Below are 134,440 nucleotides of genomic sequence, written 5' to 3' on the forward strand. Positions count from 1 at the left end.
AGACCCACTGTTTCCAGTCTCCTGCGGGGGAAAAGACAGGCAGGATGAGGCAGGCAGCAGGGACAGGCAGAGTCTTCTGTTCCACTTTGGCCTGGGAATGGAGGATGTAGCCCTAAAGCCCTGGAGACTGCCTTGTTGTGCAAGGTAAGGCACCTCTCCACTATGTTTTAGGCTCCTTTGCAACCCCCTCCCCTGCTGCTCTTAGGGAAACCAGGGGCTGCAGCTCCAGCTCATGGTGTTCCCTGTGGTGGACATAGGTTTAGGATACGAGGGGCTGGGAGCCGAGGCTTCGTCTGCCCTTGAGCCCCCTTCCCTGGTGCCTGGAAGCTTACTGGCAAAAGTGAAACTTCAGATTTTTGTTACCTTTTAATTAAAACATACTGCGAACACCATAAGGCTGGGTTAACGCCAGAGGGTAGCAAACCAGGTTTTCAAAGTTATGGAGTGATGGCATTTTCCATTCAATAAAAATATGTAATTTAAGCACAAATCTCCTTTCTGCACGAGTGCCTGTGCAGGGTGGAAACTCCAGCCCTCTGTTTTTGCAAAGGACATGACGATGGGAAGAATATGTGCCACAAATAGAGGTTATTTCATAACACGGGTCAGAGTGCCTGCAAAATGCATGAGATACTTTGCCTTGGAAAGTGCTGTAGTCTAGTGAGTCATTGCTTTCTTTTGAATTACAGATGAGTAGCCAGCCCTTCACAATGCAAAGAAAAAAACTAGGTGTGGACCTGAAAACAAAGGGAAACGTGTGTCTGTGTGTCTGGCTGGTGTGGGAAGGGGGGTGGCTGTCAGGGCTGTACCGGGCTGCGGGAGCACTGGCAAGGATGGATGGACGGGACTGGTGTGAGTGACTCGTTGACTTCAGGAAAGAGGTAAAAAAAAAAATTCCCCTAAGCTTTGCAGTTTCATAAGGAACCTTCACAGAGCAGCAGCTCCATCTCATGGCATGTGTATTTCACCACAGAGATAGAGATCGCCTTCCGAAACAGCATTCCTGCGCACAATCTCCCTACCTCAGCGTGGAGGGAGCAGTAAAAGTGTGGCGGCGCAAAGCAAGTGCTGTATGGACGCTGAGTTTTGTTTCCAGCCTGTCACTTGACACTTCCCTTGCAGGTAGATGGCAGGAGCCGGCTCTGCCACAATACAACGCCCTGTTAACTCTCGAAGGTGGTTTGAAGAGAATGAGAAAGTGTCCCTGACATCCCATCTGAGCTAGCACTTGCATTCCAGACCCCACCAGGTTATTCCAGTGTTGAAACTCGAAGTGTGGCTTCACCACTGAGACTGTTGCTTAGGCAGGTGTCTTCAAGGAGGCTATGAGTTGCCTTAGTACCAACTAGTAGGAGGGGGTGTGTGTACGTGCCTTGGTTTTTGGGTGGCTGCAAGCATTCTGTGGGTTCTCCTTGCTCTCTGAATGGCACTCGTTGGAAGATAAAAACAAATTCAAAAGATATTTTTTTGCAGGGAAGCCATAGCAGTAAAGCCTTGAGGAGCATCAGTGGCTGAAAGTAAGGGGTGGTTCTTTTTTCTCTAGACATGTGTCATCACCTGGTGCAGAGGGGTTTCTGCTGGTGCTTGCTCTGGGGACCAAGGGAGTAACTGGGAAGGTAAATGCAGGCTGGAGAAAAAACAAAACAAAACAAACCCACAAAAAACAAACAACAAACAGAAAAACCCAGCAACAAAAAAACCCCAACCAACAAACAAAAAACCAACCCAAATACATCATATTTGACCATTCAAGGTTGTATAGGAAGGTCCTCGTTCAAGGCTCGGGGTCCTGAGAACATCAGATAGGTTATCTGACCTGGGTTTTCTGTTTTGTGTCTTTGTCTGTGGAAAGGTTAACAAGAATTCAGCTCTGCAGACCTATCTAGTCACTTGTTTTAAAACCACTTTAAAAAAAAAAACCAACTATTTGCAAACCTCTCTGGTCACATGAAGCAGACTTGCTGGTGTTGTGTGGGAAGTCTGTGATGTGGCACCAAGTTTGTAGAGGTGTTTAATGCTAATCAAAGGCTGAAGAGCGATAACAACTGGAACTCTCTTTTGACATCTGCATCTTTTCTGATGTAGCACTGTGGCAATAAAAGAAGCTGTAATAATTTAACAAGAGTTGGATTTCACAGCACAGGAAGAGGGCTGTCCAGGAACAGGGAAAGCCAGCATTGTGGTGCTGCTGCCTATGGTAATGAGCACCTAGTCATCCAGAGAAGGAAAACACGAATATCCTGACAGGAGAGCATCTACTTGTGCCCTGGAGAGTTCAGATCTTGGGGCTTTGCATGGAAATGATGTGGTCCTGCTCTGGCAGGTGAAGGGAGGAGTGGTATGGGAAGGCACACCCTGTAATTGAAAAGCCACTAAGCCATCTTAGACCTGCAGGGATAGCAGGATGGAGGCAGTGGTTTGCTCCATCTCCCCAGGTCTGAGACAGAATGGAGGATCCCTTTAGTCTCCTGGAGTGAGAAATACAGAGAAACCTCCTCACCATGCTGCTATATTGCTCCCAGGAGGCTATGCTTTTTCTCTTGGGGATTATTTTCAAGGGTATGATGAAGGCAGGTAAGGAGGAGAGTGGGAGAGGGAAGAATAAATGAAGGAGCCACAGGGAATTACTTTAAACACCTCTTTTTTTCAGGTGCAGACTGCCTAATTCCAGGCTGCAGGAATGGCTATTTAGAAGGACATGCCCGTTTTTAGGACCCGTAGGTACTGCTCCCTTTCACTGGAAACACCTTGTTTCCCTTGGATAGCATCATACAAAACCTTTCTGGCTGATAGGTATTTAGTTGAGTGATGATATATTAAACCAACCATTTGATAGCCATAAGGCACCATTGACTTCAGCATCTCAAATTACTATAAATAAGACCCATCTCCAGTCCAGAAACGACAGAGCAGCTGAGTTGCACATTTTCCAAAGCGTTTAATTTTTTCCGAGGTTGACAACCAAGGTGTTTGGAGGACTCTTACTGGGTGCTACTAAATGGAAACTCTTTGAACTGACCTATATAGTTTTCTCAAGATTATCAAATCACAGAATAACACAGGCCATGAGGGACTACCTGGAGATCATCTGGCCCAACCCCTGCTCAAAGCAGCAAGAGTAAGCTGAGTCTCAAACAGTGTGGCTCTCAAGGCCACCCCCATCCCATCTCCAGCCTTTCCTGGAGATCAGGACTGAATATGAACATCAAACCCTGATCCCACCAAACACTGCATATGGGATGCTCACTTTTCATTTACTTCTCCTCTGTTGCTTGAAGAGCCGTACCCATCCGAGCCATGCATAGGGCAAGAAAAATTGCAGCTTATCCTCACTCCTCTGTCAACTACCTAGGTCATCCCCATCTTTGCCCCCAGTGATGGGATCTTCTGGCCACTGCTGGTCCCAAAGCAGCCCTCATCCATCATCACCCATGCACCAAGGGGCTGCAGTGGGGACACACATGCCCTGTGGTAGGGCAAAGCCACTGGCACTGCTGGGGCAAAGGCGGGTGGCCCCCACAATAGCATGGTCTTGCTTCTGAGATATCTCTTGTATGCTGTAGAACTAAGGCTTTCCTCTAGAAACAAATCTTGTTCAACTGCTTGAGCGTTGTCTGGCTGTGTGACAGTCAGATGCTCTGGCAGGTGACTGGGAACATTTTGTTGCATGATCTTTCCAGTTTCAGGGAGGGGAAGCTTCCTCATAGCTGAGAGTGGCAGCAAGTGAGGATGAGTGCTTTATGATATACCTACAAAAGACAGAGTCCATGTCGGATATGTCCCTTCCAAGGCTTCTGTGGCCATTTGCACTGGAAATAGGTCAGTCCTGGCTCCAGCTCTTTGTCAATGAACTGGCAAAAGGGGACAAAGCAAATCACCCATCACACAGCTGCAGAGATCTTCCCGCAGAATTGACTGTGCAAGAAGGGCTGGGTTTTGGGTGTGCTCCCCTTGCATGGCACTGAGCCCAGCATTGTGAGGGCTCCCTCTGAAGCAATGTGCGGGAAGTGGAGATGGAAGGATGCCAGCCTGTGGGGAGCAGGACGGTGAAAGTAAGATCTCGGGGGTGGGCTGTCTGTCAAATGCTGGCACTGATGCAGCAGGGCTGGTGACGGTGTCTGAGTGTAGAGCTGCTGCTGCTGTTGGGTTTGGGTTGGATTTGGGATAGGTTGAACTAAAGCTAGAGGTCAGTCCAGCCACAAAGCAACTGTTCTGATTTGCTGGGTGCTGGTTCCTGTGTTGATGCAAGATTTCTGAATTTCCACACGCCATTAAAAGTCAGGACAGAACAGTGTTGGAAATGTGCTCCCAAAAGTGCAAAGTTAGTGTTGGCAGTATTCAAGAAGAGACTAGACAATGCCCTCAGACACATGGTGTGAGGACTCGATGATCCTTGTGGGCTTCTTCCAACTCAGGACATTCTATGATTCTACGTTGCATGGATGGCTTTTCTACTCTGAAAAACCTGGTGTGCACAAATAGGGTCCCCCTTACTCAGGGAGTCGTTTCCCTCTGCAGCCCAAGCACCTGTCACAGATGCTGTCTCCCTTTCCTCAGTCCTGTGAAAGGCAGAGCAGCTCTGCAGGGCTGAAGATGCCCTGTTTTCCTGTGCACAAGCATGTCTGTGACGTGTGGTGAAACCAGAGCACCTCCACCGGGGTCGCAGAGGTCACACTGAGACCCACCAGCTTTTAGCAATCATGATTGCTCAGCTGCAGTAACTTTTTTTGAACCAAAGGATACTTTAACTGCTCCCTTGTGTAAGTCCTTAATGATGTGATGGCAAAGCTTTCTTCTTTATATCACTCTTATTATATAGCCTTTACATTTGCACTCGTGGATTTTATTGTGATAGTCCAGAGCTTCCAGATAAACTTCTCAGTTTATTAATTCAACTGCTTACGTGAGGGCAAGGAGCATCTTACACACTGCTCAGGGAAGGAGCTGTGGATAACCCAGCTGCAAACCCAGGAATCCCACCAATGCCTCCAGACGGTCACTGCTGCTATATTTGACTTCACTCTGTATCCTGAGGCTACCAAAGCCATCAAAAGGCCACCGGCGACATCCCTTGAGTACAGGGATTTCTCACCAGCATGACCCTGGAGCGGTGAACTCTGTCACCTGCTCCCCAGCCTTTCCCCATCCTCTACCCAGTGGAAATGCGCAGGGGCCCACGGGAGGCTGCAGAGGTGGGGCCAGCACATGTTGTTCTGCAGTGCTTTGGGACTGGTAGAACAGCTCTTAGAGCACGATTTTACTTGGCACGGGACAGTTTTGCAATGAAAGAAATAAATAATTGCCATCCTGCTCTCTCTGCTGGGAGGTTGAAGTGTTTCCTTTTTTTTTTTTTTCAATGATCTGTTTGTACTGAGGCCAAGCTTTGAACACTTTGGCCTCAAAAATAAAAGTTTCAACAAGAACCATAATTGGGAGGAGGTTAAAATAAAGGCACTCCTGTGCCTTCACCCATGCTGCCGTGAGACAGCTTTTCTTTTATGTTATTTTTTCCTTTCAAGTAGAACGCAAGGAGTGCATAGGTGCTGCACGCTGCTGACTCATCAGCTCTGAAGACAGGATCACCCTATGTATGTGCTCTATACGTAACCCCACTGCCACCCAACCACCTGGGGCACCAAACCAGGCCGGGAGGGAATATTCCCACTGGAGATGGGGGTAGCTGAAGGATTTGGGGGATGGGGTAGGGTCTCCCTGCCCACATGGAGCTCTTCTCCTCCTCTCCTGCCCCAGTGAGCTTCTCGCCATCTGGAAGAGTGCAGACATGGGACTGGAGGCTGAACGGGGTGCGGGGGGAAGGCCAGTTCACCTTTTTTGGCAGCATCTTGCCATTAAATCAGCTTAAAGTGATCATGAAACCATAGGGTAGCATTTCACTCCCCTCTACTGTGGTCTTGCTCATGAAGCACTGATAGGAGCACCGGCTAGTTCATGTAAGATAAACATGGATGGAGGACAATAAGTTCTTAGGTGACATCCAACAGGCATCGGATAATAATAATTTTCGATTTTATGCACTGTACTCAATTCAAAGCTTCAGACGAAGCCCTGCTCTAGCAGTGTGGTATAGGAGGATTTCTACCAATTTCAGTAAGAGCCCTGCAGGCAGACAGCTTGCAGGGACAGGCTATGGGAGTTTCAGGAAGCTGCAAAATAGAGTAAATAATAATAAGTAGAAATAAAAACATATTTCATAAATGTGTTACCTGCTCTGTAGGAACTGGTCTCAAATTTCCTTAAAAAAAAAGGGGGGGGGGGGGGGGGAAAGAAGATCACCGCGTTATTTACATTCCATTGAACTCACTGAAAAACCCAAACAAACAAGGGTACGGTATTAGGTAACTCTTTCACTTTTTTTATAGGACACAGCTACTTTATATCCTGTTCTTCAATGGATGAATTACAATATCTAAAATATTGCTTACACAAGTTCATACACGTAGGAGATGTATATTCCATCAAATGCTACACCAAAGCAACTGTGATTTTTGCAGATAGGGCAGTATGGAGACATGAGGCCAGCGATGGATCGAGGTTCCCTCACCGTCTCAGTTCGATGGGGAGCTGTTGCAGGAGTGGGACGCAGGCACTGCAACAGAGCTGGAACTACAAGACAGCTCTCTACCCGTGCCAGGGCAGCTGTGGGTTCAGGCTGCCTCCCTCAGTGCTTGTCCTGTGTCTCAGGAAGGTTTTGCAGCCCATATGCTGTCAGGTTGCTGCTGGAGGTGCTGGAGGATGGATCTTCATGTTACAGCTTGAGCCAAATTAACAGCTGCCAACATCAAAAAGAAGTCCTGCTGCAGGCAATGTGCTTCTGCCCCTCACTTGGTGCTGTCTGTGGTGTCCTCTGATCCCCAGGCAAGGCACTTGGGCTCAGGGGATAGATGAAAGCCCACAGGAAAGCAAACAAATAACTTTTTTGGTTGGGTTAATAAGCTGGCAGCCCCCTGTGTGATCCTGTGAGTGTGGGTGGAAGCAGCTCATGAGGGGGAAGCAGGACCTTCCTGTTTTGATGGTGGAAAGCTGCTGGTTCAGCCGCACTGTAAGGTGGGAACGCAGCTGTAGCTGGCTTGTTTGAAACTATCTATTTCAGTGGAACCACAGTTACACCTTGACTTTCCACGTCAGTGCGCCTGGAGAGTGGCTCTGTTCCTACACACCTGTCAGTAGAGAGATGGGACACCCAGACAAAGGCAGAAGATAAAAATCCTCATCTCACCCTTTGTGCAAATACTCTTACATATCCCTGCCTGGCTGACTTTACAGGATGACTCTTTCACTATTACTTTCTTGTGCTGGACTGCTCCTCTATTATACTGTTGAATATGCTATGATAGATACCAAACGCTGCCAAAGCAAGCTGGCTGTGTCTGTTTGCTCCAGAACCCCCTGCAGAGATAGTGCAAAACGCTGCTTCACAAGCCACGTAACTTGTGAAGCTCTGATGCTGGAGGACCTGGTCACTGCACACCAAATAACACAGTAACAATGATGAAAACTAATAAACACTTTGCCCGGTTTTGTTAAACTGTGAATAGGCCTGCAAGATAAGGAGATGCATAGTGATTAGTTGATTTATTCTATGTCGTGAGAGCCAGTAGCAGAGTCCTCCTGCCTCTCCCTGCTAGGTATACACAAACCAAGCTCATGCTGCAATGCCACTGCCATATTTCTCTTCCTGGATCCAAGTTCTTTTTCAAGATATCAGTCACCATGATTTCTAGCTCCAGCCTCTTGTATGTATTTGAAAGCAACTCGTTTGCTTACCTTCCTGGCTGCCAGAAAAGGGTTTCTCCACTGAGGAGGTAGTGCGGCCATTCACTCCAGGCTTACGCTCAGTGTCCTCTGCCTGTCTGCGGCTGGTGGGTCTTTGAAAATAGAACAGAAGTGACAGGAGGGGAGTGAGCAAGGACTGAAGAGCTCGGGAGATGCTGCACAGCAGAGTAAAGCAGTTTTGTTTGTTTTCTGTCTTTACAAGCACACAGCAGCCTGTGTAATTCCCTGGCTACAAACTGCAGCTCGTTTTTTATCAGAAGCCAGTATGTATGGGTGTCACCAGGATCACTCATGTGCCCATGCAGTCGCTTCAGCACCATCCCATCATTCAAAGATGCCGTAGTAAAGTTGGTGTTTTTTCCAACAATCAAAGTTTTGTTAAGCAGGACAGGTTGGGTATGTGGGACACATGTAGCAGGCGCCTGGCACTGTGGCAGCCTGGCATAGAGGTGGTCAGTTGGGTACTGGGAGAGAAGGATACCTGACCCGAAAGGTAGCACTGATTTTCTGAGATTTTCGCAGTTAAACCCTGTCCCCACACCACTTCCATCACTGAAATCCAAATCCAAGTTGCAAAAGTGCTGCAGGGAGGAAAACGTAAGCTATTTGTTATGGAAAATGCAGATGGATTTTTTTTTTTTTTTTTTTTTTTTTTTTTTGTTTTGCTAGTCTTGGTTTCTTCAGTCATCATTAATCTCTGCTTATATAGGCAAGTGGAAAGGCAATCCATTCACAAGGCAGTTGAACTGGAAATTTGGAGGTTATCTTGTGTTATCTTGGCTTGCCGACTCGCTGCTTCTCCCGTCATCCGCAAACTGCCAAGTCCGAGGGAGCATTTCCTTTGGCAAGAATGAGTTGAACAGAGCAAATAAACTAAACGTCTCAAGCCAGGTCAACTGGGAACCCCTTTGGAGGATTTCTCCACATTCAAATGACTTTTCTCCCTCTGTGTACATAGTCATGTTTGGCTGAAGTAGTGTTTTACTCGAGAGTGTCCTTCAGATATGATAACAGTGTAGTTGTGAGAATGAAAATATGAATGCTTTTGTGTGGCACCCAATTTGTTAATTGCCAGAGTGCAAAATCTCGCTCAGCTTTGATATTACAAATAATATATTCCAGGCATAAAAAACCACTTTATTACTGATGGAAACATAAATAATTAAAGTAAAAGCCCAGATTTTGCCTGTGCCTTTGCCTTCATGCTGCCGGCCGGGTGATAGCTATGCAAGCAGCTGGGCATCTGTAAAGCAACTAAAAGCAACTCTCCTCATCAGCTTTCCTGAGACATTTTTAAGCTGCAGTAATGCAACTCTCCCATCATGCTAAGCTTTATTGGTTCAGCAAAAGAAACTAAGAAACTTCATTGCAGACCAGATTATGCTGGTTGCAAAAATGGAGGGATTCTTCTGCTCTTCGACCCCATTATCTCCCTTCGTAGTGTTTTGATCAGCTTTCTTACACACAGCCTCGGATTCCGCCGAGACCTGCAAATTGCTTTTTTGGCTGCCAAATTGCCATAACCCTTCTATTTTTATGTTTTAAAAGAGCTTAAAACCCTCCATCCTCTTTGGACGTGTCTTTAAAACTGACCAGTACTGGGAGGATTTCATGTATATCCAAAAGCTTAGAAGAAGATGTTACCTCTACTGAGCTTCTAGTTTTACAGTCAACAGACATGAAAAGCCCAGCGGGGATAAAAGGAACTTAACCAGTTCTGTCTAATGCATATAAATCTACCTAAGAGCTCAAGGCACTGGAAGTACTCAATGTGCTACATTTATCTGAGTATAAGATACAGAAATGGGTCTTCAGACCCCATGCCACATGTCCCATTTTGATGCCAAGTTAATATAAATTAAGAGACTGAGATGAATAAACAAGGTCAGTTTGGGCTGGGCCAAGTTGAATCAATGTAAAATAATTGTCAGTATTTTCTGTCAGCAATGCTGGTTTATCTTGGCTCGGGATTCTCAGCGCTATAGATTATAAAACGTTTTCAGTGGAACAGTTGGCAGACGTTTTATTGATTTTTCTTTGTTTCGTGAATGCTGGAAAAATTTCCATTAAGTATACATGCTGCTCATGTGACGAAGCCAAATTGCTTTTTCAAACTTTTCTTTCTTCAAGTGAGCTAATGCAGTAATATGTTAGCAATCTAATTTAATTAAGAGGATCTTTATTTGTAATCAAGAGGCCGTAGAGTGCACCTTGATACATCTCGAGTACTTATGGGGTAATAAGAGTTAATTTTGTATTTTCAACACATGTTGACTAATTAATTTGCCCAACACCCCTTTGAAATTGGTAATGTATTATCTCAGTTTTACAGATGTAGAAATTGAGAAGGCAACTTCATGCAAAGCCACGTGTATTTGCCTCCCGTCACGTTTCCGATGCATGTGAAGCTCCTGTTGCCTTCACCAGGGCTGAGCAACAGCAAATAATGAGAAGGGAAGCTGCAGAAACTGGGCAGGATTAGCACTGCTGAGCTGCTGGATCCCACCTCCACAGCGAATTTCCTACACTACATCGCCACATCCCCGCAGCACACCTCTTAATAGAGTTACTTTGGAACCGAAAATTGCTAGGACAGATAGAGCAGCTTGTGGGATTACACGTGGACTTGTAGCAGACTGTATTTCTCAGCCTATATTCCTTCTATTTTAAGTCCAGGTTGGCTTCCTGGTTAAAGAGGACTTTTGAAAAATTGATTGACAGTGAAAGAACAAAGAGGAGTGCCATTACAGTGGTGAATGTTTAATTGGTTTAATTGCGTGAAACAATGGAGTAAAGAGCAAGAAATCTGTTTAATGTTTTGGTGCCTTGTTTGTTTGTTTGCTTCTTTTTGTTTTGTTGTAGTTTTTTAATATGACACACAGAAGGGCATGCAGTGGGATAACTCTAATTCTCTCACTCCTAATGATGATTTAATAACTAACATATACAGATATGGAAGACTGTCATGCAGTTTTCTCTTAATGCTTCCTGAGGTTTGATCAGCGATGCTATTGATTCAAAATATACAAACATGCTTCTGAGCTTGAATAAGAACCTCGCAGAGCAGTAGAAATCTGTGTAATTTTAAGTGCATAAGCAACAGAAAAGTTTTATGATAAATATCACTGTGGTGATGTATACTTTTGCCTTCTATCCTTACAACTTGTATTAAAATAAGAGATATCCTAATTAAAATAGGAGTAGTTCTGATTTGGGGGATGGGGACAAAGTAGATGGATAATAAGCCAAAAAACAAACCTAACCTAGCTCAACACACATCCTGACACTACCAGCAAATGCAAGATATTTAAACCCAAAATGCATTATGGTAAGGAAACAGAATGACAGAGTGATGGGGAGGAATCCCACACCGCAGTTCTCAGTGCCGATGGCAGAGCAGTGAGCGCAGCTGCAGCTCCGTGCTGGCTCCCGTGTGCCAGGCCCTGGCACGGTCACAGGCACTCACTACTTGGCTTATCCAGAAATCAGCTGTCCCACATGGGGTCAGTCAGTTCCTCTACCATGTTGCCGAGAGGATCAGTATGCTACCTCAGTCCTCTGAACAACAGTGTCCATACCTCCTGAAAATATTTTCCTCATTTATGAGCAGCAAAATGGTTACACTGGTCAACATGTTTACAAACACAGATAACAAGAATAATGACAGGACAAGAACGGCTAGGCATAACACATCCAACACTTGGAAGGAGAGAATGAAAATGGTCAAACACAAATGTAAGCCAGAGATGAGAGCCCTGTCTTGTAAAATTATTCACTGGACTGTGCATTGTTGGTGGTATTTAACTGTCCTGTTAATGTTACGGTGAAAGAAAACATGCATCAAATAAAATGGCTCTATCTGGAGCTTTGTCATGAAATCTTTACTGCCCATAACGTACTCTGTGTGTTCACAGGGTTTGGAAAGTTGATTCCAGTTCTCCACTGATAGCAACACTACTGCTACTAAAATGTCATGCAGTTAAGCCAATTTCCTCTCTCTGTAAAACATTCTTTAGTCTCAAACTAAGTTCTCTGTTTTCTGACTGTTAAGGCAAGAAAGGAAGACAGACTTTGCTTAGCATAAATTCTCAAAGAAATAAACCCTTGGGACTATTTTATAAATTATCATTTTGGTTTCCGTCTTTTCTGTACCCATCTCTATCTCAGCCTACGGCTTTCCTTGTTAGGCAAAGGAGATTATATGATTTGAAAAATTAAACAAAGTGATTTGTTAATCATGCAGCCTGAAAACTGGGCTTCTGTTACACATCTGAAGATGTTAGGCTCCTTGAAGGGCATCAGTAACAAGGTTTATTAAGTTAAACAGAAATGCCCTCTGCTAGTCTTCACAGGGTCTAGGTGTAGTTCATGAGATATTCCTCAGCTGTCCCAAAACAAAGGTTCTGTCAAAGTTTAAATACAGGAAAGAAAGAAGTCTGAGCATGTGCAGGAGAAGAGCTTCCAAAAACTGGGGTGAGATACAGATTTGGGACAGTATCTGGGTCTGACAGAGGTGGTAGTGTTAGAAACACAGGTCAATTGATTTCATGGTTTTGGTGTGACTACCTGATACAAAGACATAAAGCCAAGGCAGATTGAAAAAAGACGCTGGGAAAGAAGAAAGAGTCCAGATCTGAGCTGTCACATCACCAGCAAGGACGTTTGCTGTAGGAAGTCATGGTATGAAGCCAACAAAAGCTATAGGCTAACCTTGCCCCCCTAAACTACAAATCAAGTCTTCAGAGGCAATATCTCATGGATTTCATGGTGTGAACTGTGGGGCTGTCATATGTAGGGACAGGAGTTGGACTCGATGATCCTTGGTGGGTCCCTTCCAACTCAGGACATTCTACAAAGCATGGCTGAAGTGAATTGGCCAAGAGAGGAGGCTGTATTGTGCATGGGGTTATGGCAGTAGTAAATCTATTACAAAAATGGAATTTTCTTCTTTAGTTTTTCTTGACGGGAAAGAAGTAAGTAGGAAATGATTCAGGATGTACATTTATCTCACTGTTGATCAGAATACATAAACACTGAAGACTAGCATTAAACAGCATGCAGAAGGGAGAAAGCCAATAACGAAACAAAAAGTGACCAAGCTAATGAACAATGAAGGGTCTTTACAGGAGAGAGAATGTGTCCTGATTATTGATTTTTAAACAGCAGGTAGTGGTTGGAGGCTGGGAAGACATGGACAGTGGAAATGTCAGATATGAATTTGTGATGTGGGAAACTGGTTAGAATAATAATTTTGCTGTCCACTTACTAAGATACTCAGCTGCAAGCACTATACAACTGCAATTTAATAAACTTCAGTGCATTTTAGTAAGGTGTTGTTGCCATTTTTTGAGTGAATTCACTGAGGCAGCAGAAAGCAAATACAATTTGATTTTAGGTTCCCATGTTGGATAGGTTAAAAGAAAATTCCTCAAGTGCTGCATAAATCTACCCATTATAAACTATGTCCTCTGCTGATGTCTCAGATTAGGCAGACAAATCTCTAGTATAGAACAGAACAGAAGAATAGAATAGAATAGAATAGAATAGAATAGAGTAGAGTAGAGTAGAGTAGAGTAGAGTAGAGTAGAGTAGAATAGAATAGAATAGAATAGAATAGAATAGAATAGAATAGAATAGAATAGAATAGAATAGAATAGGACTGTTTCAGCTGGAAAGTACCTACAATGGTCATCTAGTCCAACTGTCTGACCAATTCAGGGCTGACTGAAAATTAAAGCATTTTTGGTAAATTTCATCCCAATAATTACAGCGCAATCCTGCAATCTTGATCAGTGAGATGAAACATTGCAATGACTGTAAACTGAGAATGTCCCTATTTATGTAGGCTCCTAACACCCAAATCCTTCCTTTCTTTATGCAAATTTCTTCATGTTAAGAAGTCTGATGCAGACTTGGCAGCAGATATATTATAGAAAACAAACACTGTGAAACTGGAGGCAAAACATAGCCCACAGTTACACACTTGTAACTGTCTGTGGGGTTTTTTTAAGCACAGAGAAGAGGTTGTTGGAGATTCGTATCCCTCATCATGTGGCCCTCCCAGCTGCTTGGCATTGTCACACGCAGTGCCTTTAAAACTCACATTCACGTTGGCTGTGGCCATGGAGCCATGGAGAAGTTTTCTTTCACAGCTCTGCAAAACACAGCCAAAAGCTCTGGGTGCTCCTGGGGGAGGTCAGCTGCAAGCGCCGGGTGTCGGCAGGTGGAGGAGCTGGTCGTGTGGGTGGGGAGCTTGTTTTACACTCACCAGCACAGCAAGAGGCAAACAAAAGCCCTGGGAAATCCCAGCGGTTTATGCAGCTCTGGCAGTTGCTTGTGAGGTTCAGCAACTTCTGGTGACCCACCTGGGCAGACACAGGCAAAAATGGTCAAGCCGGTGAGCCTGGGAGTAGGAGTAAAGTTGAACTCTGTATCTCTCTCCTCAGACACCTGACTGCCAGAGATATGTGAGTCATAGCAACCTCCAAGAGGGAAAAGGTGAGCTGAAGGAAGGACAGTGTGTTTACACCTTGGGATTAGAGGCATATTGGGATTAGTCTCTTCTCTAGTGCTCTGTTAAAGGAGCTCCTTTTACTGGAGCACTTGGAAAGTCCTCTGTAGTCAACGCAGTCACCAGCACGATCTTACTGTCTTAATTACTTGCCCATACCAATATGGTGCTATCTCCATCCTGGAAGTTAGGACAGAAGTATTGCGTACTACATTTTTAAAAGCAAGCCTCATCTCTAAATCCATTAGGTACCTCTAGAAAGCTTTTGACAGTGTTCTGTATCCTAGAAGTTGTAGGAGGCTATGTATTTCACTGGCAGTGTGCAGCTGGTATAATGGATATTAGATCTAATACTGCAAAAGTTCAATCTCTTCATATGAGTAAAGACAGAAAACTAGGTAACATACAGATTTCCAGAAGGAGAAAGAAACGCGTTTCTTTCCCACACAAAGAGTGTTCAGCACAGTTATATACAAATGGTCAGGATCATTTGTCAATGTGGAAGTTCAATATTGTACTCACACTAGATTTACTAAATATGTTCCTACATGGAGTAGGCATAGAAAAAAAAAAGCACATCTACATACTCATGAGAACAAATAATTGTTTCTTTTCTATCAAGAATGCATGAAGAAAAATAAGAGAAATAAAAGCTTTTTTAATCTTTCAGAAGAGCTGCTTCATTCTAATTTCCTATCTGTTGCAAAGTGGTGAGCTGGTTCACTAGCAAAAAAAGCATCGAAAAAAACGCAGTTGTCAGTCCTGTTGTTTCTCTCCTGCTAGGTAAATTTTAAGTTTTAATCAACTTTGGAAGAAAGGCACTCTTGAAAGATCATCCCAGGGATTTTGATCCCAGGCTAGTGATGAATTTACAGAAATCTGCAAAGATCACGTTAGGTTTTAAAAAGTTCTGTTTATCACTTGTAACCATTAATTTGCTGCATTTCTGTTGTTGTATTTCTCTCTTCTGCATATTCATCAAGGAAGACTTCATTCACCCAAATGGTGTAAATTGAAAATGGTTGTGGTAGTGCATGTTAAATGCTCACAAACTGTCTGTTTCTGCACATTGCTTTGTGTCTGTGCCATGTCCTTCTGGTTTCTGAGTTATTATTTGTATGTGTTTAGTGTCTTAATGTTTTATTGTGTTTACAGTCATGATGTAGGTGACAACTGAGGTTGTCAGGAAAGTTCAGAATATCAAACATACATTTCAAAAGTATTTTAGGTAATTGTTGCGCCCTCCCTTCCATATTCCGTTATGGAAATATAGGATTTTCCTTGGCTTTAAGGAACATTTGTGATAGCCACACAAGTTGTGTGTGTGCCCTTTCCTGCCCTGCTCACCTGCGGGAGCAGCTCTGCGCCGGTGGTCTGCCAGCTGGACCTGGAGCAGGCAGGTCACGCTCTCTGCCGTGCTCGGAAGATCGGTCAATGAAACCTTCACGGGATGTGTCGTCTTTGTCTGGCTGCCCAAGAAGTTCTGTTAAAATGAATCAAGATATGATATCAAGCTTACTTAATTTAAAAGTACCAATCAAGTTGCCAACTATTTACCTTAGTTGTCAATAAAGACATAGGTGTTCCATCTTGTAAGGGCTCAAATCCAATGGAGAACTATACGCTTAGACAACTTTCACTCTTGACTTTTTCCCTTGAAAAGGCGGCCAAGTAGCTAATGACTGGCAACAATAACACACCCAAGAGTTTTTGGAAGGGAGTGAGTGAGTGTGTGTTGGTTTTAGTTAGCCTTCTCTAAACTGCCAGCTACAGAAGGTCTAGCTGGCTGCTAAAGGCTGCTGTGTGTGAGTATTTCACTGTTGCCATGTGGATTAAAGTCTTCTCATTTGGACTGTTCCCCCACAAGGCTATGTGTAGCTCCTTCTTTTAAAAATAAAGACTTTACTAGCTTTGTTTCAAAATATTTTGGTTCACAATCGAGACCTGAAGTCTTTAAGTAGGTGAAGAAGGGGCCTCCAATTCCCAAGTTCCAGTCTGAACAATTTGGGGAAGGAAATTTTTTGAAAATACTTCAACCACTTAAAAATATAGAAGAAGAATTGCATATTCTATGTGTGAGACTTAAAGAAAATATATAAAAAAATTAATCAACTCCCAGGCTAGCAGAATTTGCATTAAGAAAAAAAATCCTGTTACAGAGAAAGGCTTTAAAAGTTTTTTTCTCAAAATTGTAAGACCCTCTTGCATGTTGTTCTTTTTTAAATCCTATTTTTTTCCCCTTGTTCTCTGCCTTCCCAGCTCCTGTATAAGCTAATCTGCATGATACCCATGGTGTTGCCATGGGCAGTGTGAAGGATATAATGCTCTCACGAACGTTACCATACTGCTAGTTTACATTTTGGCTGGAGACTCAGAATGCTCACTGACTTAGGAGCGCAAACCTACTTGTGAGCATTTCTGAACCTCTGAGTCCTAAAAAGCTAATGCCGTACTATTGCTACTGACCATTTCTACTCTTTGGGCTACCTAAATATTATTAGCATCTGTGGTGTGAGAAAGGGTGAAGTGTGGCAACCAATTTGGCTTTCTCAGGTAACTGATATTCTCTGCCTATGCTGCCATTTCCCACATGTGGAGAAACATGTGTGGGAAAACAGCCAAGTTGGTCAAGGGCAAGACACCTCCAAGCATGCACAACACTTTACAATAAATAAAGGAGCTAAACTGGCCCTGCTGCAATTTCTCTACCTTGAAGAAAAAATCCAAAGAAGAAAAAAAGGAGGGGAGCAAAAAGGTGTACAAGCAATGCTCTGTGTCTAGGAAACTCAACTCAAGGGCAAGGTAAGTCGGTTTCTCTGGAGATCTCTTCTTGAAGCCTGTTGTAGAGTGAGCAACCAAGAGAAGGAGGGGACCAATATGGAAAACTTAAAAAGATACAGGAGAAACTGCTTTTGATGTGCATGAAGAACTCTGGGAAAGGGCTTAAATAAAATTCCCATTGAGGAATTTGTCATCTAGGCAAAATCCACTGCAGCATTCATGGGACAAACTGACAGCTCTCACTGTCAAGCTTCCACCTGTGAACCGAGTCTTTGGTCCTGAAGAGCCTCCATCTTCACTTGGTCTTACCTTTAAGGAGGGAAATGTTAAACCTTTTAGTTTTCTAAATGTCAAAGCTAAGACATATGCTGTGAGTCAAGCTGATGTAATTACTTTTTTTCTCTTTACACCTACTCAGTAATGTCTAAGGCCTACTTAACTTACAACCCTAGAGTTACAAACTTTCACCAATATATGATGTCCATGGCTTCTCCTCAGACATCACTCCTGAGGCTGACCTAGCTCCAAGGAGCAGTGGCATTTCAGCATGTAAAACCCTGAGAGATGCTGAGAGAGGAGTGCACATTGAGAAAGGAAACAAAATTGGATTGAGCAGCTTTGTCTTGATCTGTTTCCATCATACTCATAATCTGCATTTTCTTGTACCTGCTGAGAACCAGATCTGAATAAATCACAGCCTGCTGATGTCAGTCACTGCAGTGTAACCCATGCATGTGCTCTGGGTAGGACTGAGCGATTTTATAATGTGAGTGTGCTACAATTTGGATGTATCCAGTCCTCGTGTGCCATATTTCTAGTGAACACTATGAGCAATTATAACCATGGCCACTAACTTTGATATTTTGCACTATTGATGCAGCACAGCTATACCTTGTTAAATAATGCCACTGGATCCATAGGAACCTCATGGAAAACAGAGCAGTCTGTCATATGCAAGCATACATGTGGCCAAAACTGGGGTGTGAGAGGGGTTCTTACCCATGGGAATGCAAATAGATTTTTTTGCTCTTTCATATCTAAATTAAGTATCTGAAGCTGACCTAAAGATAGGCAGATCTAACCTATTCTGGTCTGGGTATACAGCTGCACTGTTGCAGTAGAACATTAGATAGGATCAGATGCCAGAAGTGGTTCAAAGCCACAAAAACATCAGATATGAGCTCTAGAGTAAAGAAATAAACGTTTTTGTTGTGGGACATTGGACTGTGTTCCCTGTGAGAAGAGCTATAGCAGGAAAAACAAATGTGCAAAGAATACTGTTTAAACAACACAGCCCTTCCCAAACCAGAGGCAACATATCCCACATTTAATTAAAAAGAGAAGGATTTTGGCAATAGCGCCATAGAGGTGGGACAGGGTGGTGGTCCTTACATCTAGATGAGGGCTCTGGCTTGGCTTTGGTGCATAATGAAGACTTGACTTTGTGCTAGCGTTGGAGGTATCACAAGTTGCACCTACAATTTCATATTCAGGTAATCTGGGATTTTACTTTGTCTTATTGCACAATAAACTTTCTGGTTTTAATTCTAACTGAGTATTTGATTACCATGTTAGGATCTGGGGTTTTGAATTTTAAAAACTCGAGAGTTGGTATTGCGGCTAACGTTGTTTCATCACTGAAGTCATTTATCAGATGCAATAATATGAACTATGTTAAAAATCTTAATCTACAATCCCATTTGTCATGATCAATATTAGGACAATGTTGTACACACACAATCGCAGAATGAACATTCTGCATTTCCAAAATTTGCTGATAGTGCCTGTCTGAAATACCCAAATATGTTTCTTTACAAGTCTACTACAAGTTCTCCTATGGTTTAATGAGCAGGATGCCCTCTGAACACGGTACACAGGCGATGAGATCTCACACCTTTCCTGCTTATATATGTGTCATTATATAAATGTGTCTCTCTTTCAGATCTGTGTCTGCAAATCAGAAGCTCTTGCCATTCTCCAGTATCCTCCACTAGACTTTCAGGTATAAAAAACGTATTTTAAAACATGCAATTCAATGGTAAAATGAAAATCTTCCTTTAACATTGTTTGCAAAATTGACAGATCTTTTTAACTGAAGCCATTAAATTATTTACAAAGTAGCAGCTGCTCTTGTAAAAATACAGACTTTTTTGGGCATGAAAAATAAACTAGTTGATAAGGAAGAGATAAGTCATTTGACTTCTTCTTTGTGTGCCTGGCATGGTATGCAGAGCCAATTCTGTACAATCTGATGTTTACAGAGCAATCGTAATGTACGACCTCCTTAGGCAACAGGGACACAAGAAGCCTTTAAAATGCTGAAGCAAGCATTTAATCAGAACTCTTCATGCTGATCTTTGAAAAATTCAATAAGTTCAAAAAATGTAACTCCTTCTAAAGATAAAATATCAGTTTTTTGCTTCAGGAGTTGCAAATGTATCCCAATGAACTCCCAGTGAACCACTGAGACTTCAGACACACTGCTCTTCTTTTTATTGAAAAAAGAAGCAAATAGTAGATTTTTTTCTGAAAGAAACAAATCAAAGGTCTGAAGAAATGCAAATGGTTAAGCAAAGCAGGCACTGTAAAACAGTTTAGTAATAACCCAAACAATCACGCTTCTTTTTTTTTAGGCATTTAAACTTCTTTTTTTAACCTGAATAGCTATTTCCATGTTAATTTGTTAATATCTCATTTTAGTATGTATTAACTTTTTAAAAAAATGTTTATTTTTATATTAATTTTTTAATTTTGATCTGTTGAAATCAAGCTCTCATGTTTTTATGAGGTTGGTTGGTATGTTTACTTCTTTTAAGGCAAATAACTGCTGCAGGAGGCGTGAGACTGATCATCATCTCACGCATTAGCAAGTTGCTCCACCTTTAGTCTACTCCAGGTTTTCTCAAATTACATGAAGATATTTCTAAAGCCACTGGGTAAAATTCTTTTGGTATCACAATCAGTGTGAACTTCCATTGCTGCCTTGAGTGTGGTCAGCTCTTTTTTTTCTGTCTACAATTGTTTCCCTGAAAATGTCTTTCTAAATAAACAGATGCTAATAAAGTTGTTTAGTTTCAACAAATTCCTGCAGGGAAAGCACACAGCTTTGTCTCTGTGTGTGTAAAAATGTAACTCTAAACTTCTCTGCATTTTTTGGTCTAGTTTTCCATGGCTTCTTATTTTTAGATTATATTTGTGTTGTTTTGTTAATTCCTAGTGCTGACGTTTTCATTTGACAACTATAAATTACCAAAATATTATTTTTATAGTGCTTTTAAAACTCATTGAGAACAGCTGTTACTGCTGAGAGAGCTGGAAAAGGTACATTAAATCAAACCATCTCCCATTTGTGTTGTAATTTAACAATTTGATACCTGAGAAGATAAGGCACTTCAATCACTACTAAGTAGAAGCAAACCTTAACGGTAGCACAACATGTCATTATTTCACTACTTGGATATTAGGCGTATTAATAGCAGCAGCAAAACTGTTTCAGTGGGTGTGTCAGGAAATTTAAGAATTAAAAATAAAACTGATGTGATAAAACTAAAGAAGTATTTAACATTTATAAACAGCTCCTTTTTTTTTTCTTTCTCTTTTTTCAGCGCAAACAGTTATATTTCACTTAGCAGTCCTCTGCAGCTTGCAGTGAAACCTGGCTTTAAAACTTTCTGCGTATGGAAATGCCAAGTCTTTACTAACTCTGGCTGAGATTTCAATCTCTACTACTCATTTGCTCTGCTAGAATCATACACAAAATAAAGTTAACCACTACATAGGCTGAATAGTTCATTTTATATCTCCCTGGAGCCTAAGTAATCAGGTGCCTAAGGAACTATCCTGGCAGTGTCAATATTATTTAATTAAAAAAAAAAAAAGGTGTGTCTTACAGGGTGATCCAGATGTGGTAGTACCAAACTGTGATGGATCACCAGCTGAAAGAGACTAAATAACCAAGGATTTGCTTCAATTCCAGGCTCTTTTACTTCGAAGGCTTGATTAGTGTCCCAGCAATAGAGATCTTGCACCTCTAGATTTTATCGGGTTGCCCAAACAGTGTGAAGTTTGCCTTGTAAGCTTGGCAGCAGGCGAGTGATTCTCCTCTCGGCTGCTAATGCATGTGAACAAGCTGGAGTGCCAAGACACGAGATGAGCAACCTACGGCTGCTGTTGTTCAATAATTACAGCAGGCACAGGAGGGAGGACATTCCTGGTGACTGGGCACTTGCTTTGTTTGGTAAGTGGTACTTCAGACCATGTCTTTTTTTTTTTTTTTTTCATTTTAAGTGACTATCTAGACTTACCTGTTCTAAAGGAAAGATGGGCAAAAGCTGCTGGTGAGTAGAGACATTGTTTGCGGTGAAGGCTGCAGCAGGCGAAAATGTGGGTGTGTGCTCCAGAGCATCTTGGTGAAAGCATTCAGGGAAGACCTGATTATTCGTAAGTGATGCTCTAGAGACTCGGCAGAGGCAAACATGCCTCCGGCATTGCAAGCCCTAACCCACAACGGGCAAAGCAGGCGCTGCCGAACTTGCGTGTTCCTTCAGCTGCTCTTCGTGACGCCTGTGTACGGGGCACACCCTCTGCCTGGCTCTTCCAGGCCAAGGACCCAGCGTCTCTGCTCCCGGCCTCTGCCCTCCAGGCATCCCGAGCAGCGAGATGTGCTGGTCAGATTGAGGCAAGTAGTCTCAGGGGAGAAGAAAACCATTCCAGGGGGTTAATTGAAAGAGAAATACATCTGCAAACACAAGACGCAAAATGGAAGCCTGCAAATAAACGCTGCCAGCTGGAAGCTGGCCAAACTGATACAGCAGAAAAGAAATTGAAGGTTAAATGTTTTGGATGCTGAAGGCTTGGAGTTCAAAGAGAAGCTCATGGAAACTCCCAGCCACCAAGTCCACACAAAGAGGCTCTAGGCAAACACAAGCCTTTCTGCAGGACAGCTTTATCCCAAACAGAGTTTCCAAAAGGAATGGTTCAGACGAATGTTTAAGGGATATCTTTTAGCACCTGCGAGTTCTCGTGCAAGGGAAGATGATGCCCACAGGTGAGCTATGGCTGAGGGGGAGAAGGACTTGCTTTCTGTAGGGAAATGGATGAGAAATGCATATGCCCACACTGGGTTGGAAGAATCATGTGTAGCTGTGGATGTATTTTTGTTGCTTGGTAGAAAGAGGCAGAAAGGAACTGCACCTCCAGGCCAGAAGGTGAGGGAAACCAGGGCAAGGCTGAAGGTCACTCTGTGTTCCCTGGAGAAACAGCTCCTGTCCATATCAGGAGGGAGGTACCATACAAAACAGATGGAACAACTGGTGATAAGTCCCTGGCACACTCTCTGTGCTAGGCCTTTCTGGCTGTTTTGAAAAAGGACCCTGTGTTTCCAGCACTGACCCTCCCCTAGGGGCTATACAAGACCACCTTGGTCTTCAGACAGCCTTTTCTTTAATCAGTAGAGGTCAGAGTCCTTTATAAATGAGGTCTGCATTGTTATCCTGTGCTATAGTGGGGTATGAGAGTGGCATGAGTGATGGCAAGGCACAGCTGCATGACACTAAGGCTCTCAGTGCAAGAATTAAGTTTACAGGTGGGAAAGTCTTAGTCTTAGTATCGACACTTTTTGAGCAGGTACATAACTACACCGTAGCACTGGAGCAAGGCTAGAGTTCAAGAGTTAGCTGATTGTATCTCTCTCCAAAAGGAATTGCCTCAGACCAGTTAATTTGTCAAGATAACGAATTGCAGCAATTCTCCTCGTTTGGAGCTGGGCCACTAACATGGATCTGAACTGTATTTAAACTCTTGATGACAGAGACTAAAAAAATATTGCAGTACTGGAGGTACAGGTTCCTAAAGTAAAACTGTGTGTACAGCTGGAGCTGAGAGGCAGCAAGGCCATGTGAGTACACATCCTGCATATCCCTTAGACATGAAGAAATTCCCTGGGGCATTGACTCTGGTGCCTGGACAGGCAGAGATCATCTCAAATCTTTGGGAGTGATTTAGATCCAAAAGGATAATATAGTACCCATTGAGTCTCGATTTCTGGAATATGAGATAACAAGAGCAGGATTTTTACCTCCCTCCTTCCAAAAGAAAGAAACAGACCACAAAAGTACTGATTTGAAGTTATTGAAGGTTTTCTAGTAGCCACAAGAAAAAAACCCTCTGTGGGCCTGGTGCTGTGATTCCCACGACACACTATTCTCCCAAGCCCCAGGTCTTTTCTGTGAAGCATTAGACATGAAAAAGTTTGGAGGAGAGGAAAAGCAGAAGAAAGCCTCAGTAAAAATGGAGGTTTAGCCCAGTGACTGTCCTCTGTGTATGCTGATAGTGAAGTAGATAGCACCAGGTAAAATGAAATGATGTGTGTTCTTGTGCCAGACCTTCTCCTCTGGCTGCCAGGTGTTCCTTCCCCCACAGGAGAAACGTGAACCAGAATATGTCCTGTACATCGACTCATGGGAACTGAAAAGAAATAGGGATGAGCAATACTGTCCCTGATGGACGCTCCAGACATGCTTAGGTTGGGGAGCAGGACCAACTTTCCCTGGGCTTCACTGGGGTGCTCCTCCAAAGAAGGCAGCACAAAGCCTCTGCTGCTACTGGCATCTCCTACGAGTGGAGTAGGACACATTGAAGTCTCTTCTGTTTCTGCTCTAGCAGTGCTTTTCGGTGTTGGAAAAAGCAGGAATGTTTTCAGAAATGATTTCATGCTGCTAGGTTAACTAGAAATAATGCCAGGTAAAGACAGAGAAGTACGCAAGACCTTTTACAAGGACAACCTGACTCTCACCTTGCATTGGCACACCCTCTCTGGGAAAAGGATGTACCGAAAACAAAATGGGTTGTTGATGACTGTGCGACTATGTCAGTGCCTTAAGAAGCATCAACATAAAAAATTAGCCAGGCAGCTCATTTCAGAATATCTCTGCTGAACGTTCTACTTAGGAATTAAATTACTTTCTTTCTCATGTTATTCAGAGTAATCATTCTCTACCTGTAAGTCCCCTTAATTTAGAAAAGCAAAATAGCTTTTATTTTGGAATAAGTGCATCCACAGGCAGAGTTCTTTCAAAATAGCTAATCTGGTTATTGCCACATGTAAACAAGCCCTTATAAATTGATGGGGATGGTAAAGAACTCGTGAAGGTATGGCCCAGAACTTCTTACTCAATTTGCAAGCACTTACTTAGACCTATCTTCCTCAGGGCTAATATGGTGATCAACACAGCTTACAGAGACGGGTACAATTTAAACAACATAGTTTGAAACATATGTTTGAAAAAGAAATGAGCTTTTGAAAATTGCCTCCTCCTGTTGTTCCAAGTCTACCTTGCTTGAGTTGGTCCTCACTTTTAAACACCACAGTCAAGTGGTAACCTGATGTTTGGTAGATCTCAGAAGTGTTGATTGCCCATAAGGTTGGGTCTAAGGCTGGTAAGGGTGGGAGATGAAGTGCGTGCAGCCTCTTCTAGAACAAGTGAATGACCAATAAAGGGTAACGTTACGTTGCCTGTGGCTAGATTCTTGGCTTTGGCTGCAGTAGAAATGTCTTGCTATGTGCAGATTGCAAAGAGAGGATTAAATGTTACAGCAGAAAATCATAGAAAGAATAGGTATTTGCAGGATCGGTGATGTCATCTTGTACCATATGTAGAGTGCTTATCTGTTTTTGTTCCCAAGACTTTTCTGCTGCTGGAGTGCTCTTGGGAAAGAAAGGGCCATCTCAGACTGGAAACCTGGGCTGAGGTTGCACTGACTGTGTTTGTGGTGACTTAGTGCATGTGTCCACACAGCATGGCAGCAGCAAGAACTACGTGGGAGATGAAAAGTGACCTAGATCAGCACCCCTAATTCCTGCAGCTGTGCTAGTTGCTCTGTCCTGTGCAAGTATGATGTGAACCAATACCAGTCATGTTAGAGACTACCTTCTTTTCTTGGAGAAACCTGTGTAAAAATGGCTATAACAACACTCTTGACACTTACCTCACAGGATGTTGTGAAGCTTAATTAAATGTGGCAAAAACATTTTGAGATCCTTAGATGAAAGATGGTTTTATAAATGCAAATTATAATAATTACAGCTAGTAACCACCATCAACTACCGAAACAATTAATTCAGGTTGCCACAGGCCATCACAGCAATGTGTGCAAAGAGGCATCAGCCATTTAACAACATATTTGTTGCGTGAGAACTCGAAGCCTTAAAAATGCTGTAGACACAGGAAAAAACTAGACACTTGGGGCTTGTCCCCGCTGGGTGCAGTTGGTGGAAGTTTCCTCTATCGCTTCCATCACTCCTGTGTTTGCATTGTGACTCTTCCCCAAGGAGAAGAGCCCACTTTAAAGATCGCATCAGTGTGAGTGCTGTAAGTCCCTATGATTTTTATATTTACAATTATTTATATTTTTTTATTTCTATTTATATTTCCATTTTTGGAAAATGACTGCAAATAGCTTGGCTCACAAAAATTGAGAAATACATAACTCTGTTTTTTGTTAATTCTCTCTCCCACCCCCCAGCCCAGCCCACTTATAGCATCACAGAATAGACTTTGGCTACAGGGTATTATCCAGCTGACTTTCCAAGGGCGAAAACAAAAGCTAAGCAATCAAGATGTGTCTGCCCACATACTTAAAGGCCCAGTGCACACATTTAGTTGACAACTGACTGAAATCTGAACCATTTTGCTCAGCCTTTCTTGTTGCTTCAAAACTGATTTGGGCTTAAATAGCTAAAACCTACAGGTGTTTAAATGCTCTCCCTTGTCAGCTGAACAGCCTCATCAGACGTGGTCTGAGGATGCGGTCAGACTGGAAGAGAGCTCCAAAGACCCCACAGGTGAATCCCAAAGAGCAGGCAAGCCCACCTGTGCCCCTCAGGCTTATTTCACTGCTCGCCTTGAAAGACAAAAATTCAGAAGAGTAGTAGTTACTAAGCATCCAAGTTACCAAAGCAATTAGGCTAAATGCACTGCAGCTAGAAATTTAAGCAATGCACTGAATTTAATTTGAGAATTCATGGTCATAAGACTGAAACCTTTAACATTTAACCTAGCAGCAAATTAAATCAGCTTTCTGATCATGTGAAAAATTCTATGCTATTGAAGTTTGAAAGTGTGAAGCACACACTTATTAAAAGGAGTTTTTTTACTTTTTCTTTTAATGAAGAAAAACTTCGGACCAGTTAGTTGCCTAATCCAAGTAATGGAGAAACGGGAATACCATCTGTAAATAAAGCCCAAAGTACAAAACAGTATTGCTTTCTGGCCTCTGCCAGACTAATCACAGAATCACAGAATGTCAGGGATTGGAAGGTACCTCAAAAGATCATCTAGTCCAATCCTTCTGCCGGAGCAGGAACACCCAGATGAGGCTACACAGGAAGGTGTCCAGGTGGGATTTGAATGTCTCCTATACTTCAGTCTGTGCCCATTGCCCCTCATTCTATTGCTGGGCATCACTGAAGAGTCTGCTCCCACCCTCTTGACATCCACCCTTCAGATATTTACAAATGTCGATGTGCTCATAGTCAGTGGGTTACAAGGAAAAAAAAATGCTACTGATGCTGCAAGGTTTTATAGACTAAATTTACTCCGATATCAATGAGCGTAATACCTGAAGGGTTTAACAGATGCTAGCTTTCCATGTGCCAACATTGAAAATGCTTATATTTTTTCAGTCCCTTTAAAAATACTGACTTTCTGTAATACCTTTTTGTGCTTTAAGAATTGGAATACTATGTTGGGAGTTTCTTGGATAAGTTTTCATAAAATGAGGGCCAAATTTTTATGGGGTCTGTGTTGTGTGTGCATATCTACATAGAAAATTAGCAACAGTGGTGCAATGTATAGAAAACATGCTATTTTAGAACTACAAATGACACAACTTTATTATGATGTGTAAACATGCAACTTGTGTGTTTGCACACACATGCACATACATACATGCACACAATATGCGTACTGACATCCTGTTGCTAAGTTCTCTTAATGACACTTATATGGTGCTCTGTTCAATGTCTCTTGGCCAAATCCTACAATTTGAGATAAAACCTGGATGCATTTTCTAAATGTACCTCAAGGCACTAGGACATAAAAGCAGCTGGGGTATTAGAGCATGTCTTGTTCTAGCCATCTCCTGAGCACCCTGACTGACACTTTACAATTTACAAGAAAGGTGTGGCTAATAAAGCCACTGGAGCAGATATAAGGGCAGGCTCTCCCTGATAGGCATTTGTGGCCCGTCACTCACCCGCTCCAGTGTTTTGCTGCACAAACTTGCTGATAACCACCAGCACATTCTGTGGTTCAGGTGCCCAAAGGCCTTAAAAGCCAATGTGACCACATCGGCATCTGAAAACCCCAACTGATGGGCTGACACTTTCCTTCCCACCCCTTACTATTAGTAGAGGGGAAATGTAAAGCTTTGGAAAACAGACACACTGTGCTTTGTGTGTCTTTTCAGAGGGGAAATGAGACCTTGTAGAGACAGCGGGTTTTTCATTCCCAGGATATTCCTTGCACTCTTTGGCAAGATCTTCATCCGACTGGCATCCCTCAATTACAGAGTGGCATGAATACCAGGGTGGTTTTGTTTTTAAAACCTCACAAAGGTAGTTTACACTATACGCTTCCTTCTGCAAACAGAAATACTTTCTCCTTGCCTATTTAAATGAACTCCATCAGCAGGAGCAGCAGTGGTGGATGCTGCTTGGGAAGCTCAGAGCCCTAGAGGGATCTGTGGGCAGTTCCTGGCTGCTGAAGGTAACCATGAGGAAGGGCTATGGGAAGCAAAGCAAAGAGCTGATGTCTGATGCTAAGAAAAAAAAATATCACTGTGGCTCCTGCTGGAGTCCCCCCACCCTCTATTTCATTCCCTTTTTTGCTCCTCATTGAAATAGACAACAGGAGTTTGGAGATAAGATTCTGTCTCAGAGAGACGCTTACCTTTTTAGAATTTTTTTCTTTTTCCTTTTTTTTTTAAGAGAAGGTAATTAACCTAGACTGCATGCTCTGATATCTGTTGAAAACAGCATTACTTCTCAGCCACTCCTTTCATCACTTAAAGTGCATTTTGTATCAATTGAAAGCAATTAATGTTCAATAGGGTAAGTTTGCCCTTACAAAGCATCTTTCCACATTCCTGCATTGCCTTTGCGATCTTTTTCTTTCCTTACATGCCACCATCGGTTCTTCTCACCCACAGATGTTTCCTATCCAGCTGGTTACTGCTGTGCCCTCATAGTCCTTCCTTACAGCCTGGTCCAGCTGCCTGTGCCTCTTCTCTGACTTTGGGTGGAAACCCTTCAACTTTGTGTTTTGTGGGGCATTTTTGGACTGCCTTAGGCTGCAGGTGGGAACTCAGCCCTTTGCAGAGAGAAGGGATCAGTCAGAGAGAAACTGTCACCATGGTTCTTCCTGATCCGCTAAGAGCCACTTGAAGCTATATACCCTCTGCAAGAACAGTGCTCAGTTTAAAGCAGGCTTATAGCTCACTGCTGATTTCAGGTCTATTTTACTAATGATTTTGCCTCAAAATCAGCAAAATTACTTCCAGACTGCCCTAAACTAACGCTGGGCGAGAATGCCATGTGAGCAGGTTGTGCCTGGACCTTGAGCCTCTACTTACACCTCCCCTGGGGTCCCGATCGATCCGGGGTACAGCCAGCTGCAGTGGCCAGTGCTGCGGTTTTCCGGAACTTCTAGTCCACCTGTTCCCTTTGTATCACACAAAAGGAAAGAAGCCTAGTCTGAAACAACATGTGAAAATAAGAAACTCTTTCTGAAGTCAAAATAGATGTGTAAGATAGCAAGAACTTTAAAACCCCCACTAGTACCAATATACAGAAATGTTTAATCACTGCTATTTAAAATGCTACAAAGCAAAAAACAGTTAGGGTGCAAGTAAACTAAAGTATAGGAAACAGCTTTCTATGCAAGCTGATTAGCATAAGGAGTGGAAGAACATTATTGTTGCTAATCTTAATATGAAAATGGACAAGGATTACTTCACGATCTTGTATTAGCAGGTGGCCGAAGCCATTTAATCAGGCATCTTTTCTACTTCGAATTCCTATAATTATCTATCATAAAGACAAGGTCCAACTGGCACAAGATCTTTCTTTCCCCACCCTCAACTTGAAGGGAGGCAAGGCTAGAACATTTTGGAAGTCTTTGCCCTCACAAAGAGAAGTGCAGCTATCCAGCTTGGGGAACTGTAGCAGAGATGGTACCTGAGGATCCTTGCCCAGGCTGGGATTACTCCAGGCTGTGCAGTTCATGCTCAGGACTAACCACTCCTGTGTCACGCAGTTACTAGAAAGCTGGAAGTAGCTAAAAGAAAAGCCAGCATGTTTAGATGCTTATCAGAGCATCATGGTGCTACTCAAGATTTAATCTATCCCTATAGTAAAAAAACACCTCAAACTTAAGCAATGCTCACAATCTCTTCCATCTCAAAGGTGAAAAGAGGAAGGCAAAGCTGAATCCAAATGATCTTGCACAACAGATTCCCTGATCCTGGTGAAGGCCAAGTTGACTTAGCCATTATGTTGACCTGACTTAAATCTGATTTAAGTTAATGGTGGAAACATTTACAGTTCCAAACTTCAGGGAAAAAATGTTATCCTACAAGTACTTGAGGTATTCTCCATACTAGAGGCATCTGGAGAATATTTTAGAATTATTTTTCTTCTGAAAATACTTTTTTCCCCTCAAAACTGATTTTTATTTAAAAACTACACTACCTTTCAAACTCCCATGTAACCAAGAATATTTTGCTACCTTTGCCATCTCATTTTGGGAAGTGCCCAAAACTTTGCTTAAAAATAATTCCAAACTCCTTAATATATATCATGGTTTTACTATTTCTTCATTATGTGTACCAATTGCACACCAAAATAAGGTAGCATTTTAGATACAAAAAGTTCCTTTAAAACTTTTTTTTTAGGATTTTATAATCTTTACTTCTGAATGAGCGGAACTTTTAGTTATTTTTCTAATACAGCATTTTAACCAGCTTGTCTGGGACCCATCTATATGCATCAACATCAACAAGCATCAACTTACATGGGTAATTTAACACCTGCATATGGGTAAAGCAGTTTACCTCCTGCGGATTGCAAATTACTAATAGTATTGACTGTTTCTTTTGTCCCAAAATAAGGTGTCAGATCAGTGTGTGCAGAAGCTCTTGTCCTGATTTTGTAAATATTACACTTTGACAATTGCAGCACCAAGAACCTGACACACACTGAATGAAATGCAAACAGACTTCTCTGTTAGTAAATAACTTCAATTAGGTGATGGAAAAACCTGAAATGTTTCTTGCTCTCTTCAACCTCCTCCTTCCTCTCACTTGCATGTTGTATTTTCCCTGAGAAAAAAACGAGAAGTTTAGGATGTGGTGGCATCCCTGCACACCCTGGAATAGCATTTGTATCATGGTTGTTGTCACACTGACACCTAATGGCAGACACGAACTAGAGTAAATACGGCTTATTTCCCAGGGGTGTGTTTTTACCCTGTGTTGCAAAAAATCCTTCAAATTATAGAAAACAAGTGAGCTTAGAAAATGGGCTTCACCTGATTGTGTGGTTAACCTGTGGGAGGGCAGCGCTGGGAATGTGACACTGGTGGGGAGAAGCTGAGGGCACAGTGCTGAATTACCACAACACGAGCAGGGGCTGTGGCACAGGGCTCAGACGCTGCTGGAAGGACGCGCAGCCTGTCACAGATAGCTCACGCAGTCCCCAAAGGAAAACAGAAGCACTGAAGGCTCAAGTGAGCCAGCCAAAGTCATCCAGGAGGCTGGTGATGGCTGGAAAGGTCTAATTTTGTCCAGCCTTTGACTCGTGTTGTTTCTGATCCCAACGCATGAGCAGCGAAGCTCTCAAACATGCAAAGGAATAGGCTGGGGCAGTGTAGTTGATAATAATATATAAAAACAAGGCGCTGACTAAAGCTTATGGTTTAGTCAACTCTGTATACTACAGTGATCAGAGTGGAGTGTTGTGGTCCTAATTCTTGCCTTAAGTACCTAAGAGGCAACAGCAATGTAGTCAGCAGGACAACCTGGGCTGACATTGCAGCAGACTATGTCCACGTAAGCTCCGTATCTGTGAGCTAAACATCTCACCTTTTGGTAGCTAAAAGCAAGGGCCTAAGGTGAGCACTTTGTAGCTTTTTCTTTGGCCACAATGCATCCTATGCAGTAAAAGAAATAATTAACTGTAGCCATAGCCTTTTATCTAGTTAATAAAAGTTTGTATTATTTAGGCAGAGGTGTGGTGAAATTTAGCAATTAACTTCAAATGATGATTCTGGAGAAGTTTAGACTGGGCCCCAAATCCTTTCTCCCATGGGTTATGTGGCACAGTCAGAGGGTGAGCTTATGTAAGGCTCCCGGTGGTTCTTCAGCAGAAAAGCTTCCAGGTGACGACAGATCAAGTCCTGCAGTTATTCTGCAACATCTGAGAGACAGCCTCAGAATCTGCTCTTCACCTGGTGCACTTCAGATGTACATGGATATCTCCAGGGGAGATTTCAGCAGTAAGAATGTTTTTAACACAATTCTACAGGAAATAATGTTGTCTTCCATGTTGCTTTACAGTGAAATTTTTTAATCTATCAGTGAAGTGGTTAACCCATGGGATCTAATCTACATGAGAACTACATCATGACTTTTTACTGATCTTGTGGTATGCAAGGACCCAAACCTGTGCTCAGAGCCATCAGTGGTGAAGGACAGCAAGCAAGTTCTTGTAACTCCTGCAACTGGTTCCTCATGAGAAGTCAGGCTGAGCTCATGAGAAGACAGGGGTGGTGGGATCAGGCACAGCAAGCCTGACATCAAACATAGCCTTGCAAACACATTTGAAAGGGATCACTTTAAATATGGGCAAGAGATTATCACCATACATGCTCATCAGCTATCACTAATGACATATTTTCATCATATTAATATTTTGCCATTTCATAATATGAACATTGCAGAGATAACCAATCCTGCCTCACAATCCATTTTTATCACTGAATTTTACAGTTGGAAATCTAGCATGATTCTGGACTTCTGGTATCTTGAATGTTGTGAAAACTGTTATTGAAGGGCAGATATTATTCACACGAATTCAGGAGTTGCAGCACTCTCCTGGCACTGGGATTTAAAGTAAAAAGAAGCCTTGATGCAGACTAACCAACAGGACAGATATTTAGGGAAAAGATATATCAAATAGCTGGAATGAAATACAGAGTATATGCAGAGGGAAGAAAACAGTCATTAATCCTGGATGTACTTACAGCCTTGTATTAGGCACTGTTGATCATTTTTTCACCAACACTTCTATTAAACAGCCCATTTTTTTTCTTCTGGCCAAGTCTGACACTTTAGAAAGTGCAAGTCTGACAACAGCAATGGGTACAAAACTTACTCTTGGGCCCCGCTAAGCTTTTGCCTACACCTTTCACCAGCAATATCCTGATTAGAATGTTACCAGCCTTGAGATGGGATTTTAACAGGGAACTAGATTTTGTTAGGCTGAAAGCATTCACCAGGAGCTGACACGGGGTCATCAAACACCTTTGCTTTTGTTGCAGGAGTTTTTCAGGGGTGAACTGTCAAGCAGTCTCTTGTGCAGAAGTCTTTGGAGGAAAATAGCCTCAACCTCTGATTTTGCCATGGGCAATTCCATGGTATCCCCACTTAAGAGCCTGTGGCATGTCTGGGGAGTGTACTGAAAGAGGCAGTAATAAATAAACAGTCCAACATTTTTGTTTGTTTGATAAGAAACCAGATGTTCAAAATGCTCATATTTGCAAGAGTTGGTCTGTCTGAGCACAGGAATCCACAGCCTTCTCCTGATGTTGACTATGTTGTAACTGATTGCCACCTCTAAAACTGACCTGCACAAGGAATATTTGGGGATAATTATTTAGTAGGCCACTATAAAAAGACTTAATGTTGAAATATTACAATCGAACATTAAATTGACACCTCATGTCAGCCCACCATTATACCTCTTTTCAATTACTCTGCTGTCGTGCCACTGACGTGATGAATTGCAGCCTGTCACATCACATTATGTTACGCAGAACAAACAGGACAAAACACATACCAACTGCCACGCAAATATGTGTTTGCCAACTCTTTTGAGTGTGTAGAAATGCAATCGGCGAATTCCCCATCAAAAAACTAGAGGCTCAAGGATGGCTCTAGGGTGTGTGAGACAAACATGCCTCTGACACACTGTGAACATACAGACAAGCAGCTCTCATCCAGCTACAGCAATTATGAAAGCACCTCCTGCTGTGATCATTCCTTACTCCTTCAGAAAAAAAAAAAAAGCAGCAGCGGATTGTGTGGCTGCTGATGTCATGCAGCAAAAAATAAGTACGGAATAATTAATCCAGCACTTGTGTTCAGATTTGGAGCTATTTTTATGACTGGCTAGATTTTGGCTGTGTATGTGTAAATACAACACCCACTTATGTACACACACACGTGCACACTGTGAGATGTGTGAATATACATTCTGTGGCTTTTAACTGCAGCCTCTCAGCCTACGTGTGGGCCTTTTGAAGCTAATGGGAGATTTACCAGGGGCTTTTTCACAGAGCTGTAGGCAAGACTGGAATCCAGAACATATGAATATTATGCTATAATGATACAGTGTAAATCATATAGTTTGACCTACAGTGAATTAGAGGCCATTAAATTTCATCCAGGTATCCTATACCAAGCCAGAAAAACTTGTGTTTGACTAATGCATAAATTGTATTTGGCTAAAACCTATTTCCCAGAAAGGTATTCATTTAGTCTCCATGTAAAGACACTTTCCCTGCATCAATTTCTTTGATAGTTTGTTTCAACAGTTATTTTAACTATGGGTGCTTTTTATTTAAATTGACTTCAGTCTATGAAGTCAGTGCTGAGAAGATAAATTCCTACTTAAATTCCTAGCTATAATGTCAATGGATATCTGAATACCGACTTGTTTCTCTTTACTTCAATGCCATGTCATGGGCATCCCTTCGAGATCTTTTATGTTGAACTGTTCTTTACCATATAACATCCTCACACAAGGAATAACTCTGTGAATTGTTTTCACTTTTGTAACTTACTTATTGATATGTTGCCATGGAAAATAAGTTGTTTACTTGGTAATTAGTATTATCCATTTGCTATTGTCTATGTGCAAATCTGAAATGAGAGACTTTACATACCTTGCAATAACCTAGTCGTTAATAGAATAAATACAGATAATACACAGACGACGCCTTTCCATTTCCAGAATTCAGAAATAATGTAACCTTTTTGTTTATAAACCAGTCATAGTATGTGGCTACATATATATATAAAATTAACTCCCTAAAGCTGGCTCTTCCAGTTACTGGTTGTTTTTTTTTTTTTCCTTCTCAACACATCATTTAAAATTAAGGCAAAAAATGGTTAATCTATAACTTCTTGGTAAAACTTTTTCATATTAAATAGGGCATAATTTTACTGCTTACAGATATTACATAATATGTGGATCATTAAAATGAAAACATTAAGGAGAACAGTGTCTTTATTTCAGGCATATACTGGTGCTTTTTAAATCAGGTTCTGTAGTGGTCAAGAATATGTCATGAAAAAGAAGGGGAACAAATGGAAAGCCATGATTATTCTAAAGCTTGACACAAAACTATAAATCTCTTTCAAGTGAAGATACACAGATCTTTGTGTAGTCCTCTGCAGCTAAGCAAACCAGCTAGCCTTTGATGTACTTATAATTATTAGGGGCTGAGGATTATGTCTTTAGGCAAAGCTGTCTAGCAGAGGGAAGGTATAGATCAAAACTGACATCATGACACAAGCAAGTGGAGAGGTGAGATGAGGTGGAGCCAAAAACAGTTTGGCATTACTATAGACCTTAAGTAAAACAAATGACTCCACTTTGCAAAAAGAACACAAGGAGGGAAGCAATTAGTGCCTGTAACCTCTTGATAGAGTAAAACCCTCACTACTGGTTGGAAAATTAAAAATGTAATTAACAAAAAGCTAAACATCCCAATAAATAATAAGATTCAGCAGCTACACTTAGTTATACGGGAACGATTTGTTACACTCCCAATGAGGCAGGTATGCCAGGTCATGAATTCAGAACTACCCCCGCAAGAGGCCTCCACACCACGAGTACTGGGTGCCACCAGCTCCTCTTGAAACCAGAGGACTCAAGGAGGCTACATCAAGAAAAGCATCCTTCCAAATGAGGCTCTTTATAATTTTTTGGTAGACAGCAGGTGTTCTGGTAATGCCAGGTCTACAATTGAGCTTGTAACTTGCTAAAATCCCCATTCAAAGCCTGCTGAAGGTGGCAGAAATCTTTTCATTGTGTTTAGTGGGCTCTGTATCAAATGCTGTGTGTGGCTTGATATGTGACAGAGAGTGTACACATGAGCACAGTTAAATCATTTGAAATTACTACGTATCTTCAAAGACACTCAACTTGTGTGGCACACACACAAAAAAAGTGCTTGTGGAAACTTAATTTCTTGCCATAGATTAACTGCCAATCATACTTAAAAAACATTTTTCATTTAAAATGTTTTTCTGGTTCTCCGGGGAAAAAGTCACATTCTTAGAAAAATAAAAACAAAGGATTTGATTCTAGAGGTTTTGATTGACTTTTAAACTGAGAATTTAAATAAATAAAAAGGAGATCTAACACTTACACCGAAGGGAGCAAAGCTCAAAAAAATTGTAGCATAAACAGGTGTCCCCTAAGATTTTCCAGATCACAGTTCATCTCTTCACTAGATAATACCTTTTAAAACATGCCATAACCACGTTATGCAGTGAAATAAAAATCATGCCACGAAACGGACGGCTAAGATTCTCAATTAACTTGAAACTTGAAAGCAAGAGAAAGGTGTATATGCCAAAGAAGAGTAGAAAATGAAGCCTTTGTCATCAGCATCAGAGAGGGTACATGAAGGTAAGAAGTCTATTGCTTGATAGATGAAAGGAGTCAGGATCAGAAGAGGAACACATGTTATCAACTAGGCTAATGCAGGCCCAGAGGAGGTTACAAAAACAAGGGGACAATTCTAAACACAGTCTTGAAATGCAAGCAGGCTCACCAGGACTGTCAAGAATAGGCAAAGATCTGAGTAAATTATTAATACAAATAATCTTGAGGTAGTAGACTGGATGCATGACCAGACTGATATCTCAGACACACTGTATGGAAGACACTATAGCATGTGCCATTATTAATTATCACAAAGAACATGTAAGTCATTCAATATAAAATATTTTCACAGAACTAAGAAGAAATGAATAAATTCTCCACTTAGGATTGAAACTGGTGACATTCCTTGCCAGTAAGATGAAACATTCAGGGCCTCTACATTTTGACAGTCATTTTATGAACAGTGTGGGAAATTAGACCTCTGCCTCTGTGAGAACTGATAAGATTTCCTATCTCACTTGCAAACATTATGGAATATTTCCAGAAGTGTTTTAAATTTCTATTTTAAGTGGAAAAACCTCAAGCGCTTTCATGAGACACTACTGAACCACCAAAATGTTAGTCAGTCCCATCTAGCACTTCAGAACAATGCCATTATCTCCACATCAGTGTTTTTATTAAGATATCTCTGTTGGAAGTGTTGCCTACACATTAGCATTACTAATATTGTGAATTTAATTCTAAGTAGAAATATCAGGTTTCCCAATTTGCCTTTGAACTACGCAGCAGTTATCTGTCTTGTCACAACATGAATCCCTTTTGGGTGAAAGCTATTGATTTGAAGGTTAAAATCATCTTGCTAGGCCCTAATGTAATTTGTTGGAAGTTGGCCTTGGGAAACTTTCTGACACTGACTACATATGCTCTTCGTTGGATATTCATTGAGCAATGATGTCTGAAAGGCTGAGTTCTTCACCTCTGTGATCATTATTAGTTATGGCATTCCTTAACAGGCTGTGCTATGTCAGTTTTTTGCAACTCAAGTTTTACATTAGCAACCTACCATTTACAGCACTGAACAGATGCGCTTTTCTACCATGGACAATATTGTACCTGGTTACTTGTGTTGCAGGAGTGTGTATGTGAGGCTACACTCATACACAAAGTTCATTGGTAAGCCTACAAATGTTGTCATAATTGAAGAAAGTCCCCTCTGTTTTCATCAAGTGAAATGAGGTGCACAGAATATGTTTTAGGCAAGGCTAAATAAGAACTCCCTGACCTTGTTACAGAACCTGTAGGTCTACTACAGAAGTAATTCAACAGGAAATCTTTGGCAGAGGAAACCACAATACCTATGGCCACTGATCTGCTGATCAAATGGGAGTGGGGAAAAAAGAAACAGCTAATGCGGCCTCTGAGATGTATGGTACCATTAATTTAATCTTCTCATGCCTCAAGATGCATTTTCACAGGCTGTCAAACATAAAATCTTATGAGAGTAATTTTCTTTAGAAGATTTTAATCAGTTGAACAAAATATCTGATTCTGCCAAAACCATAGCAGGGAACAGCAGCAAGCTCACTTGACACTTCATCTTGCTTAGCAATATTCTCACCAAACTAGTATGTTCTGAAGATCAACAGGTGTTTTTACCACACGCACTCAGACATTCTTAGCTTTGATGGTGGCTTCTTCAAAACAGTGCATAGCAAACCACAGCCATGTGAGGGACTGGGAAGGGCTAAAATTCAGAAATTTTTGAAATAATAAATCTATTTCTAGTTTTATCTTGGCACAAATCTTGATCTAACGTACTTGAGGAATCTACCAATGATTATAGAACTCTGGATGACATCTATAAATTTAAGCTGAAATTATATCGTCATTCCACATTATTTGTAGGAGCTTGGAACTCTTCCAGAAGTCTGAGTTTGAAATATATTATGTTTGAAGTGAGCCCTGTACACAGAAATATATCTGGGGCAAGATGGAGCACTCTCAATGGCTTGGGAATCAGCCAGGAGCACTGACTCATGTTATTTTCAAGTAGTGTTGAGCTGAGTTTTGTGGATGGGCTAGCTCAGGATACATGGTCAGATGTTGATATATGATAACAGTTCCCATTTGCACTATTTAGGATCAAATATACTGTAATAAATATATAAAATATGCAGGAGAGAGAGAGAGGCCAGATATTATTTACTGAGGTGTTCAGTATGACTTGGGAGCAATAGCACTGATTGCATCTTATTGTCTCTCTTAGCTTAGGTTGCTGCCTTCTTGTAGAAGCCTGAAGTGAGTGCTCCAGAAGTTTGAGGGCTGATCTGAAACGTGTGACCACTGGCGAACTGAGTGGCTGAAAGCCCCAGATAGCAGGGACTAGATGAAGAGGGTTGGGCTTTGGAGATGGTTAGGGGACAGAGACCTGGTTAAAACTGTGTTTTAAAGCTTCTGGTTCTGGGATGAGTTTTTCTCCCCCTCTCAAAATGTTAGATAAATACAGTAATTTACATATAAATCACTTGTTATCTTTTGTTCTCACTGAGTCCACAAAGTGCATGTCTCATGACACCTTTTTTGCTAACAGCAGTTTATGAAATAAAAACATCATCAAGAAAAGGTGCCAGAATAAAGTATAATAAAACAATACCTGTGGCTATGATGTCACGTGTTTAAGGTGAGATCAAATCTACAGTGAAAGGAACTCATGGGAGATTCCTGTTTATTTTCATATAAAATGAACTGGATGCAAATTCATTACTGTTTAGAGACTGAATCTCAGTGACAGTTTGTCCCAGGGGCATTGAAAAGTATTTCAGATCATTCAGATAGTTAATTATTCAGCAAATGAGAACACTTTAAATACTTTATAATATAAAGTGACTTTAATAATTCATGCTTATGAGGCATTACAGGGGTAACTGTAGGACTGCTCTGAAGGAGGGGAAGACTGTGTGCCTGCACATTTATAACTGAACTCTAGTAACACATGTATTACATCTCATATGTAAATAATACACTTGTGATCACCTCAGGTTTGTTCCCTATCCCTCTCTTTGCATATGTGTCTATAATACTATATAAGGCTCTCAGTAAACATAAAAATCGCCTAAATTCAGAAATCTAGTAATAGTGATAGTTTGCAAGGAATTAAATGAAGACACAGGCTAAGTCTTAAAGTTTCTGGATTGTGAGATAATAGATAGTGATCAGAGATAACTCTTCAGGCATCTTAGTTATATTGGGTGCAGAGGATAACTACCCAAGAAGGAAGGGAGCGAGAGGAGAGAAAGAGAGGAAGAGAAGAGAAGAGAAGAGAAGAGAAGAGAAGAAAGAAGAGAAGAGCAAGGGAGATGTAACTGTACACTTTAAATATTTCATAGTAACTGATGACCAAAACAAACATAGTTTTTGGCAATTCTACTAGTGAAAGGACTTCTTCCCAAAGGCCCAGCTGCTGTACAAAAAATGCTCAAAGTGACACAATCTTGAAAATTAGAGACCCTTAAGAAAAGAGTTCAGGACAGGTACTGCTTGATTTCTACTCCACTGTAGAGGGAACGAGGTGACAGCATATTGCATAGCCTTGAAAGTCATGGATTTATGGAATATGCAGAAAAAAACCACAGAAATGCACATACCGCCTTGTCTGCATTTCTATATATTTGAATGGCATTTGCTTGTATGCCCTGGGTAAACACAGAGATGTACAGTTCTAAATGAATCCTATGTTACCCAAGATCTCAAAGGTTTTGTGACTCCTGCTGAGTCTTAAGCATATTGTACTTCTTGGCATGGGACATGGATAAATGCTCATTGACTTCCTCTAATATTCAAAGGTGCAGCAGCATAAACAAAATAGCACTCTTCATATTATCTACAAACATTTTGTGGTTTTTTTTCTCCTTTGTCTACTTTCTCTCTGCTGGAGGTCAGCTACCTAGACTGAGACCCCTTCTGCTTGGTTCATGCTATGGGCCCGAAATCAGAACAGTCTACATAGTTGCATACATCTCTTCATGACAATTCAGAGGAAACGCAAAGAGAAAGTGAATGAGTTATGAGTTCCTTGCCTGAGAAGTCGTCTGTGTTTGAGCTATTCATCTAACCCTGAAATTTTTGCATTGATATTCCTTATGGAACTGCAAGAAACCCACTGCAGGCATAGCTGTTATTTTAAAGCCAGGATATGAACCTGTGTTCACATCAGTAAGTGTTTCATCTGAATGCTGCCAAAGCACTCATAATGTGACTCCAGTTATTGGTACAGTGTGCACAAGCAAATATTCAGAAGTGAATGAAATTGCCATACTTGGCCTTTAACGCTGGTATGAACAAAGATTATCAGATCCAATACCTTACCTCTTGTACTCAGTTCAGTTTCTACGGCCTCAGCTTTTCTATACAGCCATAGTATAAACCTTTTTTGCTTCGGAGCTATCGCATTGACACAATCCTCACGTGGGTACTGAAAGGCAAAGCTGTTATTTTTCTAAGCCTCCCTCTTCAGTTATGAATAAAAATACTGTCTCGTTTTCAAAGAAAACAATGCAACCGAAACAATAAATCCCCTACAAATATAACATGGTGTTGTACAGGACAAGTATTGATTAAAACAAAAAGGGCTTTTTAAACACCATTAATTCTTACCTATTCTAGTAGTTATTGATTCTGCATCAATGTCATTAGCCTTTTTCTTTGCCACTTCAGCTAGTGCCAATTCACCCTTATCTAGTGCAAGGTAATGGATGTCCTTTGGAAATAAAAGAGAAAAAAAAAGATTAATCTAAAGTGAATCTCATAGGAGTAACAAAAGGGATTTTGAAAGAAAGAGGTTCTTTTATTATTTAGATCACAAACAGAGATGGAACTGATGAACCTACCATTACATTTTAATTCTCTCCCATTGCAAATTCATTATCTTGTGCCATTTAATATAGCAATGAATAAAACACTGACCAGTCATGCACTGACAAAAGTGAAGCTATTTACTCAGTGCATGAAAGAAACCAATCTGTCTGCTTTTAGAGTAACTTCCATTGACGCAACATGAGTTAAAAGGGTTGCTAGGAGGGGGCTCTATGTAAACCAGATCTGAAGTACTGGAACTCTTCTGGCTGACAGCACTTATTCGAAGCATGTTAAGGTTACAGCCAGCACATGAATTTTGGGGTAAAACTCTTTTGAGACTGATTTTTGTTTGAAGCTTGTCCTGTTCCACTGGCTGTGCTTTGAGTCAGGTGATGGTGGTCCTCCTTGTGCTGACATTGGTGGTAATAACAGCAACGATCGTTGCATTTTAACACCCACACAGGTGACTTGACTCCTGAGTCATGATTGGAATGCAAGGGGCTTTCAAAAAATCTTGTTGTGTTGCATGAATAGTTGCCAATATTCTGGATCTAGTCCTTAAGCTAGAGTTGAAAATAAGAGAGCTGAATTGCAATGCTTTTTACTGTGTGGTAACTTCGGAGATGAAAACCACCTGTACTATATACCGCACAATCTGTGGGAGAATATATTCCTGCTGACAAATTACAGCCTCATTGCCCATGATTTTGGCCCTTGAAGTGAAGTTCCACCATTGACCATTAATAGGGAGACAATTAATTCCCTTCTTGTCTGGCCTCATGGCCACAGAAAGCTCTGTGCATGAACTGAGACAGATGAAAGGAGGGGAAACTCAGAACAGTTGGCAAAGTTCTTTCTTCCCCACTTCTTTGCTGAAGATGCCAATTGGTATCCACAGATTTAAGTTATTCCTGGCCATTGTTCTGCACTCTATCTGCATGCAGTGATTTAAAGGAAAAAGAAGTGTTTGCTGGCAATATTGACCTCTGCATACCATAAAAGTGACTATACTCTCAATCATGCAGAAGATTTCAGGTGAAACTGTCCTCAGTGTGAATTTACTGTCACTTTCATCAACTTGACAGAAACTTCTGCAGGAAAAAGTGCACTTACTTTAGAATGAGAAGCTGGATGAAAAAAGTGAGAGTAATAGTGTTAAGACTGGAGAAAAAGATGCTGCTTTTATTATACGCTTATTTTTCTTGGGAAAAAAAAAAAAAGTAAAACGAAAGTAAGAAGCAGACTGAGAATACTAGGGAAACTGGATCTGATTATGCAGGAGAGTCTGCTACTGACTTGCAGAATCCCAATAGTCTGGAGGAGTCGACAATATTTTCTAATTAGAAACACAGGTGTGACTTAAAAAACGTGCAAGTGTCTTGGGGCAAAGTAAGGAGTTACGAACTTGTTGCGAACTCTGTACTTCCTCTCTTTGTAGGTCTGACATGGTTGTCAGGAGAAAAGGGCCTGAGTAGCAAGGTATGATTTCTATGAAGATTAAACAGTAGATATTGTCAGCTTATTTAGATAACAATAGAAAACCTAAGGGCTCTGGAACAAGTCTGAGCTTACAAAGATTTGAATGTATAGGCAGATTGTGTTCACTAGGTTAGAATACATTCTGACTATGTTTAATTACTATATTTTTGTAGTTTAAACTATGAGAAGTATTCTGTATTTCAGTGCAATTTTAAGTAATAAATTTGGGAGGAGATGGAAACAACTACAGTAAAATGACAAAGTTCTTTCAGTTAAAAAGTTGTTCATGCTGTGTGTATCAAAACACCTGTTACTTTCAGATCCTGTTTTTGGCCATGTTCTCTGTTTTGAGTAAAGAATTGTAGAGGTGCTATATGCTCATCGCTAACTAACAGAGGCTTTGTATGAAATAAAGATACAGCCATCAGCTGGTAAGCTTTCTTCATGGCTCCTCCAGTTGCTGCCATAAAGATTTTTTTCAGAACAGTGGCTCATCTCTGTCTCTAAACAACCTTTAGAAAGAAAAGATTACAAATACAAACACTGCTAATGAGACAACTTCAGATAAAATTTAGGTGTTCCTCATTCCAATAAGCCAGGAAAATTGTATTTTTCTTAAAATTTATAAATCTCTGAGTAGAATAAAACTAGAAAAATGAAAGAGGAAGAAGAAATACTTGATTACAGGGTGCCTTAAACAGTGACAGAAAAAGAAGTTAAATTAGCTGAACATTAATTACAGATTTTTTTTTTCCACACAACTATCTAATAATTTATCAGTTCAAAGATCATGTCCCTCTCAAAAACAATTGTGACAATAAAAACAATTTCCAGCTGCTTATCAGGAGTTTGCTGAAAGGGCTCTATTTTATCATTTAACAGTTTGATTAGTTTCTGGACTACTTCCTTTTTACCCTCACCTTTGTGACTCACAGAGCTGGCCCTGGGTGAGCAGAAGTCATTTGAAACACTGATGTGCATTTGTCTATAGGATATTTCTGGGCAACATTCCAACATTTCTTCGAAACATGCACTTTCCTCATCAGTGTATCACCCAAGATCTGACAGTTTTATTAAAGTGTCTTTTCCTTGCAATTTTTGCTACCTTTGGTACGGGGGATGGCCTTTTGAATTTTCAGCAGCTGAGAGCTAGAGCAAACTACAAAAGGATTTCAAGCTAACAACCCTGCTATTGCTTGATCTTTTCTGTCACAGATTGGATCAGTCACTGTCCAATAAATGTAGCTGTTGTTCATGATATTATGTCCTTTTCAGCTTTATTTTTTTATTGAACTTTGTAGGAGATGATAATAATTGATGGACTTAGACGTGACGTGAGGGTAAATCTTATGGGGAGACACAGAAGTGTCTGCGTGTCTTTTTATGGCATCATACTAGTGACGCTATACCTATATGACTAACTTTTAAGCCCCCCCCTCTTTTTTTCTTTTTCATTTTTATGAAAGAAATTAGCCCTTAGGTAGCATTCTATCAAACCTCTTCGCAATCTCATAGCAAATAACAGGAATGATGCACAGCACCATTTAATTAAAAAGATGCTCACGATAAATTCTCCAAGACACAGGACATGCAGAAGTCTCAGAAGATGGTATTCAACACTTGGGTCCTCCCCAGCCTCTGTTAGACCTGACTCTCTCTACACTTTATTTCTTTTTTTTTCCCTTCTGTGTTGCCCTTTAATAAATAGCTTTTTTTCTTACTCATTTTGCTTATGTCTTCAGATATCTTTCTTTAGTCTACCATTTCTTCTTGAAATCCCACTAAATTAACAGGGAATACAGTGGATTGACTCCATCTGAGGTTTCATAAACAGATTTGGTTGGGCTATAAAAAACCAGTACAAATAATTGATCTATATATTAGTTATTCATACTGCACATTATTATAGATGCTTTAAATATAGGTAAAGTCAAGTTGGATCTTTTTAATTGCATTTTGACCTATATAAACAATATACACATATTATTTGATGTTATGCAGAAGTAAAGGATGCAACAACCTTGCTTAGCAAAAGTATTGTTATACTAGCACCTAGAAGGACTAGAAGCTTTCAGGGAACAAGTTATCTAATTTTCACACAGTATTTAGTGCAATGAAGCCCAATTCCCTAGAGATTACTGCAGCATAAATAAATAATTTTTATGAGCTATGCACCTTTATACTTCTTGAGTCCTGTACTTAGTAGTCTTGCAGCAGTATCATTGTTAGCTTATTGTAAAGTTTGTTCATTAGTACCTCACTTAGGTGATGAATTAACAAAAGGACATTTCCCCAGAGGAGGCAGAGAGTTAACAGAGGATTTGAAGAGGCAGGCATGTGTGCTGCTTGTTGCATAATTTAGGGGAAACTATGAGGAAACTCGAAGGTAATGCAAGCAGAACAAGGCCAATGTAGAACTGGTTTTGATCTCACAGTAACATAAGTCAGGAGGAACTATGTGAAAATATATATTTATGTTTAAGAGCATTGGTAAGATGGGAAATGGAGAGTAGGTGTTGAGAGAGGAAAGGGAAAACAACGAAGAGTAGGAAAGCATGGAGCTAATTTCTCTGTGAACATTGAAACTCCTCTTGAAGGAAGTTGGAGAACCTTTTGTTGAGAGAAGGACACGTAGGGCCAGGTACTGACAGTCTCTCCCTCTTGTTAGCAGCTTTGCACCCATCTCTTGACCCAACATTAGTGTTCCCCACTCTGGGACAGAGGTGTTCCCTCAGCCTTGCTGCCAGCGGAGGGAAGATAAAAAGATCACGTGGGAAATCCTCTCAGTCATATGAGAGAGGGTCCTTGAGATGACAGGCCAAATGCTGGGTCATTTGTTCTGCCAGAATGGCTGAAATTACTCAGGGAGAATTTATTACCTGTATGGTGGGAGAGCCCTCAACAAAAAGTTGTAACCCACTGCTGATGTGTGACAGTCTGAATCTTACATGTGGCTGAGCAGTGCTTAGCTTGATCAGGTGTACAATTTGTATTGAAGAAATTACATCCAATAAAAAGAGAAAAGGAAAAAGATGAGATAAAAAGAGGAAAAATTGAGGAGAGTAAACATAAAGCGTATAATAAATTTCCTAAAAGTCTGACATTTCCATCACGTTCTTTTGATGCATACTTAGAAAAGTTTATCACAGTATTCACATCTTTCTAATTAGATGGAACAAGCCAGATGATTAGAGCCGTGAAAAAAACATCAAAAGGTTCACACAACTTTTTATATAATTAGAAGGGAATTTTCATAACCCATAAAAGCAGGATTTAATTGTGTAATTTAACATACAATTTAAATATCAAGATCAAACTAGCAGGGCAAGTGACTTAATGGGATAAATGATATTAACATCTAGTGTCAAAGCTTAATTTAAACAACAGAATGTCTTCATTATGCAAAAGAGTCAAGCAGATGAATTTTTCAAAGGGCCTTTTTTTTCAACAAGCCCCTTTCCTATTGTTTCTTTGAAAACAATGAAATCAGCTGTGGAGCAGCAACATGCTGAGAGACTAGGAAAGCACGATTGGCTTTGTCTATCTGACCTCACTGTGACATTGTGGTGCAAGATCTTAAAAAACAAGAGCCTCCTGCAGAGCTCACACAGAGGACCTTTTAAGAGCTGGTTAATTTTACTTTTGTAGCTAATTAAACGGGAGGGAGCAGAGAGTGCATGAAATGTAAAAACCCTTGGGTTGATGCTAGTGAGTTTTGTTGTTCTAAAAGTACCTGTAGAAGCGTTCATAATTTGTCACTTTTCTCAAAACCCTACGAGACAAACTAAGAGCATTCAGGATTCCCAGGATATGGCCAGCTTTTGTGTCCAGGACTCAGCAGTTGTATTTCTTAAAGGAACGGATTAGAAACATATAAGCTTATTAGAGTGAAAGATGACATTGTCCCAGATTAGGACAGATGAAGAAGGGGAAAGTTCGAAAACATATACTCTACTCCTATTGATGAGTTTTGTGATGGTGAAGGTCAATCCAGGTAGAATAGTTCTGTCTTCAGTCTATGTCTAAGACTGCAAATGACACGGATCCATTTTAATGCGCACAAAAGCTGACAACTAACATACTGACAACAGGGTCTGTCTCCAGAAGTCACTCACCATGAAAAGGTCCCGAGCACCTATGTCAACAGCTAGCAGAAATGCCTTTTCAAATCTCTGATATCTGCAAGAAAAATGAAACAAGTCACTCGCTGAAGACAATTTAAGAGCTGCATCAAATTTTGTTGTTTGTCCATAATGGGCAGACGAAGTTCTTCAAGGATGCATCAAATTTTGTTGTTTGTCCATAATGGGCAGATGAAGTTCTCCAATTCTCATCAAAAATGATGCCAAAGCTTTACTGGGGAAACTTGATATGCTCATACTCGGATTGCAGAAATACGAGGTAGGACAGTGACTAACCTTAACCTTCATCAGCATTAAAAAACTTCAGCAAGCGTTATGTTCAATGCTGAGTCCCATCAGATCTAGTTGAATCTGAAGGTACTGTAGAGCATAACAAACTGATCCTTTGAAAGATTCCAGTCACAACACAAATAGTTGTTACCTCAATAAAATTGGTATGAACCTCAAAACCCCCTACAGAAATAACTAATCCCAAATCTCACAGGACTTCAGAGGTCCTTGTAGAAGCTTGCACTGGGTCTTGTCCTCACAGACTCCCTCAGTGCAGCTCTCTGAGGCATGCTGAAGTCATTAATCCCCAGGGACTGAGAAAGGGGGTGATGCTGCTTTGACCCCTAACTCCCTCAGCCCAGCCTTAGCACAGACTGCCAGAACTCCTGAGAGCTTTCTGAAGATCCGTCATGAAGAAGATTGTATCAGTGAGGTAAAACAACTGGAAAAAGGGCAAGATCCATGAGCAAAAATTACCTCTAAATGTACTCTAGAAGGCATTGAGTATCGCCTAGAGATGCTGTAGAGTAGGAAGGGAGCAGCGTGGATGTAGAACTTCACCTTTACCATTAACCCAGGAGGGTTGTATCATGTCAGACTGAGACCACTGCTTTGGTGGGTTGAGGGCTTGCTGAACAACGGGTCCTTCCACTTGTAATGACACGAACTGCCACTTTCTTCCTACCCAGAGACCACACACCATCTCCTGGCAATTACAGCAAATACCTACATGGGATGGAGATATCGTGGGAGGCTGTGTATATCCTCTTGTTTGCAATCTTTAGGCTATCTACAGAAGCAGGAGGAAACAAGCCACCCATCAGAAGCTTCCTGGGAATATATACCACATTGCATGAGCAAACACTGATCACACTGGCAAATTCTGCCCTAGACTAATGCCTCTCATACCAGGAATTATCACTATATGACAATTTCTCTGTACTGTGAGAAAGTGACTCTATCTGCACACATTTTCTTCAACTGCACATTTTAAACTGTTTAAAAATCTGTACAAAATTGGATTTGGTGACATTATTTTTGTATATGCAAAACAAAAAACCACCCCAATTTTATTTCAGTTGTGAAATAAACAATTCTATATAGAATGATTTATATATTTTCCCATTACTGGTAAAGTCTGTTCCTTTTCATCTGTCAACAATTTCAACAATAGATCGGTTGCAGTTGCTTGAAGTTTGGAAGGAGATGGCTTCTTTGCTCCAATGGGGAAGAAGCAGCCTGTGTAGTTTGTGTTTGCCCAATGAATATTGTCAGACAGCATCAGATGACGCCAGTATTTATACAGTCATGTACCTTGAGGGTATTTTAGGGAACAGCGAGCAACGCTGCAGCTCTTCCTCAGGCCCGTGTGAAGATGGAGTAAACACGGGAATCCTCCTTCCCCTTGGGTGGGCGAAGGAGTCCCATATGATGTATTAACACCACACTGGGATTCCTGTTTCTGGCCAAAGCCTCAGAGGTTTTCTGCCTCCCTCTGGCTGCAGCCTTGTTGCTCTCTTCCCCTGTGCACAGCAGATTGCAAGACAGAGCCAGTGAAGACTTTTCCTCAAGGAATAACACTCGCAACAAGAAGGCGTAAGATGTTAGCTTAAGCAGAAAAGGAAATGCACTCTCCAGGTGAAGTTTTTAAGAGCTAGAGTGGGGAGTCCTTTCCTCCTTTAGGGAGGAAATCTAATCTCCCTACTGTGTCTTCCAAGCACTAATTTGCAGCCCTCCTCACAGAACCTGTTTAAGGGAGGGGAAGAGATGAATTAAGGTTAACCTCTTGATCACTGGGGAACAGGCAGTGCACCATTGTTTTATCATGCACATCTACGTATCTGAAGCTTTTTGACATGCTTTCTATGGAGGATTTTCAATTAAAATACATTGTGTTGCAGTGCTGCTTCTGAAGCTATGCTTTAGTTAAGACAAATAAGCACATGTTAAAATATGTGTCTCTTGAATAGCTATCACATATATCTTTTTCCGTCACATTTTTCTTTTCAGTTAGGGATTAAATATACATTCTTAGTACTTAGAGGGGAAATTTGAAACCTAACAGAAACCATCTATCCGACTAGCTAAAAAGAATGTCTGCATCATGATTTCGTTCTTCCAAAGTTATAACTATACAGACTATTTGAATGACATTTGCTCTAGTCAAGGCAAAAATGCCTGCAATCAAAAATTGTAAAGTAACTTTTCCCTTTGATTGACCTGCAGAATGGAATCACGGCCTTAAAGCTGTCAGTTTTTTGCTGTTTCACAAAGATTTCATTTTTTTTCTCTTTAATCAACATACATACATCAGTCTAATTATGGGCCCTGTTCACAAAACTGTGAAGTTAGCTTATTATTTTCAGATCTGTACTGTGAGGAAAAAGGGAGAAAAAAAGACTATCCAAGAAATGCTCTTCACAAACTAAGAAAGCTGGAAATAACAGTCAGAGATACTTAAGAAATTATTATAAGTTGAATTGCTTTAAAATAAGGTGGAGGTTTCAAACAAAGGTGACAAGTTTGCATTACTTAGGCAAACAACATTAAATCAGTAAAGAATGCCTAGGTTTATTTAAACTAGCTTTACAGAAGATCCTTGTTATTTTGTCTCTTTGACATGAAAGTTGTATTATTTTCATTCTACAGGAACAATTAGAGAGTCTTGTAGAGCATGAGACCGACCTCAAGCTAATAATGCCTGATTTATAAGCAAGTTTTGTCATGCGAAGATCTCTTGCTATTGCTAGCACACTTCGCTTACAGTTTATCGGCTCCTCAAACAAACAAAAAAGACCCCAATCAAAACACCCTCCTCTTTGTTCTTGTGCTACAATTACCAAGTACAATATTTGCTTTCTAAAATGGCATCTACAGGGTACTGGTCTTGAAGAGAACATCTTCCCCCTCCTCCTCCCACCTTGTTCCTTATTGCTTACTTCACAATAACTCCAGCAATCGAGACTTATACGTCTCTTGAAAAAGAGAGATAAGGAAATCTGCCTGTGAACCATGAAGTTCAGCACTTGTTTGGTCAAAGTGATAGCCAACAGAAATATGACCTTCAAGATTAAAACTCTCAAACTTTGATTAACTATATAGGACAGATAGCAAAACATTTCCCTGTGAGCTGTTTAGGACATACAATATTAAGTTCAAATTCCTATATAATAAAATAATAATCTTATTATATGCACTTATGCAACTTTTCTATGTATCCTACAAAAATTTAAAAAGATGGCTGTTAGTATGTCTATTTTATGAACAAAGAGACAAAGGGGAAATGTGAGTGGCATAACAAGGGTCATATGGGTCAAAAATGGTCAAGGCAGACAAGAATATGGACCTGCCTTCCATGGTGGAATAGCAGCCCTGCTGCCCGCTTCTATTTTGAGAACGTGACTTAACAGAAAAGATGCCAGGAAAGCATTTTATTTTAAAATAAAGTATGTAAGTAATAAAAAACCATAAGGTTATCTATTAAATTCAGAGAGGCTATTTTTTTCACTGCAATAAATAAAAATATAATTAAATGCCAAGGGTTTCCTGGATGTTCATAAATAAGGTGATTTTAAATACTGTAGATGAAAACCACGTGCACAGATTGGGGCCTCGGGAGAAGGGAAAAAAAAGTCTCTTCAGTTTCATGAGAGGTTCTACAAATTTATCAAAAGCCAGAATTTTGGCTTCTGTATCCACAACACTTAAATTGACTGTCATCACTTAAAGACAGAGATACATTTTTCATGCAGGTCAACTTGCAAATATTTGTAATATTTATCCATAAAATTAAAACATGTCATAAGAAGTCCAGAATCCAGGAAAAAAAATCCTGTGGAGGGAGGAAGAAGGGAAGGGAGAGAGAGCGCATGCAAGCAAGAGAGAAATACAGTGCAGAAAAGATGGAAACATTTCTTTAGGGACTAGTTACAACCAACAAGTCTTCTTAGACATGCCCATTGACCATGTAAGCATATTCCTTGTGCTGGGCTGATAAAGGAGTGCTGCAGCAGTTTTTTTCCTTGTCTTCAATAAGGGTAACAGAGCTGTGGCACAAATAATATCTATAAGGCAATCCTTTTTAATGGAAGAATTTTCAGAGTCTTCCTCATCTCACAGTCCAATTAAGGGTGATATGCATTCAAAAAGTGAATATTAAATATGCACTGAGCAAACAGAACAGGAAAAAATGAATATTGAAATAATTTACATGTAATCAAACTACACTGAAATTAAGTTTTAATTGTTCAGTATTCTGTGATGCCTATGCAGATTTTCAAGTATTCAGAATATCAATCAAGTGTTTACTTACATCAAGCAATTGTATTTAAGCATACAAAACAAATGATGAAAATATGTTCAATCAGCTACAGCTCCCAAATTTACTGCTGGGTTTACATGATCACTTTTAATTCAGTTATTTTATTTAATATTTCAATTTAATAACTCATTCTTTCATTCAATTTCTAGGCATCTTGCCCATTTCTTAAACACAATAATAATAATTATTCATAAAAGGAGCTGTTTCCCGTAAGTTCTCATATCAGCAATTTTTTGAACAGAAATGGTTTTCATGCTTTTATTTTCCTAAAAAAATATTAATATCTGCAATATTTTCCTTTTAAATTAGACAATATTAAAATAAAGAACAACATCTGCAAAATGACTCTGCACCCCATTTCAATGGAATTTTGAGCCAGAATAATTACAGATCATCAGGTTAGAGAATGTAAAAAGTGTGTGGCTAAGTGATAATTGTTGATTTAAATGGGGACAGACTGCTTTTTGACCAACTGTTGAACATAACACGACTCATTTAGACAGGTAGCTGTATTTCAGAATACAGCTTCAGAGCCCATTTAGAAAACCTTATATATTTCACATGAAAAATATTTTAAAGTAACATTTCAGTAAATTCTGAATACTTAGATTACTATCTAACCTTTTATACATAAAACATAGTATTAGTCAAAGACTTATATCCTGCATTTCATAGCGAATGCTGAAATACTGGCACTTTACTTAAGAGTTCCTGAAGAGGAATAAATACACCAAGATCTTACATTTCATTAAAAAAACCAAAACGCTTTAAACAAAAGTCAACCAAAAACTGGTAACATTTTACTCTAATGAGTTCTGTAGTGCACCCTATTTTAAATAAGATAGTTGCAGAGAAAATCAGACCACTGAATGCAGCCTGAAGACCAGGAACTCTCCAAAGAAACTGTCTTTCCCTCTCTCACCAGACTGTAAATTTGTGTTTCAGAATGTCATGATTTGGGAGACTCAGTCTCAAAATTTTTGAATTTACTTCATCATCTCTTATTATCTGTTTGGACAATGAACTGTCTGGAAAACAGACTATCCCTGGTACTACTGATCTTCTTTGGCAAAAATGAATTATTTGCTGGGTATTAGTTAGTTACTACTGTAGCTAGGCTATTTCAACACCAATGTATGTGCAAAGGTATACCAAAAGTTCCACATATCGCAATCAGAAATTCAAACCATAACCGCTGTTTTTAAAAGAAAATACTCTGTAAGCAGCAAAGGGTACTGTTGATTAGTTTCCTATGCTTTCTCCTACACAGACCTCGGCACAGTAACTCCACCCATTCCCTCTCAAAATATGCTCCAGACAATATACCACCCTTGTCCCACCAGGGCGTACTCAGCTCCCTCCCAACAATGGTTTGAGCAAGAGGCAATGTAGGCTGTATTTGGTGTTAAGCAGTGCATGTCTCGATTGGCAGAACATACATACCTGCTGAACTTTCACTGTAGCTTTTTGGGATGGACATAACCTCCTGAATCCTATTGAACCCTATTTCGTATTGGATTTTCACAAAACCGGCAGGCACTTGCTTATTTCTGAGACTTCTACCCTCTGTAAACTTGGCTGAGATTCATCAATGACTCTTTAAGTTAGCAGGGAATTTATGGAAAATCAATGGATGAATTGGTAAGTTATGACCTCTGAGATGCTAGCGGTATTATTTCATCAACCTCATGCTGTTATGCTACTATTTTTTAAATTATGGGCTCTTTTGAACAGGATGCTCAAACCTCTGAGGGGATGTCCACAACCTTGTTGTCTTGTTGCTTTCTCCTGTACTGACGAAGAGAAAGTGCTGCACAGCACACCAAAGGCTAATGGAGAAACAGCCACTGGCTCTATATGTATGTGAGTGAAGGGGATAATCTTCTAAATTGTATTTTACATGCAGAAGCTCTAAAGGTTGTACAGGTATAATCTGTACTTCCCTTCAGGCCCAAATTTAGCAAAGCATTATTGTATGGGTTTACGACCTATAATTTTCTATGGGCCCTAAATATGGGCATGTTAAGTGAAGTGCTGGATTTGGGCCCCAAGTGACTTGTTTAAAAAGAAATCCCTTATGGAACCTTTCGAAGGTCCTACAAAAATAGGTCTCAAGTAAAAGTTAGTGAATAACCATAAGAAAATTTGAAATGGGCACAAATATCTCAAGCCACCCAAAATCTCTGTTACTTGAACTATTATATACTGTCAAATGATGTATCTCTGAACTAAAATAAGTCCATCTATAACTTTATAGATTGTTGGGTGCAGAATCGAATGCCTTTCACTTCAAAGGGTACCCTCTGGTATGAAGCAAGAAAACAAACAAACAAAACAAATTAAAAAAACAGGAGGAAAGAGAAAGCTAATAAGGGAAGCCAGACAGTATGTCTCCCTGGCCAGAGAAAGCCCTTGAGGGATGTAACTGGCTGCGAATCTTGAAGACGTTCCCCCTTACTTCATCCCCCCACCCCAAAACAAATCTTACCATGTGATTCCTGTCTTCTAGGATGATACTCTGCTCTAGGAAACCTAAATGTATTAATGCGTTATATAGGCTCTATGTTGAACATACATTCTTCTTCTCAGAATAGACTTTCTGTGTTCAAAGAAAAGCTGTTGAGGCATTTTTTGAATGAAGTAGTTCAGGAAGAAGGCATCATTTAAACTTTTAAAACACATGTTTAATAAGAAATAGTCTAGATGTACAAATATTCTAGAAAAGGTAGTAGTTGTAGCTATAAAAAAGGTACGCCATTTATTTGTTGACCTTTGCTCAATTAACTATAAAATAGCACTAATTTAAAACTATAGAGTTGTCTTATGTCTAAAAAAAAGAAATATTAGTTAATAGATTCTGATTCTGTGAACAGTTATGCCACACATTTCCCATGTGATGTTGGTCAATCTTGTTTGGCCACTGAAGAGGATGACTGTTGGGTGCAACAGCAACATTCTCCTACTGTGCAGCATAATTCTTTAATGTCTGTCAAGAGCTCTGAAATTTTCAATAGTAGGTGCTACAAAAGTCTGGGGAACTGCAATTTATCACAATTATAAATTATTATTATAGAAATTTTAAAAATAATGGTTTATTTTTAAACTAGATTCAGTCTTTTCTTGTAGTGTGTACTTCCTTTGTATTTCCCACACTCTGTATTTCCTTTTTTATACCCATTTTCCTTCAAGATAATATATTTTGTTGCCATAGCAATATTTACCTACCTTGCAATTTTACCATAGTGGCTTTCCTTCAGGTTTCCTTAAGCTGCAACTAACACTCACCCAGCCAAAACAGCCTCCCCCACCTCCCAAACCTCTCAATTCCCCCAACCCCTTACTACTCAGTAACTTCTCAACAGTCTATCTTTATCTTTAAATGCAGACACACTCCAACATACTCTTCCAAAGTACTCTGGGCTAAAAATAGATGTTAATTAAAAATATTGATAAGAGCCAGTGACACCTGTTGTTTCACATTTATTTTACTCAACCCTGTCTGCTAATTCCTAGCTTTTATTGCATTAATTTGCTTCACTTTTCTTCTTTTCCAGCTTTACTCCTCTTACTCTGGTGATCATGTAAACTTAACAGCATGTCTTGAAAGCTGGATTTTATTGACTGAACATATCAGCATGTCTACACACTGAAGGCAGCTCTGTAACAGAGGCCCAGTATCATTGCGATGTTTAAGGATGAGTTGCTGCCTCTATAATAAATCCCTATTGTATATGTGTACTATTTTTGCAATTTCAAACTGCAGCAGATGGAAATTTGGTACTGAAGTTAAGACAAACAGGCCTTTTTCTTCCTCAACTTTCCAGAAGGTACAGGGCCAATTCTCCCTCATGCCTGACATTGTATAAGATGTGGGTTTCTTAGTGCTAAGACTTCCCAGAGAAAATACATTATCTCAATATTTTCTAAAGCTGGCTGCTGAAGATAAATATCTAATTATGAAGTCATGGTGCATGGTCAAAATTTGAATGACTTGCTGAGTTGCAGGTCCATTACAGTATATTCATTTTATCTATCTAGGTTGGTCGATAGCCAGTATTATTTTTTTTATAATAAAATAATGCAGTGGTAATACTCAAAAGATTCCCACACATAAGAACTCCATTACAGCAAATACAGCCACAAGAGCCAATTTCTCTATAACTTTCATAGTACGAATTTTGGCACATAGTCAAGGGAGCAAATGAAACTCTAATGAGTATGTTAGGCTTCTTCAGTACAGCATCATGAATAAGAACATAAAACATAAGAATGACCATTCGCTCAGACAAAAGGTACACCTAACCCAATACATTGCCAATGGCTAGGTGCCCAGGAAGGAATATAAGAACAGGGCAAGCATATGGTGATGCTTCCTTAAGTAGTCTCCTAGACTCCAACAATTTGTGGTTCAGGGATTTCCTGAGCCAGAGGTGGTTTCTATGTTGGTATTTCTCAGTGTGTTTCTCTTCCCTGAACCTTGCCTTTCAACTCATATACAATTTTATCATCCCGTGGTAAAGAGGCTTCATATTTTAATTATATGTTAAATGAAGAATCACTACATTTTGAAACTGCCATGTGCTAGCTTTACTTGACAACCCCTAGTTTTTGTATTAGAAGTGAGCAGTCACTTATGGTGCTCTTTCTCCCTAACACAAAATTCAGGTGAACTGAAGTTCACTGTTTTGTTGTCTATTGCTTTTCTAAGAATTCCTGGCATTCAATTTGCTTTCTGTACTTGTGCTGTGTACTGAGTGGACTATTTTATAGATGTAGAGCTATAAAGCCAAATTATTCTTCCAGAATAATGGTAAGCTCAGACTCCACCATTTTATGCATGAAGTTAGGAGTCACCTCTGCCATGTGCTTCAGTTTGAATTTCTTTACATTTAATGTTATTTTCAATTTTGACATGATGTCACCGAGTTCTGTGAAGTGCTTTTGCTGCTCTTCACAGCGGGCCCTGTCTTTACTAGTCTTAGTAATTTGGTATCATTACCAAATGCTAGCACCTCACTGTTTGCTCCTTTGCCAGGCTACTCACGGGTACAGATCTGCTTTACTTGAAATTTCCATTGGTGACCTCCATTGACAACTGACAATTTACTCTGTTTCTTACCTTTTAACAAACTATTTATCTTAGACAGAGAAGCTTCCCTCTTATCCTGGAGCAGCTTAGTTTCTTTAAGACATTTTGATGGGCAGTCTTCCAAAAAAAGTCTTCAGTGATCAAACTTTCATCAGTAGCAGCTGGAAATCTGTTACCAACATGACTGCTGACTTGACTTGCCTTTACAGAAATCCTGCTCACTTTCCCCCAATACAATGTATTTGTCTGTATGTTTGCAATTTTTTTTACTATAGTTTTTACTAATTTAACTGGTAGGGAGGTTGAATTTACAGGGGTATAGGTCTTCAATGTCTCTGCAGACTGTGTTTTGAAAACTGACATATTTCCCATGTTCCTGTCCTCAGGTGCTAAGGTCATTCTAAATAAGTGTCTATTTCAGCTATTTTATACTTCGCTATCTTTAGAAATCCGAGATTAAATTTTATTTAGTGTTGGTCATATATAGCCTCTTTTATTGATACTTCAACAGTTATAAGTTTAAATAAGAAACATCCCCATCCTCTCCTGTCCTGGCCAACTGGTCAAAAGGGGATTTTTAAAGGCATTTGCACGCCTATCTGCTTTTTTTGTCTTTCTGTAAACCTTTCTTCATATATTTTTGCTAGTCTTCGTGCCTCTCTATTTCTATTACAGAAACTACCTCTGAGCATCTAAGATCTTTCTGTTAACTGGCCAGTAATAATGTGATACAGGAGCTAGACATTTACAGTGCAAATCATTCCATTTATCTTCAAACAGCTCATCTTTACATGGCTAATTTAAGCTAATCAGGTAGGCTCCCTTTATAGTTAATTGATAGGGATAGGTACTGATGTTTGATTCTTCAGGCTTATCTTAGACATCTCCCTTCAATAGGATTACTCATCCTTTGGGTGCTCAAGTCTTTATATTAACTACAGAGGAATCTCAGATGAGTGTGTAGGACATTTACATTCTACATTATTAAGTCAGGAGGGGTGATCTGCACTCCTATGACACTACATCCACTTATTGGACAATTGACTATTGTTGACTTTTGTTCTAAATTTAACTTATGGTATCCTTCCCTTTGCAGGCTCTTTGGTTCTGAAGAACCATATAAGGGAGCTCTGCATTTGAAGATAGGAAGCTTAGGGCTGCCTTACTGTTCAGTTAGCTCTTCCTGGAGGGTACTGGATAGAAGTGAAAGAAAAGTCAGAAAAAACAAAACTCTTTAGGGAGGAAGGCAAACAATTTTTTTTTTTGCACACATGACAAATGGATTAGAGATTGCCAAACCATGTTCTGTTCTGACGCGCTGAGCTTAAGACAGAATTATTGTCAGATGGTTCATACACAGAAAAGTGTAATGGTGGGGCTCAGGAAGACTCTCAAGATGAATGGAGAAAAAGTATCTTGGTAAAGAGATGAGACATGAATCAATCTGGAAAGACTGCAAGACAAAAAGAATATCTTAAATTCAGGTTCTTGGTCAGGACCTCAAGAAGGGATGTTTGAGTGTCACTCCAGAAGGAGATACCATTAGGTAGAGTTGATGGGGAAGGAGTAACTGATGACCTGCAAAAGAAAGCTGAGGCTGACTTACTACAGCTGCTCAAGAGCGGAGATCTGTTGTTAATAACTTATTGAGGTTTGTCCAAGAATATGGTATATTTGTATATCTACAGTCAAGAGATGCCTAAAGCCCCTCAGATTTCAGGGCAATTGCACAACTGGTACAGCAGGAAAAAGCCACCTTATGAGGGCAGATTATCAGTTACACAACAGAACAAAACAACGGTCTCTATGTGGGCTCAGTTTCTAAAAGTAGCAATATCAAAGTCAGATTAACCAGCATGAGGGAATAGCCTTGGCACAAAGAACATTAGTCCAGCATAGCTATTCTGTGTTCCTTTTCTGTCGTGCAGTCCCATGTGTGTGAACACAGCAGAGAACTGGAGGACTTACTGCACTCTGGGCCACCAAACAGCCATCTGTTGGTAGCTGTGGGAAATGGCCCCAAATTAGGGGAGCTCTGGGACTGCTCTAAGTGTGCGGGAGGGGCCATTTTTCCCATGCTCCGAGCAATGTCTCCCATTAGGTTCAGCAGAAAACGTTGCCCAAATCTCTGACAAAGATTTCTTGTGGTTTATCTTTACGGGATTTTATTCTCAAGCAATTATGTCAAGTCATTTGTTCACCACTTCCCCCAATATTTTGCTCAATATTTCTTACATTGTAATCACCACTAGAGAATTAAATCCTGGAGCCATTCCTGTGGCATCAAAGCATCTGACTGAAATTGAAAACTGTTGTGGAGCTGGATTAAGAAAAAAATCATCAGCAACATAGGACTGAAGCAGCGACATTCTAAACTTTTCCTGAGATATTCAACCTCTTTAACTGCAAAAATAATCTAGTTCCATTAAATAGGTGCCTTTATTTCTTGCTTCTAAAACAGGTCAAGAAGCATGACCAGGGGAATCTTTTCATGTGCAGTTCCATCACAGCAATTTAAATTCTCATTTATCAGTGTCGAGGTAACATGAAAACCTTCCGTTTTGATCGTTTTCACAAGATGACAAAAAATGACTCTTCAAAGTCCTCTCCAGAAGGTGCTACTTTAGTCAGAATGATGCTACTGAACTTACTCCTATAGAGATGAATTCTGTTCATGTGGCCACCACAGAGAACCTGACTGACATCAGTGGTCATTTTATCTGAAGGCATAATTTAATGCCTAATAGGTTACCTTATGAATATAAAAGACATTCTTAGTCCTGAATCATGTCATCATTAATGTTTATACATATTTTGTGACACGCTATGTACCAATCTAATTATAGATTCTACTTTTAGACTGCTCTTAAAAAGGATCATAAAAGCTCTTTGCTCACTCTTGTCCCTCAGTTCCATACAGTTGGCAGCAGATGGGATTGGGAACGAGTCCTATGGTGTTGAGGCATTTTCTCACCTTTGATTTAGAATCCTTTTTAGGATGGAAGACTCACAGTGAATATCTACTTTGCAGATTGCAGTGTAGTGATACAGGAACCTGCTTACCAAGGGGTAGTTAGTACTGCATAAGTGATGCACCCACAGAGCAAAAGAGCTTTATTTCAGCTTTTCAAAGGTTGTCTTGGACTTAAGTGATAACTGACTGTGTCAAGGCATGATGTCAGGTACTATAGCAGTACACTTCTCAACTCTTGAACAGTGAAGTGATTCATAAAAATCAGTCCTGGTTGGAAACAGACCTCCCCTGATGCCAGTGATCACCTACTTTCTTATCTCCTTCATGAGTGTTTATTTACAAAGGAGTTCTATCAAGTTCTGTGTGTAAAGTCATACCACTTTATGAATGTTCTGCCCAACATGTGGGTAGATTCTTCTTTGCATTTAACCAGTCGCATCTTACACTGAAGACTGGGAAGAGTACACAACACTTCTGAAAAGATTTGTGAAGGTGTAAAAACAGTCACAGTAAAAACATGGCAGAGATTTTAATTTTTTGATTCAGACAAAGGAGAATCTTTCATGAATCCACCCAAAATCCTACCAGTGAATGTGACGACAGCTGCACTTTGCTCTTGAAAGAAGCAAATGCACTATCTTGTTATTTACAACAGAGCTTTGTAGGGAAACATATTTGTACTATGGGGAAGAAAAAAAATCCATTATTTTAATGGAATTATCAGATAGAAAGGTCCTAATGGTTTTGCATCTTAGTATTTTTCCATTTAAACAAAAAGCAAAAAAATCCTTAAACTGGAAGATTTATGGCACTCTGTGCATCCAACAGCCATCTGTTGGTTGCTGTGGGAAGTGGCTCCATACAAGGATTCACAAGCACAAGGACAGAATCACAAAGGAGGAAAGGACACAGCAGAAACACGGAGCTGTGGCTGCATTCCAATTCTATAACTCCTGAGCTGCATTTCAGACTTGCCAGCCCAGCCTTCACCTCCAGCTCATGCTACGTTACTTTCTCACTGCCTGTCTGAGAGAGACATAAAAAATTGAACAAAACAGAGCAGGCATGTGTTTGCGCCTGTGTGTGTGTGTCAAACAAATGAGATAATTTCATGCATTAGAAAACATGACAAGTATAACTTACGAATGCTTGATCAGAGTGAAGCAAAGCCATGAGTCGGCGATGCCATAGTTAACGAGTAAGAAACTATTCCATCCCATTCCATGTTCTGTACACGGGTAGACGAGATTGTTATACAGAGGCAGGAGGTAGTGCAGCCACTCCCCCATTACATAAATACACTGAGTAGGCGGCGCTCAACAAAAGGTTGGGGCAAGGAGGTTACAGCTCCCCAAGGCTTCCTAATAAATCCACCTCTGCTCAACATTTTACATAATGATATAATGCATTATATTATTATAAGCAGTGACATCATAATAAAATACTGGAATGCTGCTCAAGTGGCAAGCAACACCTAAGATATATTTCTATACTTGTAATTCAGTTCCTGTATTTTTTAATTATAGATAAGAATTTAAAGTGAAAATAATTATTCATTCCATAAATCTTCTTGTAATGGATCCCAGGCATATAATTAAGAGGCCTTTAATTTTAATTTTGTATACTGAACGCCTGTTTTTGGAGGTATTCCATATTCTATATTCAAGGCCTATACCTGCAAAGCTCTAAGCTTATATTTTAGTGGAAGCTGGAGATGATGCGTGGTGTGCAAATTGAAGAACTTAGCCTTTATAATGATGGATACAACTAACATGGCTGCATCAAACATGTTACATGGCATTTTCCTTCCTTCTAATTGCAGTCTATTTTGATCATGCTGTCAGTGTTCCTTGGCCCAGTTCAGGCTCCAGCACCATTTTCTAACCTATACTTGCAATACAGCCAGTTATGATGGAGCATCTACTTTCTAAAGTGTCTGATACCTAGAAGAGGGAACCTACCACATCAGTGTTCAGAATTTTCTAGAAACTGATCTCTTTGATTGTAGAAAAATAGCTAGCCTATAATCTCACTGATAATGTGAAAATAGATGTCTCCGGTTATTTGCAACTGGATATACAACCTTTCAGCCTACAGCAGAGATTAAAATCATTGGTGCATGATTATTACCAGGTGAGGATTGCCTTTCTGAAAAGCTAACTGTATTTCTCAATTCTAGTAAACACAGACACATCTTAAAACGTACAACAATAACTGGCACCTTTTTGGCAGACTCAGCAGGCAGGTCAAAGATTGTTTCAGCATGTAGAATAAATTAATATTTCTCTCCCAAGAGTGGGTCCTTCTAGAAAAGGCTTAAGGCAGATTGGTGTGGCATTTAAAAGAAAGGTGGAGAGGGGGGTGAAAACTTTTGTTTATAAGAACATTTTTCAGACTTAGACCTCGAAATATTCAAGTGTTTTAATCCTGTATGAAAGGCTCTGCCCTTTCCTGTCCATCCCTTAAACGTCTGGTCTCCTCCACGGCCCATCATATATATCTTAAGTTGTCTTCCCCCATTTTGCTCTGAACTCCCACTCTGCCCTTTTTCAGGACTCTGTATGTTCCCATCTCCTCCTTTAAATTCTTCACGCTCAATTCCTTGTCTCATGCTCCTCACTCTACTTTCCTGACTCTTCTGACCCCACTTCAGAGTTTCTCCATGTGTATTTTCAGCTCCTTATTCTCTAGGTTTAACTTCTGTGTATCTGCTGCTTGCTTTTGCGGAATCTCAAAGGAAATGTAGAAGGCCCTGCTCTATTCCAATAAATATTTTTGAATATCAGCTATACTTACTATGCACATAAATTAGGAAGCGCTAAGTTTCCTCTGTTTGCTGCAACAGAGTACGAAGTGATCACTTTGCTTTTATCTCACAAGAGAGCAACAAATGTCCCCTAGTGCTGCCTCAAGTTGCCACTGGCAGTATACGGTGCATCTGCATTCAAGTCTTCTTGTTTGGTCATGCAGACACATCTGCGGTAACACAAATTCACTCTGAAGAGAATCATTAACTATTTGTAACTAGCCTGCAAGTATTTGGTGTTAATTGAATACGGGTAAAAAAGTGGATAAATCAAATAACAAGGGTTAAGATAGAGAGCATGTAACTGATTTAAAATGCTGCCTTCCTGATAGCCAGATACTGTTGCTGTCTCTGACAAACATGCCTGAAGGAATTAGTGAAGCATTGTGCCTCCATATGATCTCCTAGACATTGCATCATGCCTAGATGGCATTCTCCTACCCAGAACCATGGTTTACCATTCCTCCAACAAATGTATAATACTCTCTGCTTAGCCTACATTCAAATAATTCTAGTCACTTATGAAGACATCTAAAAGGAAATAAACACCAATTAAGGCACAGACACTTTAATACAATAAAGATCAGCTCTGGACATCATTTCCTTGCTTTCTATCAGATAAATCTCCCATTTTTGAACATTGCATTTGTACTTAGATTGTCTTCTCAGATAAGCTTTAAGCATTACCATCTGTTCTGCAGCAATCACACGATCCTATCAATTTGATTCAGTTGAATACAAATCCCTTTGACAACAGGGAAACAGCAAAATAACACACATTTGTTCCCAAAACTGCAACAACAGCAGATTGTTCAAGGACTGCTTTACAGGGGAGGTAAAAGACACAGGGAGACACCTCCTGTCTGTGCCACATACTGTCCAGGCAGCATTCTGACACTGAAGCTTCTTGTTTTCAAGGGGGATTGAGTCAGTGCTTCAGCTGTGTTCAGCAGCCCCAAGGGCTGAAAGCTCAGCCAGGGCCCCATGCCTCTGCATGCCTGCTGGCATTTGGAAGCCAATCCTGAGTCAGAGGGAATACACCTTTCTCTTGCAGATGGAAAAGCACCATGGTCACACCTCTCAGCAATCTCTGAGAAATTCTTTCTGCATCTGTCCTCTGCAGGCTATCCGCCCACAGCCACTGCAGCTGGCCATTGCAGCAACACATCTTCCCTGCTGGTCTCTAGGAGAAAGGCAGAGTTTGCACCCACTATTGTGGCTACATCCATTAAGAAATCTCCAGTGAAAGGCTGGTGTATATTATGCAGATATTTGAAGTATTCTTCTATTTAAAATAATTTCCCCATTGGAATGGACCTGTTTACCAGAAAGATGTCCTATTCACACTCAGAACATAGAAAACAATATAAAATATTTCTCTTTATGATCTGAAAGAAGCATACACTGTATTACCGAAGCAACTTGCAGTTCCTCGCTTTGCGTATGCACACAATGCATATAATGTGGTTGAATCATTGAAAAAGGTGCACTGAAAGTCTTCTCACTATGTCCATCTGCAGTCCTCCAAAACAAGGTGTTACAAACATCACATCATTCAGAAGGTATTAATAATTTCTTATTTTCACCCACTGGATAATTCTCAGAGGGAATGTTTCAGCTATATTTGTGGTTGAACACAGAAACAGGTTAAACTGCTGTATATTGATATTTACAACTGAGTGAAATTTAGGCTATTAATTTATTACGAAGGAAAAATATAGCAATAAACCAAGGTACAGGGTATTTCAAAAAGATGGACCCAATTTCAAAGCAGTATATTTCATGATGGCAACATGTTACAATTACACAAAAATTTACAAACAGTTTAATGAGTTATCAAGTGCTAATCATTTGAAACTCTTTGCCCCACCCTTTCCAGTGGTAAGAGTTTCATTCATGGGTGGTTCGTGGTTGCAGAGATATAGTGATTTCAAATTGGCTCCATCTTTTTGAAACACCCTGTGCTATAAATGCTAGCTGAATTTTGTATTATGACTTATCTAATGTAATATAACTTACAGACAAATGCATAATTTCATTTTCTCCTCTTAATTTAACCGCACTGAAAATTCACTGAAAATTACTGGAATATGAATTTCTATATGAGGATGAGAATAATGAAATGCTCAGAATTTAATGGTGCAAAGACAAAACCATCTTGGACCATGCACCATTCGTTTGCATTCTAGCATCTATTTAAACTCAAGTGTTTTTTCCAAGTTTGTAAGTTGTTTCAACAAGTAATCTGCAAGCAGTTGGTGAATGTAAGTCTCATAGAAGCATTCTATCTTATTTTCTATCAAGCTAAAAGGGAAAGAGTAATTCATTTTAAGTGTGTTGATGATAGAAGAGCTCTGAATAGCATTTTATCTGCAATAGCGTACTTGAAAGGAATGAAGTGCAAGTTAAACAAACAGTAACAATGAATGCATTTTTTTCAGGGGTGGTCCTCTTGGAAAATGTTAACCACATTAAAGCAGGTAGTCATTGAAATATGCAATTAATTTTAAGTTGATAGAAGTTGAAACTGTCATTCACCTTAGCAGGTGGTGGAAGAACCTTCTTGCATATCTGCTGATTTGGTCCCTGTACTCCAGCACAGTTGCATCCAAGAGGGGTCTTGTTGGAGCATAAAAGGTTCCAAGGCTTGCCTCAAGCTGTGCTGTGGAGTTCAAACAAGTGAAAATGTTTCAATTACAACAGGTTGCTCATGTCTGCAGTCAAATTCCTCAAACACTGATGAAATGAGATGTTGTTGTAGGATAGATGAAATTAAAATATGACAGATTGTACAAACACAAATGTGCACATAAACTTTCACTTTGAGGCAGAGTTGACAATGACTTTGAGCAACAAAGGTTGTCAAAAGGATGAAGAAGTATATAACACATCAAGTTCTCACCAGCAGCGTACAATTAAAAGTGACTCATAAGAGTAACATAGTTTGAACAAGTTTGTCTGGTAAAGATCAGCTCTCAATTAGCTCAAATCATCTTTGTCCTCTTAGGCAAACAATAATGAAGTTGACTTTTTCAGGGATTATTATGCTAGGTCAGCAGGTGACAGAACTCTTCTTATGTTGGCTTTGAGGTCCAAGGAACCTCCTTCAGCCTGCAGCTCTTAAAAACCTTTAAATGGGTCTAGAAACCCTCAGGGTTTGACTATACAGCATGTAGTGGTGGGAAACAGGATAACCTCATTTGTAATCAATAAAATAAACCCCTTTTACTATAGAAGTTCCCTTTCCTTTAAATACTTTCTGACTGTTACACTCCACAGCTGGAGCTTTTAGGCATTTTTCTACAGGTTTTTAATACAAAATTATAAATAATACAAGAAAATACACAGTCTACTTCTGTGTTCCATAAGCTTAAATGAAAGGAAATGTGATGATCAATAATACTTATATGAATCCTGCTTGAGCATTAACGTGTAGTATGAGTCCTTATATGCAGAACAAAATGACTGACAGATGTTTCACTCATTCTTAATTCACAGGGAGAACTTGCTATATATTTGCTGTATAGGTTCTCCTTTCAGAGTGGATGTGCAAACTGCTAAAGCTGATCAGAACTTTGTATGGGCTTTAAAAGCAAAATATAACCTATTGTCTCATTAGGCAAACAAAATCTCATTGATTTGTGGTTATTAATGTTTGTTTGACCTAGCCATTTCTGTATAATGATTCTTTATTTCCAAGTATAGTTACATTTTATTTTATTAGGCTTGATGGCATTAAATGTGCTAATAGCACTGTGTTAGGAACACGGGCAAACTGTTAGTAAATTAGGTTTTGCTTTATCTTAAATCTATACAGAAAGATAAGCTGAACTTTGAAGGTATTTTCTTTCAAAGCAGCAGTCAATTTAGATTAAAATTGAATACAGCAGTACCTTTGCAAAAACAAGACATACTCTCTTGCCATCACTGTTTTCCTGACAGCATGTTTTGTACTTCTGAAATATTTCAACCTACATGGAATACAAGTAACTACTGGCACAGTTATAGATTCATTAGATAGCCCAGCTTGATGTTGAAGGCAGAATAAAGATCTCAAAGATAACTGCCCCATTGCTATAAATAAGAGGCTTCACTGGGTTTTGCTAATAAAAAAGAAAACAAATTACCATGCCGAATTTGCTAGATTCCTACAGAATAACTCCTGGACAGAATAAAATTCCATCTGCTGTAAACAGTGTTAAGGGGCTGCATGGGGGGAAACACACAGACATCTATTTATAATGTGCATATTTTTACAAGAGTTTCAAAACCAGCTCTTTTCACGGGTCCTTTTTAAAGCATGATTTATTTAGAATTGATACGCTATGTTTGCAAAGCAGAGAATTTTTGAATCAGATCCCCCAAAATGGGATAGCTGATGGCTTGGCAGCAATGTAGGACACCTTGGAGTTTTTCTATCATCAAACACACCAGAATCCTAAGTATTCTTTCTTGCTACAAAAGATGCTGGGTTCCCAGCTGTCTGCCTGCTAGACTGGAGGATAACACCTTCACTAAATCAAGGCACTTCGAATCTTGAAGTCTATTGAGTTTCAAGATACACAGCAAATCAAGAGGAAGTCATCACACCAGGCTTCAGCAGGGAGGAGGCTCAATCTAAAAGTCATCGCTTCTTGCAAGGGACCCCAGCTACTACTGCAGGGGGGGCAGAAGATTACAGTGAGGACAAATGCTGTAATCCTAAAGGAGGCAGCAGAGGACAGGGTATTCAGAGCTTCTGGATCTTGTAATGAAAGAGTGGCCCTTAAAAAGCACCGTAAAAACCATACTAAAATCTCTTGTCCCTGTTGCAGGAAAAGGTTCCTCCTTAAGTTGGTGCTGCCTTAGCATGAATATATAACAAACAATCCTATATTAACTAACATTAGTTTGCAACTTGTGCTAAATTTATGTAGTGTAATAAAGCTACAGCATATATATGATAGTGATTTATATAGTTAGTCATGCCTATACCATATATATATTAAAATATGCATTATTTTAGTATCACCATTAATACAAATGAACTAACACACAATCAACACAGGCTGTTCAGGGAGGTTGTGGAGTCTCCTCTCTGGAGACATTTGAAACTCGCCTGGACGCCTTCCTGTGTAACCTCATCTGGGTGTTCCTGCTCTGGCAGGGGGATTGGACTGGATGCTCTTTTGAGGTCCCTTCCAATCCCTAACATTCTGTGATTCTGTGAACACATTGATCTGGATTTTATTGAAATGACTTGCCTACATATGACATTTGATTATGAAGTACCATAACCTTTGACGCTGTCTGGATTCCCTCTGTTGTCTTCTTTATACAGTCAATAAATATATTGTCATAACCCGCATGCAAATTACAAAGACACCACAAAAATACATTAAAAATATAATCAGTCCCCTACCTTCTCTATCTGGTGTAAGTTTTTGTTTAAGAAGGTGATTAACAATGGCACTCAAGCATACGTAACACTGACGACCCATTGTGTTCCAGTTCATGGTGTTCAGGACATTAATTGCCTCTTGTATCTCATCGTAACGAATGTACTGGTGGATGATTTCCACAAGACCCAGCTGTCCTCTTGTGATCACACCTTTTACAGGAAACAGTAAAAGCAAAGATAGTGTCACAAGTATGTAAAACAGTAGCTGACTACTTTTCAGCAGAGTTGAAAATAATTGACATTGATTAAAATGAGAAAGTTTAAGTTAATGGGTTTCGCTATTAAATTTTTATGTGAGACAGTTTCTTATCTTGTTGTGGTTACACTGAGGGTGCTTTGGACAACAGAGAAAAACCACCAGTGAACTTCACACAAGGAGGCTGAGTGAATGTGGCTATTGTCACCTTTTGGTGACAACATCATGTAATGAATTTTGGTTTAAACATGTTAGAAAAAGCTTATTCCCAGTTTATCACTATTGTATTGGAGGCAATAAAACCATATTCAGAGCACCTCTTTCCTATGGGGAAACACTGAGGGACAATGCTAAAAAATAGCATTTGTCTCACAAAAATGTACCTATGTGTACAAGTCTAGAGCAGATGAGACTTTAAAGAAGCAGTTACTCTATTACTCTTCATCTTGCAATTGCTCCAGATCTTACTTCTAGCTTGGCAAAATTTTCTAAGTGAGGCATGTCTTCTGTCAGAGGATATAATGAAAGATATCAGCATCTGGGGACCTCAGAATTACAGTTGCACGTGCACATGCTTACCATAGGGAAAAAAACATGAGCAACACACTGGCAACTCCATGAGAACATGATTTATCTACAGTACCTTCTGGAAAGTAGAAACTGAAAGACTCTCAGTGTTTCTTGACTTTTAGGTCCCAGCTTCTGAACAGAAAAGGTGACTGAAAAGCTGCAGAGAGTAATGTTATTTCTTGTCTCTGACTAGCCAAATCATCATGTGACACAGGCCACACAAAGCATTTTAGCAATTCTTGCATGGTTGGGTCACTGTGCTAGAGTATTCTTTATCACTACTGCTCCAGATATCAGAGTGAGATCAGAATTTACTATTCCTCTCTCTTTAAATAAAAACATAATTTTTTGTTTTCTCAGTCTATATTCTGATGTAGATAGTCAAAACTAATTTTAAAGAAAAAAATTCTGATGAGAAAGGGAACAAACTGAATTTCAAAACTGATACTAAAGCCATGGGCTAGCTGAGGAAAAGTCTGGTAACAGAGAAAAGCAGACCAAAGATATGGAAAACAGACCTCACAGAATTTTCATAAATGTATTTGTGAATATAGCTTGTGATGTAAAATAAGAATTGAAGAAAGAAAAAAAAAAAAAAAAGAAAACCTGACTATATCTCAAGGACAAGTAACTTGCTGAGAATTTGCATATACAGATCTGATGCTTTGGGAAAAAACCCTTACATATTTACTTTCTGTAATGGAGAAATACTTCAGTTTTTTAGTGCTGTTAATGAAAAGACATGGTTGTCTGTTGTATTTCACTGTACATTTGCATGTATTAAAGCCTATGGACATTATACTGTGTAATAGCGATGTTTAACCTGTGAATGTGTGATAATATGGAATTTTTATGGTAGAATTTATTCTTCTTAAATACTTAGTGTTTTTGAAGTATTATATAAGTTGGGCAATATTCACATTAATCACTAAGTGAATATGAAAATACTTATTTGCATGCTAATTAATTATTATATTTAAAATGTCTTTCAAGGCCAGCAATGCTGAACCACTGACACCAGTACCCAGTCTGGCACTATCCAAGATCTGGGTTGGCATCAACGACAAGAAGCTGCAATGCTTTTGAAAATGAGCTCAGCATTAGACACCAACATATTTGCCATTAGTGTTTGAGGATAAATTTAATATTAATCTTTTCCTGAAATAAATCTGACTACACAGCACAATGGAGAATTCACAGCACTTGTCCAAAATCATAATACGTCAGCTGGAAGTTAAAAATATATTTGCCTTTTCTCATTGATATAGTTTATTAGCAGATTTTTATGGGAAACTATTCCAAGCCATGAGGTACCTATGGATTTTATTTCAGTCCTCAAGGCCTGTCTGGGTTTTGTTGTCATGGACCCCTATATTTTCCATATAATTTGTATTTGCATTATTTCATAAGTAGCAGAGAGCTAAAAACTGCTGAGGTTGGGAAGAGAGGCTAATTAATCAACAGAGCATTACCTTGATAGTGTGGCAAACTGAGAAGAAGAGGGGTAAAGCTGAAAACCAGGATGCAATAGAAAACAACATGTTTTTGCAGAGTAGACTACAAAGAAGGAGTGAGGGAGGGATAGAGAGAGCTTTGCCTTCCCACTAGAAGAGATTTTGCAGTAATTATACAGAATGAAATTTTAAAATGTGATAACTTTCAGCTGTAGAGGTCAACATCTTCCCATTTGGATGCTTGACTTCTCCTGGGTGGTGCGCTTCCAGGCAACCTGCTTGGGAAAAAGAGGTGGCAGCCAATTCACTGCCTAATTGATTTAGGAACGGCGCCCAGGGAGACAGTCCAATTAAGTTTACAAGCTGGCAATTAGCAGGAAAGGCCTCTAAATCCCTGCACTGAGAGCCTGGTTGTCTTCATAAGAACATAAATGTGCTAAAGATAGCAAGGGAAAAGCTGTGTTTTCTGGAAAGCTGTTGTGAGAAACCCCACAAGGGAGGACTGAAGCAAAGCAAGGTAGATGTGGGTAGAGTGCCTTCTGCTTGACAGGTAAGAGGTAATTTAGAGGGTTTTTTTTAATGGCCAACATGCACAAAAACATCAAATAGCTGTTACAATTAGTGTTCTGGGGTACTCTGCAACTATTAGACCTGTCACTGAACACAATGCAGATGAATTATCTCCAAATAAATGATAACTTGTAAATAGTTTTAAAATAGTATTTTTAGATAACAGTAATAATCTGGATTTCTGGATTAGATCTTATAAAACTATACAACTATAAGACCAAACATTTTTTGTTGCTAACATCTTATTATATTCATTTACCTTTTTTGCAGTGGCATACTTAGTTAAGTTTTTCAAATTTAGCCTTTCATGTGTTTAGGTCTGCAGTACTTTTAGTCAAGATTTTTCCCCACAAAAGCACATGCATGTCTCAATCAGTAAAGAAATAAAGTAGATTTTCAAACCTTACTGTCACCAAGTTTTTTGGTTTGGTTTTGTTTTTTTGAGGTTTTTTTGTTTGCTTGTTTGTTTTTTTTATGGTTTGGTTTTGTTTGAAAAAAGGCTTCTTCCTGATCTCAATAGCTTTATACAAAAGAATCATAAAAACCTCCTTTAGAGGTCGACAAAGGTAATCCTGTTTCCTCGGACAGACAATGGGCAAAATGCTGACATTTTCCCGGATGAGTATATTTGACATGGGTGTCTGCCCTGCTGAAACACTGGGTTGGTAGTCAGAAGATTTAAGCATGATTGTTTTTTTAGCTCTCACAGTGGGCTTGCACCACTATAACTTGCCTGACTTGAATGGAATGAATACAGTTCTCACTGATGAGCAACTGCAGGGGTTCTATTCTTAGTTCAGCCCCTGACTCGTTGTGCAACTCCTGGAAAGCCTTTTAGCTTTCCTTTACTGCTTCTTGTTATTGTGTTTGTAAAATGAAGATAGTTAAGGTTTTCCTGTCTTAAAGTCTCCTTACACCTAAACTGAGAGGTGCTATATAAATTCTAAATTTAGTATTATTACTACTTCTTTTATTTACAACTCCTGGAAGATCAACTGAGACCAAACTTCTCTGGCAGTTACAAAAACCTTCTTTCTTGTGTGAAAAGACTTCAGGGAAAGAAATGGTGTAATTTCATTTGCTGAAGTCAGGAAGAACAGAGTCTTGACACAAAAATACATTATAATGAAAAGGACAGCTGCATCACAGAAATTTAGGAAAGAAAACAGCACTACTGTCTTATTAATAACAATAGCTTATTTTAGCTTGTTAAGGGTATTACTTCAGACTGAATACAATTCCTAAAATAATATACTACAGAACAAAATAATTTTCAATACAGTAAATTTTTAAGTTTTATTAGAGTAGCAGGGAACATAATGGGACCCTTATCCAAGAACAGATTGGGGTCCCATTTTGTCAGACCCCACATGAAAAGACACTAAGTAGTTATGAAACATAATAAGCTCCTTGGCTCAGATCTTCAGATATGATTGGAACTATGTGCTTTTACAGCTCTGGTCCCATATGTCTAAAATGAGGGTGTTTTCAAACTACAAAAAACTTATGAGGTACAGACGTTTCCTTGAGAGCTCAAGGTTGAATGGATGTGCTCCAGTAACTTACCAAGTTTAAAGTGAAGTACTCCTAAGGGTCCTTTGTCAAACCTAACCATCAAAAGATCATGAACATCTGTGCTGGCAGTGTTGGCAGATGTAACTTGAGGAGCAGCCCACTGGATCTGGATGAGGCTGCTAGGCACGTCGAAGTGTTTACTGAATTGCAGAGTTGCCTCAGGTGAATAGTCTTGTGCTAAGAGCTGAATTTTAACTGGGGACAATGCCGTGTCGAAAAGTTGCAGCTCTCCTTGAGAGCTACCAACCACGAATATGGCTCCGGAAGGGTGGTAGGTTATTAAAGTAGGCAACAGTTCTGCTTGGGCTAACAGAGTCACTTGGTTGTAGGCTTCATACAGAATTATTGACAAATCTTCACAACCCAGGACTAGTTTGTCTTCTGTGACGTCTCTGCAACAGCTGATGGCTTTGGATCGTAGTGGTATTCTGGTGACTGCTGTACACTGAATTTTGTTCTTAACACACTTGTAGACACAGCTGTCAGCCATGGGCTCTTTGTCTGAGGAGATGGAGTGCTCTACTGTGTAAACCTGATAAGGCTCGTTAGTGCTGAAGCTTGCATCAAGTGGATCCCATTCTGTACGGACGTAACTCAGAACCTGAAAGGAATCCAACATATTTTGGTAGTCATTTGTGACAATTTATTCTTACTTTGATGATTTAAAAAATAGACTGCTGCAAATATGCTTCCTCACAGGTCAGTAAGCTAAAACAAATACGCATTTTAGGAAAGGAGTTCTAAATTCTACTGGTTTAACTTTTAAAAGGTCCCTCCAATGTAGTTTGAGCCATATTTGTTTGTCCAGAGTATACACTAGATAAGCAGAATAAAAGATAAAAGAGAGGACAGTCCAGTGTTGGTAAGAAGAGAAACAAGCAGCTGACTGATACAAAAGAATAACTGATTATTCACAAGTAGGGTAGGAAAGAAATCCCAAAATTTCTGAAAAAATTTTTAATAGGTTACTCTGAGCATCACACATAGAGAACTTTTGATCGTTTGCTCTGGGCCATGGTAACAGAAATTATGACACTGTAGAGGTAGAAAACAATGGTATGTTTAAACAATGTATACTATATGTTGCCAAATGAGTCGATGGTAGATGTTCTTTGATGTCATGTAGCTTTAGATACGGAACAAATTAATTTGTGATAGCAGAAAAGGGGGACCGTTTAGGGGTACTTGAAGGCTGAATGAACTGGAAGAACAACATAAAGGCAGAATATGATTCAAAGACAGCAGCTGGCAAAGAACAAGAATTTGTAGTGTGGAAACACAGGAAGTACCATGAAGTGATGTAGGCAACAATGGAGACCAATGAAGATCCATGTCCTATAACACATGGTTTTGAGCGAGAGGTGTTGTACAGGACTCAAGCAGGGAAACTGTGGGAGAAACACCAGCTGTAAATATATTACAAATTAGCTTATAGAAAGCTATTTCTCTGAAAGTGAGAGAAAACCAACATTTCTAGAAGAATTAGAGTAGTAGAAATCAGTCAGAAACTTGCTGGTGTTTGTTCATGCAGAAATAAAGAGTGAAAGGAAAATGTCAAACTGAGCCCAACCCCACCCTCGGGTATATGCACAGCATTCTTCACACCAGGAACTAAAGCTGCTGACTTGTCACTACTTTTGGAAGCCCTTTCTTTGGAGTCCAGGTGGTATGCAAGTAACATTTACACAGAAAGTGGTAACAAATGTGATTAAAAGGCAGAGAGAGGGTGAAGGATGAAATTTGGAAATTTCAGGTGGAAAACAGAAACGCACACAAAGTTAAAGCAGATTAAGCTTGATTTCCACAGATCACAAGATCAATTGAACATATAATTTAGCTTTTCATCCTGCAAAGGAAGAGAATAAGAAATTAAGATTCTTTTGGCATATAATCCATGACTTCAGAAGCAACTGATGAATTTATAAACACATTATTTGGGACGTCGATCATACTGACAAGGATGTTTCATTCTGACAGTTTACTTATTTTGACAGCAAAAAGGTTTTCCCATTCAAAGGAAAGCAAAAAGGACTGTTGAAATTCTGTGGCTGAAAACCAGCTGTTGGTTAATAAAAAAGTCTTAGCTACTTTAAGATGAGCAGTTAGGGACATGCAAAGAACCACTTAATGCAAAAAACACCTAATAGAGAAGGCAATGCATCCATCTTATGAAAACCAAGTAAGCCAGTTTCAACAGAGTAGTGACCAATGAAAACATATACCAAAGTGGAAATAAAAGATTAAATTACTTATTTAGTTTCAAAAGCATTTTCTCACCCCCACCATTTCCTCACCAACGACTTTACCTTTGCAACTAGTAATTTATGCCCACAAAATGTACAGCGGCTACTGTGCAGATGTTAGAACTGCTCAAATATGTAGCTTATTAGGGTGTTAAATTGCATAGCAAGGAAACCCATAAAAGAGGTTATTGTGGACAAAGGATTACTGTGACCACGGAGCTTTCTAACTTCAAATAAAGACAAGGTGAAATGCTATTGTTTGTTCTGCAGTTTTCCCTAAGAGTATGGAGAGAGACCCAGGTAGCTGCCTTTCAAATATGTGAAATAGAAATCTTGCCCAAGCAAGCCTTCAAAGCTTCCATAACTTTAGTGAAATGAGCCTTGAGGCCCTCTGGGACTCAGATTTCTGTCTTCCTGTGGCAGGTTTTAATGCACTGCATTATTCATCTACATATTTTGATCCAAAACCAGTGTTCCTCTCTGGACATCTCCTCACAAGGTACAAGAAATTCGTGAAGATCCACACAATAATCAAGCCTATGAAAGATGAAAGACTGAAAGCACTATTAAATTCTGAAGAGAGCCTGGCCTTGAAGGTTAAGATAACAGAGAAGCAAACACGCGAAATATGGATTTTACAATTCTATAGGAGTGACTGCTGGAAAACAGCAATGGAAATAGTCACAGAAAAATAACTGTTGTCATCTGATCGTTTGAGAGTCAGCAAGAAAAGAGAATCCAATTAATAATTTTGTTCCACTTGTTGGAGCAAAAATGGGACAAAATGTTGCACACTATTTGAATTAAAAAAAAAAAAAAGTAAAATCTTACATTTTGAAAGGCTAATTTAATGAGCCTTGAGATGAGAAGCTTCCTAGCTTCACATAATTTTGAGAGCAAATCCTGGAAATGAAGTTTAGGATGGGGGGGGATGCTGTATGTAACACAATTCTAAACTAGGAAAAAGTTCCTGCATGGAGAGAAAGACTATTTGCTACATTTCAAAACATAAGTTTTGATGTAATGTTTAAACAAATTAGGCTTAAAGGAAACTTTTCTGGACACCACTGTTCGTATTCTGGCTGAAAACAAGAGAAACATTTCTCCTTAGATTGGAACAGATAAGCTGCTTCTCATACGCATCAGTGGCCTCATGTGCCTCTTGGAGGAAGAGTACCAAGCCGAGAGACCTCTTTGTTCTGGTTTCCAGTTTTGCTGAATATAACTGGTATTTGGCACTCTGAAGGGGGAAAAAAAAATTCTCTTTCATCTGAGTGGGAAGATTTTAGTTTCTCTGTCAGAAATTACTTTTATTTTTAATTCTTCAGGCTGCTAACTGGAAAACTAAATCAGAGAGACATACAACTACAGAAACATGTTAATAAGACTAAGATAATGCTTTTGAAAAATAAGAAGTCTAACGATCAAAACAGCTTTTGTTTTTTTTAAAAGAAGATGGTAGTCCATGCCTGCCAATTGTTTTTCTCTCTGGTAAGTAGCCACATGCCAGTAAATGTAGTGCACATAGTGCTTTAGCAGTCCATTTAAAGGAATCCTCTGGGATCCCTTTCTGGTGAGCAGTAGTGCTCTGGAACCCCAAAGGGGAACATTAAAATAGCAATATGTCTTTAAGCTAACATAACATTTGCTTGGGGAGTGGGAAGGCAAAAGCTGGAGGACAAAATGGGTAGGACAACTGTAGGGCTTGTGGAGGAGGGGACAGTGCAGTGGATCTCAAAAGACAGAGCCATAATATCACATGGCGGGGTGTATGATTCCGTTCAGTGTTAAGTGCTTTGCACAAATCTTGGACTAAGCATTTAGCCTTGGATTTCCAGGGAAGATTTCTGGAAGTACTTTGCATGAAGTAAAAGCAATTACTTTTTGTAAAATAAAGAAATAATATATATAAAATTTTTACAAGTCCCTTTTAGTTTCGTGACATATGCTACAAAAATAGAATAAATGTATTTAACTATTGTCCACATAATTTATTCATATTTCCCTTATTAATGTGGCAGTCACATGTCACTACCGCGCATTTATATTGTTTTCCCCTTGCAGTACTGGCCTGTGCTCTGCATCAGCTAATCAGCAGTATAAAGTATACTATATTTGTGAAGTTCTCAAGTCTTAGAGTCAGAAATCATAACAATCCAAGTAAAATGATCAGTTAATCTTTGTAAATAAGGGGCCTGAATTATGCTAGTTAAAATACTTTCTTTCATTTTATGTTTGAAAGACATAATTGCAGCAGCTTGTATGGGCAGCCTCACTCTTCTCGGTGCAAATCTTTGAACACTTAAAATTGAAGTATTTTGCATAGAGTGCTGGGAAAGGATAAAGTCCACATATCAAAACAAATAAGAGTTTTAACCAGTAGTTCTTAAGCAGAAAATTGGCTTACCAGGCAGATAAAAAAAAGAAAACAAAAGAAACAGAGAAATAAGCTTGCTGTGACTGAATTGTGTGTCTTTCAGATGAGAAAAATGTTTGATTTATTTTATGGATGTTAAAAAAAATGCTTATTTAATTTTGCAGTGAGGCTCCAAATAACAACAAACACTTTAATTAGAAATGTAGAGCGGGAAGTATAGTGCACACTAGAGTAAAATACTTTTAAATACAGCACTATGAAGATGGAAGAAAGAAAATGAACCCTATTTGTAAACATTGCTAAAATAAAAATGCAAGGCTCTGGCTCTAAGTTACTTATTTGGCTGCTTTGTATTCACAGTCCCACATGCTACCTTATTATTTGGATCTTCAGCCAACATTTATTCTTGTTTTCTTTCAAAATTTATCATAATAATCTTTATCCCATATTATTCATTGAACTCTTAACCCAATGTGACATTAAGGATTTTACACTCTTTGCTACATGTGTGTGAGAGGTATTTCAGCTATTCGGTCACACGCCGTAGACCTTTTTCTGAGCAATACAGTAATTGTAGGATAGCTCACTCAGGAAAGATCTGCTGTGTTTATTTCACAAGTTTGAGGTACAATGTGGAAGCAATAACTATTAAATATTATCTCTTGGGAGAGAGAAAAATAATATTCTCTGTCAGGCAAATTATTTTTTCCACAAGATTGAAGTATAATTTCAGTGATTCTCACCGGCACTAAATGGAGTGAAAATAAACATGGCAAAGACAAATGCAAAATACTGCATTAAATGAGCCCTTGCACCATCACCTCCTGTTAATTTATGTTTGCAGAATAAAGTTCATGTTGATTTTAACATGACTTTCTCTAAAAGCATTTAATCCAAGGATGATTTCACATCAGATTCTATTTATTCATAGCAAATTGTTTGAAATGATTTCTGGAAGATTCCTCTTCTGGTTTTGAAATAAAAATACCAGCATTATCTCCACAGGGAGACAATTTAAAAAACACCCTTGATCATTGGTACTTTAACAAAGAAGAAACAAACAAAACCCAAGTAATTAAATAAATAAGTTGGAGAATGGATGAGTTTACTGGAGGAAACCAATGCATGCAAGAAAGCAAACAAAGGTTTAACAGACGAATATTCCTGCAGTAACAGGCATGCATGTATATAAGTGTATGTTGCACACCAAAGCAAAGTCGTATGTCCAAGAGAAAAGCACTTATTTCTTCAGGGGATGATTCTTCACTAAATCTTACAGCATTCAGCATAGTAACCACTGACCTCAGAAAAAAACACGGAGTAAAACAAGCAAAGATTTGCGAGGAAAAAGTTCTTCCTGGTTTTAGAGGAATAATGCCTACATTTAGCTTTAATAGTAGCAAATGTTAAAATAAAAACCTGTACAGCATAATTCAAATAAAATTTATAGTGTATTTAAAATGCAAAATATATTTCCTCCATTAAGTTGAAAACCTGCTTAAGAACACAATACCCCAAAGTCTGTATGTGTAGGGTGAACCATCTCAACGCAGAATGTGTAGTTACAGGATATTTACTATGATGAGGGGTTGAGTTGCCTTGTCCCAGAGCTATTCCTGTCCTCATCCTAATAAGCACTCTTCTGGTGGGCAGCAAAGAACACTCAGAAAATTATTTCAGGGAGGAAGCAGTATCACCTAAGTGCCCCATTTACCTTTGCCACAACAAGAACAGAGTCAGTAGCTGGCAGATCTTTTTGTGGTTTTCGTAGGTCAGCATCAAGGCGCTGTGGAACAGCTGTGGGTAGCACCCATTCATTTCCTCAGGCTTCGTTTGATTTTTTGTAAACCAAACATGCCCAACAGCTCTTCACAGGCTAGACATTCAGCAATTCCTGCTTTTATCTTAAGTCTAGATAATAATGCTGTTTTATCCAAGTGATACTACTATTTTTCAAGTAAAATGTTGGTGGTATTATTTTACTACACTTTTTTTGATAAATGTTCCAAACTGAATCAGTTCATGCTTCTTATTCTTCTTCTGTTGACAATAATAATTTACTGGGATAAAATTCATATTATTGGTCAAATATATTGTAATAAATATGGATTTACTTTCATGAATAACAATGGCATGGCATGTTTTTATTCCAGGTCTATATCTGGGGAACACTACAAATGGTAAGGGTGTAGAGGCAAAGACAGGCAAATAAGCATGCTCACAGAAACACTACATTCTTGTATTTGACCTAGAGAATAACTGTTTAGAAGCTGTCTAGAAAAGCTAACTACATTTTTGCTCGTGTTTAAGCTATCAAATGACCCTCATAAGTAAAAGGCATTAAGTTAAAGCTCCCCTCCAAGACCCTATAGTGGAAAAATGTACCTCAGTTAACAGCGGATTGGGGGCTGATGCTACTTCTAGAATTGCTGAGTTATGGCATCCCCCATCCATGCATGGGAATTTAATTACTGCCCATAAGGAACACTAGAGAAATCAAGAAACAAACCCCCAAACAGTACCATAGGTTACCTGTTACGGATACATACGGGGAAGCATACAGGCAGTGTCTTGAGCCCTACACAGTAGCACTGAACAGACAAGACTGGAAAGGACTAACTGACAACCAGCAAGACAGTTTGTTATCTGTATATAAGTTTTCCATATCCCTAGCACAGTGCTTAGTATTTTATTGACAAATACAGGAAAATAAACTTCATCCAGAGATCTTAGAATTAAAACAGACAAGTAAAGGCAAAGAATCAGAGAAGGGAAAGCAACTGAACAGTTAAACCTGGCAGTTCTGCTTTTAAAAATAATTTTCTTATATTTATATTACAATATGGGTTAAATTAAAAGGATTATGAGTTTAGGCCTAAAGGCTCAGTGAATGCTTATTATCATTACTGTGTTAAGCACCAGTGATGTGCTTGGGACTATACTAGACAGCCTCAGCCCTGAGCAATTTAGAATCTAAACCAGAAAAGGATAAAACAAGGTGTACTGAAAGATGTAGAGCAATGCTGTAATTTCAAAATCTCTCTATAACATATAAAAGGAAATGAAGAAAGCTTTAAACTGACACAGTGGTTTCTGTGAGTTTCTTAGAAGAAATGAGTCTCTAAAAAAACATCTCAGAAAACAGAGATTGCAAACTGCTATGTTGGTATTAGGGAGTTTTCTGGAAGATGTGGCAAGGAAACAAAAGGCATGGAAATGTCGCTGTCAGAACCCGGACATATGGAAGGCATGGTAAGAAATAAGATCTGAAATGTCAGTAGGATGAAGTTTCATAACAGTGAACTGGCACTGGGACTAGGTTGAAAAAACTTAGAAAGAACAAGCATATGTTTTAGCTACCAGAGTAATTTTTGTATGTGACTGAGCATAGCTGAAGGGGGAATTGAGAACTGCAGGTGTATATCAGGCAGAGGAGAGAGATGAGTCAAAGATGACTGCTAGTGGAGAGAGGTCAAATGAAAAGTAGTAAAGACAGCAGAAATGGAGGTAATTTAAACTTAAATTCTACAGTGACTAATGACAGAAATTAGAAAGAAAAGCTGTCTCTACTACCTTTTCTCTCTTACTTTCAACATATAGAAAATCCCAAGGGAAAAAAACCTCCCTGAAATTAGTATTAGTTATCAAAGTAATAATTCCAAGACATTAAAACATTTACATCTTCCCTAATTAAAGAAAACAGGATGTTATTTATGAGAGCAGCTTATTCTAAAGTGTTACTTATTTTTTTCCCTACAGGAAAATAGCCTGTAATAGGTACTCCAGATCAGCTGATTCTCAAGTTTATGCTGTTCTCCCACAGTCAATGCCTTTTTAGTCCATATTAGCAGTGGTTTAAGCTAAGCTGAAAATAAAACTCCAAACGCAAGAACATCTACACAAGATGTTAGTCCAGAACAGCTTTTACATTTTAAATTCAGGCCACAGTTCTTTTCAAAATATGCCCAGATAGCTTCATTTTAAAGTTCTTATCCAACATAAGAAACCTGATTCAAACATTCTTAAATAGACGAAATAAAAATGAAATAGATGAAATGGAAACATCTGCCTAAAAAGGTAAGCTACGCAAGCATCAGGAAGAGAGTCAGCTTGTAGCCTTGTTCTAACCTGTATCTTACATTCCTACCTGTAGATGGGGATTTTTGACTTTTTCTTTAAGAAAAAAAATTCCCTGACTTGATCAACACTCCTAGCAACAATTAATGCAGCATCTGGGTGTAGCTAAAATTTTATAACAAAATACTTAAAATAGATGTGAAATGCCTATCAGTTAACATTGCAGACAATGTAAAATAATTGCATTAGACAACCATGCAACAGCTACTGTTTCTAACTCAGAGTTTTCTAGTGGTACTCTGATACTTTTATTTTCTGTGTTAGCACCTCCAAAGCTATTATAAAGCATTTTAAAGACCTAACTTCCTTGCTACATTTCTCAAATTGCCAGTTTTGATAGGAAAATAATAAACATACTAAGTAAGGTGCTTTTTTTTCATTAAATAACAAACCTTTGTTTTTAAGATTAGAATAGCTGATCTTCCTTTCTCAAGTTTTTATCATATCTATTCTTTATATCTACCTGAATATGCATTTTTGTTGAATAGTTATTTCTTTAGCAAATCCAAAAAATCATGTAACAAGAGAGTTCAGCACTTTACCTCCAATTTGCCATGTGCACAGCCTAACAGCAATAGGTTGGCTCTGTCCCTCTCACAGGAAATAGGAGACCAAGGCCATGCTCCATCACTAGTTGCTGACCACCAGCAAATGACCATATCTTGCATACAGTTTATTGCCAGGTGACGTTTCATCCTTCTACCTTCTGGTCCAGGTATAGAAATATAAGAAATCTGATGGAAGAAAAAAATGCAGGAAATATTTGAGGTGACAAATTTGAGGAGCAATTGGGAGCATTTACTTTGGATGTGTGAAACAGAATGTATATATACACAGAGGTCTGTGTACATATATCTTCATATAGGCTGCCTGTAAATGTAAAAAATATCTCCTCAGACAGAAAAAGACATGCTCACACTTTTATCTATGGGGAGGGGATTGGGAAGGAAAGGAATGTGAGTTAAGAAGGAATTTACTGCAATGACTCCAATCAATACCAAAATGTACAGTCATGGTTGCTTGACAGCATCGACCTACACATAGGATTTAAGCTTAGCCATATTAAATGACAAGTTCTGCAAAGCTGACCAGGGAGCTCAGGCTAGTGTTTAAGACATAATCAAATATTAAATATATTCTACAGCGTTTGAGCAAATATATATCTTTCTTTTTCCTCCCTAAATTAAGGAATCCAGACACAAACATCTGCTTTGCAAGAGAATATGTACTTTTCTGCATAATGTGGATGAGCTACAGCATCATGCGTAAAGTTTTTGCAGCTCTTGAGAATTGCGCCTCTTTCTCAGGAAGGATTTGTGGAATTTATTATTCAAACTCTGTTATTTTGGAGCACGGTTATTTGAAAACATGAGCAGTGCACCATCTGGGTGACACATGCCAAGGAAATATAGATTGCACCGCATTTCTGCTTAAGGAATTAATGGAAGGTTGATAGCTAGGGGAAAAAAAAAAAAACTATCTTGCCATTGCTGGTCAGCAATAATCGAACCACTTTCTGGGGATTAAGCGCATGGCTAAGCCTACTGGACCAGACACTAGCAAAGGGCAGGGGGTCTTCTTATCAGAGAAATGCTTCTGGAGCCAGGCTCACTACATGACAGATTGCTTTCATATTCCTGTCTGCAAGGCAACAAAGGATGGCAGTAATGCGATAATGCCAGAGTGCAATGGGTGTTAAGAACCCATTGCATTTATGTATTGTATTTAGTAAATAATCAGGCTCATCCAAATTGTGATCTCACCACTCAACCAAGGCCATTAAAATCAAGGTTAATGCTTTAATAATCCTTTGCTGTTTTTTATATGGTCAAAAAGAACCCTTTTCTATTTGCATGGTCATAATATTATTGACCTCTTCATCCCCTGAATACACATCAAAAGGAGCTGAAATCAAAGTAATTACCAATGTTGTTCTCTCATGGTAAACATTTAACTCCTTGTACCATCTCCTCATTCACTAAATTGAAATGGATTAAAAAAAACACAGACAGAAAAAACTTGGGAAAGGTCAATATTTTCAGAATATCCTGTGTTTTACTTGTCAGAATACTCTTTAGAAAGTGTAAAGATAAAACATACATCAAAGTTAACAGGTAGCTGATACTTGAATTAAAGTTAAATTTATTAGGATGGAAAACAACAAATACTTCCACAGATATTAATTAGTGCTGTAGTGCAGTGTTAACTGTTCACGACAATTTCCTATGTAATAACAGCCACAAATCTTTTGTAAACCTTTATGTCTCACATTAGACACAGCACTGTCAAACGTGGATTAATGCCACTGAGAAAAGGCAAATTATAACAGTTGTTTTTGTGCTTTGCTGGTCTTCAAGACTGTAGTGACTCATATCATAAGTCTTCATTTTTCAAAGTGTAAATAAAATCCAAGGTGGTATCATTTACAAAGGAAAAGGATAGAGAAAGTAATTCTTCCATTTAGGTATGTATTGTATAAAAAACCCCCAACTTTTGGATAAATATCAAACTGCAAGGAGGAAAGCATGGTTGACTTGTTGTTATTATTAATAGCACTCTGGTGTCCAGTACTTCCTGGTGTTCCCTGCCAGTTTTGCCCACCATGAGGCTGGACAGTGAACAATGTGAAGTTACTTCTATCCAGGTAGCAAAGGAATTACAATGTAAATATGACAGAAATTGAATTATAGTATTACATATGACTGTAAGCAAGCATTTTCCTCATTGCAGAAATGGAAATTTAAACTTGAATACTATGTACATTTCTCAAGGCTAAACCAAAAGTCAGAGGCAGAGATGAAGGCTACACTCAAATTTCCTGAATCTTAGCTCCATATTTTAATCTCATGGTCATTTTATACCACTGCAAGCTACCTTTTAATTCTCTTTTAATTTATTTTAATTTCTCTCTTTCAATTTCTCTTGAGAAAAAAAAATCAACACCAAGGAACTGTTTTTTCTAAAGTGTGTATTGTTACAAGTTTGCACACTTGCAATAGAGGACCATCTTTTGTTTCTTTTGTTACTACTGAGAGTGAGACTACTGGTGGCTCTGTCTGTAATCTTTTAGATTTTGTAAATGTGACTCTAATTCAATGCAGAGAGCTGACATAATATTATTGCAGTAGTGAATAATACTTTCTGGTGGCTAACACCAGTGCAATTTTGAAGATAATAAAAATTATAGTTAGCTACCTAACTACCAAGCCTCACACAAAAGAACATTCAATTAAAAAATGCAAATGCCTTTTTTTGGCTGGCAAAGAAATAATCCATAATGATTCCCACTGATTTCAAAAGAAAGCAAAGTTAACACTGAACACGGAGGCATTTCTAGAAGCTCATCTGTGTCAGCAAAGAACTGAACATAACAACCCTATTAAGGAGTATAACAGATATTTCTGGTTTCCTAGGGCAGAGAGTTTTCTATGGATTAGGATTTCCTTCTTTCCCAAGCAAAAACTAACCATTAGATCCAAAATGTGCCCAGCAATACCCAGAATGAAAATATATTTTCTAAACATAAATTAAGCACGGAGCTATGGCCCTCACAATTAAATGATGAAGGCAGTCTTCAGCTCACCACAGCTTTTTCATTAGTTTGGAGCTATTAAAAAAATCCCACACCATAGACACACCACACACCGCCCTTGCTTCTAAAGCACAGTCTTAACAAACGCCATAGGCCAGGCACAAGCACACATCATTTTAAAGTAAACTACGTATCAGCTCAGTTCCTGGTGAACAGTGAACTGTCTCAAATCCACGTTATAGAGGTTGGATCAATCTCGCAAACACAAGTCGTTGCTGAAAAGAGGCCCTGAACTGAAACAGCCTGGAAAATGTATTAGATATTCATCCTAGCAGAAAGTATTTCTACCAAGCAAGTTAAAACATAATATGGCAAAATTTAAATTAAAAACACCCTTAAAAAGCTTGCCTTGCAGATGCAAACTCCTGTATGTGAGGAAGCAAATTACTTAGGGGCTGTCAAGGGGAAAATATTTGCTAGCACAAGATTGTTTTCCTTAACATTTATTCAGTCTGAAAGAAATACAAACTCTTCCTTTTGCTTACTACATCTTTCTACCTTTCTTGGGCAAAGGCTTGTCTCTTCTTTGTTCTTGCAGTGAATTGGATGCAGCCCCTTTCCCACTCTGCCTTTTCAAAGTTAATTGCCTTTGGCTGATCATTTTTTTATACTACTGTAGCACCAAGCACTTCCACCTAAGTTCAGACACTGCCCTGATGTCAAAGAGCTTATGGCTGAAATAAGTTACGTCTAAACAGTCCAATCCATCCAAGACACGGTGTAATTCAGCTTGAGATGAGTTTGTTTCTACTGACATCCAAACTGGCCAGTTAAAAGCCAGCTCAGGTATCTCTGGACTACATTTCAGCTACTGCAGTGACTGTGGTATAGACAGATACATATAAAAAGAAGTATTTTAATCTTCACTACGTAAGCAGTGAATTGAGATACAGAGGTACCAAGTCACTTGCCTAAGGTCACACACATAGTTTGTCAGTGGTGAGAAACTCAGCTTCTGTATTTTGAGTCCTAGCTCAGTGCCTTAACTGTAAGATCAACTCTTCCAACAATATGATTATTGTAACTAGAGGGAAAATTAAGATTTCTGCAAAGAATTACAACAGTCTTGGAGCTCAGACAGGTGACTGAATTATCATAACTTCATGAGTTCATGCATATCAGTTGAGCCATAGTAATTGACCATGCGTGCATTTTTAGCCCATAGCACACAAGAGGTAAAACATATTATCTTAAATATTTCACACTGAGGTTACAGATTTTGCTTGTTAAATGCTGAGAATGTGCAAAGGGTCAGTTACTGCTGCTCAACTGGCACAAGGTAATCTGTTAAGCAAGGGTAACTCAACTGTTTATCTGAGCCGTTAACCTAAATACAGTAGAAAGCTGGATGCCTCCTGGCACACTATATTAACTCATTAACTCAGAATGCCATGTCATTTTTTTTGACTTTTCAATAACTGATATTTTTAGAATTTGTGCTTTCTGATCAGCTATGTAAAGGTTTGCCATTTACATTTTTATACAGGATCAGTGAGTACCAGTGATTCACAATGTAAAGTTACCGCAGTATTTACAGTTATCATTGACAGGTATACCTTAAAGTCCAAACAAGAGAGTTTTTCCAGTCTTTTGTTTACATCGAGAGAATCCATCTTCTTTGTAAATTGAATAAAGCAGAGTTCGTTATGGTCCTCAAATGACAAGATGATGAAATTGTCTGTAAGAATAGCTGAAAAACAAATAAATATTGTCACTACTGTAATACCTGTTTCTAGTAACAAAACAAATTACTGAACCCTTCACTGAGACATTACAAAACTCAATTTTTTCAAGACAGTGTCTTAAATATTACACTGAAGTCTCTGTAATCTCCTAAAGGACATCAATGTGACATCCTGCCAGGACCTTCTTGGAAATGAGAAATAAAGCCTAGGGAGTACTCTGATTACATAAACCTGAATAAATTCTCTCATATCAAGTTACCACTACATTCAAATATATGTTTTATGCTCGTCCACATTCATTTTCATCTCGGTTCAGCTTTCACTATTTTTTTTTTTCTTATGGTAACATCCACTGGTATTTCAGAAATGCACCTAATACAGCACTGCTTGTGTTAAGGATGATAAATGCGTGTTAAGGATGATAAATGCAAAGTAGTACTTGAGGTGTATCTGGTATTTTAACACTGTAAGATTCCAGGTGCTGCTGCAGACACCAAGGAAGCCATTACATAGAGGATTATGCTTTAGAGGCCTTCTGAATTTGTTGAAAGCTCCACAAGGTACCCAAACAATACGGATAACCAAGATGGAAACGACTTCCTTGGAGTCTGGAGAAGTGCAGTGGAATCCCTGCTGTTATCATAAGGTGGTGCTAGACAAAAATAGTCCAATATAAAATTGGTTAACTAATTTGACAGTGAAAATTAATTACACAATAGCATCTAGGACCTTTCCCAACTGTTATCCAGTTATTCGAGCAGTGCTCACTTTTAAAGAGATGTCTGAGAATTAAGTGATTCATTAGTGTAACCAGTACCAGATCACTGAGGAATTGTTAATGAGAATCAGGTTTAAAGTTAGGCTAGCAAGCTATTTTCAGAAAGCAAACTCAGGAACCTCTGCTCAAAGGAAAATGTCAAGTAAACAAGAACTGGATTTAAAAAAAAAAAACAAAAAAAAAAACCCACCTGAAAAACATGCTCCGCCCTCCCTAACCGCCACCCCCCCGCCCCCCCCGCCATTTGTGACTAATATCCTAGATTCTTTAATGCATTTTATATACCCATAAGTAGATTGACAGTTCAGTCTTACATACAAGCAGTGAAAACTGGCTACTCAGCTGTGCATTGCTTTTGTTTTGATTTACAACCAGTTTCATTTTCCAGTAGTCATGTACTGGCACAGCTCTGAAGTATCTGGTATGCAAATACTGAAGGGTAAGGTTTAAAGCCAAATAATTGCCTTTGAAACATAACAATAACACTAGCTTTTGAAAAAAGAAAAAAAAAAGAAATGGTGATAAAGTATCATGGTGAGTTAGAAGCTACAGCCAAGATCCTAAACACACATGAAAATTCAAAGCCACTGAGTGTGGTACCATCAATATGTACACAGTTAAAATATTTTGTTATCCTCACAGACATAGTTTCCATTAAAGATGACCTATAGCACATCTCAGATGCTTGTAAAATTTTGGTTCAAGGCAGGAAAGACGAATTCAAAGACCCTCGGACAGGTGTGAACAAGACTAGCAGTGCTTTGATTTTCAGTATCCATGGTTGTCTGGGGCAGGAGTGGAGACCAGATTGACATGGACACAACTGTGGGCACAGTGAGACCATTATTCTTGGTGGACTCATATGCTGCAGAATCTGACTACCCTAAAAAGGCAGGTAGTGCTGTTAATATTCTATACACTAGTACTGTAAGACTTCAGTGCCACAAATAATTTAAAAAACGAGAAATACTGTTTTCTTTCGGAAAGAAATGCTTCTGTTTTTTCTAATCAAATTTATATTTTAATTTAGCTTATAAATAATAAAAATCAGGAGGACTTCACTAGTGGCTGGAGAATTATACATGGAATCTTAATTCTGTATTTTGTGCACACAATCTGACCTTTATTCGAAATGTTAAGAGGGTGTGCTACTCTGAGTTAGAATTACAACATTTCATAAGTAAATTTGGCAGATGTAAATCTTATCAATTTCTACATATACACAATTGTTAAAATAAGAACTATTATTTTTATACAGACTTCTTGTATTAAGTATCAAATTTATTTTGGCCAAATTTATAATTATAATCCTAATTCCAAACTAGATTTGGAAATATATGCAATTATGTTGGATTAAAATTAATTTATTCTAGGCCAATGCTATGTCATGGTTCTCACGTAAGGTAGTTCAGCACAAAAATGTGTATATTGAACACTATCTGTGCGAGTAATAAAAGTATCTTATTTTGTTGTTCCTGAAAAAATCCCACCATATTGCAATGACATGTATTGTGGGTTTTGCTTTGATTGAAAAGAAGCAGTCCTCTTTCACCTTCAGACATGGATATTACCAAATATGAAATTTTTGAATATGTGAAAATAAGGACAAACCATTATAGAACACTATTTATAGCAGTTTAAGTGGTGTAACTGTAGGAAAACATATTGGTTGCTACATTATTGCTTTAGTTGTAAGCTTTTGTAGTTAGCAGTATTTTTTTAAATTGTATTTCTATGACATATTAAGCTAATGTAAGGCAAGATATGTATAATTTCACTATATCTATATCTATATATATATATAAGAGAGCATTCTAAAAAAATTCTACAACTTCAATTTAGGTATAACCTTAGCTTCCATGCTTTCCTACTTTTTGCCACTTGAAAGTATGAAATCCTCTCTCTGGAGCAAAGGGCAGAAAAATCTGAGATGGAATTAGTAATCTAATAACTTAAGTGAGGAGTGAAAAAAAGGAGTCAGGACATTAAATGTGTTTTATACTCTGTGTAATTGGTTGATAAAAAATGAGGTTATGGTGGTTTTTTTTTATACTGAAGATTCTAATAACATAGTTATATTAACATTATTTTTCAAGAGTAAACTACAATATACCAATAAGAAAAGATCAGAGAGACACAGTATTGTAGCTTTCTTGAAAACCAAGTCAATATTCAATAGATGCCTGGGTATGGAAGAAAATAAATCATTAAAGATCAAAGCTAAATCTAGTATATATTCTTGCTAAAAGGATGTAATTTGTTCCACATTTTATGAATTTGGAAGATAATGCATATGTAAGCTGGCTTGCTCCAAAATTCCATGTTCTTGATCATGCAGATGCCAAAATACTGACACCTGGTTGGGTTCTCAGTGGAGCTCATTAGAGACACATTGAATATACTATAGCCATACTATAAAGCTGTTGAAAACTGGTACATTTTCATAAGTTTTCTTCTGCATCAAACAAAACATCATTTTTAGGAGCCACTAGTTAATAACAGTAGTGAGATTTTTGGAAATCTAGAAACTAAATCAGAACACACTCCATGTAAAAAATGTTATCCAGCCTTTTCTAGTAAGTACATATTTTAATAATAACTATCCCATGTAATTAATAAGTTGGCTCATGTTTGGTTCTGTCTCATTTTTCCCACTTAAGAAAAAAAAACCTGCAAGTTCAAATGGCATGTTCACAGTGATTAAAATGTGCAAGAAGCTGAATTTTAGAAACCCATTCAGTATTTGACAAGCCTGAAAACTTTGATGTTAAATATTATTCTTAAAGTGTTCTTAGTCCTGAGGGTTGTAGCTATGGCTTTACATGCAATTACTTGTTGTGTTTGCAAGTCCCCAGTGGCAATAATTAGTCTACCTGTTGATATACTGTTTCTCTACCCTATTGTTAATGTAGGCAATTGATTTGCACGTGGGTGTAATTACCATCACTGATGGTGTCGGAGATGAGCTTCCCCACCAGGGTCCTGTCAATCACCACTTTCTCCAGCTGCGGCCCAGAAAGACTTAGGGACACCAGTATACCTGAGTGAAAGAGGAGCTAAATCCAAATAGTGAGAAAACAAGACATCAAGAATCATTAATAAAGTGAAATGTTCTGAGGTACGTATTAGCAGCTGTCCATTACGCAGTTATCTAATTTTCAAAATTACAAAAAAGACTTATTGTTGATGTGAAGATGACTTATAATGACTTTGAAAGCTTTTTCAATGAAAAGGAGAGGTGTAACACGACACTGAATTATATAGGTACAAGAACTGCAATTGTTGAACCCTTGAAGAAGATGTGTGCTAAGTCCCCAAATGTTGTAGAAAATGTACTGAATTAGTTTGTTACAAAACAAATGACATTTTTGTCCTGAATGAGTAAAGGGATGATGCCAATCACTCTCTCACCCATGGACCTGATTTTTCCTGCATAAAATAACTGTATAGCCTGCATGAAAAAACATATAAAGTTGGGCTTCATGTAATTTTATATTATTATCACAGATTAAAACTATCACCTTTTTACTATTCTTGTTATTTCTGACCATTCGTTTACTGTTTAACTTAAATAATGGTGGCCTACTGCAATGATAGCTGTGGGCTCCTAATAAAACCATGTACTCCTTGGCACAAAGTTATAGACATCTCTCTTAGAAAGAAGGAATTAAAACCATTGGACAGAATATTCAGAGGGTTATTTCAGAGTTAACTGAATGTTTTTGCCTAATTAGTCTCAATTAAATGATACATATAGTCTTGAAGACTGAATCACAGTCCTTATCTGCTCCTTCTGACGCCATATCTTGTATGAGAGAATGCTCAGTGGAAGGAGTTATGAAAACCATTTCTTTTTGCATAATTACACCATTAAACTTAGTCATGTTCTGGATGCTACTATTACAGAAAAGAAATTCAGAAAATAAACCCCCTAAAATTTCTTGCTCCATTGTGAATTGACCTCACTTTTCCAAGTTACTCTAGTAGCAGGAGTATATGAAATGAGTTATTAGAGAGATAATTTTTTTCTTAATAACATGGTAAACAATAGTCAGGGTTTATAAAGAAAAAAAATCTGACCATAGGAATTGTTTAACTCATTGCCAAAATGGTTTCTACAAAGACCTTGAGGTAAAAACAGTGAAAACATCACCACTGTGACTTTGATCTTCACTTGCATTACTGAAAACACAAGTGTATTTTCATTCATCTTCCAGTGCCACCTCTGATCCTGCAAGTTGCTAGACTCGATGACCTCGGTGTATGTTAAAGTTTCAAACCAGATCTCATTCCTGCCACATGGCAGCAATTCTGAAGGACTCATTCTGGCAGCCAGGTTCATCTCCTTCTCATCAGTAAAAAATAAAAATCATCACTCATTCAGCAGAGGCTGTATCAGCCCTAAACTTGCTGAAGTGGGTTGGACCAGGTGATCTCCAGAGGTCCCTTCCAGCCCCAACCATTCTGTGGTTCTGTGAACGACCTTTTCTGCCAAAGAAACCTTCAGTGGAAAGATGAGTGCAGAAATAGAGGGCTCAGCAAAGGAAAGAAACCTGAGACTCCAGCTCTTTCTTCTACCTAACAGCAGATTTTTTAAAGAAATCTCTGTGCTTTTAAAAAACTTACTACTAGAGAAATACTTGCTCTTGTAGTAGAATTTGGCCCAAAAGTATCTTTTTTATTTATACCAAAGCTGTGAGACAAACATTATTTCAATATACTTTTTTAGTACAACACACTGGTACATAAACAGCAGGTAAATTTCCTTGCAGTGAGATCTACTCTATTGTATAACAAAAAAAAAAAAAAAGTGCTGGGGACAGGAGTGGAGTGATCTAATTGGGCTTGCCTCTTGTGCAATGCTCTGCTCCCAACAATTTAGCTATGAAAATTCTCAGTTATACATATTTTGCTATATTACTATAGCTCTGTGCTGTCTGTAGCAAAGAACAGGACAAGCATATTTAAAATAAATTACCTTCTTGCCCTGACTAATATCTTTAACCAATACTTTTCCCAAACTATCTTCCCGTCAATTCACAAGGGTTCAAAAAGAAACTCTACTGATGTCCGAAATAAAAATAAAAAATAACTGTGATGTTAATTTATTAAGAGCCAATTATCATCTCCTATCTTGCCAAAGTCTAACCAAGCATTCTTTGATAAATATATATAGCCAATGTTTAAATATTCCCTGTCATGACAGATGTCCTTTAAGATTTTGTCCTAGTAAAAATGTTAGACACAGTTACAGTTACACTCACACAGCTTTTATTACAATCTTTCAAAACTTCAATTTATCCTTATGTTGAAGTTAGATTAGATAAAATCACAATTTATTTCCAACTTGATAATGTTAAGTCCAGCAAGGTTTGACTACAGTTAGCTATAATTGTCCGAAGAACCTAGTTGAACAAGTGAGGATTGAAACCCAGAAGTTGACGAACTATGACGCAAGCAATGATTAAGGAAAATTACATAAATACTCTAGAAAGATCAGTTCTAAATTCAGCCTGCCACAAAAGAGTAAAACACTCCAAATCCTTCAGTGTTATGTACGACCAAGAATCATAGAATAATTTTGGTTGGAAGAGACCCATAAGATCATTGATTGCAACCAAGATCTAACTCTAGCACTAAACCATGTCCCTAAGAACCTTATCTACACGTCTTTTAAACACCTCCACTTCCCTGGGCAAAGAGAGCTGGTGCAGTCATATAAATAAACTCTCGGACTTGTGTCTTCCACAATGCCTTTGCTTGTGAGTTAAGTTATCCCCTTGGAAAAAGTTACTGTCATGGTAGGTTGCTCCCGTGCTTCCTTGCCTTGCAGAGCGTTAGAAGACCATCCTGGAGTTCACCTGGGAGAATATGCTAAGTGAATCAGAAGTCTGTTTGTAGTCTCTAGGTTTACCTGACAGAATAGGGATATATACCACCCATCCAGGTAAAGAGAGGCAAAACACCGAGAAAAAGGTGTTTTCATCTGTAGATGGTCAGTGACCTTGAATGACTGCATTACTGAATGCAGCCACATGCTTGTCACTCTGCTGACATCTAATATGTCCATCCAATACGCTATCTAGAGACATGCTTGCCAACTCCTGGATTGAGAGTAACAAATAAGGATTCTTTAACTCTTAGATGTTTTGGGGTGTAAATTCACTTCATGCCTATATGTTAATTTCCTGGTAATGACATAAATCACAACTCTTACAGAGCTATAATAGAAATCTATCAAAACTGCTCCAGTGTATGATGACACTTATATAAATATAAAATATTGTGCCAATGGGCGTGCTTTGCTTTACATCTATGAAACTAGTCATTAAACCAATGCTATGTATTTCCAATATTGCATAACATCTCTCTATGCTACCAGTATGGCACAACAGTAGGTAAAAATAATATTTCCATGGCTTTTATTGTTTCTTCCATTGTGCTCCCTCCTTCCTTATTTTTACAGCAAAACATTCCCATTATTCTCCACAGAAGTTTGAGATATTTAGACAAAACTTAAATTTTAATTTAACAAATTTTTGCTATAACTTACCGTGGTTTACAATATACTTGTGCTCCACAGGTTTAAGTCCTTACCTCTAGGAAATTTAGAGTCTAAATTTAAAAAATAAATCAAAGACCTTACACACTAGATGGCCATGTAAGGTCAGTACTTCTTCCACCTCTCTTTAAAAATCCTTTGGATTAGAAGGAGGTTTTGTTTTTTTGTTTTTTTGGGTTTTTTTAAATACTTCTTAAAAGTTTACCATTAAATACAAGCAGGTATCTAAATAAAGCAGGGAAGTGGTGAAGTCACCTCCCTGGAGGTATTTAAAAGACATGTAGATGTGGTGCTTAGGGACATGGTTTAGTGCTGGACTTGGCAGTGTTACTTAAACCATTGGACTTGATGATCTTAAGGGTCTTTTCCAACCAAAATGATTTCATGGATTCTATGATTCTGTATTTTATTTCATCAAAAACATTCTGTAAAAGAGAAAATATTTACGTGCTCAAACTGAAACTTCACTATTTCAGTTCCTTACTCATTGTGTAGTCTATGCAGATTGTTATATGATAATAAGATTTAGGTGCTGTTAGACATAAGCTTGCATAGTTAAGATTGTATGGGTGGTAGATGGGAGATGTCCAATCATAAGCATGAATGAGTATAAAGCAAATGGGGAAGATTGCAAACTTGGCTTGAACACAGATACACAGTGATACAACACCAAAAAGTACTGCTCAAGGGAATTGCCCATCATTGCTAAAGAATAAAAGCAAACATAAGCGGCATTATTTACACAAGGCACAAAGTCATTCCATCTAACAGGTATCAAATTAGTGAAAGAAGCTCACAATAATGAAACACATCACAAATTTTTTAGAGTGAAGTACCGCAATGTGAAAAATAGAAACAAGAAGAGTCATCTCTACAGATTTAACAGTCTGAAGGTGTTCCTAAACAAAATATGGAAGCATGACTTCATACCTATTGGAAGAATAGGCACAGGCTTCATACTTGAACAGAGCCCAAGTAAAATGTTTGGGCATCTGGTCTACATGCTGGGAAGGAAGTGCCACTTAATTTCTGTGTTACTGAGGAGTTGACTATGAAGACTTTGACAGAAGGAATTATGCAATTTGCGTGCCAATGGTTCTTCAATGAGCAAAACAGACATAAGAAGGAGCAGAAGATAATCAGGGGAAGAACTTAGCCCTTTTCTTCCCCAACCAAAAAGTGCTTCAATATGTATTTGAATTACTTTTTATTAAGCAAAGGACTTAAGTACAGGTTCAAGACTTATGGACATTGGTAGAACTTAAGCACGCACTTCAGTGGATTCCTTTATCCTTGGCAGCCTTAGCCCTTGAGTCCTCATTCATGTAGCTTAGCTCCTTATCAGCCCTTCTACCTAAAAAGACACCTGCAGAGCAAAGCCAGGATTTGCTTCTATCTGATAAAAATTGGGAGACATGGAAAAAATGCCTGTAAAAAAAACCAAAACATTGCTGCAAACTGTTTTCCCTTACAGAGCCCAGCTGACAAAGGAATATGCAAAAGGAGAAGGGAATTGCAAAGCATTTCTTGTTCAAGCAGGTTCACAGGGTTTTTCCCCACCTCTTCATTTCAGATTGCTTTCTTAGCCACCCTACCATAATTACTCTGTTGCATGCCTTATTACAGATGAAGTTATTGTTGTTACATGTTACTGTTTCACAATAATCAATGCATTTGTACTTCAAGCTCCAAATCTCTAAAACCACAAAACACATTAATGGCTGTGATCAAAAGCAACCAAAAGAATTTAATACGAGGGCAGTGTTCCTCATAGTAACTGGTGATGGGTACTAGCTTCTTATGTATTCCAGCCAGAATGTCCTGCTTTTGATATCAGATGTGCTACTGTACGTCACCATGTCTTGCTAAATCAGTTTGCTTATGGGCACTGTAGCTGATATTACAAGCCATGTCAGCAAATATTGCTGAGCATTTCAATTCAGAATCCAGTTCTAAGTATGTCAATGATGGTAACGTAAAAAGCACTCATACACACACATAAACTGCAACACAAATAAAATTAAATCAAATCAAATCAAAGTAATTTAGCAGAGAATATATGCATCTTTTTCATTAGCAGTAACTGATATGATTCACAGCTAGTGCTTGGGTTTCATACAATAAAATAATTCTGTTTTGGCATGTGCTTAATTCCACATTGTAATACAAATGTAAAACTAAAAGAAATTGGAAATCAAATGTTTTGGCTAGATATCGTTAACATTTACTACCTTGCATTGTAAAACCAAAACTGAACCAACGGCATAATTTCATAGAACTGATTTCATGATTTTGTGGTAAAACTTAAAAGCATTCCAAAGAAGTAGAGAAGGAGACCAAGAGGAAGCCAGAGCTGAGTAAACTCAACAATAATGATTAAATTAATTCCTTAGATTAATATTCCTTGGCAGGGAAAACCGAGGAGTGAATTGCTTATTTAATTATTAATAATACAGTGCCATGTTATTGTAAAGACTTCTTGTCTTCTTTTTTTTTTTTTTTTCTGTCATCTTTCTTTTCTTTGACATCAACTGAAGATTACAGGATTATTTCAGCAACTCATCACAGGTCAAAGTTGGGGTTCAGAAGTACCATACAGAAATGGTGTGCATTCAGAATGTATTGGAACAAGTAGGAACAGACCTAAAGAAAAGACCTCAGTCCTTTAGGGCTCAACTAAGCTCTTTTAAATAGGAGAGCAAGCTCTGTGACAAAAATCACTGTACAGTTAGGTTATGTTTACATGAACTGACACATCACCTATTTCAGAAGCTCTAAGCAGTACTAGAATGTATACTTAAGACTGTAAAAATAAAGGTCAATGGATTTTCTTTTTGGCAATGGACAAGGAAGTAAATAGGAAACTTCTAATGCACTGATTGTGTACATATATATGTATATATACAAAGTAATAGGAGAAATTTTCATGCATGAAATTAAACATCAAGGTAGAAGGCTGGGCCAGCATTATAGTAGTTCCAGACAAGCTCGTATAGAAGAGCTAATTTTGAGAAATACATTCATTCATACAATGGACAAGATAATCTGCATGCAAAATAAACACGATTTTTCACTGAGGCATATGCATGAAATCTAATTGGTCATTTGCACACAAACAGGTAACATAACAGCACATTTATTTTTAACTGATGCATGTTTAAATTTATAGTGCAAATTTTTTTGCCTGTGGTATAGTTAGAAGCTGGAGGAAGAAGAAGTGAGGGATTAGGAATTGTGAAGTTTAGGTTCCAGAAGCCACACTAGCAGCAATCCTATGCTTGTTTTTCACATAATCTGAGGGAAATCATACTACTCTTTTAAATGACAGCCTTGTTATCATTGTATCATCTTTCAGATTTTTTTTCGATTTGTTCTGTCTTGTTAAAGGTAAGACAGTCATTGAGTTTTTGGATAGCACATTGTTATTACAACACAAAGGGAACTCTTCCTGGTTCAGCTAAAGGTATGGCAGATGCAAATACATGCAACGTTTATTGGAAAACACGTTGGCTGTTGAGTTAAACATTTTAATTTGTATAATGAATTTATGACATTGTATTGCTATTAAAAAACAAAGATCTAAAAAAAAATACTATACTTACACCATATACTCGGATTTAGCCCAAATCATTGAAATTATGACGGTCAGGGTAATTCACTACATGCTTTCCATGTTGTTTGTCTGACATGTTGCTTTCTATTACACTTTAAAGTTAATGCAAACATGGACTCTTCTTTTTCCACTAGCAGCTGCTCTGGTAGCCATCCAAAATAGAACATGAATACAGTAGTGCTATGACACAGATCACATCATTATGTGATAAGCACTTTCTGCTGAAACAGTTAACTAATTTTCTACTTAGAACTAAAAAAATAAATGTACAACATCTTTTCCAGAAGCTTCAGAACATTTGTATCCAAAAAGGAGTGTTCAGATATTCCTGCAAAATGGTCAAAGACAGATGAGCAGCAGAAAAACAAACATAGAAATTGATAGAAGACAGCTTTTCTGTTCTAGACTCTCTCAAATTATTCATTTTCTCTGGTTTATTTTCATTTGTTGGAGAGCTTATATTTTCAGAACGACGGAAAGTGGAATATCACAATTGTTTTGGCAGAATATTCTAAACCCTGTTGCAGACTTCAATGATCAGCCATTATTATATAAAAAACCCTTTTTTTTTTGTGATTGAGAAATCAAAATCAGAATTTAAGGACAAAAAAATAACTGTGATTTTTATTATAACTTTAACCCTGGCTATGTTATAAGCTGTACTGTCACTTATACTCTGGCTATACAAGCCATCTAAAAAACCTTCAAAAAGTTCCCCCTTACATGATTCAATCCAATATAGAGCCAAACCTAACATACTAAGATAAAAATATCCCTCTCTTCTGTTTCTCATCTTGTACAAGAAATAAATAAAACTGTATTTGTCTCCTTTTTTTAATGTAAGCCTGAAACTACTTAGAGGATACTAAGTAAAAAAGAGAGTTTTATACAGAATTGATAATCAGCCAAAGGTGTTAAATTATAAAGGCAGGACGATCAAATTTTGGCAAGGAGTTCACTGTTCCAAAGTATGTATTGGTAAGGAATGCCAGTGGATGCAGACAGATGGGAAGGGAATGAAAATGTCACAAGGAGAATGGACAAGGAAAGCAAATGGAGACAGAAAACTGTGCAGCAGATGAATACACTCATGGTTAACTGACTCAGTATTTCTTAACCAAATTCCTTTCCTAATTACAACAACAATAACAGGAAAAAAAAAAGTCCTCTAAATTAGCATACAATTAATATTTAAATCAGTTCCAGATGATTAACATTCACAGATACATACTATGTAATCTGTACAAAAATTATATACATTTACTAGCGATAATATCTGACAACTAAATGTATTATCTTATTGATACAAAAAGACTATATACTATTTGGCATGTCAGGTATTCAAAAGTTTTGCTGTTCTTAAAGACACTTCTGGAATTTCAGCTGTGTAATGTTCTAATATTCAATACTCATCCTGCTGACACACATTTGGAACTACTTGAATTAAAAGAAGAAAAAAGTAATCTAAAAAAGCATGACAGTTAGAACACAAAATTTCTTCTTAGAAACAGTATTAGTAATATTTAAAAGTATTCCCCATGCCAAAGCAACTTCAAATATGATGCATATTCCTAACAAATAATGAAGACTGAAGAAACTTATAAAATACGTTACATATGTTTTTCAGAACAAGCTCATTATTAAGGAGATAGACCATGTTCATGTTCAGATCTCCCACTTACCCTACTGTTCTGTGTTAGAGGGTGTGAAAAGCTGTTTCTTGTATACAATATGTCAAACTTACATAGACAGAGGACATAGTTACATGAGTGTCACATGTCACAGTATATTTTGTTCCACAACTTGATTAAGTATTTAGTTGGTTTAGAGTTATAGCTTCCCTCCCATATTACACAAGCACAAAGTAAAAAGATTTGCGACAGAGACGTAAATAATTAAGAAACAAAAATTAAAAAATATTTTAACTGCTCCCTTAGCATGCTATTTTGAAGTACAGAATACCTTCATTTTCCCCAAATAATAATAATAATATCTCAGAGTCAGGGGCCTTTAAATTTAATTTTTCTTGTTGATAAGAAACAGATTATTGTTTTGTAGCATCTATTTCAGGTTAGACATTTAAATAAACACAACCTGGGTAATAAGAGCCCACACATTAAAAAAAACCAATGATTTTCTGTGTTAGTTAACATTTTAACACTATTGCATCAATCACTGAATGGCTGTTAGGCTCCACTGGCTGAACATTGCAAGAACTTGTCAAAACATTTTACCTGACAGATATGTTTGTTCTTCCATTTGCTCAGCATACATTGACTGCTTTGCATTAAGTCCTAAAGGACAACAGAAAACAGAGAGTGGAGTTGGCAGTACACATTGTCACTATTGGTTAACATACTTCTGATTTTCAAGTTCATAGATGAAGCATGCCACACAAAGATGTAGCTGTTTTGGAACAGCTCGCCAGACAAAAGCACATTTATCATCACTGGGAGAGTTGGATCTTTATGAAAATTAAAGCTGTTGAAAGAGGTTTGAAAACCGGATTATATGTTGCTGTACTTGAAACTTTCCGAAACATACCTCTACCTCCTTGAGTGTCTCTCGTAGTTTGTCTGGTCGCTTGTTTTTCAGTATCCAAGGATAATCTCGAACTGGCAAATAAAAGTAAAAAAAAAAAAAACAACAAACAACAAACAAAAACACAAACACAGAAATGTGCATATATAGGCAACTGTGTGTACTTACATGTATACATATATGCATGTATGTAGAAATATATATTTATGTAATTTAAAAGTTCTTCAAGGTGAGCTTCCTTTTCCATGGAAACACAAAACTAAGGTTTCTAGGAGTTACCTTAAATGTAAAACTTACCTATAACTGGAATGAAATGGCTATGGTTTCTATTGGTTTGTATCGCCAAATTATATCCTTTTGAAAAGCTCTGTCACAGGAACAATTTGCAGGAAATATCCACACTGACCATGATTCACCATGGCAATTGTGCACAAAGCTCTCAGGATGTAACACCTTACTCAGCTGCTAAGCACTTGCAATGAGAAAGTGTCTCACATTCAGTATGTAAACTCAGATTCAAGTTACTAAATCCTAAACAGATACTATTCTTTTCAACTAGCATTCATTGCCTGATTTCAAAATGCAGGCACTAATGTGTCTGCAAAATATATATACATGAATATATGCATGTAAAGAGATATTAACAGGTAATTGTGAACAAAATAACTTATCAGGTACAGTTATTTTTAGGATTTGTTCTTGAAAATTCTGTCTGAAGAATATGCCAAGGCAAGCAAACAAGAAACTGCATGATTGCTATAGTCCTTCATCAAATTTATTAACATTTAGCAAACTATCATGAAAATTCTGGCCTAATACATTAATCCTTAATGAGGATGCAAAGCTTCCTCTGGAGTTGCTAGTAATTGACTTGTTCCATGGCTGAGAATCAGGCCCCCATAATTTGTGAGATTTCATCATTTAAAAGTGAGCAGCTTTTTGTTCATAAGTATACAATAAAAACCATGAGAAACTAGAACACGTTGTCTTTTCAGAATCTAGCCTATTTAAAGGAAATCTGATGAAAAGTTTTAAGCTCCAAGCTATCAGTTTGTATGCCAACTTCCAGACTAAATGACTTAACAGTTGTGTTTAAACCTCCCTGCAAAAAGGAGCTTACAATAGAAGTGCTATAGAGTGAAAAAATGAAGGATTTCCTATATCAACAAAAAAGCACACCAACATACAACTTCTCTTTGTATTTTATTGGACAGAAGCCAGTGTTGGTGGAACTGTTATGATAATATTAATTAGGCATGTAAGATCACATTTTCAATGGGCGCCTTCATTAATACACATATGAAAAATGGGAAATTGCCTGTAGAGTTACCAAACTATGCATAACAAATCAGTAGCTGTGAACAAAGTTACCCAGTGCTCTTCTTCAAGAAATCTGCTATACCGTGCTTTGTGCCTAGGCCAACTCTATATTTATAGCAACAAGGTACATCAGTTGTGCTACTTTTGCATATCACACAAATAAAACATAACAATTGGGGCTTCTGTATAACGGGGTTTACCTGGGTCTGTTTCTCTTTACATAGGCAGTGCCTGCATAATAATGCTGCCCACAGCACAAGGTACAGAAATCCATTATGTTCCTCCCTACTTATGACCCTTTCTCATCTCCTCACCTTTAGAGAGCAGGTGTAGATTTACCACATGGCTGTGTGCACCTTCATACCCACCCCTAGTGGGGCTTCAACCTGCTCCAAACACACCTTATGGCACTGCAAATAACTTATCCTTCTGGAACACATTTTGCCTTCAAATGCATGCACAATTCCATGTGAATTTTCATCATGATAAGATAAAATGTTAAGGCAATTCTTACAGCAAACATATTACTTTGTGAAGTAATCTAAAAATCAATTAGATTTTTCAGAGTTGTCATCTAATAATGTTTGAACATAAATGAATGCTCTGAGCAATAATAACTACACAGGAGTTGTAAAACCTGACTAAAAAAAAGTTGTGCTAATATAAAAATCTTTAACTGTCACAGTACTGGTGTGTGATAGCATAAACTGAAATTGCTTTTAACCAGATAATGCAGCAACAGTGTAAATGTTTCAAAGCTAAAAGCCTTCTGTGAAGGCAGCTGATTATTAACCTGGAATTTGATTTTGGCTGAAAGTATTTTAGTTATAATTTCCAGGTTTGAGGCAGTTGGTATTTCAATTCAAGAGCTGACTGGGAAAATGTTTATTGCTCATATGCTGAATAAATTTCATAATGAAAATAAGTGTGATTATTTTTGTGGTTCCTCTTGACAATGGATTTGAGAAGTAATACACACTACCCTGCTTGGTGACGCAGAAAAGAAGAGATTGCAAATATACCAGCAAGGAATAATTACAACTTTTGAACTGTTTTGTGCTGTGTAGTTCTGTAACCATCCTTAGATGGCACGTGCAGAAAGTTACACTGGAAGCAGTCTGAGTTACTTTAACGCTTTTCGAGGGGCATCACCAATCCAATTTAATAATTTGGTCTTACTGTAACAAGAAACTCAGAAAATATCCTTATATTCTGTCAGCTTTTGCTTCTCTTCTAAGTTACCATGCTTTACCTGTGATGCTAAAGGACAGAAAGGATCTAAAGATGAATGATAATCCTTACAACTGCTGTCAGCGAATATTAATATTAGAGAGAGGTTTCATACAGTTTGATAAGATACAGAAATTTACAAAAAATTAACACAGCCCTGATGTTTTCATCTCATAAGGCAGATAATCTTAAATTTGCAGTGAAAGAAAGGCTTATGCAGCCCCACAGGTGGGCTGGCATTACTGAGCCTCCAGTCTCATCAGATAGTGAAGCGAGCTGCAACTGAACCCAGAGGAGAAGCGAAGTCAGTCTGTCAGCAGAGCCACGGAGACAGCGCATTAACCACCAAATGCAGCCCGCGGGATGCCCACATGAGCCTCCACTCCAGCCTGCCCGCCAAGACGAAAAGAGGGAGTAACTCTAGCTGAACAGACCTTTTGGCTCACTGTGAAACTTCTAGGATTAACAGGATTAATCAGATAAAGAAAATTGATCGTTCGCTCTGAAATGGCCATTTCAGAGGCCAGGTAGGGATGCAGGAGGGCAGGGCTCGCGGTCCTCGTGCATTCAAGGTGCCCTCTGCTGGGATTCCAGCAAACGCCCACCCCAGCCCTGCTCCATCCCTCGCCATGATGCTAGCATGGTCTTTTGGTATTCTGCAGCAGGTGAAAGGGCTGAATAGAATAGAAAATATGATATAAAATACTAGACTTTAGAATATAAAAATCCCACTTACATTTTTTTAGGTTGTTTTTATGTAAATAGTTTTCCATTTTTTTTCTTTTGTGGAATAAGAAGTTTTTACATACTCTGATATAAAGAGAAAATATTTTTCTGTGTTTCCTTACTCTACAGAAATACAGAGGCACACATTAACACAAAATTCAAAGTTGTGTTTTTCAATGCAAACAGCCTGTGTCACAGTATAATGAACATCTGTAAATTTTATTTAATTTTAGTTATGATTATTTATATTTTACCTGATTCTTTCTTGTCATAGTACTGGTGGATCCCAATATCTTCATCTATATAATTGAATATGAATATATTAATTGTGGATGTGACACTGGAAACAAAACACAATCTAGCAAGCAAAGTTCAGCATCTCAGGTTTTGCTGGCTGGATCAAACTGTCAGGTGTCAAAATACAAGCGACAGTGGAAAAGCTACACCACAGAGTCTTAATATCAGTAAGAATTTCAAGAACCAGAAGGCAAGGGCTGAAGGGGAATGTGGCAGGTCCTTATATTTATTTGGAGCTCTCATTTCCTTCACATACACTTTGATTCTCTTCCAGCCACTTACATGCAAAAGTATTTTTACCACCTTCCTAATTATCAGCTTACCAAAGAACTGTAAGGATCACAGTGAAAAGCGTACCTTACAATAACTTAAAACGTTTTTGGTGACTGACACAGCTGACCTAAAGACGACAGCATTTTTTTTAAGATTCATGAACTCATAAACCTGCCCTTTCAAAGGATCCAATATTCTTCTTCATTCTTCTATAGGTATTATTGTCTACCTGGTTCCCATGGCAAAGAAATTTGGATGTTTCAGGTACAGTGGGACCGCAAGCCACAGCAAGCAGCTCCTGATGTAGCTGACTGGTAAATATTTAGGTGGGCCACAGCAAGCTCCACCAAGTAGATCTAAGTACCGCTTTAAGTTGCATTGTTTTGAAGTAATTAGTTTGACACGGCGTCTGTCTCCATCTAAATTCAGACAGGGATATACCATGGGGACAAATTCCTCACTGGGAGAAATGTAGGAAGGCATTGCAATGTAGGCAGCTTTTAAAACAAGACAGCAGCCATCCCCTTCTGCCTCAGAATTTTATAATGAGGTTTGTAGGCAATAAATAAACAGAGACAAAGCAAGAAGGTCAAAGGCAGAAAATTGGCACAGTAGGCCAGAGTACAACTTTAATGACAATAAATCACAACTGCGCCTTTACTTAAACCATCAGACTTTCCTATGAAATACAGCTTTTTACTTTTTTACATTACTGCTGTAACAGAACAGCTCTCACAAAGATGCAATGCCAAGACACATTGAGTCAATACTTGAATAATAACATTCAACTGAATATTCATTCATATTCAATCAAATATCCACTACTACTCTCAATATTTCAACAAAAGCATTATAAAGTACAATTGGCATGAAGTGTCATAAATAATATTTTTACATGGTCCACTTATAAAACAGTGGGGGTTTTTTTAGTATTATATTTTAGCAATAACAAGGACAGATGAATGAAGGTAATTTCTACATGGCTAACAATTAGTCTTGTGTCTCCTGGAACAATCAATCAATAAGCATAAAATTTCAAGTAATCATGCAAAATACCCAGAAGATGCAGTAATTTTTTTATTTTCATGCTAAGTACAAATCTGCAAATCACTTGACTATTGATCTTTATTCACCCAAACTAGTCATTAAACTGAAGCTCACAGTCAAATAGGACATAGCTTCCTAAAAAGGAAAATGCATCCAATTAAATATAATCTTAACATTTTTACTTGAAAGGATGCTCCAGTTCTATGATGTGATAAGGAAAGAAACTGACCAAGTTCAAACATCATATTGCTGCCTAATTTTCTTTCTCTTAAGTATAAAACCCACTTCATTTGGGTATTCAGAATTTTATAGAACTTTAATATTAATCAGCAAGCTTTTCTGCTGGTTTGTTTCTGTATTTTTTTTAGTAATGCATAACAGCTCACCTCTAATATGCAAGTTAGTCTTCAAAGACCACAGGAACATCTCAGTCAGGCAGAAACACATCTGGTGGCAGTCAGAGCTTTTGCACTATCAAAAGAAGGAAAGAAACTGCACGAGCAAATTAATTACCCTCTATCACCAGTGAAACTGCAAGTATTTTGGAAACTAAGTGCTAAAAGAACCTAGCACCAACAGTATTTTGTTATATATAAGTTGTAGTTTTTGACCATGATAAAACAAATGATACATGGAAAAGAATAGGATAAGAAATGTGTATCTGTCTACATATCCAGCATATACAGAGACAAATCCAACATTTGTCTAAATTTACATCTGCTCTCACCAAGGTGAATAATTTTGTGTTTGATGCTATTATATACTCATCATAATCTATTTTTACTGTATGACTATTACCTTGACGCATGCAAAAGTGAAGCCGCTACTTAAAGATCTGTCTTGAGAGCAAAACCTGACTTCCAGTACAAATTTTTTGAACGCTGTACATTGGGAAGTGTCAATATAGCTAAGGAGAAGTTTTGAACACATGATATTTACATACATGAGTTATAATGCTAAATACAGAAAATAGCTTTCTAAATAAAAAAGAGCACTTGCATTAAATCAATCAATACTGACAACAGATGTGAGGCATATAAAACATTAGTTGAAATATTATATACATTGACTACAGTTATAAAACGTTTACTGTGTGTGTTTGAACAATCCATCTGAATATTCCCACTAGTGGATGCACTGTGTTTCAAAGGAGCATTGGGAATCTTCTAAGACAGAGTAACCAACAGACTTCCCTCAGTAATTTCTTGCAGCACCGTAGTTGTAAGAGGGCCAGCAGACAAATAACTTTCTTTTTCTAAACCCAAGAATAACCTGAAAGTTGGACTCCGAAAAGGAGTTTACACAAATACAGTACACACTTAAGAACCACTGTTGGTGTGGTACTGTATTTGAACTTTTTCTGGTTTTTGAAGTGGACTCTTAATTTACTTTCTAGGAGTGCCATCTAGGTAACGAACCAATTACAAGATGATTGCAGAATTCCTATCACATAGAGTATTGAACATTTACATCGAGAGTCCTATGATGAAAGATATGTGCAAGAATCTCAGGTAGCATCAAGGAAGCTATCATAGTCCCAGCACAGCTATGAGACCTCGAGGTATTATCTCTCAAGCTAATATGTATGTTTTGATGCACTGCCTAATCCATTGAAACAGTACCAAATAGAAATAGCATTTTCTTTCCACTGATCCCCTAATGTACAGAAAGCCTTGCTGACTTACTAAATCCCATAGTTCTATAAAAATAAAAAACAATAAATGAAAGCTCACAACACACATCTAGTAAATGGAATATTCTTTCATCTTGGGTGAGAATGATGTTTGGAAAAAAATGCAAGGAGATTAGTAGCGTGGTGGTCTGTTGAACATGGGAACCATTTTTGGTATAAATATGGATGAAGGCAGCCCCTCGTTTTCCATGTGGACTACAGTAAAAGGAGATGGTATATTATAATTTTCTTATTTGCTTTCGCTTTTTTCCCTTTCTTACTTCAGCAAGTGAAACAAAACTTGCATTCCCCAAGGCCCTGAGATCCTAGATTAGAATCTCTCACTAACAGGAAATCATTGAATTGAGTGAACTTCTCAAAATCCTATCATGGTTTGACTAAAAAAACACCACAGACCTTTGATTGGCAGACAATCTGTTCAGCTGGAGAGAAGGCACATCTGCCCAGAAGACAAGGTAAGACTAGGATACTTTGGCATTACAAATAATCTAACTTAAATTCCCAAAATTATTCCAAAGCTCTTCCACGTAGGCTCCATGGGTCCTTTTAGTTGTGTCCTCCTTCTGAATCTAAAGTTATCCCATAACATTTTAATGCTGCTGTGTGTCTTCCAAACCGACAGATCAGAGAAGACTTTCAAGTCCTTATTTTTTCATGGATTAGAGACAGAGTGAACTCTCCAAAAGAACAGAAGGAAGTTTTCAAACGAGCACTAAATATTCAGTCTTCTAAACAAATTAAAAATTTTTGCACTCAAAATGAGAAATAAAAGTTTGTAACAAAATGTTAAAAACCCAAAGACGTCTAAATAACTGCATTTCAGTTCTGCAATGAATAACCTAGCTGAGGTCCCTTCCAATCCCTAACATTCTGTGATTCTGTGTGAAGTAAAATTCTCCACATATCTAAAAAGGTAAAGGAGATTTTTGCCAGTTATTCAGACCTTGAGCTTCGCTTTCTGCTTCTCCCTTTCTTTGGACTCTGAGCACCCACAAACCAGCAGGTTTGAATGCTCATCACTCTTGTGCCAGTGAAAATGGCCATCTGCCAAAAAAGCACTGATCCAGTCTCACAACATCCTAATCTGAAATACCTTCAGCTTAGTTATAACCTACAGGGAAAGGAAAAAAAAAAAAATAGAGAAAATTTGCTTCTGTAACAAAATATGGCATTGTAAAATCTGAATATTTTGTTCAGAGGAATTATTATTTCTTGTAGTCCCTTTTGAAGAAATACATGCCAACTTTCAGCGTTATGCAACTATATCTCGCCATTTACCACATCATTATATTCTAGCACAACAGGGATGAGGATGATGACGACAAAGGGATCTTTCTGTCTTCAAAAAGCGCTTCTCAGAATTTACAATGTTTCTTTAACTACACGAGGTGGGCTCTTCTATTGTAAAGAGGTAGGTATGAGAAAATACAAAACATCCTTCCATTGAGCTTTAAGGACTCCACTCCCTCCCCTCTTTAAAAATGAGTAAAATTTGGGGATAAAATGGGATAAAATAACTCTATTGTAAAGGTACAACTGGAATTCAATTTAATAGCTGGTTCTTTTTCTGGCTCATACAACACTGACTGTCTGCTTTCACAATATCTCCACAAACAATAGGCAGGGTGTGCTGGTTTGGCTGAATTGAGGTAATTTTCCATGCAGTTAGTCAATTTTCTTCTTAGTAGCTAGCACAGTCTTTTGTTTCAGATTTAGTTTGAGAATAATAAGATAGCACACTAGGATAAAGTTAATGTTTTCTTCCAGTAGCATTCCCGCTTTTGGGATTTGGTATTAAAAGAGTGTAAGAACTCACTGATATCTTGGCTGTTGCCAAGGGGATGAAGGACTTTTCAACTGTCCAGCTGCATGTGCAAGGGAGGGACCATAATGAGACAGCACTTTAGACTGACATCCAGGTTGATCAACGAAGTATTCCATACCATGAACATCACACTCCATATATAAGCAGGAAGTTGCTGGAGACTTTCAGGATCGCTGTCCATGAAGAGTCTTGTTCCTATGGCTTCCCTATGCCTGCTGTTATCTCCATGTTTGTGCTGGACTCACTGTGTCCAGCCTCTGGCACTCATTGCTGGGAGTGTGCATTCCAGCTGCTAAGTATTGCTCTGTATCACTCTTCTTCTATTATTGTTCTATTAAATCTGTTTCAATTTCAAGCCCTGAGACTTTCCTCCTTTTCCTTTCCTTCACCCTGGGGAAGCAAAGGCAAGACAGAGAGGCTGTTTACTGTTTTAGCAGCTGCCCAGGGCTAAAGAGTAACACAGGGATATTTTGGTGGTTGCAAAAGCCTATTGCCAAATGGAGATGTCCTGCAATGGCTGGCCTGCTCCAGTAGCTGTTAGGAGTGCTTTGTTTAAAAAAAAAAAAAAAAAAATCCTCAGTTTAGTAAATATTTGTTTAACCACTGATACAGAAAATAACCATCTGGCATTTCGTAATATCAACAAATGCTGAAATTGGTGTATAAAGTCCTCTCCAACACCTTCAATGCAGCTGCTGTTGTGCCAAATAATTAGTAACTATACACTGCATGAGTGATTTAGGACACTGATACTGTATTTCGCCTCTTCTCATACAGTTCACCTCCATACCTGGGAGAGTGGAGTGCCTATGAAAGGCAATGCCCAGCTCTGAGGGCAAGTGCAAGCCAAGAATATGGACCTCTGAAAACACTTTAGGAATGATCTAGAGCTAGACAGTAAGAAATGCTGACTACAACAGACCATCTGAACTTTGTAGTTTACGTGCCAGAGGCATGGCTCGGTGTACCAACACTACCCCAAGTCCCTCTCTAAGAGTAAATCCTGTAACTGCCAGGCTACAGGACAGTATGTCATGACTACCTGCCTATTTCATTGAAGGTGGGCCAACAGTCTCCCATAAATCCAGCGTTCCTAGAGAATGAGCGATAAACAAGGAGGATCCCCTGCGAAGTATCACTGTAGTTTGGGACACATTCCTAGAAACAGAAACAAGGTAAAATGCAAAGCTAGTCAGAAAGCAGGTCCCTTTATGTCACAGCAAAATTAAAAAGCTATTGCAATAACATGCGTACACGTGACCACTCAAGGTGCTACAGATGTGGGTTTGGGCAGATGTTATAGGACAAAATGCCCAAATCAATGAAAATACTATAGAATCCTTTGGTTTTCTCCTACTCCAGACTGCTTTCATGTTCTATGGGCCTGATTTTTTTCAGAAACATGGCAAATATAATAGCCTCAATGGAATCTAATTTGGAACAACATGGATTTTTTTCATTTTACTTCGGATTAATTACATAATAGCTCTACTAGCTATAGATTCCAGAACAAGCTACCCTTGATCTTAGTTCTGCCTCCCTTCCTCCACCCCACCAATGTTAATATCCTATATCTGGCACTGCTGCAGCTCATTCGCAATGTCTAATTTGTAACTCAGACACCAAAAGTTCAAAGAAACGAGGTAAGTCATCAAGTCATCCTACAACTTGTTCTATGTTTCCATGATATAATACTTGGAGCAGAAATCATTGTCTCTTTTTTCTTCCTCTTCATGACCAATTTCTCCTTCACCAAGGAGAGAAATTCCCTGCAGCAGAGTTATGATTCACAAACATACTATTTGGCTCTGTAAGATAAAGTTTAGATCGAACTATGTCCATTAGATCAGCAGCTACTTGCCATATGCTTTAAGTTGATACAAAAATTTCTCTGTGTAAAGCATGTAAAATGAAATTTCAGACATACTATCTTTTACATTTTTAGCTACATCATCTTAAAATTTACTGTAATTATTCATTTAAAAGTGGATCAGTAAATTTTTTTCTCAGTCATGTTCCCACAGAAAGTAATCTCCTAATCTTACATGAGAAGCTTCCACTTTTTACAGTTGCACAGTCATACCCTGTTGGATATATAATAAACACATACAGAAAGTAAGTCAGTAGAATAATAATAATACTTAAAATTTCATTTTGTATTCTGGCATTAAGCAGGAAAAAAATACAGATTCTTCCTTCACATCTTCAATTTATTCCACCAAAAATCAGCAGCACAGCAATTAAGGGAAGCTGCTAAATTTATATATGTATATGAATACTTTTAATTTGGTTTCTTAAGAAACTTATGCTTATGTCTGTGTGTCGGTCTAATATTTTAAAATTTTTAATCCATTGATCAAGCTATGTCTAATCTTCTTTGTTTTCTCAGAAGAAAAATTCTCAAAAATACATACTTCCTGCAAATGCTGTGCAAATCTGCAGGTGGGCACAAGGAGGGATTGTCTTAGTACCAGGACTGAGCAACACGTGGGGATAGATCAGGCCCTAATAATTTTTCTTGGTGAAATCTGTAGACCTAGCCCCATCAGAGCACATCGTTTCTTGCCAAGGTGAAAGATCTAACAAAGGGGTATAGCCTAAGGAAGACAGTGGTGACATGGTGGCCATGAGTGCTGCGACCACAGGGAGGAACCGGACAGGAGAAAGGGTGGCGGGTTATAGAGAAAAGAGTGGGGAGCCTGTGACTGTAGTGGATGGGGGGAAGAGGGCAGACGTGGGGACTGTGAAGAGCATATATTGTGTGTATTGGCTACACCACTGCCGTGTAAGAGACAAGCACAAAGCGCATGTCAGCTGGGCAGGAGGAGATCATGTGAAATTTTTTAGTTCTGTTGCCTGGTGAACAAATTGCCATATAGACATTGCCAAACATACTTTTTTCTCACTAGCAGATACATGAGACTAAGCAGGCTACTTCTCATCTGCGACAGTGTCCCAAATGTTTAGAGCGAATCATTCACATACCTATGTGTTAATAGTTTCTTGCTCCTGTGTAGAAATCTAGCAACTATACGAGTCTGATCAGGTTTTAAGACCTTGGGTCAGTGGGCCCATTGACAGGTCCAGCTCTGAATTTTTAGCCACACCACTTTTAAATTGCACAAATATTTGGATTTAAGACACTGTAGAAATAGCACAGAATGGTATAGGTTTAATTTAGTTAGAAATCAAATGGGTGCAAATATGGCATTCAGTAAACAGAAGTTCTGCAGCGCACAAGAAATGGCAGTCAGGGTTGGAGGCCCATTTACAGTAAGGCTGTGGTTCACCACAGCAGTGAATGCTTTCTGTCTTTCAAGATTAGATAAAAGTGCCATGGCTACACAAAGCAAAAGACTGATCTGATAAAATTTGGATCAAGTGGGTTACTAATCCTTCTGCAATGGCAACTGCAAGCTGGCTTCGGTAGTCCCTGTTCTTTCTGCTCTGTTGGCATCCATGACCTCTTGCAGCTGGGCCACTGGTAGGTATCTCACGAGACCCCCAGCCCTTTGCTCCCTAATACCTCTGCTCCCAGATAATCACCCTGGTATGTCACCTTCTCCATTATAAGTAGGCTTGGGCTCATTGTTTTCTTTTTCTTCTGTTTTTCTTAGATGCTTGTTGAACTCAGACCCCTCCTTGCCTGCAGTTACATCTTCTGAGCCCAGGTCTGCCTCTCCTCACAACTGCTGCTCCTGGGACTGAAACTCCTTGCCTGAGATCTTTGCCATCTTTAGTAGCACAGTGGGGTTTGTTCTTATACTTATTTACTTCTCCTTTAAATATCCCTTTTCCACTGAGAAAAGAAGTGTAGATTTTGTAGTATAAATGAAAATCAGGTCCCCTGTCCATAAGACCAACCTTTGATTTTAAGAAGTAGAATTATAGGCGTGCTCTTATAAACCTACTCAGTTAATAATAATTCATATTATAATATTGGTTTAAGAATATTTTCAGCTAACACAAATAACAGGCTGTTCAATTATCATAACACTTAAGTTCTAGCCAAATATTTACTGTCGCTACGTTCTTTCTCTTCAGAATTCAATGACTCAGAATAGTTTTACCCAACACGTGAATGAAGCAAATTCTTCTCCTTATTCTAACTTCCTCAATCTAAATAGGAAAATGATTTTGCAGATGGGTGAACAACACACAAGAGCACTCTGTATTGAAATACACAGTGAAGCTTCTATTGTAAAAAAGACCTAAATATGGCTTGCAGAATAATCATTGAAAGGAAATACATTATCTGATAACTCAAGAATTCTGGCATGAAAATTATACATTGTAAACTTTTTCCCATATGCTGTGAAGTTGTATCATACTCCATTGAATTAATTTTTGTGAGGTTTGTTTTGCGTCTGAAAATAATCCTGTTTTTTGCAATGCCAGTTCTATTTACTGACTTTTCATAGTTTAAGATATTTATGTATTTAACTGTAAAATATACATATAGCTCCTTAAAAACATTGAGACTATTTGACACATACCAAGAACACTGAAATTCTGTAAATGCTGTAAAACAAAACAAGCATTTTATCTCCGATTGATATAAATTAAGATTCTTGTGGAATTATCTTGACTTTAATACATTTATACTCAACTATTTTAACTGCATCTGAAATGCTAAGGCCCTGATCTTGCAACTGGTTCTGTAGTTATGGTCACCTTCACCACCATGGCAAAGCTTAGAGTAGGATAATGTCATTAAACAGTAACCATAAAAGAACTGCTGCCAGACTTCATTTATATTAATATTAGGCACCAGTGTTTGAGATACTATTATTTTAAAACAGATTAGTTGTATGTGTTGTGGTCAATGGGACAGAGTCCAGTTGGAGACCTGTATCTAGTGGAGTGCCTCAAGAGTCAGTACTTGGACCAGTACTATTCAATATATTTATTGATGACTTGGATGAGGGAATAGAGTGCACTGTCCCCAGGTTTGCTGATGACACCAAACTGGGAGGAGTGGCTGACACGCCAGAGGCTGTGCTGCCATCCAGAGACCTGGACAGGCTGGAGAGTTGGGTGGGGAAAAATTTAATTAAATATAACAAGGGAAAGTGTAGAGTATTGCATCTGGGCAGGAATAACCCCAGGTTCCAGTGTAAGTTGGGGAATGACCTATTAGAGAGCAGCATAGAGGAAAGGGACCTGGGGGTCCTGGTGGACAGCAGGATGACCATGAGCCAGCACTGGGCCCTTGTGGCCAAGAAGGCCAATGGCATCCTGGGGTGTATTAGAAGGGGGGTCGTCAGTAGGTCAGGAGAGGTTCTCCTCCCCCTCTACTCTGCCCTGGTGAGACTGCACCTGGAATATTGTGTCTAGTTCTGGGCCCCTCAGTACAAGGACAGGGAACTGCTGCTGAGAGTCCAGCACAGAGCCACAAAGATGATTAAGGAAATGGAGCATCTCCCTTATGAGGAAAGGCTGAGGGAGCTGGGGCTCTGAGCTTGGAGGAGACAGAGGGGTGACCTCATTAATGTTTACAAATATGTAAAGAGTGAGTGTCAGGAGGATGGAGCCAGGCTCTTCTCGGTGACAACCAATAAAAGGACAAAGGGCAATGGGTACAAACTGGAACACAGGAGGTTCCACTTAAATATGAGAAGAATCTTCTTGACAGTGAGGGTGATGGAGCACTGGAACAGGCTGCCCAGGGGGGCTGTGGAGTCTCCTTCTCTGGAGACATTCAAAACCCGCCTGGACACATTCCTGTGTAACCTCATCTGAGTGTTCCTGCTCTGGCAGGGGGATTGGACTAGACGATCTCACAAGGTCCCTTTCAATCCCTAACATTCTGTGATTTGGGCAAAAAGCCATGTGGGCCATTGTTCAGGATGTGAATTGTTGGCTGAGAGACAGCTGTCCTTTTCATCTTCTGAGCTCAAAACTAAAACTGTTTACTAGACAGAGGGTGCTGAAGTTCAAGGACATGTGCAGAAATACTACAGGAAATCTATATGGGGGTAACTTGTTGCCACCTTATTGCTCATTAACATGTCAAATCCTAGACACCATTTTTGCTGAGTTCTCACCCAAGTAGATGATGACAGGATGGGAAACTAAATTCTTGCCTGCTGCCCAAACCACACTACCACTTCAGAAACGCACTTCCAATACGTATCATCGGTACACTCTTTTAAAAGACAGCTATTGATTAACTGTACAGATAATAAGCTTAACAACAATGAAGCAGAATGAATTCGAGGGAGGTAATACCATTTGTCAAGAAGATATTTAGTCTATGTATCAGCCACACCTCTGACAGCATTAATGAAGCCAGCAATCATTCTCCAGTTATACTGCAGGCAAGTATTACAATCCCTAACAATTCTCTGGCAGAGTGGGTGTGAAAAGTTAAGAAGGTCACAGAAGATAGATATAATTGACCCAGGTTTTTACTTCACAGAGTGAAAAGTTCATATACACATTTTGATAAAGACCCCGAAGGCCTTTATATAAACCAGATAGTAGATAAGTGATCCCAACTACAGATATCCACTGCTGACACATGACATAAGGCAATTATAGAAGTACTAAATGTCAAACTGGTTTACGCTATTCTTTTAGATAGTGATTGTTGTTGTAAATAAACCAGTTTTTCAATACTAAAGGTCAGTAGGTCACAAAATTTCATAATCGTGGTTTCTTACCATCAGCCAAAAGAGAAGATAACAAAATCTCTCTTTTTGGAGCTAAGCAGAAATGAGCATTAAAAAGTGAAAGGACTCCCAAATTATTCAAGCACAGGAAAAGTCCTTGCTCCATTGCCCCACCACTGTTGCAACTCTTGTTTGCAAGGAAGATTTATATCAGTGGTTCTTTAAACTGAGAACACCAGTTCACATTGGGAATTAACTATGTAAATGTGTGGGTTTACAACAGTGCTATTGACAGCAACAGACCTGTATGGTTTCTTTCCAGTTATGCTTGTATGTATAGGCAGTTTAGTTCATCAACTGGCCTTGCAGATGGGCTGCCATTATTAAATAAGCAGTGATCCAAAAAATAGTTAAGCCAAAGCAATTAAGTTAACCATGGTTCAATCTGAATTTTAACTGCACTTGCACCGAAACAAATAAGATGCTATATTTTTTTTTCTTCCATATCTAAGCAGATCTGTGAGGATGTCAGTTATGTTTTTTTGAGTGCAGCACTGAAAATGTAGCATGAACATCTATTTAGCTTTCTTCTTGTATATGTGATGTACCAACAAATTTCTCACTGAACCATACAGCTCTTGCCTTTAATATTTTATACAATGCATATTAGCTGAATACTTGTTTAAAGAATTTTCAAAAGCCCATTGGCAAACACATTGATTTAATTTACAAATCTTATACATTTGCAAGCTGTCTTAAAAAAATCTGACTATATTACATGAACTGAATAAATCTACAAGAACAAAGAGATGTATTATTTTTAGTTACATCATCTTTAAATGTATTTTTGTATTGTTTTCCAGAATGTTCTGCCATTTCAATAGTTTTCAGTAGCTTCTTTATGTTGACCTATTTTCTTCTGTTTTGTTTTGATGCTAGCAATAAATTAAGCAACCAATAAATTAAGCTTCACTAATATTTGAAAATCACCTTTGAATAGCCATTTGCAAGGCTCATTGAGCTTCTTGTTTGCTAGTATTTGTTTTTAAATGTTTTCCTGCTATATTTGAATTCCAGTTAATCCAGTGAGACTTGTATCTTGCTTTCTTCAATATAATATTAAAAAAAAAAACCTACAATGCCTGTGTGTCAGACTTTCTTTTATGAAAGATTTGATTGCAAACACAAACAAAAAGCTTTGCTTCTTTTGTACTCCTTTATGATCTTCAAACAGGTTTCTATGAAAAGGACTACTATTTTTTCAATTTTAAGCCATACTCACCTTTGCAGTTAGGAAAGACAAAAAATGAAAATTTAATGTTACAACAATTAATTCCCGATTTTAATTCTGCAGTATAGTTTATGTTATGTTCTAATTACACAGATATGCATTAGGGAAATGACTTTGAAGAAAAAATGCATTTGCTAAAACGTTTTCATAATCATACTTGAAACCATTGAGCAGTGGGGTCAATATATAAAATAAAATGTACACAGATTTTAACATTGAACTACAAACTACTACCCTTAGGAGAGCCATGAGAGTAAAATATTTGGTCAAGTCCACAACATGAGAAAAACAGCAAGTTGGGGTGGGGGAAGAAAGAAAGAGAAGAAAGATGAAGTCAAAACTGCGTAATTTTTACAAATTTACAAAAAATGATGATTTAAGCAACTCAGTCACCAAAACCAAAAGAAACTTTCCCTGCCAAACAGAACTAACTTGAGATGCTCAGTTTTGTCATAACATGAGCTTCTCTTTCAAGCATTAATGTGTCTGGCAGTGATACTGCCATAAAAGTGGCCGAATGTGATGCGTGTTTTGTGAATTTGCTGAGGAGGAACCCGAGGTAATCCTGCCCTTTGTCCAGGTAGCCAGAGTGCTGGCTGTAAGATGGACGGCCAGCTGATGCTGTTTGGCTACCACAGAGATTAAGTGCCATCCAAGAATATAGGCATAAAAGAAAAAACTGATGGGCTGAATCTCTTTCATTGAACATGAACAACAAGTTGAACATGAACCAACAGTGTGCCCCAGCAGCCAAGAAACATTTCTGTGCAATCTACTCTAGATGTACTGGTGGTTTGAACTGGAGGATCTCCAGAGGTCCCTTTCAACCCCAACCATTCTGTGATTCTGGCCAATGGTCCTGGGGTACATCAAGCACAGCATTGCCAGCCTGGCGAGGGAGGTGATTGTCCCGCTCTGCTCTGTGCTGGTGCAGCCTCACCTGGAGCCCTGTGTGCAGTTCTGGGCGCCATGGGACAAAAGGGATATGAAGCTGCTGGAGAGTGTCCAGAGCAGGGCCATGAAGTTGGTGAAGGGTTTGGAGAGGAAGCCGTATGAAGAATAGCTAAAGTCACTTGGTTTGTTCACCCTGGAGGAGACTGAGGGAAGACCTCATTGCAAATACAGCTTCCTCACAAGGGGAGGAGGAGGGGCAGGTGCTGAGCTCTTCTCTTTAGTGACCAACGACAGAACCTGAGGGAATGGCAGAAAGATGTGCCAAGGGAGATTTAGGTTGGACATTAGGAAAACGTTCTTCAGCCAGAGGGTGGTGGAGCACTGGAACAGGCTCCCCAGGGAGGCATCAAAGCTTTAAGCCTGACAGTGTTCAAGAAGCAATTGGACAAGGATCTCAGACACATGGTGTGAATTTTGGGGTTGCCCTATGCAGGCACGGAAGTTGGACTTGATGATCCTTGGGGGTTCCTTCCAACTCAGGACATTCTATGATTCCTTCCATTTACTATGTAGGGGACCCCAACTGGCTACAGTGTTAATACAAGCATTCCAAGGGCCAAAGCTCAGCCCAACTTTATTCTACCCATTATGTGAGCAGAGTAAGGCAAGCTGTCAATAAGACCTGCAGTTGCCTTTGACCAGTATTTAAAACAGTTTTGGTCTCAAACCTGTCCTACAACAGAAAGACAATAGATTTAGTAACTGCCAGCACCATCCCTATAAATTTGAGTATCCAAAGTGAAGACAAATTGAGTTTCGGATCTGCAAGAGATCACATGGATAATGGATATCATCCAACACTTCCTAAGGAAGATTTTCTTCTTGCTAACAATACCATCACCATTGCATTAAAACTGTTAGGTGTCACTTTATGGTCAGCTTCATCTGCCTCCAAAAGCTGAAAATTACAGTATCTTTTTTTGATATGTTAGATATTGGCACTGATACGAGTTTTATTCACCAACCCCAATTTCATGTCTCAGAAGAATATACACTATTGTTCTAATTTCTGTTCTGCATAGACCGGTAGTCCTCCTTAATTTCTGTAAAATAATGCACTGATGGAATTCATACATTTGATGTTTTACACTCTTCTTCAAACGTAAAATGGACTTCTAGTCTACTCTTAATAGTTTAGAAACAACCAGTTGCCTTGCAGCGTCTTCCCAACATATTACAGAGAGAAACGTGAATTGGTTCTCCATAGAAATGGCCATCTATTATTTTAGATAGTACTGGTGATGCACTATCTGTCTTTGGGCTTAGTTTCTTACTTTTCCTGCTGTTTCTTGAGTTTGTTTTCCTAATGGACAGATTTGAAGGAAATACGATTGACAAAAATCAACATACATGCATCCTTACTGCCTTTAGTCATGAGTCAGCACATCCATCTATCCTTTCTTTACATGACTATGCTTATTGGCTCTAGTCCCATCATTAACTGAGGGACTTAAGGTACTTGCTGAAAAAAAGTAATAAAAAGCAGCTCTTGCTAACACATGAAATGTTCACTACAGGAAACAACCCACCAAAAACTGTTAAAATTATAAAGTATAATACTAGAAGCAGTAATTAGCTTACTAAAGTATAAGATTAGACAGACTCCCTGTTTTGATTTAATCAGTCATTGTTACCTGTCTGGTTCTAATTTTAAAACACCAGTTGTAAACTCAACCAGTGATTTACAACAGCTACTTAAGTATGTTACCAGCAGAAATATCCATCTAGCTAATTTTAAAAAAGTTTTTAATTTAACATTATCAGCCAGCTCAGAGGAAAAACTACTTCTGGGTCAAATGGTCCATGGTCTTAGTAAGCAGTATGTGTACATTAGTATTTTGTTTCAAATTAGAGCACTATTACGAATTGCACAAGAATAATATTAAGTACACTTAGAGACTAGGGCTCAAGTTTGCTGAGCACTGTATACACTGTCATATTATAGAAAAAAACCCAACTCTTTGAAAATCTATGGACAATTATGTTCTAAACAACACACGACATAACCTTCAATGCCTAATATCTTCAAAGAACTCACATTCTCTGTATTCATTCAGAAGCCCCAAATTTTATATAGCAAAACCAAGATGTTCACAATATCTAATGCTCCTGGGTTTTATATGCTTAAGAAAGATGTATCACACACATTTGTCTAGACTCTACTCCCAAATCAGAAAAACATCGACTTGAGTCTGAACTAGACAGTCCAAGTATTAAAGAAAAATCATACAACTTATAACAGCTAAAAGAAACATAAATGGGTATTATATGATGTCTTGGAAGAATTAGAATCAAATTAGTTATACAACAATGTATGTTAGCTTGACAAAGCACACCCACTGACGTTGAAATTAATATTACTTAAATATATATGTAAATACTAAATTCCCAAGTTGTTAGGGAGTATGACATCAGGGAGATTCACTGATTCTAATTCCACATGTTCTTGCAACATAAAGACTGCCTTTTGAGAATAAGGGATCTTACAATCTCAGAAAAAATATCTAAGAGATGTATATGTAAAATTGGAGACAGCACTATCAGCAACTCTTGATATAGAGACGGTACTGCAAGCATATCAACCTACCAAGGTGCAATAAAAACACGGACACTTGCGCCGGAAGGGACATTCTGCTGCCCTTTTTGTCTATGGCTCACAAGGCTATATGGCTTATTAAGAAGTTCTGGAAGAAGATTTTTATCCCCTTTCTGAGGTCAGTGCCAGTTCCTACAGTTGTCAATTGACATTTAATAGAGAAGGTATTTGGAAGTTTCAGCTGCTTTCAAAAGCAGCTGGATACCAGAAATTCTTAACCCAACTATCTGAAAATTCATGCAAAGATGTAACAACTTCTGCAGGAAGAGTATTTTCAGAATCATCATCTCTATGAGCTGGCTTTGAGAAATATTTGCAAGTAGTAGATTTCTTTGCTAAGCACTCATGATCTAGACATTACTAGGCATCTAACTGAGATGTAGTGGTTTGTATCAGGTGCCACTTTTGAAATTTAATTACTTTTATTCAATTAGTCTTAGCAACTGATCCTATATCAGCAGAATTTTCTCTTCAAAATCTTTCTGTTTCCCTTTTCCATCACTTGCCTCACACCAATGTTCTGAGTCAACAGTGCAGACTTTAAAATGGTATTTCTGGGATAAAAGACTAACAAGCCAGTTCCATACTCTGCTGTCTGCAGATTCTTACAGCAAAGACATACCATTTTTAAGTTTGTTACTGAATGAGGAATCATGATGATTCTAGAGAAAAAACAACAACCACAAATTTATTCTACCAATAATTTTATTTTAAAATCTTTGTCAGCAATGGCAAAAATTTACAAACCACATCTATTTTATGATTCTTGCTGCAAATACATGCAGTGGAGTTATAATGAACAATTCTATTTCTAAAAGAGGCTGTAATACTATGAGCAGGTGCTATAAAGTACAAATACTCGTCTCTGTCATTAATTAGGTAAGAGACTAGCCCATTTTTCACTTGCATGGGGGTTCAAGTATATTTTTCTTCTTTTCACATTAACAATTACAAAATGTAATAATTTTGCTGCTTTGAATCATCCGACCCTCTCTGAATCACCTTTAGTTATCTGCATTTTAATCCTCTGAATTCCAAGAATAGTTCTCCACAAAGTAATGCAAATTAAAGAAGAAATTGGGTAATTCTAGGAAATATAAAATGATTCTTCATTAAATCTACAAATACTTAAAGTAAATTGGATTTTAAGAAAAGAGAGCTCCTTGGTGCAGAAGCACCCTCTAATGGCTGGCTACTGACTGCTCCAAATAACAACTGGAAAAGCAATTTAATAGCTCCCCTAAAAAGGAAGGGAAACAGCTAAGATACAAAAGAAACAGAAATGTGAATATACATATGCAAACACACACATATTCACATTTCACATACATTCTCTGTTGCATATCCTTAACACAAAAAGAGCAACAAATCTGACAAACTTTTAAAATCAAAACCTGTGTTTCCTTTTAAAACAATATCCTCTACTTAGTAGATGAAATGGCTTTTTATGTCTGCCCAGGTTTCAACCATTCTTCAAAATTTTAAGATAAACAGAAACTGACTTTCCTATCTCAACTTTCACAAAAGAAATCTAGTCCAAAAAGGCTTAAGAAAAATGCTATACTAAATCCAAATCATACAATAATTTAGGCTGGAAGAAAACTGGAAGTCATTGGGTCCAACCCCAGGCTCAGAGTTAGTCAGCTCTGAAGTTAGATCCTACTAGTGAGGAAAAAAAAAGAGTTCTGCTTTCTTTTGGTGCTAAAGCTGTACTAGAGACACTGGAAATGTAAACCATTTCTGTTGCCTAAATATATGCCTTAATATCTTTTTTTTACTTCTATCCTATGGCTTTGCAGATTTTTCCTGAAAATACCACAAATTTGCACATATAACTGCATTATTTTACCTCCACGCTAGAATCTGTATTTAACATACAATAATTTATTACTAACTGTTAAGTATAATATCTCATTGTTCATACAAAGCCAGTGGCAGATAGAGCAGTTAATAACATTAAAGTAATGAGGCTAACCGACCAAGTTGCTTCTCAACATCACTTTTCAAATCTCTTTGGGCTAAATTTTCAACTAGTGTGTGGGGAATTAGCCAGAGAAATCCCATTAACGTTAATGAATGTTCCATGTTTAACTCCCCATGCTCTGTGCTGAAGATTTTCCTCTATATCTCTAAAATAAATATGTGCAGATGCCAAAATTCTTTTTATAGAGCCTGAAGAAATTAAGGACTCTATTCTCAAATAATTGACTTATGCACATGTATCTTTCTCCCCCATGGATCATCTCCTACATATCAGAATGGGTGTAATGTCTGCATTATTCTCATTGAAAAGATTATCCAAGGTGCATGTTTACTGCATAAAGCCTGGGTTTAGATAAATATTTTACCAAAATAATATACATATTGAGTTGGATTTGTCTCATGGTTAAATACACAATGCACAGGTTGAACAATATTCAGTGTTGTTAAGAACCGCATGTATTTGTAGTTACATTTCTGAAGAAAAGACAGTATGTAGGAAAGTCATTAGTCTGAAAGAATTGGAAAGTATCCTATATCCCTACAGAACGGCAAAATACAGCTAGGGTAACATAAGCCTCTGCAAGCAGTTGCTGAGTCACTGGTTAAAGAAGAATATTCAGAAGCTGCCCTCTGTTTTTGAAAAGTGGGGCAGGGGGGCATATTTCCATCATCTTTTCAACTCCCACCTGCAGGAATATACCCTTGTTATTTTTACAATTTTTATTTAGAAACCTACTTGCCTAGATGAGCACATCGTTTCAAGCTCCATGATGACTTTAAGAAAAAAGGTGCCAAAACAACTTATTTGCCAAAGCTATGCTTTCCTTTGGCAAAGCTCTAACATTCATGTTTATAAATTCTGGGCTCACTGGTATTGAGGTACATGCATAAATGCTTTATTTATCTGAGAGCTTCAACTGCCCATAAAGACATAAAATGATGTTGACCTTTCACTATACTGAGACTTTCAGGCTTCTGATGCATTTCAGAGATGTCTCAATCTACTAAGTCAATGAACTGCTTCACTTGCTCAAATTCAAGAAATAAATCTTCAGTAACACTGTTTTCATACATGAAGATTTACCTTACCTTCCTTAAAATGACTGTTCTTGGAGATCAGACTGGAATAGGTCAGCATCATACCCAATTGTCTGCATCTTGCCTAGAAATAGTTTATTAGACTGTTAGCACTATAACCTCAAAAAGGACAGTCTACTTCCTTGCTGAATATAGAACTGAAAAATCATTTACATGGAGCCTGCGCAAAGTGTTTTATCTGAATACAGTATACCAGCTAAACGAAGATAAAGGAAACCCCCCAAAATTATGCAGTGAAACGATATTTGAGAAAATTCAGTCAGATAAACCACAACCCCTCTGGTTATACCTGGAGCCAAAGATGGCACATTTAGATAGAACTTCTTTTAGCTTATGTGCAGACTCTTAAAATCATTTCTAGATCAAAGATTAAATGTATGGTCCTCCCAAGAACATCAAACTATGGGACTATAAGCCAATTCTCTTTCAAGAGCAACGTATTTACACAGATTCCCTCTTTACATTGAAAGGTCTTTCATACAAGTCTTTATAGTCAAGATAAAAAAAGGGAATTTTCCTGGTAGCATTCTTCACAAAAATGCTTTCAGCTAGAACTGAGGAATCTGGAATGAGATAAGGTCAGGCTGATGGGGGTGGGGAGGAGAATCAGTCATGTAAACAGGTTTTATATTGCATTTATTACAAACTCCCCTTATTTTCACTTGCTTGTTTGGAAATTAGCACAACCATGACTGGATTAATTCTCTGTGGGTTTCTCTCTGTACTATTATTGAGCAGTCATGGGAAAACTCAGCCAAATGAGTATGGCTCTACTGAAGCCATACATCTAGGAGGAAAGGCAATCACCAGAACACAGGATTTGTCTACAAAAAGACATTCAAACAGATAGGGCGCTTTAGCTGACCTCCCTGAAGTGATGTCCTCATACTTTAATTGAGCTGAATTTTTGATGTTATATGTCACTTTAAATTAAAAGGAATAATTTTCTAGACAATGTTTGTTGGTTTTCTGGTTTTACAGACACATTCCTACCTATACTTCAGGCAGCCTGTCATGTTGCATCCTTCGCTGCACTCCTTCACTTCCGAGCAGGTCTTGTATCCATACCTATGCACCCAAGCTCCAAGACTATGTGGACTGGCTGTAACCTCTCTCTTTAAAGTGCTGTAAGGCAATTAGGAATGCCTCTTTTCAGTGTGATGAGAAACACAGACATCACAGCAGTTGCATCTTTCTCACACCTACAGATCATGAGAAAATAAAAGGCAAAGACTTCGGCATGTTCAGCATTTCCTTCCCAATGGTTCACAGTTGGTGTTCCCTTTCTACTGCTGTGTCCCCCAAGAGGGGTGCCATCCTGGTAAACAGCAGCAGTGCTCCCTCTTTTTGGTTTGTCCAGTGGTTTTCTGAACACAGTCTTCAACACCTCCTGGCAACCTGCCTCAAGAAAACATACTCCAGCATCAACACACCTTGCAAGGGTTCATTCACAGCAACTAAATTGCTGACACCTGCTCTCCTCTGACCTGCTCCTCTATTGACAGCCTTGGCAATATCAGCTGGAGGGCTTAAGTCTATTGGTCCATACTTGATGCTGTCCACTTGTGGTATCCTAGAAAGTATCCTTTCCCATCTAAATTTTTGTTTGCATAAAGTAATTGGGGAGGGAGAGAGAGGATAGGCGCTTTTCCCAATACCACTTAAATATGTTGAGCACTCCATTTATGAAACTGCATTTCACAGCAGCCTCCTCCCTAAAAGCATCGGAAATTTCCACAACAGTCCCAACAGCAGGTTTCTCAATATTCAGCTAGTTTGCAACTGACTAGCATCAAGCAAGTCTAATGAGCTTTCAGACGGTAATGGCAAAATGCCTGTTGGCACTGCCAGGAACTCCCCTGTCTATCTGTGGCAGCTCTGGAGTGAGTTCAGAGACAGTGGCCTACGTTATGCAGAATTTTTGCTTCCACCACTGGTCATCCAAGCTGTGCATCATTACACTGCTTCCCAATATATATCAGCAACTAGCTGGTCGTTAGATAAGCAGTGCTCCATCAAATAAAGCTGCTTCAGATAAATGTCCCGGGGAAGTAACTACTCTATTAATCTACCCACTCCTGCTTCATTAGCTGTACGGCCACAACTTCAAAAGCTTTATGAAATCACAGAGCCAAAACTCTCTCTCTACATGACTACACTTGCACGTGTACAATCTTATTTGCATTAATGATTATCATGGTCTATGATATGTGCTCTATGCTGCCTTACCACAGTTCAAAATCGAATGGCAAAATTAATGGACATAGGGAGAGGAACCCTATGAGTTTTCCAGATTAATTCCCAATCCCCCAAATTTCTGGAAGTATTTCAGGCACTGACGTATGAAAAAAATGCATAAACATGTAAAAAATTGATTGATCCACAGCATGGAACTGAGGAACGTAAGACTACACCATAGGTTCTACCTCCAAGATATTCAGTGGTTACATCACAAAAGTAGGGAACACAAAATATGTCTCTCTGGCTGAAGTTATAGCAAAGTATTTCAGTTTGATATAGGCAAGTTGCTCCACATGGAGTAAACAAACTATTGTGCTTCCCACAAGTGCTCTTCATATCTGACAACACCTTTCAATACAGAACCTGAAGGATGAGGAAGAGCATGGGATACTGCAATTCCTGCATCAAGACATTTTAGGGCTTTTAGAGGCAATTTATTGCGATAAAGCCTCATAGCTGTCCTGGCCTTTGTCCTTTCCAAGGACCTCCTCATGAGATGTGTGACATTTAGTAACTACACTCCTCGTTTGTCAGTCTTCTTTAAGGATTGCGAAACACACCTAAAAAATACTCTATTGCTCGATCACGCTAACACAAGTCATATTAATTAATAATATGTTTATGTAATTACATGGGAAAGGTGCTTTGCACAGCAGTTAAAGTACATGCAACATCTATAATAAGCAACCCTGCGTGTAAGATATTATTACAGAACAGGGTTCTTGGTCTGAAAGACAGAAGCAATTTAAAAATTGATGCCAACGCTTTGGTGTTTTCTAGGTCACATATATTGTTATTAGGACCTGATATATTTAAATAACAAAGCACATGAAATCATATTTTATCTGACTCAATAGGAACAATCATGCTATACCATTTGATGAATAAAGTCAAACACATTTCTTCCAACAATTAAAAACGTAACATTTACATACAATAACGAGACCTAAATGTCTATTGCAAAACTTTTATTTTCTTTTGACCACTTTACGTAAAAGAATAAACACTGATGCAATAAAATTTTCACATCTTAAAGTTCTAATGATTACTTTGTTTAAAGCTAACTCTTCTCACAGGTCCAATAAGCACAATTGCACACACTCTGTGATAAAGATTTGCAGGCTAAAAAAGACTGTTAGCAGGACAGTCCAAATGGTCTTAGGCAAGCAAGCTCCCAATTTTCTGCTTAAAACAGGTATCAAAACACAGAAATAACGTGCATATGTTCAGCAACGCCATTTTTATGTATTTTTTTGGTTTTTGTTTTGTTTTAATTTTAATATCAAAGTATTCCAAAGCTCAATTATGCTTCATTAGTGAAACTGTGACTATCCCACTTAATTATTTTAATATCTCAGGATTAGACAAGGAATGCAGAATTTTGGTAAAGCAGACAATGATGGAAACACATTGACTGTTCTAAGAAAAAAAATAGTTGTATTTCATGTTTTGAGCCAATCAACGATGAGCCATAGATATTGTATTACAGATGATTGCTTTAATCCTAAGGCATTTTAGGGTGTTTTTGAAGTAACACAAGGGAAGCTTGTTTTGATATATTCACAACATAAAGCTGCAAGGAGATGGCTCCCAGATTCACACAGTGTGAGTTAAGTTCTCTCTCTCCCTTTGAGAACTGAAAAAGCCAAATACTTGCAAGCAGCCTTAAAGTCAAAATAACACAACAATTTATCACACAGCTCTTTCCTGAGATAGCTCTTTTCCTTCTGTATATCACAGAACCAGAACTACGGGCACACTCCCATTCACCCTGTGCTACAAATCTTTCATTTGCAACTGCTCGCTTCTCTGTACACATTTACCACAAGTTTTTAAACATCGTTTTCACCTTCACGGACTTCAGAAACTTAACAGAAATACAACTTTACACAATGGCACCACCTAGTGTTCAAAATACCAATTTTCAATCCTTACAGTGACCTCAACTTTCCTTCCACTCATAGTTGACAAAAAATACAACTATTTAAATGAGAGTACGTTTCTTTCAAACGAGAGCCACCTCATTTTCTGCCAGTTTGCATTTGTGTCTTTCATACCCAAAATTAACTACAGCACAACCTCTGCAACCATATTCTTAATTCAGTTACCAGTTGGTTTTCTTTTAAAAGAAATGCTTAGGTCCTGATGGGTGACCTGTTTTGTGATCAAAGTTAATAAAGTAGACTGTAAAGCAGAATTTAACTGTCTGGTTAAGTGGAAATCAATCTACACATATAGGAATGTTAAACCATTATTAAAGAAAGAAATTTCCTGTAAAAATGTAAGTCTTGAAAAAAATGTTTACTTAAAAGATTAAAGGCAGGCATTATCATATTTAGAAAAATGCAACATCCAGTGCCCAAGCTTGTCTTTTATTGTTATGGGCAGGCTGGCAGCTTCACCATTTAGAAGTGTCAAACCACCTAACTAGTTTTACAAGTGTACTTAAAGTTGTGAATAACTTCGCAAAACTTCATCTGTGTGAGCCGAAACACAAATCTTCATTAGGTTTATTTTTCTTTTCTGGAGGTAGAAAGTGAGGTAAATTTGCAGCAAGAATGGTTCCATTGCTTAAAACTCTATTATTATTTTACTCTATTATTTTTTTTCTTTAAAGCAACTTAAAATTTTGCCGGGTGGATCTTTACCTTTGAAACACACCCCCTATTATACCTAAGCTGGAGCTTAAAATAAAAACTTCCGGCCTTTGGTGGCAAAAAACCCCACCATGTTGTTCACTACTACTCAGTTAAAAAACAAAAACCCACAACCCACACACAACCAACCACTTTTAGCAGATAAGATTCACAGAAGTTCCAGTCCTGCTTAGGATGCTCCAGTCTCCTTGTTGTCGATGCTGATTAGGCAGTACCTAACTCCTTCAGCCCCCTCCTAAGGCACTATGACACATACTCTTCAGCATTCTGCATTTCAGATAAAAACATCCTATTATTCCCATCCAGGCTTAGTCCAATGTACACTAGATACAGGGATTCAAAATAACCTTCCCAGTTCACTTGCTTCAGAAGTTGAAGGCAGAACAAGGGCCCCAACTGGAGTTCCCCAGCCAAGCAGCTACTTTCTCTCCATCAGAGGCACAGCTGATCCCAAATACAGTTCTCATACACAGCGGTTTAGGTAACAGGTATGTTTTGAAGTGCTTAGTACTAATGAAAGAAAGCACAGATACAGTCTCTACCCCATAACCTTAGTTTAATTCAATTGCTATAAAGTAACCTGAGCCACATTAGAGAGACTTCTTCAACACCTCACTCTCAACATATGGCACAGAAATTCTCTGCCTTTCTTGTAAAACTGAAGAACTCACACTGCAGAAACATTCTCATCCCAATTATCTCACCTACTCTTCCCAATCTAAAGGGTTAGTATTTCTCCATCTCATATGTTCCTCCTCACAAATGTAACTTTTGCTCTAGATGCAATCCTCCTCTCTATTCTAGTCTTCCACCTGTTATTTTTTTCTTTATCTCCTGCAAGCATTCAGGTGATTTATTTTAAAAAAAAAAACCAGTCAGATCTTTTAAATTGATGGCTATATTCAAGTCACATATGCTCAATATAAATTAAGGCAAAATCTATAAAGGCAAATTTGATCCAAAAATACATACACTTTTCTCAGGTTTTTACAATGATTCCAAGGAGGCCCCTGATTTAACGGTCTCACATCACCAATGTCATGAAAACACCAGTTTTCTAGAATCTTCTTGTGCAGTCTTTTTGCACACGTCTTTATAAACCTTTTACCAAATTTTTTTAGCATTATACCTTCAAGGGAGCTCCAAGAGTTCAACTCGGTGGTGAAAGGTACACATGGCAAAGGGGGAAATCAGGGATGCATTACATATACAGAAGGGCACAAAGTCATTCCTAATATCACACTCAAAAGATGATGCTGGGTAGTAGCAGGGTTCGTTACATGCATATCCAAAGTTCCAGAACAGATTCCTAATAAAAACATTTTAATTACTTGGTACCCTGTACCCTAACACTTGTTCTTTAGATTGCCAAGCCTTCTCAACCTTAAGAATAACACTACTCTGTTCGCTATGAGATAGCACAAACCTAATTGTCGGTGACTGTGCTGCAACGCTGAGATCCCCAGTGCAGATTGGCCTGAGAACTGAACATCTTTAAAAAACGTGAAAGCTGTTGATCTTCCTTCAGTTGTGCTGGTACAACCATTTGTAAGGCCATACAAAGAAAAAAGTTCTATTTAAAACCAGTTCAGTTGTCTGAAGCAGCTCAACAGGCAACCCTACAGACAGTTTACCAGCACAATTGTGGTAGTAATGCAAGAACAAAACAAGAGCTGTGTCATCTGGCAGGCCTCTTAAAACTGCCTTCTTGGGAGAGAGACAATGTGAACAACTCACATCTGCAAGGTGTTTTCAGCTGGGAACAGTTGAACACAACAGTTCCACGAGGACAGGACACCTCAGAAGGTGACTTGCACAGTTGTCCCGTTTCTCCTCAGCAGAGCAGTGGAAGCTGAGTGGGCAGTGTCTCCAAGCAAGCCTGTCTTCCATTGACTATCTACAAGCTTCGACTGGGCAGAGATGGCTTACCCTGAGACAGCTATACTAGCTCTTTTCTCCCATTGTTCAAGCCTCTGGACTGCAATATCCATAGGCATTGCTTAAGAGCTCCTGAACAACCACAAGCCACAGCCTGGCACATTAATAGAAACCAAAACCAGTCACCGTTTACATTAATACACCAGACTATAATCTGAGATGATTCAACTTGTTCTTATGAGGAGCAGAGGCTGGAACAACTAGAGGCGTCTCACAGCAAGATGCTCCTCACACACTGAGCCATGCTTGCATGTTTTATTTTTGTGTTCTGCCCATTCTCTGTTCTCCACATAGTAGGAAGGGGAAACAACCTTCTGTATGCTGGCTCCTCTGGGAGGACAAGACAGCAGCAGCACATCATCTCACCCTGAGTTACAGGCAGGTTAACAGAAGCTTTTTCTCCTTTTTATTCTTTCTAAAGAAAAGGAACATGGGGATAGAGCAATGAAGGTTATCAGTTCAACTGCTGAAGGCAAAGGAGTAAACATACTGAAGACTGTGACAAATGTTTTTATCCCTCCTAAATAAAATGGGATTACAGATAATCTGAAAATTTAAACTCACTGCTTGGTGACAGCCTAGAAAAATGAGGTATGCTGTGTCACATGTAAATCAAATCAAATTTAGGCACAAATGAGCACGATGACACATGACAGCTCCATCTCTGTGGACTGAGAGGCCATAAAGGTGACAAATTCCTAACAAAGGTGACAATGATGACAAAGGCGATGACAAAGAAAAGGAAGAATGGTATTTTAACAAGCAGATATACTAAAAACTGTCCAAGATTTGGCTTGTACAATGAAATGTGAAAGCATGGCAGGGACTACACTGAAATCCCTGCTAAGATGAGGCCCTTTCTTATGAGACTGCCACTACCCAGTTTCTAAAGTAAATATGAAACAGCAGAGCAACCAAATACATATTCCTGATCAAATTATTGTAATTGGAGACAACTATCACTGACTGCATTTAAAATGCAATTCCATTTGCATGCACGTGTCAGAGCTATAACTCCTGTTCAACACAATTTAACTAGATCCGAGGAAGTTCAAAAGTTTTTGAGAACTGCAGAGTCCTTGTTTGGGTCCTTTATAAGCAGAAAAATCCCAGTTGCAAACCCCCGATTTCCATGCAGGTAGAAGAATCCTGTAAATAAATCCCTTTAAAAATATCTTTGCTGCTGGAGAGTGCATCTAGAACGTGAACTGGACATCTGTGGACAGCCAAGTATTGCAGTACTCATGACATTAAATTGTTTATTCTTTATCTACATTGCTTTTGAATGTGGACATTGAAAGATTGAGGGATAAAACAAAGGATACAATTGCTCTAGTTCAGAGTGCCAATTCTTGAACAAGGCAGATCTCAACAGCTCTCATGCCAGTTGTCCACCTAATTCTTTTTTTCTTGGGGATGAAGGGGTTCTCACCCTGTTGAAGGGTGGCTCAGCTACTTGTGAAATTAGTATTTCACAGTTCTGAACTGATGCAAGGTACAGCTCAGTGCCAATGGTACACTAGCACCAATTTCAGTTTTCCTTAATTTGCCAACCTGTAATTTGTAAAGCTGCTAAATAAGCAACTGAATTGTCCCCGAAGCAGAGGCAGTGCAATGACAAGAACAACCATCCCAAGGTAAACTGTCCCAGATTGTGACTCAGATCCCTGAGGCATCTTGTGCCCCTGTGAGCCCCAGTTTAGAAGCAGCAGCACTTTGCACTGTCTGGTTGATTAATGCATACTCCCACCTTAAGAGGAGCCTGAAGATATTGCTAAGAGTTTGATGAGTCCATCACACCGATTGCTTAATGCAGATGGTCATACACATACATCATCTTTCTTTTCCAAGTAGATTTACATAGTAAATATGAAGTAAACAGCCAAAATTTCCTTGCATCTAGAAAGAGGATTTGAGAAAATGAGCTCCTTCTTAAAAAAAAAAAAAAAAAAAAAAAAAAAAAAAGGCATGCTAAGCTGTTGTGTAGCAGTTTGTACCTGTGCTACTTGATATCGTACAAAAGGCAGATACAACTGCTGTATGCCACTGCTCACCGGCAGTGAACTGGGATTTCTCTTCGCCAAGTGTGTGACACACATGGAAGTTCCAGCAACCGAAGGCCCAGCCTAATTAAAACAATTCATGGTGACAAAAGGTTTAAGAAAAAAGAACCCAACAGTGGTGCTGAAGCACTTTATCTGCAACAATTTTCCAGGTACTCACAGAAGGGAAGAGTGACTGACTTTGATTTTAGGCTTTATATAGTGACCAATGAATGAAGTATGACTCAGAGGAGGTTTTGCTGTCAGGTAGAAAAACAATGGCAGAGCTAAGGGAATGGGGATGATTGTCTGTGTAAGCTGTGGGAAAGGCCTCTTTTTTCATGCTAGGAAGAAGTCCATAATCAGGTAGGCTGTTAGTCTGGACAGGTAAAGACCATGAAGTTTTAGTCAAGACATTTTTATTTTATTTTCTTCAGTTTCAGACTTTACTTTCTCTTTGTAGCTCTCATTCCACCTGACAGCACAAGGCAGACTTCTGCTTTACCTTACAGCCTTATGTCATGTCAGTCCACATATTGATAGCATCAGTCTGGATCAGTCTTTATGAAGAGAGTCCAGCTGTGTCCCTTGCACCAGGAGTCAATCTCTGCTTATTCTCTCTGTGTGGAAGGCTCACATGCAGTCTAGTCAGCGGCCCCAAAGTCAGACAAGTGCATTCAGTGAAGATGCAAGCTTTGGAAAGCTAATTGTTAAACTTGAAGGTCTCACAAGACATAGGCAAAGTCCAGTTTTTCAAAATCTAATTTTAAGTGTCTGCTCCAAAGAACAGAGATATCAGTGACTTCAGGATGTGGGAAAAACCTCAAAATTTAAGAAAAAGGAAGCCCTCAGAATCTTTTCCCAGCTTAATCCTTAGACTAGCAAAACCTTTTTCCTTTCTTCTTCCAAAAACCAATAACTCTAGACAAATACATAACACATACTTCAGTTACAGCAATTAAAGAATCAAGCAACCGAAAATATGTTCTTACAAAGAATTAGACAACCTTTCTGACCTCACCTACAGCAAATCACTTGGTCCACTGAACAATTCCATATGCAGTTACATATTTCAAAATGTCGTTTATTCTTTAGATGTGTTTAGTGACTCTTAAATTTATGTGGGCTTAGATGTAAATGTTATGCTGTACACAACACCTAAGCAAAGCATACAGTTAGCAGCAGGTAAAATCCTTCCTAAGACAATATTTGTTTTGAAGGGACTACATCAGTCTTTCAACAAAAGTGGTGTTTTAATACTCCATAAAATAGTGTTTATTCTCTATCCTTAAAAATGCTAAAAGCAGGTTTCATATTCTCTCATGTCAACAAAAAAAAGTAAAAATTTTACGTTTAGGTGACCTGTCTCTTGAAACAACCCAGCAATTAATGATTTTTATTCAAGGCTATTTCTTATATTTAACATTATTGACACCAATATCTTAACAGTATTTAAATTAGCTACCTGAGCTAGAAGAACATCTGAAATCTGATTTAGCTTACAATAAAATTATTCCTTTTTCCACAAAGAGAAAACTGCTCACAATAAAATGACTGCCTCAAATCTTCCGTCACCTCCAAAGTCAAGTCTGATATTTCATAACATTTCTCAAACTTTAAAAGAAGGAGGAAATGTAAACTGTGCTTGTGTTCACAGAGATGACAATCAAGGAAGCAATTACAATAAATGTCTGATCTGCCTCCACTAAAAACATACACTTCAGCTATGAAACAATGTGCCACTCAAATTGACTAAACCCTACCTGACACAAAAATTACCAATGTTTGTCATGTCTGAACATTTTTTGGACTAAGTTAAACAAGCAAGTCTTGCCTTTGTCGACTCTTCTAAAAGAAAAAAGAATATTCAGCAGCTTAAAAAGCAATTCCATGCAGTGTGTTTCTGTCACTTTTTCTTAAAGGAAGAGTTCTGAGCACTTGTAAACTGTGAATTTTTTTTTAATGGTATCTAGATTCTTGGTGGATTTCACTGGCAGTTGTGTTTGCAGCTTTGAAGTCTCCTCCAGGTCTGTCATTTGGTAAGGCTGTTGATGGGTGCCTGGGGTGCTTTGTCCTCTGGGAGGCTATTTTCCTTTAATTCATCTCTGATTAGAAGCAATTTATGCATTTTCATCTGTTTTATGTAAAGATCAAAGGGATCATGGATCCCAATGTTGACCCTATTATAAGCAAAAGAGGCAGGCTGCACATTTTTGCTTGGTTTCAGTTTAAGCCTCAAAGCTCCCATTCATACTACTCAGTTCTTGATATAGCTCTCATAAACCAACATTTTATATGGAGACCAAGTAGTACCTGTAAATGCCTGTAAACACATGCATGCTTTTATATTTATATAAAATGAAGTTGTGAGGTGAAATTCCTATTTTCAAATCTGCTGAGATAATTATTTGCCCAATGAAAACAAAGAGACAAAAGATTAAATTCAATGGTACCATTAATAAATTTCTGAACACTTAGTCTAATCACAAAATGATTTAGCTGGCCCTGCATCAGAAAGTTATTTCGAAGCCTTCTCATTTTTCTTTTCTGTCTTTAAGTTACAACAAAGACTGACTTTTATGCAATTTCAATAGAAATTTTTCACAACACAAAGAAAACTTTAAAATTTATTGCAATACAATCAATATTCAGTAGCCATTGATATGACATATTGTTGCCATCAACACAAGGAAGAAAACATATCACTGAAACTTAGCCTAGGTGAAAGGAACTGCATAAGGAAGTCTGGGTTTATTACTATTTTTTTAAGCAAATTCAGTACATACACCAGCAAATATGTGAGTATGGGAAACTTCCAGGACGTTGTTGCAAGCCAGTAAGCACACATTGTAAATACAAATGCCTCTTTTTACTTACAGTCAGTTCAACCTGACTGCCTCTCTATAAGGCTCAACTCTTTCTTACTGATCATGTGCAGAACAGGGAGATGTCATGAAGACTATCAGACAGAAGGGGGAAAGCCCACCAAAAATCCGCTTTGGTGGAAAAGGCATCACACTATGTTTGGGAAGGCTTCTGATGTGGCAACATTGGGAGAACAAAGACTGCCATGGACAGTTTGTCATTTTAAAGATAAAAAAATTAGCATTAGTAAGCAATACCCTGAAGAGGATGTTCCAAATAATACACTCACAATAAAATGGTGACTCTCACCTTGAGAACAGTGGAGTCTATCCTCACCAACTTTAAAAAACTTTGCTAAAACCCATCATGACCATTCTTTCACAAGAGTGACTCATGGGTTGCACAAAGCAGAGGTGCAAGAGAGCAGCATTTTAAAAAACTGAG

General features: G+C 38.5%; 1 protein-coding gene across 1 annotated transcript; it reads right to left on the reverse strand.

Moving 5' to 3' along the window:
- Positions 1-6,698: 6,698 nt before the first annotated feature.
- On the reverse strand, positions 6,699-104,646 carry WDPCP (WD repeat containing planar cell polarity effector; the record flags this gene model as incomplete). Its single annotated transcript, XM_080341501.1, is given in 18 exon segments — positions 6,699-6,761; positions 6,765-6,839; positions 6,843-6,865; positions 7,786-7,886; positions 15,653-15,788; positions 40,692-40,794; positions 46,487-46,550; positions 64,512-64,635; positions 67,375-67,563; positions 71,770-72,379; positions 81,078-81,269; positions 85,684-85,817; positions 89,532-89,646; positions 99,000-99,059; positions 99,310-99,380; positions 101,836-101,886; positions 102,837-102,881; positions 104,586-104,646. Coding segments are annotated over 18 exon segments (2,217 nt in total).
- Between the last annotated feature and the right edge of the window lie 29,794 nt (positions 104,647-134,440).

The sequence above is a fragment of the Nesoenas mayeri genome (genome assembly GCF_963082525.1).
Source record: "Nesoenas mayeri genome assembly, chromosome: 3".
Lineage (NCBI taxonomy): Eukaryota > Metazoa > Chordata > Aves > Columbiformes > Columbidae > Nesoenas > Nesoenas mayeri.